Genomic DNA, 106,544 nt, shown 5'->3' with positions numbered 1-106,544 from the left:
ATTAGAATTCAAGCCTCTGTATTTATTCAAATTGTTTGAAAGATAATCCTTTCTCACTTTGTTTGCTCTCCCCCAGCTGTAGGAAGATCTCCAGCACTTTCAATGGATGCCCAGTACACATTTACCTTCTCTACAAACTTGTCCTTTTTCAATAATCCCTTCACACCTTTGTTTTTAAAGAATGCCTTCATAAACAGTGTTACAGTCTTCTAAATCAGAAGCTCTGCTCACAGCAGCACTCTAAAGGTCCCACCACCTTGTCTGGCTGTGTTCAAAGAAATGTTTGTTATTGGATTAGCTGTTTGCTCCTCAAAATCTATCTTTGTTTGTTTTCCTTATAATCAATCTACAGGACCACTTTTTTACCTCTTTAGGCAGGTATGCTAGCTAACTACACCTTTGCCTGTAGAAATCTGACAGCCAATGGCATTCATATCTGATTATCATCCAGAATTAGATTATCATGATGCACTCAACACAGTGCTGCCTTAGAAAAGTGCTCTCAAACTGCAGCTGATTTGACTGGATTTTCTAGGAACTTCCCATATATGTTAAATTTGATTGTATTGATCACCATGCTTCTATTTGCAAGGCCCTGTCACTGTTAGGCCCATTTTGTTTCTTTGTCTTTGCCTTAATTTAGTCAATGTGATGATAATTATCTCATATCTTCTCTTTTGGCTGCCACCTAGAATCTTTCTCCATCTAACAGCCACCACCAGAGTTTTGATTGGGATGGCAATATGTTCCTAGTACTGCATTCATCTTTTGGCCCAGTAGTTCCATTCACAGTAATTCTGTTTATGGCTTGTTCTTTCTGATGCTTTTTTTGATGCATTTTCCATTGTAATCCATAAACTGTAGTCCAGTACTTTTCAAATTCTGGAGTAGAAAGCAGGTACAAACTTAACAGGGATTTGTCCTTGGATTCTGGTATTTGAAAGAATTGCACCTGTCAGTGATAAAAATCTTTATTACATATGGAATGTTTATTTTCTACTGTTTAAACCTGTGCCTCTTCATGAAAAAGAGCTTGTTTGTCTTACCAGGAACAATTACTGCACCCCTTTACACACACAGTCACTCAGAAAACTCAAAGGAAGCTACTGCTTTCCATTAATCATTCAGAGGAGCCAGGCTGTTTCTTTCCCCTGCAAAGGAATGAGGGCCTTTCAGCCTTTTGTCATATGGGAGCATTCATAGGCATTTACTCACAGGTCCACCAGTTCACAGGCAAAATGGAGGCAGTGAGAGACGGTTTAGAAGAGCCTGTTAGCTTACCAGCATCAGCCACCTTCCATCTGGGCTGACTTTTCTTCTTTGCCTGCAGGTACTTGTTGGGGTGTGGCCAGAAGTATGAGCCCTTTACATGCAAGCCAAAGGGCTCTCTGCCTTTGATTTACAGCCAGAGGTGTATACCCAGGATATGCCTGTTTAATTTTTTTGTTGCTTGTTTAAATATTAAGTTTAAGTTTGTTTTAGAAATTTCTGTACTTTAGGTCCCTTTGGTATAGAAAAGTGGTATAAAATGTCCAAATAAAATAAATTTCTATTTTTAAAAAAGAGTGCACATGTAATGGGAAGCAACCCCTCCCCACCTTACCGCATTCATAAGGGTTCCAAAATAATATATAGTTTCCTCACCTAAGAATGTCATGCAAAGCTCATCCTCAGTTAATAGTCCTTGAAATTATCTCTAACAATGATGAGGAACAACGATAATGAGTCCAAATGAATTCATAGAAAGCCCATCCACGCTGTCTGGTATACTACGTTTAGATGTTGTTAAGAAAGACTCAGTTACAGAAAGAGCAACAGCTCACTCTCTCAACAACCTTTAAAAGTGTGCAACCAGTGGGTTAGCCGTTCCCAAGGGCTCATGATATGAATTAGAGGATTAAAGAAACTGTTATTATTGATTAGATTCTGATGGCTTTCCCTGATGTCTTTATAGTTCTTATAGTCTCATTTATGCAGGGTTTCCTATTTTTGTGAATTCATTGTTTGTAAATGCGGTCCGTAAGGTGTACACCAGATAAGGACTCAACAACTACCAAATAACATTTTTTTAAAGGAGCGATAAAAAAATAGCTTCCCAAATAGCAGGACATTGTTGGTGAGAAAGGGGCTACCCTTCTTCTTTTTTGTAATTTGCATGCTTTGCTTAAATGCCTGCATGAACTTCCATTACAATGAGGGCTGTTCAGTCGCTAGAGCGGGTGGGGGGGGTTAATTATTTTTCCCTCCCCCATATCAACATACATAATTTCCTGACACAATTCCGCTTTAATTATTTTCCTTTTACATTTGTGGATTTGCCCTGCTCATTTTGCGTAGCCAAACTTCTATATTGCCTGCTGAAAGCGTTTCAGTTTGGGGGGGGGGGGTCTCTGATCAGAGGGCAGCTGGAACACCAGTGCTTAGTTAAATGTATACGGTTGCTTGGAAATCGTGTCAACATTGCAAAAACAATACAAATTTAAATTACAAGATGAGGCAAGCAATGATATGTAAAAATTTCAAGTGCTGTCAGTTCTCATGCAAATCACTATTGGCAAGGAGTCTTTTAAAATGCATGAAAACTTCTGCAATACAAGTTTGAAACGCCTGTAGAGAAATGACCTGATCAAAACTAGTTTTGAGAAAAACGTTGCAGCCGTGCCAGAAGCCATCTCACTGAAACAAATGTAGATGCTTCGGGCAGCAATGATGCAAAACAGTTGTGAGAACGTTAGGTAGTGTAAAAGGTGAGTTTCCAATGCGGTGATAGTAAAAAACTGCCAGTGTAAAAACACCCTATGAGAAACAGAGAGAGGATCTTGATCAGTGAAATTATGTATGTGGATATGGGGGAGGGAAAAATAATTACCCCCCCCCTCCAGCTTCTCAATGTCCCAGCCCAAATTCATACTGCCTATGAACCTATGGTTACCTGTCTCCAGGTAGGGACCTGGAGTTCTTCTAGAACAGGGGTGTCAAACTCATTTGTTATGAGGGTCAGATCTGACATAAATGAGACCTTGTCGGACCAGGCCATGTGTATACCTATTTAAGATTAGGTAGCAGAGATATACACTTTTTAATGGACACAAACACGATTAAAGATTTTTTAAAAAATCCTTAAAATAAAACATGCTTAAAACATTAGCACTTGAAGGTGCTTTCTTTGTATTTCTCCCATGGGATTCAGGGAACTGGACAAAAGAAGTTCTGGCTCTTTCCCTCCCTCCCAAGGGGACCAGGAGGCAGAGGAGCCTCAACCAATGGAGAAAATCGAGGCTTTGCTCTGTAGCTCCTGTGCGATTCAGCAAGTCTTGCAAAGGGAAGCAAGAGGGGCAGAAGGAAGCAGACAAGAGCCAGTTGCTCGGGGGCCTGAAGGGAGCCCTCCGGGGGCTTGATTCAGCCCCTGGGCCACATATTTGACACCCCTGTTCTAGAATTAGAAGTGATCTCCAAACTAAAAAGATCAGTGGCAGAAATGGCAGCTTCAGGGGGTAGATTCTATCTATACCATTGTGTAGGAGAAATGGAAGTCCTGACTTAGGGTGTCAGGAGATTGTTCCCTGTAAAGACGCTAAAGTGTAGAAGCTGGTTGTGGAGTTTGAGAGGGACAGGACTGCTACTTGATGGCATCCTCTTATGGGCTTTCACAGTTGATTCTTCTCAGCATTGAAAAATCTGACAATAATTCTGGGAGTTATTTTAGGCTGACTGGAATATAACTGGGTAGCAGCCATTTATACCAGCATGAATATTTATGATCAAAGGGTTAGTGTGGCATACAAAAGTCTACAAGTGATGCAAGGTGGGAGCTAAGATGTAGGGAGGTGATATGAAGTGGGAATTTTACATTTTGGTGAGAGGAAGTGAGCTTCACAGTAAAAGGATAAATAGGAGGCGCTAAGAATGGACTCAGTTGTGGTACCACATGCTGTACCATCAGACCTGCTTAGCTCTCTCCCCAGGCACGGTTCCAAATCTCCAGGAATTTCTCAAGATGGAACTGGCAATCCGTTCCCACCCCACCCACTTGTTAGGGCCAAATTGGGAACTTCAACCACAGAGTTGCAGAATCACATGGTTTGTGCTTATCGTTTTTTTGTCCACCGCGTTCATAATTTTGTTTTGGATTCTCTGGAAAAGATTCCCCCATAAAACATATCTCAGGTTACAATCAAGTTAATACGTCAAAAAATATTTACTTATAGCTAACGGGTAACTCTGGTCAGCACTCGATTGAAAGCAGGCACACCCTGTTTCCATTGATTTCCCTTCAGATTCGTTGAGAGGCGTAAAAGAAAAGAGACTCCAGCGAGAAGCTGGGCGCAACGCCTGAGAATGTGCCACTCTACAGGCGCTGCCCTTGAAACTCCACGCAGCAGCGCCTCCCTTGCCCGATCTTTGGTAACAACGATAAAACACAGTGGCTCCAATCGATGATTTGGGGGATCAGCCCAGCCGACCTGGCAAACTGGTCTTAGTTGTGGCAGGCCGAGCAAGTTGACTGCCGATTTTTGCGTCAGGGTTCTCTCTCCCTCTACCGGGTGATCAAAGAGAACAAACCTTCACTGAAAGCCTAAGGCTTCCTAAGGAACTTACAGCGCATGCGCCGGGGGGGAGACCGAAAGGGAAGGCGACAAGGCGCCTTTCTTGCTGCCGCTGTTTCTCCTCCTTCCGCCCCAGCCCGCCCTCGAGCCGAGGCCGACGCTGAGTCTCGCGGGCGCCGGCAGGAGTTGGGGAGGGAGGCGGCGGCGCGCTCCAGCTGAGAAGTCACCATGTCTGGGGCAGGCCCCTGCGGGGGGTCGGGCTCTGGGGCCTGCGGAGGGGTTGGGGCGGCGGTGTCGTCGGCATCGTCGCCCGGTGGGGCCGGCGGTGGCCTATCGATGTTCCGGTGGCTGGAGGTGCTGGAGAAGGAATTCGACAAGGCCTTCGTGGACGTGGACCTGCTTCTAGGCGAGATAGACCCTGACCAAGCGGATATCACCTATGAAGGGAGGCAGAAGATGACCAGTCTGAGCTCCTGCTTTGCCCAGCTTTGCCACAAGGCTCAAACCGTCTCCCAGATCAACCATAAGCTCGAGGTGGGGAAGGGGCAGTAGGCCACCCGCCAGGGACGTGCAGGGAGAAGGAGGTGGGAGGGGCACTTGGTATGTGATAGGGGAATGTGGGGTGGGGTGGCTTTGAGGGAGTGGAAAAGGAGCTTTTCCGTTTTTTATCCCTAAAATGAGAATACATATTACATTACATTATATTGTATTCGCTGACTGTGAAGCAAAAACTTGTTACCTGACTGGTGATAAGCAAACATCAGTGCTTAGTGCGGTATGGTGGCTGAAGTCTTTGGGCATAGGCTGTGAAAGCCTGGTTCACATCAGCCAAGAAATCTCCCATGGGGACTTAGGAAATGGCCTGCTCTCTGGCCTGTGAGAATGTATGTGTGTGCTGTTGAATTGCAACTGACCAATAGCAATCCTATGAAGTGGCATCTTATAGGGTTTTAAAGGGAAGAGATTAGAGGTGGTTTGCCATTTTGCTCTGCATAGCAACCTTAGGCTTCCTTGGTGTTCTCCCACCCAGATACTGACTCTTCTTAGTTTCTGAACTCTAATGAGATCAGTTTGGGTTATTAGAGCTGCTACTTTGGGAGAATAGCATTGGATAAATCTGGGTATAGCTTGAGGGCATGTTATGCACTACCTTTTCTAAAGCTACATGGGCCTGGTTTTGATCAGAGCTTGAATGGGAGTAGTTCAGTAAGACTAGTAGAAAAGAAAGAGTCCAGTAGCACCTTAAAGACTAACAAAATTTGTATCAGGGTATGGGTTTTGTAAGTCACTGCTCACTGTTAGTCTTTAAGATGTTACTGGTCTCTTGCTCTTTTCTACCACTGCAGACAGCCTGGCATGGCTACCAATCTCGCTCTATCAGTAAGAGCAGTTCAGTAGTGTAATCAGCTGCCTAGGGAGATTATGAGCTCCCCTCACTGGCAGTCTTCAAGTAGCATCTGGATGAACACTTGTTGGGGATGCTTTAGGCTGATCCTGCATGGAGCAGGAGGTTGGACTAGATGGCTTATATGGCGCCCTCCATCTCTATGATTCTATGACTATACAAGAATAAATTCCTATCCTGGAATTTTGCATTTCTATAACTAGGAGCCTAATGGTGGATAAACATTGTTACAATAGAGAAAGTAAACACATATGCTATGGCATAGTGCAAGTCTGTTTAATGAGTTTGAAGAAAATGAGAAGTGACTTGGTAAATATTCACTCTGTAAATTTCCCCAAGCTCTCAGTATTATGATGTTTTGAGAAGTGAATAGGAAAGAAACCCCTTTAGAAGAATTTGAGTTCAGAAAATGAAAAGTGACTAAAAACAGAGTCTACTATAGGTGTGAACCAAGTGATTTACAGTTTAGGATATGACTGGCGAATGCTTAAGTAAAATATTTTTCTGACACCTATAATTTCTGTCTATGCATGTGTTATGTTCATGACTATATTGGTCTTATACCGGAACCCCTTCAGCCTGAACCTTGAATTTGAACACTTGAAAACTGAATACCTACTTGTATCTTCACCAACAGAAGTTAGTAGGTTTTCTCCTAGCAATGCATCTTCTGCCCTTCTTGATACATACACATTGGAGCATGAGATTACCACATCATCTTTCTCAGTATGAATTGCATGTTTTGTGTATACTTAAACAGAGATACTTAAAACTCAGTGAATGCATATTCTGTGAAAACAGGTGAGCCCAAAAGCATGGGGATCTACAGTATAGAATAGAATCAAGAATAAAAACAGGAATATGGAATAAAAATTTTGTCCAGTTAACTCTCTAGTCATTCAAACTTATTTGACTGTGAGAGGTGGTAATATAGTTGTCAAAAATACCTTTGACAACTATATTATGCTGTATTTTGTAAATATTCTCTTCTGCTTGAGTTCTGTGTATTTAGACACAATTCAGCAATTCTGTGTATGCTAGTGGCTATATTAATTTTTTATGTATTTCTTGTACTTTACTATGTAATTTGATAGTATGGCTTTTTAAGTAAGAATACTGAGTGAAGCTGTCTATGGTGTGCATTCTTACTTCAGAGTAAGCACCAGTGAATTTTGTAAGAATTAATGAGTAAGCATTTAGAGGATCATCCTACACAATAGTAACGTTTCCATGCTCTTAAAGCACTTTTAACATACCAGTCCTGTTTTGGAACATTAACGTTGGAGGAACCCTGGGACTTATTTGTAGTATAAGTGCTGGTTTAGGTTATCCCTAAGTTATCACCTGCCCCATGGTCAAAATAAAAACTGACTTGCTAAAAAAGTAGAATTTAAATTTGTAAAAAATAAATGATGATATAATATTGTTTTGTTTGCCACTTTTTTCTGGCATGCATGCTTTGTACACTAATTGACACTGTTGCAGTAATTATACAGAGGGTGGTCTGTGTGTTACAGTATATGGCAAAAGTATTTTGTCAGGGTGGAGAACAGAAGGATAATATGATCAATTAAGTTTTAAGTATTTAAGTATTAAGTTTTAGCACTGAAAACAAGAAATGAATCATTCTGTAACTTTACAACATAATGCTGTCAAGTCCAAAATATAAGTATAAGTATGGACAAAATAGCAGTAACAAATGCCAAGCAAAAAACAGTAAACATATAATGGTAATAAGTAGTAGCAGGCATAGGTATATGCATGTTGGAATAAAGGAACCCAATTAAAGATCAGTCAGTAACAATTACAGAGTGATTCTGTATCAGTTATTGGTATTCTGAAGTTTTAACAACGCTATTCTGGAATTTTACTGGGGTGTGGAAGAGTTCATCCAGAATAGGCTGTTCTTGAGCAGAAATGCTAGTCGACTTTTATTTCTTCTGATAAGAGGATCTTGTTTCACCACAGTAATTTTTTCCAGACCTAGAGGAGACACATAATCAGTTAGGGTTGAAGAGGCATAATGTTAGTCAGTGGTTACCTTCTTTGAGGAAAGACTGTATTTCTTGCTGCATATAAATATCATCCACACACTGGTTTCAAAATGCAGTACTGGTTACAAATGCAACAATTTGTACAGTGATTTTTAAATCTCTGTAATGTCTGAGCATTCTAATGGAGAAAATCAGCAGTGGTAGGAAAGACACTTGTGTCTTTTCTGCAGCATACAGCCCCAGGTTAGGGTTTGATGCATTTTTCAGTTCATGTGGAGCAGTTAGGCTCATCAGGACTGACCACTGTCCTAAGCAAACAGATAATATATTCTGGGAATGACTCATGACTCTTTTTAGTTCTCTATTTGCTGTTCAGAGTTATACTATATGAACAGTAAAGCAACATGGTTACTGCAGCCATGGTCATATCCTGTGGTGAATTCCATACGTTAATTATGCTATATTAAGTGTCATACATAATTTTTCTGACATTAATCTATTGGAAATCAGTTTTTTCAGGAGATCTTGATATGAAGTTTTATAATATAAACCAAATCTTCTCTTGGCTTTATGCACAAAGCTCTGCCATGTCCTCTCTTAATCATCTTTTAATGCACCCCCACTCCTTCTCTTTCTTTCCAGAACATGCTGCAACCTTTTGAGCATTTTGATTGTCCTCTTAGATAGCTTTTCCAGTTCTAATACTCTTTGAGGTGGGATGGCCAGAACAGTACCTCATATTCCACATAAGGCTACGCCATTGATTATATAAAGGCAATTTCAACAATTTCATTGTCAGTCCCTTTCCTAATAATTCTTAACATAGAATTTGCTTGTTTCATGACTGCTTCACTTTGACATCTTCAGTTAGCTGTCCACCAGACTCCATCAGTATATATGTGGATTTAGTTATTACCCCAATGCTAATCACTTTTGTAAGAAAAGGAAATCGCTCTAAAACAATAGTCTAGGTTTCAGTGAGCTGTCCCCTGGACTCCATCAATATATATTGAGGTCTATAGGGGTTTTTAAAAAGTAAAAGCAGGCCTTCAATAATATGGGCCAAGATAAGTTCTAAGGAGCAGTAAAGCTTAAAATGAATTCCAGCCATTTTTCATAGTAGCCTGATACTGGCCAAATCTAATTTCCGGAGTGGGATTGCTTTCTGAATGCTCTACCCAAATGTTCTCTGCTAACCCATATAGCAGTATTATCTTCCCCATTGTGATTCCTGCAATGAAGATAAAATTATTACATTTTTAATTATGAGGAAAGCAGTCCTATTTAGCAAGTCAGTTGCTTAACTTTGGCATCCTCACAGTTAATCATACCTTCAGCAGTATATTTGTCCAAGACGACAATTATAACAACAAGATTTGTTCAGTCATTCTTGTTTGCAGTTGGAGGAGTGTCTCTTCTAAACTCTTGCAGCTGCAGAAAAATAATCAACACAAAAGAAAACAGTGATCATAACGCTTTGCCATTGTTGAGGCTATTAGGTCTTCTGTCTCTTGTGGTGATAAAGTACAGATTTTGTATTTAAGAGATTAGTCTTTTTTTCCATAGAGCAAGGAAAAAAGTAAGGTTAAGGTCAGTACATACCTTCCGTTACTCCCTAAATATAGTGAGGGATAGGGTAAACCGCTATGGTATTATATGTGCTATTAAGCATACACAAAGCAGTAATTCCAATGAATTTTGATCTCAGAAATGGTATCGTTCATTACTTTTAAAATACCTGAAAATGTAATCAATCAGAATTGAGCTTTGTTATAAAGGGAGGCCAAGTTTTTAAGATGTATCTTTGTTATGTTCTAAAGACTACTTGAATGTTTGTGATATTAGATTGCCCAAAATCAATACAGAAAGCGGCTAAGATGCATTCCAATCGGAAGATCTTTCATTAGTGAAGCAGATTATCATTCAGAAGTTATAATAAAGTTGAAATCAATCTGAGTGTTAGAATTCTTATGCCTTCCCATCAGTTAGAATATGATTTCCCAACCTTGTTTGGAACTTAAACACAAACATTCTTTTTCTTTTCCAGAATGTAATGCATTTCTGTTACTCCAAGCATTCCGTATCAAGCAGTGACTCTGTCTGTTTATTCCATAGTCTCAACATCGATTAATATTGAACAGTTGCTTCTTGAACAATGATAATTTTTTAGTGTAGAAAGTGGAGAAGCAGAAGTGCTCTTTCTTGATCAGCTAGGAAGAAATTACAAAGTATGAAGACTTGTATATTTTTTGTTGTGTGGGATTGACAAAACAAAGACAGATACAAGATGGATCCAGAAAACTATGGAATTAATTGCTTGTGCCCTGTCATTCTGCACTTCATGCAGCCATTTGCCATGAGTACCCTCCTAGGAGAGAGGAGGAGTTTATGCAGATGAAAAATGGCATTTCACAAAACGATTTTGTGAACCTGCCTTGTGGAGGAATTCCTCCAACTCTTCATAAATAGGTCCCTCTTAGAGGGGCAATTTCTAACACCCCTAAAAGAGGCCTTGGTCCGCCCTCTCTTGAAAAAAGCTACAGCAGACCCGGCCGAATTGGCGAACTATCGACCGGTGTCTAATTTACCGTTTTTAGGTAAAATTATTGAGAGGGCCGTGGCGCAGCAGCTTCAGAGGTTTCTGGATGACGCTTCTGTCCTGGACCCATGTCAGTCAGGCTTCCGGCCGGGCCATGGGACGGAGACGGTGCTGGTCGCCTTAGTGGATGACCTCCAACGGCAACTGGATCGAGGCGGCGTTGCAGTGCTGATGCTGTTAGATCTGTCGGCTGCATTTGATACAGTCGACCATCGGCTACTGACGCGCCGCCTCGCCGACATTGGGGTTGAGGGGTCGGCCCTGCAATGGCTTTCCTCCTTTCTCCTAGGTCGGGGACAGAGGGTGGCTATTGGGGGAGAACGATCCCGGAGGCGCACACTGGATTGTGGGGTGCCTCAGGGAGCAGTTCTCTCCCCGATGTTGTTCAACATCTATATGCGCCCCCTCGCCCAGATTGCCCGGCGGTTTGGGCTGGGTTGCCATCAATATGCAGACGACACCCAGCTCTATCTGCTAATGGACGGCTGGCCCAACTCCGCACCAGGGAATCTCGACCGGGCTTTACAGGCTGTCGCGACATGGCTCAGGCTGAGCGGGCTGAAGCTGAACCCAGCGAAGACAGAGGTCCTGTGCGTGGGCCGCGGCGCCCTGGGAAGGGAAATAGCTCTCCCGGCCTTCGACGGTGCGCTATTGAAAGCAGCGCGCCAGGTAAAGAGCCTAGGTGTTTTACTGGAGCCTTCACTATCAATGGAGGCCCAGATAGCAGCCACTGCCAAGTCAGCATTCTTCCATCTGAAGCGGGCAAGGCAGTTGGCCCCTTTCCTCGAGCGCCGGGACCTCGCAACGGTGATCCACGCAACGGTCACCTCAAGACTAGACTACTGTAATGCCCTCTACTTGGGGCTACCTCTGTGCCGGACTCGGAAGCTGCAGCTAGTGCAGAACGCGGCGGCCAGGCTGTTGTTGGGACTTCCAAAACGGGAGCATATACAGCCGGGGCTACGTGAACTGCACTGGCTGCCAATTATATACCGAGTCCAGTACAAAGTGTTGGTCGTTACCTTTAAAGCCTTATATGGCCGAGGACCCACCTACCTGAGGGACCGTCTTTCCCCATACGAACCCCAGAGAGCACTGAGGTCAGCCGGGAAAAATCTGATGACCATCCCCGGGCCGAAGGAGATTAAACATCAGAGCACCAGAGTACGAGCATTCTCGAGTGCGGCTCCTACTCTGTGGAACCGACTCCCCGAGGAGGTGCGGGCCCTGCGGAACCTTGAGCAGTTCCGCAGGGCCTGCAAGACCGTCCTTTTTAAACTGGCACATCCGGACTGTTAGGAAGATCAAGAATTAAGGAGCCGCCAATGCGGTCTGAAGATTCACACCGCAGAATAATTATATCATTGAACTGGTTTTTAATGTTAGTAGTTTTATTGTTGATGTTTTATATTGTTGGATTTAAATGTTTTTATAATATCACTGTATGTTTTGTAATATGCTGTTAGCCGCCCTGAGCCCGCTAAGGTGGGGAGGGCGGGATAGAAATAAAATTTATTATTATTATTATTATTATCAAGAGGATTATCACATGATACCAGGATGATTTTTGTGCATTTTAATATAATTATTGATGTATAGGAAGATTTGCGGTGAGAGATAACTTTTTTCCTGTGTTTTAACACTATAAGTATCACTAAATCTATTATTTACTGATTCTTGAACTATATGTTATCTTCCAGGCCCAGCTGGTAGATCTAAAATCAGAGCTGACAGAAACACGAGCTGAAAAAGCAGTATTAGAAAAAGAGGTGCATGACCAACTGCTACAACTCCATGCCATTCAGCTTCAGCTCCACGCCAAGACTGGTCAGAGTGTTGACTCAGGAGCAATAAAGGCAAAACTGGTGAGTCCTGTTGATTAAAGAGCAGTTGCATTTTTTACAGTAGTTATTACTCCAGTTTAGTTTATTTAGTTTGTGCATGTGAATAGAATTTGTATCCTTTGTTTTCATTCTAGCTAGGAAGTTCAGATTGACTAACAAAAATATTTATAGTTGTTAAAAATTGTCAAAAGAAATTACTGACTGGGAAAGTTGAGAGAATTGTAACACCAGAAATTAGGTTCATTTCCAATGAGGAATTTTGATTAGAATGTGATACTTGAAGGAAACTGTTTTTAAGTAAAATTAAAAATGCTTTATAATATGCTCAGTCTCTTTTATTTTACTGTAACATAAGAAAGACATGGAGGGACTTCTTAGAATTAGTTTTACATTTCGAGATTTGTGCTTTATTTGTGAACATCTTTCTTCGCTGTCTCTTACTTACTTCCCAAGTGATTGCCTAGTAGTACTTAATTTATATAATGAAGATGATAACTTTCACTTCTGAGGTTAACTCATTTTACTCAGGTCCAAATCCTGCAAAGTTTGGAATATTGTACTTATCCAATTGGATACCTTTTTCTTGGATAGGCTTGCTGTTTAGAAGATCAATGCCTATCTGTGGAAAGGGTACAAGGAATGGTGAAGTAAGACCTGTGAAACAAAAGGAGGGAGCTATAAAGGTTTTTTTCTCAAGCAGCAGCATTTCATTCCACAGGGTGAACTTCAAAAACAATTTGTAATGGCATGTAGATTAGTTACTTATGGTTCCTCATCCTCTTGGAGAGGAGTGACAAGTGGAGTTCCTCAAGGATCTCTCCTGGGACCTGTATTGTTCAATATCTTTATAAATGATTTAGATAAAGGAATAGATGGAATGCTAATAAAATTTGCAGATGATACTAGATTGGGAGGGATTGCAAATACAGTAGAAGACAGGACACAGGATGATCTTGACAGGCTGGAAAACTGGGCTGAGAGAAATGAAATGAATTTTAACAGGGATGAATGTAAAGTTCTGCATTTATGTAGGAAAAATCCCATTCATCATTATAGGATGGGGGAGACTTGTCTTGGAAGTAGTATGTGTGAAAAGGATCTAGAGGTCTTAGTGGACCATGCACTGAACATGAGTCAACAGTGTGATGCGGCAGCTAAAAAGGCAAATGCAATTTTGGGCTGTATCAACAGAAGTATAGTGTTCAGATCACGTGAAGCGATGGTATCTCTTTGATTAGACCTCACCTAGAGTATTGTGTTCAGTGTTGGGCACTACAACTGAAGAAGGGTATAGACATGCTGGAACGTGTCCAGAGGAAGGCAATGAAGGTGGTGAGGGGTCTGGAAACCAAGTCCTGTGAGGAAAGGTTGAAGGAGCTGGGTATGTTTAACCTGGAGATTAGATGATTGGGAGGTGATATGATCACCATCTTCAATACTTGAAGGGCTGTCGTATAGAGGATGGCATGGAGTTGTTTTCTGTTGCCCCAGAAGGTTGGACAAAAACCAGTGGGTTGAACTGAAATCAAGAGTTCTCCGCTAAACATCAGGAAGAACTTCCTGACAGAGTGGTTCTTCCCTTAGTTTTCAGCTAAACATCAGGAAGTACTTCCTGACAGAGCGGGTCCTCATTGGAACAGGCTTCCTTGGGAGGTGGTGGGCTCTCCTTCCTTGGAGGTTTTTAAACAGAGGCTAGATGGCCATCTGACAACAATGCTGATTCTGTGAATTTGGCATGAGAAGGAGGTCAGGAAAGGGGTGTGTGGGGGGGAGGTATTTGTGAGGTTCCTTGGCGGGGAGGGTGGGATATAAATTGAATTAATTAAATAAATAAAAATTGTGCAGGAGGTTGGACTAGATGACTCTGCAGGTCCCTTTCAACTCTATGATTCTATGAAAGAAAAGTCAAAACTTCTGTTGGGATAGTAGAAGTCCCTTGGTAAGCCTAAGCAGCAATTTGGATCCCAACTGCATAATTGAAAAGTAATTAATTAACTGACTTTAAATCAATTAAATATACTGCTACACAGTGCCAAGATCTAACTATAACTGTTTCCTTGCTTTCTTTTTTGGAGAATGTTGAAGGAAGTTTATCATTTCTGCAAAATGTGTAATAACCTTTAAAAGGTGCTATGCATTGTTAATAGAAATGTCTGTGGAAGACCTGGGCCAAATGTCCCCTCTGCATTCTCATATTTTCATCTTGAAATTGCTGTGGCACTTCAGTTACTGGTGGTTCTTATTGCCACAGCAACTTGAAAGAAAATGATCTTTACAGAAAATAAACAGTTTTGATGTTGGCAAGAGATGGCATGGTTTGCACAGAATTGTACCTTTTATATCAATGTGGACAAATTTTAATCTAATTAAAATTTCTGAGTCATGCAGCTGTGATATTCCCTAAGCTGAGAGTTCAGACAGTTCCATTATATAAATTTCGGGAAAATGCCATACAGATAGAGAGTTGTGTTACTTTTAAGTATTTTGCAAGCCGTTATGTTTACTTGTTGACAATGGGAGGGATAGTGAGCGGTTGTGGCGTGATTTGTAACTTAAAAGCACTTGTTTTTTCAGATAAAAATGCCATTTAAATCTAGTTACTGCTCATAAAATCACAGATTAAACTATGGAATTCTGGATACACAAGCTAAGGTTAGAAAGCCTATTATAGATTTGCTTGTTACAATGCAGGCTTAGGTGGTACGTGGGTTATCAGTAGCAATATCTGAATTTTTCTTGGAGTATCATGTAAGTGTTTTCATAGGACAGCAATTAGTAATTATGTGAAATTTGGTTCTCTTAAAAAAAAATTAGAAGTATTTGCCATCTGAAGAATCTGTCCTTTCCAAAATGTGAAGAAGATCCCATTTTTATTAGAAATTTTATGTTCTGAAGTACCCATGCAGCCTATCCTATATATGTTTACTCAGTTGTTGATATTAATTGTGCTGCTTGGGCTTGTGTTTGTAGACTGTATCTTTATTTTTTGTAATGCATTTAGTAAAGGGTGTGGGGGGGGAGCTTTGAGTACAAAAAGCTCTGTCAGCTAATGTGTGGCCTTTTTCTGTTAAGTATGCAATTTTTGCAAGTATTCCTAATCTTGAAACTTTTTTTCTCCTATCTTAAGTCTGTCCCTTCTGTGGAGGAGATGGTAAGTTTGCTGACTGCCTTTTTCTGTGTTTGAGTTCAGTGCATTACTTTTGCTCAGAGTTGCACATATTGGCCTGAAAATTTAGTGCAACTGAATCTTAGTTAGATTCTTTTCCTCATTTGTAAGCCAAGTTACCGCTTTTCAGCACTCCGTTTAGTTCTTATACTCTTCTTCATGTCTTTGTTGCTGCTGTTGATTACTATGGCTAATTTGAAAGTTTTGAAATGCTTTGGAATTGAATTCAAACTTGGCAGGTAGTTTAAAAATTAACAAGCCAAGCTTCAAGCTCTGTGGTGCACTTGGGCTTCTCATACAGCAGCTCCCCAGACTGCAGAGCAAACTGCTTTTGAAAACCAGGAGCTGTGGTGTGGCACATCTGTCCACTTATCAAAGTCCAACAAGGAATAATGAATCATAGACGACAACCCTAAACATGTCTACTCAGAATACTATTTGGATTATTCATTGGGTTTTACTTCCAGGAAAGCATTCTCAAGATTGCATTTGGCTAGAGTCGGTAGACACTTTTAAAGAATGATTAAGCTGTTTATTATATCGTGTAGGTTTTTTTTTTCTGGTTAGGAAGACATCCCTTATCCTGCGTTGTTTTCTCTATATTATTAGCAGTTGTATAAGTCATTTCTGTCCCCTTAGTTGCTTCTTCCCTCTTTTTAAACTAAAACTTCTCAAGCCCCCCTTCTTTGTAACTCTTTTTCCAGACTAGGTTTAAAATATCCTTCAAAGTATCGAAAAGTTACATACAAGTTTAGAACAACATGAATTTGAATCCAACGAAGAATTTCTATGAAGTGCTGCTTTCTCTTTTCTCCCCTCTCACTCCAGCCAAAAATGGCCCTGGTGAGAAATTCACACTCCAGGAACAAGAGCCCCTCCATTTGTAGAAACGTTTTTTTGAATTCAGGCCATAAGAAGAATTTTTTTAAAAAATGGAATAAGTGAGACTGTAATTTACAAATGGTATACATTTACTATGTATTTAAAACCTTTCTGTATATTAACTATTATTATACAAATAGTTTTAGTAATCTAGATGCTTACTAATTCCTTTGTACATGTATTTTCTTTGAGCATATTTTTAACTACTAATGCATAGTGTATTATCCTAAACGGTCTCCAGGGCCATTGAAATACTTTCACATGATTATGGCTTTTTTATTTATTACGGTGTATCCTGCTTTTCGGACAAAATTATCTTTCAGAGCAGCTCATTCCAGTCACTGCCCTCAAGCTTACAAACTAAAAAAAGATAAACCCTCCCAGGGAAGAAAATGGAGGGAAAACAAAGAGTGAGATCAGAGCAAAGTGAGCGTTTGTATCCAGTTGGGGCCCAGTTGGTCTTCCCTGGCTGGTGTTCTTTCCAGGAAGGATGGGATTTAGCCTTTCAGTGGGAGGGGCCACAGTCTGTCCCATCACTTATGCAGCAGCATAAACTGGGCTTTTACATTTGATAGGAAAGAGAACTTGAAACCAAGAAAGAAAAAGTGAATTAGTGGCTAGAGAAGTGTTCTTTCTAGCAGGGGTGGTGAAGCAAGCTCCCTGCAGCTGCTTCTCCTCTGATGGCTGGACCCAGGCAGGCCTACTTCTTGACATGGTGTCCTTTGAGGGTTCAGAATGTCCTACTTAATGGTGCAATTTCTGCGCAGCTTGTAGTTGGCAATTTACCAAGGGTGAGAGATTTTTTAATCAGAATTATTATTCAAACTGCCTCATGATGTGGAAATATATATGGCTAGGTGTGTTGTTAAAACTTTTATATGTGGGCTTGTAAATATCATTCTTATTTGCTGGGCTGTTTTTATAATGTGACCCTTTTTTAAAAAAAAATAAGATCACCCAGTGGTATAGAAAGGTTACCATCCAATCTGACAAGACAATTACTGTGTGCTGTGGCTTCTTTTTCTGAAACGCTGAAGACTTACTGATATGCTTGTAATGTTTATGTCCTTTATAACATAATGTTTAGCTTGTGACTAAAATAACTGGGCTTTTACATTTGATAGGAAAGAGAACTTGAAGCCAATAAGAAAGAGAAAGTGAAAGAAGCACAACTTGAAGCTGAGGTGAAACTGCTAAGGAAAGAAAATGAGGCTCTTCGTCGACACATAGCTGTGCTCCAGGCTGAAGTATATGGGGCAAGACTTGCAGCCAAATACTTAGATAAAGAGCTAGCAGGAAGGTGTGTAAAATTCAGTACTCACAACATAACATAAGAGTCCAGCTAGTGGTCCATCTAGTTCAGCATCCTGTCTTACATAGTGGCCAACTGGTTCCATTGGAGAACCAACAACAGGGCATAGAGATTGAGACCCTACTCAGATGTTGTCTCCTGGCTCTGGCATTCAGAGGTTTAGTGCTTCTGAATGTGGACGTTCCCCTCAGTCACTATGGCTAGTGATAGAGCTATCCTCCCTGAATCTGTCTAATCCTTCTTTAAAGTTATCTGTTCCTGTTGCCGTCACTACATCCTCTGGCAGTAGATTCTTTTTTTTAAGCACTCTTTGTGTAAAGAAGTATTTGCTTTTGTCCATCTGCAATTTGCTGCCCATCAGCTTCATTTGATGCCCTTGTGTTCTAGTATTTTGGGAGAGGGAGAAAAAAAATTATCTTTGGCCACTTTCTTCACCCCACACATAATTTTATAAACTTCTATCTTGCCCCCTCTTAGTTGTCTTCCTCTAGACAAGGATTCTTTCTGGGTTTCGTTCCCCAGTCCATCTGAGTCCCTGTCTCCCAGACCAAATGCAAACAAGAAAGTAAACCACATGTGTCACAAGCAGGGGACTGGTGAGGGTCTTCTACTGGTTGCCAGCACTCTGGTAAGGGTCTGTCTTGGAGGGCCCAGAGCAGCCACCTGACCCTTGTCTTCTCAGCAAGCACCTTTTATTTGTGACCAAAGAGATGTGCAGACCCAGGCAGTATGACAACAGTAAGTTTATTATAAGTGCTCAAGAACAAACAAGTTTTTAATTATTTAGCACAACAATGAGCAGTGAAACAGTAGGTGATGCAAAGAAAATAAAAGTCCTGACATGATCAACTATACATTCCATTCCTTCTGATTCCAACTGACTCACCACTCTTTGGATGAAGGAGCTGTCATGACTGCGGCCTTCTTCCATCCCAACTTTTCTAGAAAGAACTCTCCTGACTACAGCCTCTCCAGAGAGAACAACCCTCCCTCTCTAGCTAGTCCTGTTGTTTTCTCCCAGGTCTCACCCTTTGTTCTTCACTGGGCAAGTTTCCCCTCCTAAACTTCTGTCCACCCAATCAGAGGGACAGAAGGGATCCTGGGAAATATAGGCATGGTTGCTTCTCCAATACAGGCTTCCCTGGAGCCTGTAGACTGCATTAGTCCTAGGATCATGACAACATGACTTAGCTAACTGTGAATGTGACCAGGGACTCTAGGGATTTTGTCTCCCTCCTCACACCTCAGTGGTCCTGGTTATGTCAGCTCTGAGTGTTTCTGAGGTAAATGTGAGGACGGTAGAAGGATAATATATAAGTATTCTTATCTCTTTTACTCTGGGATGGTATAGAAAATTTTGAGAGTGGGAGAGGGTGAGCATCTTGATTTGCAAAGGGTCCTAAGTGGAAACATATCCAAGCGGGGAAGGAGGGAGCCCTATGTTTATCTTGCTAGTTGAATTGAACAGTCTAATGAGATTTAGAGCCTGGGATTGAAACTTATCATTTCTGAACATATTTAATAGAGACCATGTTCCTTTCTCATTTTGTAGGGTTCAGCAAATTCAATTGCTAGGTAGAGATATGAAGGGACCTGCTCATGATAAACTCTGGAACCAGCTGGAAGCAGAAATTCATCTGCATCGGCACAAAACTGTGATTAGAGCATGCAGGGGACGTAATGACCTAAAGCGACCAATGCAAGCACCTTCAGGACATGTGAGTTTTCTGATATGGATTGGCCCTTAGAGCTCTATATTGGTTGTATTCATATCTTTAATTATAAGCTGCCAATCTTGTTTTGGTTCATTGCAGTTAAAATCACCATCAAGGTGATTGTTAGAATGTAAAGCTAATATTTTGCCAAACTTTGCAATTTCCTCTCTTGTTACCAGTCCTACATAATGTTCCAGGATCAGTCCTGAGATGCAGGTATTCACATTTGGATCCTCAGGATATTCTGTATGAAATAAATTTTAGTTGAACCTTTTCTGGTAATTTTTTTAAGTTACCAATGCCAAACATTGCAAAGTGTTTGCATTTTCCAACTTCTCTGAATTTACAATTGCATTTGAGAAGGTCACTTTCAATAGCCATCCAAATGTGTAAATGCAGAAACATTAGTTTTAGCATCCCACTCAGTGTTTTATACATATACATTAAAATGCCCAAATATTTCTCAGGGTATTAGGCTTTCTGGGAATCATGATATATAAGTTGTTCTGTAGAGAAACTGCAGCACAGGATTCCACTTGAACTTATCTAACGAGAGACCATTCCTCTGTATGAGGAGGGGAATGTACATGCAAATAGAGCAAAAAGCAAAATTCATTTATGTTGTCTTAATGTTGACTTAGCATGACATCTGAATGTAGTTTTACGATGTTAGTTTGTAGGAGTGCAGTTACATCTCTTAAGAAACAGAAATGAAATTGACAAAGGCTTTTTAAGCCATAGAGGTGCATATCTTTGAAAAATCACTAACTTGAACAAGTCCCAGTTTTAAGTCAGGACTGAAACAGTGGGGTGTGTAATGCATTCTCTCATGCATTCACCTGAAACCTTTAAGAAAATGCTAACTTAATCATGTTAATTTTTTTTCTTGTCGAAATTAGGACCCAGATTCCCTAAAGAAGAGTCAAGGAGTTGGTCCAATCAGAAAAGTTCTTTTGGTGAAAGAAGATCATGAAGGACTGGGCATTTCAATTACCGTAATAAATGAAAATTTCCCTTTTCCTATTCACAGTATTCAGGATGGTTTTGCAAAATTTTCACAAATACTATTTTGTATTTCCTGGTGCACCAGCTTACACTGAATATGTTAAATGTTTGTAATTTTAGAAATATGCTGGAAGAACTTCTATTACATGTTAGGCTTGTGCAGATACTCTTCCTTAAGCACACTGTGAATTGCGTAATGTATACAAAACACAGAACAACAAAGATGTTATTTTATTGACACATTTGATGCATTACAGTGGAAGTTAATTAGTTTTGTAAGCTGAGTTAAAGAATACAGGCAGTTCTGGGCTGGCAAATACTTGGAAGTGACTGAAAACACTGGCTTCCTGTTGTCATAGGGTGGAAAGGAGCATGGTGTTCCCATCCTAATCTCTGAAATTCACCCGGGTCAACCTGCTGATCGATGCGGAGGGCTGCATGTTGGAGATGCGATTCTGGCAGTAAATGGAATTAATTTGAGAGATGCCAAACATAAAGAAGCTGTAACTATTCTTTCCCAACAGGTAATTATTATGGCATTCCCTAATGCTAGACTGTTAGTATGCATGCATGTGTCTGGTGGCTTTCTGTATGTTGAGGGTTCTGGAATGCTTTGTTATTTTCAGAATTTTGAGTAGCCATTCTGTGCCTCTTAGTTCAAGCGCCAAGAGGAAAGCTGTATTTATTACTGGGATGCCAGGTGTGCTGGATAGGCAGGAGTGAAAATTGTTGTGTTATTCAGGTGCTGAAGAACTGAGAATTCTTCTCAGTTCTTCAGCCTGGGGATCTCTCTCTCCCTCCTGCCCCCCAAGAAAGATCACATTTCTAAAATTAACAAGTTTCACACCAGTCATTTACATCCATGGAGTATTCCTATAAAATAAGACTAAAGCTGAACAATAGAGTTTATACAATTAGAGTCTCTGGAGACATATGTTACGTAGTCATTTATTAAGCTAGATTTGAATCCAGTAGCACTTAGACATTTTTGAGGCATGGTTTTTGAGTCAAAGCTCTGACAAAGGGAGTTTTGACTATTGAAAGCTTATACCTCGAAAATCCTGTTTGTCTCTGAGGTGCTTCAAGACTCAAATCTAGCTTTTCTGTTGCAGACCAACATGGCTACCTTCTGAAACTATAGTCAGTTATTGTAAGACCTATCATAGTGGTAAGTCAGCTTTTTAACTGAGTGCTGAATGATGGGCAACATCTGCCTGTGAAGAAATTGGTGTGCTAGCAAACAGAGTGGGGGAATAAAAAAGAAGGTAATACTGCTGGGAAGGGGCAGCAGTTTTGCCTTCCACTGTTAGAGACTATGATAGTGCAGGTCTATCTGACAACATTCTCATGGTCTGTGAACACTGAGCAACCGTATTCTTGCAAATGATGGCACCAACCATTTGGGCAGGGCCAGAAGGAGCTCTGATTGATGTCATCAGCACTCTAGTTCCAGAAAATGTTCTGGAGCTGTTTTACAGGTTGCCTAAGTTCAGCTACAGCCTGCTTTAGGAAGAAGGTAGTGCTGCAGTGCTGAAGAAAATGATCTTATGTGCTGCCGTTTGACATAAATGCCTGTGGTTGCTTACTCTGTCATTCGATTCAGCGATACTTTTTTACTTGAGAAATAGTTTTACTATTCACTGTATAGCTGTCTTTAGTTCTGTGGGTTGGATCCTGCAGTAAGTCTCCAGTGACAGAGGGGATTTCCACCAGCATAGTAGGCTTCCTTGTGGCCTCAGTTGCCCCTTGACAAGCTTCTTCTGCAGGACAGAATTCTTCAAAATAGAATTAGAAGGTAGTTGGAGGTCTGCAGGAAAAGGCTGAATGTATGAAAATTGTCCTTCTTCCTGTTGACAGAAATTTACCACAAGGATCCAACCCTGTGTCTAAAAGTAAAGTGGCTGGTTTGTGCAGTTCCCAAAAGCAACAAGACCAGACCTTTCATAGATTGGGGCTTCTTCATAGTACCAATGTATACAGAAACAGTACTTTGTAAGTTAAAAAGTATCCTTCTTCAAAACAAAGTGCTTGCTATGTTGTCAGCGTGCTCTTGGAATGAAATGAGCAGTTGAAGGTCAGTGACAGGGTTTAAAAAGTGGGGAGACTGAAAGATATCCCTCCTTAAGTATTTCTGGTATTTTGGAGAGGGAAGATTTCAGTCAGTGGAAGTCTGCCACTCATTCATCTTTCTTCCAGTACCATCCAGGACTATTCACAGGCCCTGAGCTTCAACTTTTCTGCTTTACAGGTTTCAACACCCATTGTTTAACACGTTGAAACATTAATGGTTATGAAATGAAGATAGATAAGTGGGCAGCTTCACTTCTCTTACTATGGGAGTTGGATGCAGATGAGAAAAGAGCAAATTTTCTGTTAGCCTTGTAGGTCATTTTCCACAGTGCAGCTGAGAGTTTGGGACCCAATACCTGTTTCAGGCCTGCTTATTTTATTCCACTTTCTATTGCAAATTCTATTGCATTATTCTTTGTTGGTTTATTTAAAACAGTTATATCCTGTCTTATGTCCTTGGACAGAGGGCTGCTAACAAGGGAGCAAATTGCAAACAGCACAGCTACCTTTTCAAATTTAGTTTTAAAACAGTAGTTATAGTTCCATAGAACAAAAAAGAAAAATAGTTTGTAATATAAAAAACAATATAGATACTGACATATGGATATTGGTGAAATTTCAGTGCATATAACCCAATGTGGGCATTATTCTTTCATGCTGCTTTAATGCTCAGATCCTTGAGCTTGGACTTTATCCTCCTGGTTTTCACAGAGGGCACTTGTACTCATGAAGGTCATTTGGCCGATTTCCAATTCATGGCTTCACATAGATACACACTGATATGCATTGTTTATATACATCTCAGTGAATGTTGATATATGTAGATTTGTATTGGATACACGTTTTGAGACAGGCTTTGAAAAACAGAGCCAAGATGGTATTGTCTTGTGCTATGGATAGACAGATGGTAACACAGCATAATCTGATGATATGGATAACATTTATTTTGAATCAGGATGAAAGCCTGTTTTGGAAACACTGTGTATCACATATTTGATGTAATAAACAGAACACAGTGTCCCAACAGGTTCTTAAGAAAAAGTTTACAAAAAATAATGTGGCTGGCATACAATTTAGTTTATTTAACTAACTTTATTAGCAGTTTTGGGCCAAATCAAACCAAAGTTCTGCATTTTGGGAAACTGTTGATTTCAATAGGAGAGTTGAGCAAATACCTCATTTTCTGTCAAAGAAAGTGGGCTCATGATTGGCCCAAGATGGGAGTCTTATGCAGAAAATCCAAATGGCACCTTTCCTTGTACTAGTTATTGACATAGCATACAATCCAATGGGAATCTGGTGTAAGACTCATTTGTTTCTGTGCAAGTTGCACAGAAGCTTAGGACATTCTCAGAAAAGCAATTATTTTGGAAAATAGTGAACACTTGGAAGATTACTGTTGTGTGAGGTCAGGGACAAGTATATGTCTTAATATGACCGAATGTGTTGCTATGTCCAGACTGAAATAGTCCAGTGTAAGGAAGTAATCTTCCTCTCAGTAGTCCCTCACTGCTTGCCTAAGGAGCTACTGACTTGGATTTTAACACTCGCTGTATCCTGGAGCAAGGACCCACACCTAGCAATCTATACCTAGATTATGAAACCCTGACACAGACTTGGAATGAATATTGAGAGGTCAAACATAATGGAAAATTGGAAACAAAAATTATTAAGCAAACACCACATCAAAACAGGGGGAATTAGCTGTTTGTATGGTAAATTTATTCCAAGGTACCAAGAGTCTGAGCAAGTTAACACCCTCAAATAGAGGGATGGGAGTGCAAGAGGGGGAAGGCTGGAGAGAGAGATCAGTTGGAATGCATTGAAGAGTCCAGCACTGATGTGGAGAGAAAGTCATTTGGCAGCAAAGAAATCAAATGGGGAAGGTCAGGATTGCAGAACCTTGGGGAAGGATTCTGTCTATTTAATGAGGGTGAGAGTAATGGTTAGAAACCAGAGGGAGTAAATATGGAGCATAGATTTGAGTACAGGAGAGGGATGGTTCCAGATGTAGAGGAAAAATTCCTAGAGCTAAAATTCAGACCTGGGTAAAGGCAGGAAATAGAATTGAGGCAACCATCCAAATATGTGTACGGATCCTGGGTAAGGTAATTGGATATTATAATAGCAACAGAATCTGTTGTTTCAAAAGTCCTACTGGTGAAAATTGGAGTATCAGTAATCTGAATGACCATTTGGGTGAGGATGTTCCTTCCTAGAATCTTCCAGCGTCTGCCTGTTCTCCAACTGTTACGATTGAACATATATGAACATATGAAGCTGCCTTATACTGAATGAGACCCTCAGTCAATCAAAGTCAGTATTGTCTACTCAAACTGGCAGCGGCTCTCCAGGGTCTCAAGCTGAGGTTTTTCATGCCTATTTGCCTGGACCCTTTTTAGTTGAAGATGCCAGGGATTGAACCTGGGACCTTCTGCTTACCAAGCAGATGCTCTACCACTGAGCCACCGTCCCTCCCCTAATCTGGTCCAGCTCCCTGCTTTTATCTCTCTGTATTTTATTCTGTGGTGGCTGCATACTTTGTTTACTTGCTTTTAATGCAAAATATGGAAGAGGTGGATCTCTGATGCCAAGCTAGAGGTAACAGAGAAATGGAGATGATGTGGTAACAGCCTGTTTGACAAAGTTACACAGTGTCTGCTGCTTTATATTAATACTAGGAATAAGGCCTGTTGTGAAGAAAAATACAATGGATTCTAGAAAGAGGCTGTGGGCAAGTGCCCGTCCACCCTTGCTGTCTTTCCACCCACCAAGTGAAGGCATTCACTCCCTCCCCCTTCAGGGGAAGCTGATCTCTGCCATCTGAAGAGTAATCGTAATTCTGACTGATCTCCAGCCCTCACCTGGAGATTGAGTAACCCTAGATTACCACAGTAAAAGGTGAACCAAAGATACAAAAAACCATGGAAAAATAACAAACTGTTATTATGAATCCAAAATTGAACCAATAACACAGTATAATTGAAGAATAGTCTATGAAACATATATTTAACAATTAATATTTAACAATATATTAAATTAGAAATATCACAAAGTACACCTTCTGGTTGTATGAATCCAAATATCAAAGTTTCAAAGTTCTATATATGCATGTCAGTTTCCAACTTCAAATGCTAAAGAACAATTCAGCCACTTCTGTGGGCGAATTAAAGTGCCAGTGCTTGCAATGATGCTGTGCAAAAATGTTTTCTTGCATTCTTTTGCTGGATTTTTTAATTCAAATTCCAAATTGCACATTTGAAGCTTCACTTATTCATGATAATCTTGCAAAAGTGGTTACAAAAATAGCCTCTGACAGTGATGCTCGCATTTGTCACTGTTTCCGACGGGACCTTCCTTGGAGAGGCGTCTCCCACCTATCAGGAAGCACAGAGTCACATACAAATGGCAAACATATATTGATATTTAGGTCAATAAATAAGCAAACCACCAAAATATTCTCTTACCAATTCACATCGGATCATTCACACACAGCACTCGGCACGGAGAAAATCTCAGTCATTCACTCACACACACACTCATATACCATATCAATGCAATACACCTGTTAGTCTCTTAAAGTGATCTTACAATGGATACAGGTAAAGGGTACATTTTCACACCATAAACAAGTTGGAACGAACTGATTTTTATACAGAACTACAAGAAAATAAACATTAAAGCAAGAACAAGGTCTTTTTAAGAAACACACACACAGTTACAGAAAGCAGGTTAAGATCTAAGACAGAATGAAGTCCCATGGGCTCGAGTGAATTCATTTTAAAAATCCAGAAAGCCTCCTCCCTGAGTAGGAACTTCTAAATCTCATTTTGTGATTTGTCACCTCCCTGATACTTAAACAAAACACAATTTCATATTATTTTCTGTATGATTGTTAGACACAAAATGCTCTGAAAGAGGAGCTTCCATATTTTTTAAGCGAACCCGAGATAGGTATCTGAGTGGTCTGAAATCACCTAGTCAGCTTCCACAGCAAGAACACATCCCAAAATCAGCTCTGAAGCCCTAACTCCTATGCCCTCCTCAAATTCCACCACAGAATCTCTCCTCTGTGAAGCGGTGTGACAGGCAGCTCGGCAAATGGGAGAGTAGGGAGAGCCAGAAACTGCCAGAATCAAGGTTGGTTGCCTTTCACTGACAGAATCAACTTGGCTGGCCAGCAACAGCCACTTGGGCAGGAGAGAGGAGCAGTCTCAACCAATGGCATGCAAGTACTCTTGATTGACGGTATGACAGGCCAAAGTTTGATGGACTGCACCCCCAACCAATGGGAGAGCTCTGTTTTGCTAAAATGAAAGGGCTTTTATATCTATAGGATTATGTAATCTGTTATAATTTTGAGGCTAATTTATACAGAATGTAGTTTGAATATTATGTGGGAGTCTTTCAGACAGATAAGAATGATAATTGTTCACTTAATTTTTACTGTGTGGTTAAGAGTTTTCAGGCAGACTCTATTTGGTCATATATGGTTCGTGGATGTAGCAGTGTGAAACATTGTACTATAAAGGTATATAGTTACATTCTGCTACCATAAGCAGCTAAGGACAGCATTCTGCCAGCACAAAAACTTCTTGCTTCAACTCAGGTTTTCAATGCAAAATGGGATGTTGTAAGCATGGTAATGGCTGCTGGTTTTCATGTATGCATGCACATGCAGTAAACATGAGTTCTACCATGTTGCTTCTTAGCATGGATGACTTGGTTCCCATTCTTTTTCTTTCTGGACTAGATAGCAATTGTTCTTGGAATAACTGATATAATCTTCTTCTTTTTTTTTAACTTTAGAGAGGAGAGATTGAGTTTGAAGTTGTGTATGTTGCTCCAGAAGTAGACTCAGATGATGAAAATGTAGAATATGAGGATGAGAGTGGTCATCGCTATCGTTTGTATCTTGATGAATTGGAGGAAGGTGGAAATTCAGTTTCCAGTAGAAAAGATGGCAGTGGAGATGTCAGATCCCTGCAAGGTAAAGCCTTTTGCACACTAATTAAGGTAGAATTCAAGCAATTATTAATAAGAAGAAAGCACAGTAAAAGAAATGCAATAATTTGGTTGTAGATTTTCACAACACACCTTAGCAGATGTAATCTTTTAAAGTGTTTTAGGCTTATTCCTGGGTTTCCTAGACTAGTTTGATTTGATGCTCTGTCCCTAGACTAGACTGGACCAAAAATTGTGCCACTTCAGTGTCACAAGATATGAAGTTAATCCACATATTTTCTTTGGCAGATACAGTGATTTCAAAGTTGATGATATAAGATGACAGGCATAGATTTCCCTTTAGTATTTTGCCATAAAACTGCTGTGAAGCAGGTTTGGCTTGCTCTCAGTGTCCAATGTGTGAGCAAACTAGGATATAAATGTTTAAATAAATAAATTCTATTATTGAATATATGTTGCTCTGATTCCATATATTTTGCCAATATGTGACAACGCCCACCCATAGGGCTGGACACATGTTGGATCTGATCTTCACGATGGGGATTACAATGGACTGGACTACTGCTGACGCAGTGCCGTGGTTGGACCACCATGTCCTGAAGGCCTGCATGAATGTCCCATCTTGCTCCTGTTTAGGCGGTGAGCATATTTTAGCTCACCCATGGAGTCAAATGGACCCCAAATGGTTCAAGATGGCTCTGTGGGGCATCCCTTTCTCCCTGGGTGGCTTATTAGATGAGCTAACGGAAGATTGGCATAGCTGACTTTCTGAGGCCATAGATGAGATTGCTCCCTGGCGCCCTCTGTGCCTCTGCTTCAAGCTGGCACCATGGTCCAACTTGGAGCTGTGCTTGATGAAGCAGAGGCTCAGACGGTTAGAGAGGCAGTGGTGTTGAACCTGTGATGTAAAGACTAGAACATCATGTAGGTCATTTATGAGAACCTATGAGGTGGCAGTCAAGGCCACTAAGAAAGTTTACTATGTGGTCTTAATTGCATCTGCAAATTCACGGCCGGCACAGTTATTTAGAACAATTTGGTCTTTGACTACTTGGCAAGGTAGGTAACCAGTGAGAGACCCCCAGCCAGCAAGGCCAATGACTGGGGCTGATGGGAGTTGTAGGCAGAAAACATCTGGAGAGCTACCGTTGGCCACCCCTGTTGTAGAACCTTTTATAATTTTGCTGGGCTTGTAAAACAGCTCTTCCACCAAGCCTTTGACTGTTAAATCTGAGATCATCATCTGATTGAACTGAATGGAGTCACTGTGAAGCTGGGACCTTTTATCTTATTTGAAGGACTGATTAAATAATATGAAAAAAGCTAGCTGTACTTTACCACTTTGGATTAGCACTTTTAATGTTGATGTAGTAGTTAATTTATTGGTTTTATTGTTTTAACTATCTCAGTTGACCTGTACGCTGCCCTAAATTCGCTTTGGCAGAGAGGGTGAGATATAAGTTAAATAAATAAATGGTGCCGAGCGCTCCCTTATTCCATGTGTTGCTTTTTTGTGTGACATGGTTAAAGATATTTTCTGGAGTAGTCAAGTTCATCTAGCTGTAAGGATACAGATCAGTTCTCAAACCCTGGCTGTGCTTGTGTAGTTTGTGTAGAGTTTCACAACATACTTTGGACTGGTTGGAATGTCTTGCTGCCAACACTAGCAAAACGGTTTGGATAGTTAAGGGACTAGTTATGAAGGGGGGAGGAGGAGCATATTCATTCCTAAGACTCTTCAACAGCACATGTAACTGGGGAAGAGGGGAGCTAATTTGGGTCCAAAAGCACTATTGTGGAATAGGTGATATTATATTGTCTGTCCTACCTCTTCAGAAATCTAGGATTGACTGTTCCCGCATTCAGTTTATTCTTTATCAACAAAAACATGTGGGGGTTTTTGACTGCAAGTTGTAAGCACCAACAGTGCTTTTAACACTTACTTTTCTTCTTTTTGGCAGTGTTTGATAAGAAAGCAAGCACTAGTGGCCATGAAAATGGAGACCTAGGAAATTCAGTTGAAACTGAAGAGACTGTATCTAAACTAGCTCAGTCTGCTGCGAGCTTAGCCTAAGAAAACAAACGTACAAGTGACACAATCATCAGTGAGAATTCCCTTCCTTAAGATGGATTCTGTAGACTGCTCTGCATTTTCAGTGCCACAGAAGGTTTTAAAGAAGGACTATTTTAAAGGTAAAAAGATGTGTTACTGTTGTCTGAAAAAAACTGTTCTGTAGATTACCTCAGGGCTTCATTACAAGCAGATCTAAACATGTAAATCTCCCATTTTTTTCTAAGAAGTTGCATGTCCAGTGAATTTCCCTTGAAATATAAGCACCAAAGCATGTTGTTTCCAAAGGCTTTTCCAAAAGTCAGCTTTGGATCTTGTTTGTGGAAACCGTCTGGAACGAGGCAGAGAAGCTTTGACTACTGGTTCCTCTGACATTTAACAAAAGGAAAGAATTAGCCTCCCTTTGGTAGTGAAATAGCCTTCAGCTGTCATATATAAGGAGAACATGAAATCAGGATGGACTCATGGACTTACCTACTGATTTGTTGTAAAGTGCATATTGTAAAACAGCAAACAGCAAAATGTCTGCAGATTTTCACAATACACAGTTTTGCTTTAAAACGTACAAGTGCAAGCCACTTAGGCTGTTAAATATTTATTGTAAAGTTTAATCTACGAATTGGGTCTTGCTGATTCTTTTATTCATGATATCAGCATTATTTAATGCAGTATATATCTGTGTTTTCCTATCAGCAGTTTCTTGCCAATCAATGCTAGTTTAGAAATATTCCCCAAAGGTATTAAACAGAATACTGCTAGATTTGTTTTCATATGCAAGATTTGTATAAAACTGGCTTTTTAAAATTACGACTGCCCTAGAGTGTTTCATGTTAGCCTCATACATCCGTACCATGATATCTCAGTTTAGTCTGGGTGGATTCCAGTGACCATTCTTTCTACTACCTAATGGTTTTCACAGTTGCTGCCCAGTGGCTGTTTCTGTGCACTGGGTTGTCAGAAGGGATCCAATTCCCAGCAGGCTTGTAATTCTGCTGAGCTTTTGATACTATGCAAAAATCTGCCTTCTTCAAGACATTTTCATACAAGAATTAATTGAGGACTGATTCTCTTCAGTCTGCCCAGTTTTCAGTTACAGCCCATCCACATTGCGGTGGGTGAAATGACCTTTCAAATGCATTCTTAGTCATACCTTTGTTAGTATGTTCTTTATGGGCATGATTCTATGAGAGATGTTAAATATGACAACTTAGGTTACTTTTCCGCTAAACTTTTCAGTAGCAGCAGTGGATTTACATAATGATCAGCATGGCAGGGCATAAGTGATTGGGCACATAAGTGTTAAATTTGTAATGTAACAGTTACGTGACTGTTACAACTCATATCTGGGTTATGGCTTGCCATGTTGCTGTTCCATTTGCTTTTGAAGACTTCTGGCAGTGTGATAAAAAAAACGACCGCTTATCACAGTTCATTAAAACTCTTCCCTGATATGCCTAACCACACGGAATGTCAGTAGTCTCAAGGCTCCAGGTACATGGAATGATGTTCTTCCCAACTCTGGAAAGCAGAGTTTGGCAACAGTTATTTCACTATATGGCAGAACATTGTAGGCAGCCAGTACTCTTTTGTGGCTGAAGTTGTGAGGAGGTGTTTTATAGCTGTGGTGGGCATAATTGTTTCCAACTATAAATTCAGTATTTACCATATTCACGCTATACTAAGACGGTTATTAAATTGTCCTTAAGCAAGTAGGAACTGCGAGCATCCTGTATTTTGATGGGAAGCCTTCAGGACTGGGAACCAAATTTGTAACAGTATAACCACATTAGCTCTTTATAGAAATTACACTTTTATTTTTTAACAAGGTTAATTTAGAATATTGCATAATAAATGGATATACAACTGAAGGCCCAAGGTATTTTAAGAATACAGTGATATTAAGGACGATTGTCTTCACTAGATTCTGTTGTGTGTGTCTATATATATATATATATATATATATATATATATATATATATATATATATATATATATATATATATATATATATATATAATTAGAATGCACACTCTCCATATAGCAATTGTTAAAAAACACGTAATACCTTTTATTATTATAGGAAAAAAGCATGAAATGCCTGCTTTCCCATTCACTGTGCTGCAGGCCATTAAAACTGTACTGTGTAAAAATGTATTTTGAGAGTGGAAATAATGTAAAATTACAGCTTTGCAAGTGGTTTTTTTTTCTATAGAATGTACATAAATGGAGAACTTTCGAGTATTGTCAGTTAACCTTATGTTTAATGTTTAAAGGTTGTTGTAGAACACATTTACATGTGTCTCTCCTAGGTGCACTATGTATATGTTTATAGAAATATCTTTAAAATGTAAATACTTTATGCAAAGATTTTGCTATTTATAAATTCTTTAACAGTTGCTCATGCAGTAATGTTTATTTGTGTCATTCCATTCATTGGCCCACTGTTTAATTTGCAGTACTTTTTATAGATACTTCTTTAATACTGTATATTAAGAACATTAAAGTAATCATAAACAATAATGCTTCCATGGAAAGTCCAGTATTTAAAACAGTCACTCAATTCAGAAAGAATGTGGTGGTGTTTATTAATGTACTTTTGCCTGCAGCATGTGGCATTTTCTGGAGTTTTGTTGGTTTGCTTTTACAAGTGCACTTAAATATTGCACAACTAATATCCTTTCTTACATTGTAGGCAATTCAGTCACAAGTGAGAGACCTGTGAGGAATTGCAGGAGAGGGAAAATCCTTTTCTCCTTGCTGCTACCTTCAGGTCCATTCTCCTCCACTCTTGGGTGCAGCTCCTTCTTGCCTCTCCTGTTCTCCTTGTCTCTGACTCTTATAGTTTTCATGATGCCCAAACTCAAGTAAGATATTTAATCTGTGTGTTTTCCTAAGTTTTCAGAACACTGTACAGTAATAAAGTCTCATTGGAGGTATTCCATGATGAATGTAATATAATTTATCCATTTTTAGAACAGAGGCTATTGCCTGTGTTTGCTATGACAGCATTTTAATAAAAGGCAAGTTCACCTCCCAACGAATCAGTGTTCAGATTACTAAACTGTGCTTGATCATACCATTTTTTAAATGCTATTTCATCAGCATTCCCCACAGAAGTTCTGTTTAGACATTATAATTCCAGGAAAATCTGTTCACTTGCCACTGTTGTTATCCCTTAAGATCAACTGAGAACTCCTATGAAGCACATGCACTACATAAACACATTATTCATGGCTGCTGCCAACTGTAGGTTACTCTTTGCTTGAAGACCACTAGAGCCAAACCTTGAAGGTGCTGTAAGATGTTTTTATTTGGTCTGGATTTCAGTGCAGTGAGTAGTGTAGCAGCAAAGTTTGTAGATGGCACAAAATTATTCAGGATGGTGAAAAGCAAGGCTGACTGTCAAGAACCCCAAGAGGACTTCCACAAACTGGGTGAGTGGACAGCAGTGTGGCAAATGAAGTTCAGTGTTGGTAGAAGAAAATGACATTGGATTTATATTCCACCCTCCACTCAGAGTCTCAGAGCGGCTCACAAGCTCATTTATCTTCCTCCCCCCACAACAAACACCCTGTGAGGTAGGTGGGGCTGAGAGAGCTCTCTCAGAAGCTGCCCTTTCAAGGACAAGCTCTGTGATAGCTATGGCTGACCCAAGGCTATTCCAGCAGTTGCAAGTGGAGAAGAGGGGAATCAAACCCGGTTCTCCCAGATAAGAGTTCGCGCACTTAATCAGTACAGCAAACTGGTAAGTGTAAGGTGATGCACAATGGGACAAAAAAACTCAACACCAAGTAAAGGCCAATGGGTTCTGAACTTGCTGAGATGGAGAGGGGAAAAGATCTTTGGGTCATAATGGATAGCTCAATGAAAGTGTCAACCCAGTGTGCTGCAGTGATGAAAAAGGCAAATTCTGTGTTAGGGATTATTAGGAAAGGGATGGCCAATATTGTAATGCCTTTGTATAGCTCTTGGCCTTCACTCACACACTATGCATAAAAACCAAAGCTTGGCGGTGCATGAGTGAAGGCCACATGGTAAGTCCACCCACTCAGAAGTGGGTGAACTCACTACTCGGTCTTCACTCACACACTGCACGTTTTGCAAAGCCAGGTAGTGTGTGAGTTAAGGCCAAGTGGCAAGTTCACCCGAAGGGAAATGAATAAAGTAACTGCTCTGCTTTCAGTGACTGCACAGCTTTTGAAAGCCGCCGCCCCCCCCCCCCCCACAGAACTACTGGGATGGTCCATGGAGGTTTGCGTTTATGGGTGTACGGACTGGGCTCATGGACCATGGAACCAGGCCCTGGTCTGTGGTCTGATCCATGCCCATTCCTACTGGTCACTCTACCTCAAAAGAGACATTGCAAAACTGGAAAAAGTAAAGAGGTGGGCAACCAAAATGATTAGGGGCTAAAGCACATTCCTTATGAGGAAAGGCTGAAGAGTGAGACTTTTCAGTTTAGAAAAGATGGGTGGGAGGGCACATGATAGAGGTTTATAAAACTATGCCTGGGGTAGAGAGAGTTGACAACTTCTCCCAAAATATTAGAACTCGAGGGCATCCAATTAAGCTGATGGGCACAGGAAACAGCTTTAAAAGGAGATTAGATAGATCCATGGTGACTGAGGGAAACCTCCACATTCAGAGGCACTAATTCTCTGAATTCCAAGGCCAGGAGGCAACATCAGGGGAAGGCCTCAGCCTTTATGCCTTATTGTTGGCCATCCAGAACTGGTTGGCCTGTGTGTGAGACAGGATGCTGTACTAAATGGACAGTTGGTTTGATCCAGCAGGGCTCTTATGTTGATGATAACTAACATAACAAATGTTTAAAAATAATAATGTTCTTCTTTCAGTTCCAGATAAGATGACAGAAATATTTAATTGTGGTCACAAGGGGGCAGCAGATTCTTATCTAAAAATATACAAATCCTGGGTTCCATCCAGCCATCTCATCCTCCAAATTACCCGTTATGTCTACAAAGTTCTGCTTCTGATAGTTAAGAAAACTTCTGGAGTAAGCTGAGGCAGCGTTAGAGTCTTCAGAAATAAAAACAGAGAAATCCCACTGGTATATAAAAGGCACTCCCCTGCATAACTAATCATCTTTCATTATGTATATTCATGCTGGGAAAGTATTGACTAATTGTGTATGGGATCCTTATGTGAGGCTGGAATAGCATTTATTCAAGTTGTGCTGTTTATGTTTTATCAAACTAACTGTTGGAACAGATGGAGTCACTTCAGAATAAATGACTCAATCATAAACCTGAAGAAAAGTTGCCCTAAGGTAGATTCTGTGCATTATATTTGTGTGCAATGCTTCCTTTAAGCTCTGGAGTCTTATAAGCAAAAATTCTACTTAAAGTTCATAGAATCATAGAGTTGGAAGGGGCCTCCAGGGTCATCTAGTCCAACCCCCTGCACAATGCAGGAAACCCACAAATACCTACCCCAAATTCCACAGGATCTTCATTGCTGTCAGATGGCCATCTAGCCTCTGTTTAAAACCTCCAAGGAACAAAACCCCACCACCTCCTGAGAAAGCCTGTTCCACTGAGGAATCGCTCTAATGCTCAGGAAGTTCTTCCTAATGTTGAGCCAGAAACGTTTTTGATTTAATTGCAACCCATTGGTTCTGGTCTTACCTTCTGGGGCCACAGAAAACAATTCCACACCATCCTAGATGACAGCCCTTCAAGTACTTGAAGATGGTGATTATATCACCTCTCAGCTCCTCCTCTCCAGGCTAAACATCCCCAGCTCCTTCAACCTTTCCTCATTGGACTTGGTCTCCAGACCCCTCACCATTGTTGTGTTGTGAGTGAGCATTTTGGCTGCTGCATAAGTTAGTTTGCTCTGGAGCCATCCTTCCGGAGCTAAGACAAAGATGTGTGAGCCAGAAGCTTAAAAACCTGTGGGATAGCTCACACTAACTCAGGAACTTTGTGTGTGTTGTTTCCTGCAGGGAGTTTCCTAGCTCATGCTATGAAATCCAGTACAAAATGCATACATTTAGCATAGAAAATTTTGTTGTAATATAACCTTGTTAACAAAACCTTCATAGCCATATCATGGGGGGAAAGGATAATGCAGTTATGAGGATAACCTGGTATCCTTCCCTATCATAACTAATGTTAGTTTCTCAGAAGAGATCTGTGTCCTTACATAGCTAAAAATGATTTATCTAATCTCTCTGTAATGACACATTTTTAGAATAGTAATATCAAAACATACTAGAACAAATCATTGTAAGAGTTGTCTGAATCCTAGTAAGATCACTGTCCAAAGACTTGCATCTTTAGAGGTAAGCATTTTTTTTAAGTGAAATGTAGATAGGTTTTGAAGAGGTTACTCTGTGAAAAAGCAAGGCTGGACTTATCCTTTGGAAGAGTGAGCGAGTCTATGTTGGTATCACTAAAAGGCATCATTTATGTCAGTGCTGGATTGCTAGGGCCAGTTTTTGAAGTTCCATATTTAGACTCCAAAATGTTCTGGGCTTTCTTTGTAGACAAGGAATGGGCTCAGTGTCTCTTCTGATTTAAGTAGAGACATCACCCTGCCAACAAACGTCCATATAGTCAAAGCGATGGTATTCCCAGTAGTAATGCGTGGCTGTGAGAGCTAGACCGTAAGGAAGGCCGAGCGCAGAATAGATGCTTTTGAGCTGTGGTGCTGGAGAAGAATCTTGAGAGCTCCTTGGACTGCAAGATCAAATCAGTCAATCCTAAGGGAAATCAACCCAGACTGTTCCCTGGAAGATCAGATGCTGAAGCTGAAGCTGAAGCTCAAATACTTTGGCCACCAAATGAGAAGGGAGCACTCACTGGAGAACATCCGGATGCTGGGAAAGACAGAAGGCCAAAGAAGAAGGGGACGGCAAAAGAGATGGCTGGGCAGCGTTACTAATGCAACTAACATGAATTTGAGCAGACTTCGGAGGATGGTGGAAGACAGGAGGGCCTGGCGTGACTTTGTCCATGGGGTTGCAAAGAGTCGGACTCAACTGTGCAACTGAACAACAACAAAATAACTCCTGTTTTGGCAGTTGTGTTAACTAGCTTTCAGATGTGGAGCCAAAATGTTGCCATCTTTTATACTTCTGTAATTTCCCTGCATGGATTATGGCAGGAAACGAAGAAAACGGCCTTGCACAACAGCTGAGCTGGAAAAGTTGTTCAGCAGAGTCCAGCCTCAGTCTTCCAAGCCTTGCCGCTATACACCATCCCTGATTTAGAGCAGCATAATTATAGTTCCTCCACAAGTTGCATTTAAAAGAATTCAAGTCTTGCCTTGGCAAATATTTGATTGTATCCTGATTGTGGATTCATACAGCTCCTTTATCCTTACTGTAATAGTTTACAAAGCACTTCTATAGCTAAGTCCCTCCTTTGTGAACTGTTTAGTATATCATCATAATGAGGGCTGCTGTGCTAGATAGCTTACTCAGGTAATGTGCTCTTCTTCTTTTTGGGTCTTTGTGGAAGTAGTTCTTCCTGACCTAGTTCAAAGACATTTGACCAGCGCCTAGGTGAAGCTTAGCAGGAATCTCACAGGAATCATCCTATTTAAAGAAACTAGAGAGTGGTTTGCCATAATAGATTTCACAAGAAACTGAAACTGATTAGAATAAGGGCAAAGTGTGGAGCTTTGTCAGGGTCACCCTTCTGAGGATTTTAATTAAGAAGATAAAAGCTGGAGACTTGCTCTGGGAGGCAGAAAGCAGAGAAAGTGGGTCAATCAGACTAATGCCTTTAAGCTTGTGAGTTCCTCTTGCACACAAGGAAGTGCTGGTGTTAGGGCCTTGACATGGCATAGATACTCTGGATCAAGATGCTGGTGGCTCGTCATCCTTGATAGTGGTGTAGGCATGCTGCAAGGTATGCCTGGGTTACTGAGCAGGTGCTGCCTAAATGATACAGCTCTACGAATTCTAAAGACTTGGCTAGCTTGGTCAGGAATCACATTTTGGTAACAAAAATTATGTTGCAGTGTGGATGCCAGGGAAACGAAAGAGCCTCAATTACATGTATGTTGTATATGAGATCCTCACCTTTCCCAAGACAACGATGCACCACAGCATATATTTGTTTAGAAAAGAAAGGTTGGTTTATAATTTGTGCTGAAATCTGGAAAATGCTACAGCTTGGCTGTAGAGCAAAAGGACTAGCAAGAGCTCTCTCACACACAACCCTCAGTCTGAAAACTGTAAACACATCTTACATTATCCTCTTCCAGGCTGAGCCCCTTCTATAAACCTTTGCTGCAGAAACCACCCATTCTGATGTAGAGCTGTCCACTGAATCTCCTTACAGCGAAACTGAGACCTGTTCCCTAAGGACCACAATAAGAGCACCAGGCCACTGCATTCTGTTCAATTATCTGATATCTGCAGCTAATTACAGTTGATCACTGCTGTCCTGGATCAGATTCAACCCAGAGACTGAGATGAAAGGCTCTACATCTTATTACAGTACAGCACAGATATATCCAATTGTTACATTAAAAATGAAGTACAAACCAAGAACAAGACAGTGTTTTCAAAGTAGTTGGTTCCTTGATGAGCTTGCAGTGTTGTCTCTTAATTTAGGACTGCAGCCAGATTGACACCCCACCCCCCTCAAATAGCTGCCTAGCTAAATGACACATTCAATGATTGTTGCATAATCTTTAGTACATTATCTGCACTGAGTAGGCTTCTCAAAAATTCTCATGTCTTATAAATGCAGGGAACGTATATGCGGAGTCTGTTTTGGTTTTAAATCATTGCACAGCATAAACTTATTCATAAAATCAAGATCTGTCATTATTAAATTTAGAACAAATTATTCAGTGAGGGCTGTAATCTGGCCAAAATTCAGAAAAATCAAATGAACAAAGACAATTGTAGAAATTTTATAAGTTTGCCTTGGTGCATGTGTGTGTATGACCGGGTTTTTGCCCACACAATATGACCTTTGCTGGTTTAGATTTAGCTGTCTAAGGGATCCAACAATAGTCTAAGATGCCTACCCTTTCTGACCTGGTGAAAATTCCTTCTGTAACAAATTGTGGCATTTCACATGGTTCCCACTTTAGTCAAGGACAGGCAAGCAATTCAGTTTTGACAGAAGCATGAAAAAGGGAAGGACAGCCAATTATATGAGCAGTACCAGAACGACATAGGAAGAGGGCCTAAGTGTGAGACAGGGTAAGCTGTAGTCTTCATTCCCTGCCTGTACGTTTCCCAGCAGCATACTGGACCGACCACTGGTCTGATCTATCTCACAGCAAAGAAAAGCTGTGGCAGAACCCCAGCAATAACCATGCAATTGTAATATTGATTTGTATTCAACAGAGGGAGCAATTAGGACTGAACATCTTGCGATTGCATTTTAACCAAACCCTTTCTGATCCAGTCTACCTGGGGGAAAACAAAAAACAGTACTTAAGTATAATAAAACTGCAAGAAGGCAGTGGCCATAATATTGACAGAGCACTGATTTTGCCTGGGAAGCAAAGGCAGTATATCACAAAGCACTCCCCAAGTGCTGAAAATGGATGTACTTGACAGTATCCACTGATGGTCCCCAAAGTGGTGTCTGAAGGCACCATGGCCACTATTGTGTTTCTTGGCACATGCTTGCTTCTTGAGGCTTATCTCTTTCATCATCATTATCATAGATAACAATTCCCCTATGCTGGTAGCCAAATGGAATGGCTCAGAGGTGCACACAACAAACCATTGGCCCATCACAGCTGTCAGCATCTCTGGTCTCCCATTGGCTGACTCCCCACCTACTTGCAGGCCCAAGAATGTTGAACAAACCACCAAAAGTCTTACCTCAGAGACAAACACATCTCCAGTGCTTCCCTGTGTCCTGTCAACCAGCCTCAGAAAGGGTGGGAAGACACCATGGGGGGAGTGAATGTCTTGACTTGGATGGGAAGGCAGCAAGGGGGGGGGCACTTGCCCAGAGCCTCTTTCTAGAGTCCATTGTATTTTTCTTCACAACGGGCCTTATTCCTAGTAGAATGTAAGTGGCTTTGGTTTGCTCCATGTCAGATGACTGACAAGCAAATCACAGCATTTGTCTGTGGCAGGTGTGTCATAGACATGCACCTTTGGCTTAGTTACAAACACAGACTTCCTTATATCTTTGGATTTGGCAACCTCTCTACGTGGCCACACAGTTATTATATCTCCTCCACCTTACAACCGAAACAGAACCTTTCCCCAACCAAAGAGCTGATCCTGGCTCCCACCTCTTTGGGGAACATTCCCTTTCCTATGCAAGATATCCTGATCTATATCTCACTTTATTGACCCTTCTAGATTAGGACAAGCTTTATTACCTTTCCTCCTTTATTCTCTAGTGCCTTTCAAAAATATTTAAAGTTGCCAAATGAACAATAATAAACGCTTGAAGATTCATTAGCCTCCTAGCAAAGCTGCAGTTTGCAATATTATTAAATACATGAAGGAATGAGGGAAGAATGCTGCATATTTGGCACCATACATCTGTGTTGAGTCCCAGTGTGTTCTTTCTCCTGAATCAGGCAGCTGTGGTGGTGGCAGTCAAGTCTAGAACACTTGTATTTAGGTTTCTTCTAGTATATGATACTTGATATGAGTAAAGTCCCACAGGATGCCAGGTTCAGACTGGTATATTTCCATTGGATTTCATGTTTTTTACATTAGCCAGTTCATTCCCCCCCCCAAAAGCATTAGAATTGCAATCACCAGCATGCTTATCTTCTGTAGATGTTTCTGATGGGGTAAATTAGCATAGGACTGTCTTAAATATTCTGTGACTACAACAGAAACACTCACTGGCAGTTTTCCACACTAAGGAGGATATGAGACCAGGAATGTCTGTGCTGACTGAGTAGCTCCCTCTGCTGTGGCTTTTTCTATCTCTGTGCAATCCTTTTAAATGAGATATGCAAATAACTGCAGGAGGTGGTCTATACTCAAAACATGTAGTCCACTGTTGACTTATGATGCTTCCAAAGTTATGGGTAGAATTTTGGTGCCTAGTCCTTTTTCCATGACCAGTGAAGTCAGTATAAATAATGCCAAGATAATACTGTCACCTGTACACAGTGAATGGCTGATTCAGGTTTGTTGTTTGGCACACAACCAGGATGGTTTTACTTTTTAAAGCCCCAAGCACACACAGTTCTGCATATAAATTGTGAAACACTCACTTTCCAAGAATGTATGCGGGGCTAACACAGAACTAAGGTACAGCGGGATGGGTGAAAGGTTCTGTTTCACTAATGATGGAGCCTTCTTCTGACACACACAGCTTTCCACAGGTGCCAGGAACTCTTTCTCCAGCAAAAAGCTGGTTCCAGTTATAGAAGGTCCGGCTCCACTATTAGCAAAATGGAAGCTTTTGATCCAATGCAGTATTTGGTGCGCTGACTAGGCTCCCCCCCACCCTGCTACGGTCAGCTGTTCTCATTACAAAACTCAAACGCATAAAAACAAGTTTAAAAGTCTTTAAGTTACATTTTTAAAAGTATGTAATAATTGCACATATTAGAACAGAGCACCAATATCACCACTTGCTGACTTCACAGCAAAGGCTTTTGATGGTGAAAGCTGTCATGAGCACAACACATTCACCTTCAACAAAAGCAACTTCTGCTTCACTGTAGGTTGTCCATGTCTGAGTCCAGGCCACAGGGACACAAACTCTCTCCTTGGATTGCAGATTACAGGAGAGCTGTCACTGCAGTCTGATTTGCTGGTTTTAAGCAGTAGCTGGGTGTTGAATAGCCCTCACTTGCCAATGAACTGGTTTGGGGTTTTTGATAGCCAGTACCATAGTCTACTGCGGTCAAAGTATTATTGAGTTTTGGCTTATCATAGTCCTTCTTATTTTGCGGCATTTGGTAATCTCCATTCCTACAATCAGCCTTGCATGAGGCAGAGAAACTGCTTGCAGTATGAGAATGTTTTTGAGAAGAAGAAACAGCAGGAATATTGTAGCAGGTCTCAGAAGGCAGAGCATACTCCCTTCCTATATGCCGCTCTATAATAGGAGTAGCATATTCAGGCTCCTGATTGGTCAGAGGCAGTGCATAATCATGGTGGTTAGTTCTATGCGGGTAGAGGTAACGGTTCCCAATGTCTGTGCTACCTTTCTTCTCATCCTCTGTGTCCATTGGCTTGAAAGTGGAACCCTTCCGGGTTACTGTCCCAGTTCCTATCATGAGAGGCTGTTGGTAATCTAGAAAGACAAAGAGGCAGCACTGAAAGTCTGGTTCAAGCAAAACACAGGAAGCCAAATTAAGGTTGACTAATGAATAAGGTCAAAATATTCTTAAACTTGCAGCAACATACATCATCATTGTCCTGGTGGAATGCTCCTAAGAATCATAGAATTGGAAGGGACCCGCAGGGTCATCTAGTCCAATTCCTTCACAATGCAGGAAATTCACAAATACCTCTCCCTTTCCCACACACACCCAGTGACACCTGCTTCATGCCCAGAAGATGGCTAAATTTACTTGAGGTAAAATTGTTTTTAATATAGCAACCAATGTACAATTCAGCTCTATAGAAACAGACCATTTAGTATCAAAATCCTAGCCTCAGCTGATAACCCTAGCCAGTTTGGTGTAGTGGTTAAGTATGCGGACTCTTATCTGGGAGAACCGGGTTTGATTCCCCACTCCTCCACTAGCACCTGCTAGCATGGCCTTGGGTCAGCCATAGCTCTGGCAGAGGTTGTCCTTGAAAGGGCAGCTGCTGTGAGAGCCCTCTCCAGCCCCACCCACCTCACAGGGTGTCTGTTGTGGGGGAGGAAGGTACAGGAGATTGTGAGCCGCTCTGAGACTCTTCGGAGTGGAGGGCGGGATATAAATCTAATATCATCTTCTTCTAGCCTTGAATGTAATTCTGGTTAGAAACAGGAGCACTGTCTCAGCATTTCAAAAGCAGTTGGCTCTGGGCTGTTCATGCACAAGCAATAGTGGGGAGATGTGTGTGGGATCCCTGCATCAGGGATGAAGAGTGTTGCTTTGATTGTTCTAAAGCAGCATAAGAGGAAGGACAGTTCAGTTACCTTCTCACCCATCAGCCTGTAGAGAAAGTTTAAAGCCTCTCTAACTCAGCCCAAGTCTTACAAAAAAACAAAAAAAAACCCCACCCATTGTGGCCCAACATTCCATTCACGCAACCTCTGGAACTCCCTACACTAACAAATCATAATTGCAACTCATTTTCATTTTTTGGGGGGAAAGCAAACTTCAAAGAGTTTCTAGCTGACAACAGGTCATCTCAGGAGCTCTCAAACTGCTACTCATAACCAAGGTAAAATACTGATTTGGTAATACGTTATGCCAATAAAGGTTCTGTGACTGAAGGATTTGGTAATATATCCCATCAAAGCTGCCCATGTTAGCTCCACTTTTAATATCTGCCACTGTTGTCACAGTTGCATTTTAAAAATATCATCTATGTGGGGGCAGGAAGAAACTACAACTGCTCCCATACTATCAGTGTCAGTTTAAACAAAAGAGCGGGGGAGTTAAGATGCAAGATTCAGCACCTATCCTAACATTTCACTCTTCTGCTAATCAAAGGAGAGGAAAATTTCCTTCTATGTGCTTATAGTCCAGTCTGAGAAAAGCTCTCAATGCATATTGTTATGCCTTCATTTCACTGGACCATGTAACTCACTTTCATAAATTACTAATGGCCAGACACATCACATTTCTACATAACATTTCTAAGAAGAGTGAGTTACCTGCCATCTCTCTTGTGACCAGATCTAATTTTTGTGGTGTTTCCTTCTCATTATTATAACTGATGGTGAATTCAGTAGATTGATGTCTGACGAAAGGTTGTTTGATTTGTTTCCACCATCCTAGGAGAGAAATCAAAAGTTAAAGTCCCAATACCTTTAAACTTAAAAACAACCAACTTTGACACAGAGCAAGCTTTGTAAAAGGAATAAGCATAATTGTGAGAAAGTAGAACCTATTAAAGTAAGGTTTATGCCACGGGTGGCCAAACTTGCTTAACATAAGAGCCACATAGAATAAATGTCAGATATTTGAGAGCCACAAGGCATGAACATCAGACAGGCAGGCAGGAAGGGAAGGAACTTTATGCATTCTCCAAGCCACCAGCTAGCTTGGCTTAGAGAAGTGATTTAAAGAGAGAAATGGCTTCTGCAAGCCAGGCAATGGGGGCTTCAAGAGCCACACAATATTTATGAAAGAGTCACATGTGGCTCCCAAGCCATAGTTTGGCCCCCCTGGTTTCTGCTTTCAGAGGAAAAAAAGATAAACTGTTTTACTTTTGTTGTCTAGGAAAAAAGAATAGTATAAAAATGCTATTATTTTTATCTGCTTAATTGAAAACTACTGTGGGATTTGGGTTTGATAGGTTGCCAGCATAGCAATTCTAAACCTATCAATCCCAAATCCCACAGTAGTTTCAGTGAAACTACTGCTACATATAGAACTAAGTCTGAGTGCAGTAGCACCTTTAAGGCCAACAAAGTTGAATTCTGGGTGTAGGCTTTTGTGCATCTTCAGATGCCCAACCTAAGCAGCTTATATTAGCTCAAATGATTATACATGTGCAGGTCACATATCTGAATGTGTTTAGCTTCAGAATATCCTTATAGAGCCCTAAAAATGTTTCAAAGTTTCTTTGCTTTTCATCTAGCCCTCCCTGACAGTCCTTCCCAATGGCACCATGCTGCTGAATTTGTATTTGCTGAACATCTTTTGGAATCAGAGAGAGGAGAACCAGGAAGATTTTCCATGAGATTAGTTCTCACTGCCCTGCTCCCATGCATTCAAACACATCTGTGAATTCATTATGCACAGATACAGCAACAGAAATTCCAAGGATCCAGGAACTAGATATTCTAAAAATAATCATAGAAATTCCTTCTGGTTGTATTCTATGTATTCCGCGGGTTTCTTTGCCTTATATATGAAAGGATATTACACAATGGTTGCAGATTTAGGGGGGAGGCTAGTAACACCACTTCAGTGGAGGGGTCACACTCATTCCACCTTGAACTATTACATAATTAAAGGTTTGTCTAAAAAGGAAGTGATATTTGAGTCTATCATTGTCATGTTAACAGTTTGACATAACAATTTTACACCTACCTTTTCCCCCAGCATCACATGAGCAATAATCAACCGCTTCTTTTTCTCTCCTGTAATGAAGAAACAGAGTGAGGGAACTTAGCCTGAATGCAGTTTATTTCAGATAGTTATTGTAAGCCTAAATTGGCACACCAAGCAATCCATCCAGGGTTTCAGGCTAGTTTGCTAGTTTTGCTTCCAGAGGTAGCTTAGTTAGAAATGCTGGGAATGAAACTTGAAACTTCAAATTTGTCCTGGATACAAATTTAGGTTTAATTTACTTTCCCATTGCACTACCAAATCATGAAGGGAATCATCATGATTATAAAAGAATGGAATGGTCTCTCTGAACTGCCAATTATTCTTGAAGCAAAGCAGCAAACGAAGAGGTTGTCTGTGTCTAATATCACAAGCAGGAAAATATATTATGCTCCCCAACTCTGAAAAATGAAAAATAAAGGTGACATACTTTTGTATAGCAGCATAGATACAAATTCCCGATAGCAGGAACAGGAAAAGCACCACCAGGACGGGAACTATGATGGCAGCAAGTTTCCATCCTGAAAAGTAAAAAAGCTACAAATAATACTCTGAAAGCAACACTGCTTTGAGAGTTGGTCTAGACGTACACACACTTATAGCCACTGTAATAATTTACAGGAAGCTTAGAAAGAATGTTAGACCAACCACTCCTGTGAAATAAATGGGCTTTATTTCATTGCAAAAAGAAATGCTTGTCTTAAGTCCTGCTCAGATGCAAGCTTTGTGAACTTCCTCCACCCATGTGAACCTGCCTTGGTTCTGAGATAATCCAAGGAGGGTCTTGCTGTTGGAACTCATGACTGTAGGTGTTTGGTTGACGGGGACTCGAGCGTATTTTCAGCTGCTACCTCTAAATTATGGAACATCCTTTAGAATTGTGGTTTGTCACACAACATGGCTGAAGCAATGTATACAAAACACATATTTGTCACACCTTATTTAAAAACTGACTTTTAATATTATGATTTTTAAATGCTTTTCTTTTCAGTTTGCCATTTTTCTTCAAATTCAATTGCAGTGCAGGTAAGAGGATTAAAAAACAAACAAACTATGCAGCCATTTTTAAGGTCTCTTCTCCACCCCAAAGCCTAAGAGTTGTGTGGTGGCTTCCTTCCAAGGAGGGAGGGAGGCAGGCATGCCCATGGATAAAATGAAGACTGTATTATACTACCTAAATTGTTTTCTGCTGAAGGTATAGGTTCCGTAATACTTCTATCTTCTTTTCTAACTGAAATGCCTGGGCTCTGACTTGGGCTTTGCCAGGGCGGATGCAGAAATGAGCCATTAACTGTAAAACAGAAGATGAAGCATATTAAGAGTCAATGCAGTTTTAGGACGCACAGGTCCTACAACCAATCCATTGTCTTTTGTAAAAAGCTGTCTACCTTGTGCTATGCGACAACCAATCAATTCCACCTTCAGAGCTATTCTTTTATGCCAGCTCTGTGGAATAATCCTCACATACCGGGCCACAATAGGAGGAATGAAATTATTCCTGACAACATCTCTGTGATTAGAGTTGGCTTCAAATACCTGAAAAAAAACAACAGTGTATTTAGCTTACAAATATTTAGAGCAACTAACCAAAAACATAACACACTAAACTAATGCAACAAACAAACACAAAAACTGACCTCCAAGGAGTTGCAAGTGATAGTTAAGTATCTTATTTATACCAATGTATGAAGTGACATTTTGAAATACCTGCTTTACAGACAGACCTGTTTTTAATGGCATGCCATCAGTTAACTTAGCAACAAAAGAAGGTGAAGTGAAAAGACTTTGAATTCAATTGAAATTGTATGACACTGGAAGACACATGGGAGATCTATACTTGGCGAAGGAATTCTTACACTAAAGGGCAAAAATAAGTTTTATTCCGAATGAAGTTGAAAACAAATAGCCTCATAAATTATAAACCTCAAGCTCCTCAAATTCTCACTGTAGGTAAAGAAATGGTTTAAGTGCTTTAAGTCCTAGGGTTGATACAGCTAAGGTTGCAGCTTTCAAAGCCAAAAAAAAGTTTATAATCCTTAAGAAAATATAACTATGAAAACTGCAAGACTAAGCAGTAATTTGATACATGTTACATTCATGAAAATTTAACAATGTCAAGTACATGCTAGTAAATAGCTCTGATCTTTGGCTTCAGATGTGTTCACAATGTCATTGAGCATACATGTTGGTCACCTGGATAAACAAACTCAGTGCCCCAAATCTACATGATGTGAGCAATGTGTCTCATCTTCCCAAGAACACTGATTCCACTAAAAGCCTCCAGGTTTAATTTAATTGACAGATGATCAGTACAGACCCACAGCTAAAGTATTCTCAACTTTTACACCCTTTCTGAGCCAATGAAGAAAGCAGCTGGCAAGAGAGCACTTTAGATCACTTTATTGTTTGAGACCCATAGCCTCCCATCCCCCCCTGCATTCAGACTCTTTTTAGCTTAGCCTAGCCTAAATCAACTCTTATCTGGAGAAAATGCTTATCCTGCCTCCTGCAATGAAGAGGCGTCTCCAGCTTATCAAGGTTTCTATGTTCCAATGTACTGCAGCAACAGTGCAACTGAAGTTTAAGGCCTTCTCAGTTACAATGGACAGATTACTCAGTGTAAACCCAAACACAGTAATGTGCAAAGGACAGTTGTAAAGTGATAGCGAAGGGCTAAAAGAAGAAAAATAATTTACCTTTTCTTCATTGCTTAGAATTCCTTTGTAAGTCCTCCATTTTGAGTTATTTTTATAGTTCACAATAAATGTCTTAACATAAAAGTTAAAACTGATCATTGTAGAACCTGTAGTTCTAATTCCTTGTAATAAAAGAGAAATAATACTGTATGCATTTATTAGTTACTAAACATGCTCATAATATTGGTTATAAAACATCTTTTTCTGTCAAAAAAGGATTAAATTCTTTTCCAAAACAGAGTTAACAGATATCCTTGTTTTTAAAAAACCTGAGCTTTGTATGACATCACATCCATCATCACCAATTAAATTCTGACACATCCACCTGAGCAAATGTGGGGTTAACACTGTCAACAATGAATGGAGAAAGTATGTCTGTTTGTGGAGCACCATCTCCTATTACGGGTGATGTGCAGGCAGGACTATAATAATTGCTTTTAATGCAATATATGAAAATCTTCCTTCTTATTGTAACAGGACATAGGGAAAACAACCCACCCAGCATATAAACCAAATTATTTAGTATTTAAATAGATATGCATCCCAATCCAAACCATTGGTTAGCAAGCTGAATTACACATCCAAACAATAAGAACTCTAAAGGCAGGCTGTCTATATAATTCTGTTGGGATGTGATCTAAGCAGGTTTAAACCCACTGACTTCAACAGTGTTAAGCACTATTATTCTGAACTTTGGCTGAAAAATGTGAAGGGCAAACATGTTCCCCAAACATATACCAAATGGGTACTAGGAAGCCACAGTCAATTGCAGCTTCTGTGGGCTGTCCACCACATGCTCCTGAATGTGTGAAGGCATCTTGCTTCACGCTTTAAGCAGCAAACACAACTTCCATCTTAAGTACTCAGCCACAGTTTTGTCTCAGCCAAAAAACAGCTTCTTGTAAATTATCTGGAAAATTCTGCAATTCTGATGCCTGACTCCTGCAACTTAGAACAGAACAAGCAGGGGGCCTCCAAAGACTTGTGGGGGCATCTCATTTTCCCCTCCTGGAGTAGTTTATCTTTCCTTCCTCTTGTATAGCATTAACTTTTTTTCTTTCCTTCCCACTCACCACTGTATTTTTATCTGTCTCCAACTTCAATTATACTTATTATTCCATTCATATCCCACCTTTCTCCACAATGAGGACTCAAAGCAGTTGACATAATTCTAGTCTTGCCTTCATTTTATCCTTAAAACAACATTGTGAGGAAAGTCAAACTGAGAGTGAGTAATTGCCTAAGGTTACCCAGTGAGCTTCCATCAGAAAGTGGTGATTCAAACCTGGGTCTCCCAGATGCTAGTGTGAAACTCTAACCACTATATTGACTCTTATGGGGTGGCTGCTGCCAGGCCTGGGTGAGTCATGCAAGTCTCCTGACAATAAATTGCCTGGTGGTTTCTGTCAGGTCTAGCCCTGAAGAGTCCTCCATCAGTTACAGAGTTTTTTGGATGACACTTCCGCCTTAGACCCCTGCCAGTCCGGCTTTCGTCCAGGCCATGGGACGGAGAAAGTGCTGGTCGCCTTAGTGGATGACCTCCAGTGGCATCTGGACCGAGGCGGCGTGGCGGTGCTGATGCTGTTAGACCTGTCGGCTGCGTTCGACACGGTCGACCATCGGTTACTGACCCGCCAGCTCGCCGACGCAGGGATTAGGGGGTTGGCCTTACAGTGGCTCTCCTCCTTCCTTGATGGTCAGGGACAAAGGGTGGCAATTGGGGGAGAGCTGACCCGGAGGCACCCACTAGTGTGTGGAGTGCCACAAGGGGCAGTCCTCTCTCCCATGTTGTTTAACATCTATATGCGCCCCCTTGCCCAGATTGCACCGAGGTTTGGGCTTGGGTGCCATCAATATGCAGATGACACCCAGCTCTATCTACTAATGGATGGCCGACCTGACTGCGTCCCAGAAAACCTGGACCTTGCATTGCAGGCCGTGGCTGGCTGGCTCAGGCTGAGTGGGCTGAAGTTGAATCTGGCGAAGATGGAGGTCCTTTGTATGGGTCGCAGTGCCCCGGGAAGGGAAATTCCCTTGCCAGCTCTTGACGGTGTGCCACTGAAAGTGGCCCACAGAGTCAGGAGCTTGGGGGTTCTTCTGGAGCCTTCACTATCTATGGAGGCACAGATAGCGGCCACTGCTAAGTCCGCGTTTTTTCATCTTCGGTGGGCAAAGCAGTTGGCCCCCTTCCTGGAGCGCCGGGACCTGGCAACGGTGATTCATGCTACGGTCACCTCCAGACTGGATTACTGCAACGCCCTCTACATGGGGCTGCCCTTGTGCCGAACTCGGCGGTTGCAGCTGGTGCAGAACGCGGCGGCTAGGCTGCTATTGGGGCTTCCAAGATGGGAGCACATACGGCCAGGGCTGCGCGAACTGCACTGGCTGCCAGTGGTCTACCGAGTTCGTTACAAGGTGCTGGTCATGACCTTCAAAGCCCTATATGGCCGAGGGCCTGTCTACCTGAGGGACTGTCTCTCCCCATATGAGCCCCAGAGAGCACTGAGGTCAGCTGGTAAGCACCAGCTGAATATCCCTGGGCCAAGGGAGGCCAGACTAAAGACCACCCGGGATCGGGCCTTCTCCGTTGCGGCCCCACTACTCTGGAACCAACTCCCGGAGGAGGTACGGGCCCTGCGATGTGTAAATCAATTTCGCAGGGCCTGTAAGACATACCTCTTCAAAATAGCCTTCGCCCATACCGAGCTAAGATAATGTCGCTGTGTATGTTTCTTCTCTCCTACTGAATTAAGATCTATTAGCAGCTTAATGTTAATTTTAATGTAACTGCATATTAATTTTACTGTTTTATGTGATTTTATTATATTGTATTGCATTCCTATGTTGTGAGCCGCCCTGAGCCTGCTTGTGCGGGGAGGGCGGGATACAAATAAAAAGTTATTATGTTATATTATTATCAAAAGCCAAAAGTGCCCTGGACAGGACTCTGCCAGGAATGTGTTCATAAACTGAGTGACCACAAAGCATCTCTAATTCATCTTTTCACAGCTTGTCAGATGATCATTATGTTACTCAGTTACTGAGTACTTAACATGGAAATCCCTTTTCTCTTTCTATCTCAGCAACTCACAAGTTTCAGGGGCTGCTGCTCTTCATGAGATAAGCAAGAGAGAGAGTCTTGTCATGTAAGGTTGGGGATCTGCCCTGTTGTCAGGGCTCAAAGCTGTCTCCTTTCCAGTCCTTGGCATTCCAGGATGAGGGGAGGGGCAATCTGTCAAGTCAGACCAAGGCACTGTGGTTGCTGTGACCAACATCCTAGCAGGCTTCATTAGGAGGCTTGGCTGCCTTATTTAGGCCTGCCAATAAAGCCTGTCTGGATGCTGCACCAATCACAGCAACCTATGGGGATGTCCCCACCCCTCAGGAGACAGCATCCAAGCTAGCTTTGCTGAGGACAGACATGGGTGACTGGCTCAGAGGCTAAGGCTGCAGCCCTCACAGTGTGTGCTGCTGCAACCCACCATTGGCTGAGTCACAGTCTGCAGTCTGAGAACTACCTGTGTAAGCTCTAATTTACAAGAGTATTAAGAAACCTTGTTGTAAGTGTTACAGAACAACCAGAACAAATACTTAGTGATATCATACTGCAGTCAGATATAATGTGGAAAAATAATCTGCATCTGTAGACAACTGACCTGTTATTCTTTTTCTCTCTCCCAGGTCTATTTCCAGCCACTGGCGAAGGTTGTTCTGGTTTGCTGCCCAGGATGGCCCTTGAATTTTCAGCCAAGCTTTATCTGGAGACCACTGAACCAGCTCCCCAATTTCATTGGTTTCATTCCAGGATGATGATGCAGTAATCAGGCCTCCTTCTAAGTTCAGTGGCTTATTGCAACCTTAATTTTCAAAATCAAAAAGGAAGGATTGCTTGCACTGCCCTGGCAAATGCTTCATGAGCTAACAGCAAAACTATGTGTTGAATCCCATGCACCCCCAATGGAAAGAACTGGTGGAGTTGATCTCTCTTGCCTTCCTCTTCCCCCCAGCAGACCCCTGTGAATGCTGTGAGAAAGATCTGCACCCAACCATCACCTTCTGCTGACAGTGTGTAGGATCTAGGCCAGTAAGTAATAATACGAATAAATTACATTAATCAATTACTCATTAAATTCAGTGGCCTGGATCCTATGACATCTTAGGCAGGCAAGGCAGTTGGCCCCCTTCCTGGAGCGTGACGATCTAGCATCAGTGATCCATGCTACAGTCACCTCGAGATTGGACTACTGCAATGCCCTCTACATGGGGCTGCCCTTGTGCTGGACCCGGAAGTTGCAGTTAGTGCAGAATGCCGCGGCCCGGCTGTTATTGGGGCTCCCAAGACGGGAGTACATTCGGCCAGGGCTCTGGGTTCTGCACTGGCTGCCAATAATATACCGAGACCGGTACAAGGTGCTGGTTATCACCTTTACAGCCCTATATGGCCTAGGACCTGCCTACCTGAAGGACCGTCTCTCCCCACATATTCCCCAGAGAATGCTGAGATCAGGAACCCAAAATCTTCTCGTTATCCCCAGGCCAAAGGAAGCCCGCCTGCAATCTACCAGGGATAGGGCTTTCTCTGTAATGGCCCCTTCCTGGTGGAACCAGCTGCCGGAAGAGGTGAGGGCCCTGCGGGACCTTGCTCAATTCCGCAGGGCCTGTAAGACAACCCTCTTCCGGCTGGCCTATAACTAACCGGCATAGGAAACTAAGTGTAGCTCTATTAGACTTCTGCTTTGTTTTAATGTCTTTATATTTTAAATGTTTTTAACTGTGTAAATGCCTAAACTTAATATTGTTATGTCGGATTTCATGTGTTGTGAGCCGCCCTGAGCCACCTTGGTGGGAAGGGCGGGATACAAATCATAAATAATTTTTTTTAAAAAAATCATTCCCCTTGTGTTTCTCTCCTGCTACTGTGGAGGCTTTCTTCTGCTGTGACACACTTCCTCTTGCTGCTAGCACTTCTGCATGCTGCTTCCTCTTGGTTTTAGCACTTTCCTTCAGAAACACTGATCCTGCACACGTGAAAGTGCAGCAGAGGAAGCAAGCAACGCAACTGAGGAAAAGTTCTCCAGCAGCCAGAGAGAGTGTGAAAGGAACAATGTCTTAGGACAGAAGCCTGTATCACGTTTTATCAGTACCTGTGAAATTCCAGCACTCTTCTCACCAACCTATACATTTTAGCCTGGGCAGCAATCTATTCCAACAGTAGAATACATACTACATACATCGGAACATAATTTTGTACCATCATAAGCAGCTTTCTCAAACACCTAAATAATGCTAGTTGTGTGGCAGGGGAGAAGAAATTATTTCCAAGTACAGAACAAATGGTGCTGATGTGATGACACAGTTAGTTACAAAACAACCACACAAATGGTTTTCGTTTGCCCAAAGTATGATTCTCTGGTGATATAATGTTTGATTTTCCACTACAATGGAAGACACAGCACAACAAGTTGAACCTTATAGGCTGGACTGACAGCAATGAGCAAGATTTGCAGCTTTCAGCCTGTTCCTAGGAACCCTGGGATTCCTCCAAAAACTATCAGAGGTTCTTCAGCAAGAAGATCAGTAGTGATAACTATGAAGATCATTTTTGCACTGTTCACAGATCTTCTCCTGCAATGTGCACCCATGGGCAGCTTCTATTAGTTTGTGTCTGTATATGCAGGGAATAACAAGGCTCAACAGGCCTACACTGAAAACATACCCCAGACTATGACTCACAAGCCGTTTAATGCTGGAAAGTTTTGACACACTGAAGCTCTTCAACAGGTAGACAGATATGAAAACGAGTTTCAACATCACTGATCCAGACAGACCACTATTATCATTTACTCTAAAGGCAGTATATATTATTGACTGAGCATATATTTTCATACACAAGAAATATACAATCAAGATCATTTAGGAGGTAAAGCCAGTACCTCATTGTTCTTGCAAGGGGTTGAAAGGTACTGAAGAAATCTTAGCACTGAGAACCTAGGCACATGACAACTAATTCTGTAAAACTCATCAGAATTACCTCTGATTTTTTTTTAAAAAAAAACACACACAGACTGATTCCCCACTAGCCTTAGTCTGACAAGCCATATACTGTGACCAATTCCCCACTAGCCTTATGCTCTTGCACTCCTCTTCTCTGCGGGGCTTCCATCAGATTTCACACTATCTGCTCCAGGGCTGCAACTCGCTTCACCTTTTTTGCTTGGCAAACAGAAACCGGTTTTTAGAGGATCTTGTTTGCTGCATGAAAGAGGCAGAGCTAGTTGCAGCCCTGGGGCAGATAGTGTGAAATCCGACAGAAGCCCCATGGAGAAAAGGAGAGTGAGAGCGGCATAAGGCTAGTGGGGAACTGGTCACAGTAAATGGGTTGTCATTTTTCTTTAATAGGACTCATATGAAGTTTTCTGAGACTAGGCCTTAATGTATGAAATCAAGAACATTTCTTACCATTTGTGGTAAAAATGAATCGCTTCTCTGACAGAGAGCCACTGTAAAGGAAAAGAAGTCATGGCGTGGGTTACTTACTCTTAAAGATTAGGAAGTTAATTTTAAAATGATATAATCTGAATTTACTTCATTGATCTTCAAACTTGCTGCCTCTAACATACAAGCACTACATCTGCACTATGTGATGAAATGTTATATTAGCAGAGATGTTATCACTGCAGCCAGAGAACCAAGTGCCTTTGTTAAGGGTAGGGATGCCAAGATCGGCCTAATCAAATCCTACACATTACCCCTGTTGGGGTACTGATGTTGCTGCTGCCTTCCATATCACTTCTGAGTGTTGAACAAGTCTTTTCATATTCCTTGGAAGCCTGGAACTGTAATGGAACTTGGTGGTTTGGTTTATGTTATTCTGCCTATTGTATCTATTGGCAACAGTGTGTGTGTTAACAACATTTTGATTTTTTTCTCATAAGTATTACTAGTGTTCTGTATATTTTTTAATGTGTTGGTGATATTAAGTACATTGTTTTCATTGTACAAGGGAGATATCTGATGTTTTCTAGTTGTTTAGCCCTCCATATCATAGCAAAATAGATTTATGAATTTTTCTGAATAATAGTCCTGGAAACATACTGAAAGTTGCAGTTGTTTATAATCAGTTCTTATTTCACAATGGACTGGGGAGACTTTAAAAAAAACCCAGATGCTTTGAGCTATCAAAGTATATTGGTTAGACTAAGATCTAAGAAACCCAGGTTTGGGAATCCCCACTTGTACCATGGAAGCTTGGTCAGGCACACACTCTCAGCCTTAGCTACCTCACAGGGTTGCTGTACAGATAAAACACCCGAGAGAAAACAATGTAAGCCACCTGGAGTCCCATTGGCAAGGTAGACAGTGTTAGGAATCAGTTCTTAAAATGGCTGAACTGACCCCATCTTAGTACTAGTGGTGTTGTTTCTGCAAGTCATGCTGAGGCATGCAGGTGCTTCTTGTTACTATTGTAAGGTGGTATGACATCACCTGTGATTAGGCTTTGTGCTGACTCATGAAGGCTGATGCAACCTCTGTATAGATTGCATGATTGGTGTGTGTTTTAAAGGAAGGCCAGTGAACTTGCTCTTCCTGCCTGTAAGGATTGTGGGTACTGCATTACTTACTTTCCGGGTGGCAGCAAATACTGCTGGTGTTAATCTTAGCTACTGTGCTTGGATTATTCTCTGTATACTTGCTGATAGTACTGTTATCTACTGTATTGTAAACTGCTTACTGTGTATGACCCTGGCTTGGCAACGACTTTGAATATTGGATGCTGTCCTGGTAAATATATTTCACTGTAATTACAGTTGTGTCTTTTGTCTGCTAATTCCTGTGTTCCCGTTCCTATTCTTCAGCAGCCCCTTCAGAGAACTGCATATAAATTCTCTGTCAGACAGGCTATGAAGTAAAACATTTTTTAAAAAACAGTAAAACTTTTAGCCATGATCTTGGATCTCTCTAAATTTCTCTTTAGACGGTGGAGTGTTTCTCTTCCAATATAAAAACACTGGTTGAAGACTGCTATTAGCAAATTATTTTTTGCAATGTCCTCCAAGTTGCAACATGAGTTGCATTTTAACCATGGGTACAATTCTACTGCCATGATATATCTCAGGGGTGGCCAGCAGTAGCTCTCCAGATGTTTGTCTACAACTTCCATCAGCCCCAGCCAGCATGGCAAATGGCTGATGGGAGTTGTAGGCAAAAAACATCTGGAGAGCTACCATTGGCCACCCCTGATATATCTCAAAGTTTTAAGCAGAGAGGCGAATGTAGAAATTAATCAAATTCAAGCCAAGTACCTTCTATTATTTTTATAGACTAAATCCCATTGTCAAATAATGACAATTGGTAATCCCCAGAAATGGTGGTTCTTCTGGTACCTCATTGTCTGGCCTTCACAGCTACACAAGGACAGAACAAGAAGGAAAAGAGATTTAGTAGACTAAGCAGCAAGTATTTTTCAACCACAAAATTTAGCAGATGCTTCCATCAAAAAGAATCATTCCCATATGTATTTCTGCAAACAGCACTGCCAGTTTCTACCAACTGTGCTGTCTCCACTAGCTTAGGGAAAAGCTTTCTTGATCTGTAAAAGCAGAAGTAGATCCTGTTCAGTTCTGTGCTCCTGCATCTGCCTGCTAAGGTGGAAATATTTTGCTTTTGCTGTCAGTATGCGGGTGAAGGTTGGAGGCTATTTCATCCCCCGCCCCAATATACATCATGCCTCCAGTGGAAACAGAGGATATTATTTGTGATGGACTGCACTTTTAGAAGCTTAGAAGAGCTGTACAAACAGGTAAAAGACTGTGAAGGCTTAATACTTCACAGAGCCTGACAGGCTGCTCCAAGCAATCTGATTGGTTAGCATCAGAGCTCCCCCCCTGAAAAAGCCAACAGGAACTAATTTGCATATAAGGCCACACCCCCTGATGCCAAGCCATCCGGAACTGCATTCCTGTGCATTTCTGCTTTAAAAAAGCCCTGGTTAGCATCAGTTGAGCAGAAAGTCTTGAGAGAGCTGCATTCTGAGAAGAGTGTCAGATTTTTGCCTTGACTGACTTGAGTCTGATTTCAGCTCTAGCTGAGAAGAGTCGAGTACTGACAGTTTTGGAATTCAGTCCTGACTGAGATCAATGAACACAGACAGCGGAATTGGAGAAAGCTGGCAAGGAAGAGCGGGTAGTTAAATGGAGACTCCTGTTCAGGCCAAAGAAAGTGGATAGATCTTCAAGTGAGAAGAGAATTTCCATACCCAGTCTCAACAAGGAATTAGCTCAGAAGAGTGGAGAGACTCCTAATCTGGTATGCTTAGAAACTGCCTTTGGAGGCTTTAAGAGACAGTTAAAAACTCAATATGAGTACTGGTATTTCAAGTTTGGGTATTGGAAAGAGTGTACCAACTTTATGGAAACCAGAAGAGTTAGAGAATGCTTAAAGAAAGTATACTGAAATGTTTGGGGAAAACACTGGACCAAAAGCCTCTCAACATAAAGTTTTAAGTCACCATGAACAGCTTAAGAAACTCTCATTAGTCTGAAATAAAGGAACTGAAGTCTGTGTGTATACTGATTTTACCTCAGAGTAATTTATATTGTGTTACCTCAGAATTTTTACCCCTGATTTCACTTGACCTTTCCTCTCTGTGTTGAATAAAACATTTTGTTAATTTGGAATATAAAAACTTCTTGAGTGCCATTTAAGTAATGTAAGTGAAAGAGGGCTCCTATTCCTTTCCTCACGTTTCTGGGTTGAGCAAACAGTCAAAATATTATATTTTGACAGGGTAGGACAGCCAGAATTTTTCAAGAAAGAAGAAAACAGATAAGTCACAGAAGGGAAAGAAAAATGGAGGGAAATCACAATATTACTGGTAGAAAGCAGGTTGGGAAGAAGCAAGCCTTCACACCCAATAAAAAGCAGGACCAAATCAGGAGAGATGTGAGAGACTGGCAGTGAAGAATTCTTAGACCTCTGAGAGATGAACACTGAGGGTTAAATTGAGAAAATGTGGATCAGGATGGCAGCAATCAAGCAGGGGAGCAAAAAAGACAACTTTTTGTAGTTCAGAACCAAACAAAGCAAAATAGTATGGAATGTTTAGATGTGGGGGGAGGGGGGAGCTGTCAGACAGAAATCCATGGAAATGAATACATAATGTAACAAAGTAAACAAGTGAACACTTTTTCTGCACTCTCTTACTTGTCAGTCCCATTTTTTCACTATAGGAATGGGAGAAACTAAAGGTGTGAATCACTACCTGGTGGGGCAACTACTGTTGTTCCCCATCCAAGTAACTGTTGAGTGTTTTTGATGCAATTTCACTTCCTGTTGTCATGAGTTAATTAAGTGTTTGTATATGCATGCTGATGTTTAGCCAGCGAGATTGGTAGAGCCAATGAGAATGTTTGCACGTACTTCCCACCAGAGGCTAGGTGTCAATATGCATAGTGATCATTGAGAAAGAGCCCTAATAGGCTAATCCATATATTTGGATGGTGGTCTAAGGGAGAGCATATGGTAACTTTTATTGCCCTTTGTATTAAGCCCTTAGATCTCCATGCAGTTGAAGTTAAGACTCGAGAGAGTCAAGATGTAGTTTAGAAGCTAGATAAGATACTGAATCCTTTCTTTGTTTTCTAGAAATCCCAGTCATCCCTTTTCTCATTAATAAAGTAAACTACTTTGTTCCTTAAGCTAAACCGTGTGCCTGGCTGTTATGTTGTGGTTCTCTCCATGTTACTCTGCTAATCGTATATCAAAACCCTAACAGTAACATGCTCTGAGCTTCCAAAGGAAGAGTAGGATAATAAAAATAGTTTGTGCTCAACTTTTTCATCAATTTGAATAGGCCTTAATTGTCACACAAATATTATTTATGTATCAATACCTAAAAGAGACATTTTAAATTTCATGTAAGTCAAGCATTGTAAGAATCACACATTGAAGTGACAGTTAATGGTATTGCAAATACACTGAAAATTAAACCAACACTGTCAAGGTCAGGGCTGAAGAACCTCTAAGCAAACAGTTCATCCTGCTGTCATCTGATTCCAATATAGATGTCCAAGGGCTCAGTGCACACAAGCAGCAGTTTTCACTGTAATCAATTTCAATCTTTGGTGCTGCAATTAACAACATTCAGTTTCTATAAGGTACATAAAAGGCAGCACCACTATTTAGAGCACACTAGGAACTGGCCATTTTCTCTCTCAAGACATTTTTACAAAGGAAGTGGCACCAGGTGGGCACCAGGTCAGTGGAATGCACTAAGTTAGTTCTTTCATTCCTCTGGATCTTTAGTTTATTTCCAAGTATAGCATCAAACCTGCTCATTTTGCAATTTCGGAAGTGTGTATGGGAGAAATGTCTCCCCAGAAGACTTAATTGGTCTCTCTGCTGAGCAAGCATGTCAATATTTTAGGAAGAAGCCTCCATGTGTTGCCTCCATGACTACAAATGGAGACAACTTAGCCAGAAGCTATTTGAAATGACAAGTGGCAGCAGCACCAGGAGGTATGAGTGCCACCCAGTCTTATGGTCCAAGGAAGAGGCTTATGATTAAAAGCAGGATTCAGCTGTCCCTTGATTAACCTTTGCTTGTATTATGATTGGGATAAATTCAATAAAGACAAATTAGTGAAGATTTCTTGACAGTATTGAATAGTCTCTTAAGCACCCAATGTGAAAAGCAAAAGCATCATCTGTTATTTGAAGTGTGATGGAGTACTGAGGTCTTTTTTTTTGCATATACGTATTTAAAAGATAAAAACACACAATACATACTCCTGTGAAAGGATTCCATTGGCCAAAATTCCTTGATACCGACTTGCTCCTTTCTGCTGAATCACACTTATCTGACCACCCAACTCATCTGCAATTACTCCAGCATGTATGGCAGATTTGCACAGCAAGGAGGTCTGTTGTAGAGAAATCAAATGAAAATTGAATAAAAACAAGGTTTTAGCATTAACCCCCCCCCCAAAGTCTTATCACCAACAACTTCAAAATAATATAGGTCTTTCAAGTCCTTATATCCATCAGAATTTCAAAGAAGAAACAACAGAAATCTTCTGAACTGGAGAAGAGCATTCAATGTGAAAAAATCCACAAACGGATTAAGTAAGTTTAACGGTTGAGCAGATAGGTTTTAAGGTTAATATTTAACAGCGCAGCAATTCTCACCCACACATGCTTGTTCAGAAAATCATTAACGCAGTGGGCTGGATCCATGGTTCCCTTCTGCTATGTGTGCAAGGACCTTCCTACTGAAGGACTTTGCACGTAGCTGTAAGAAATCACTGAATGTAACCCAATCTCACTTCCCCGTTATATATGTGGAAAAGAGCAAGACCACTTGCTTAAGTAGTTTGGCTGAAGACATGCTGAACACAACACAGCGGAAAGGTAAGGCTGAAGAAATTTTGTTCTAATCGGTTATTGCGAAGAGACTCACTGTCTGTTTTGCAAACTAAATAAGAGGAACTGGCTTCAAAAGCCAACTGAAGTGTGAATTAGACTTTGTGTGAACACTGTGATGGGGTTTAGAAACAGTACATGCCCCACAACACTATTAGTATTAACAGGACATCTGGTCACCACATTTCTGTTAGATCAAAACAGGCAAAGTTCTTTTCTTCTTCCATAAATGGGAGTTAACTATTATACTGCTCAGCAGTAGAACACATGCTTTTCTAACATACATAACAAAAATCTTATTTTGATTTCTTAATTTGATTGACAATGCCAATTTTAACTTTTCTCTATTTTAAGCCTTTGGGAACAGCATATGAACAGCATACTAAGCTAGGAGATGATTCACAGATGCTACAAGCAGGGGACCCTGTAAGGACTTGTGGGGCATCTAATTTTCCTTTCCCCCCACTACTATTATTACTTTATTGAATTTATGAATTGCCCAATCCCTGCTGTTGCAGGGTTGTGAGCAATGTATAGTATTAATAAAAACGCACACACAAGATAAACACACAATTAAACATTACATTTTAATATATTACAATATATTTATGTCCTCTTCCCATAGTCTCTCCCTGTTTCCTGCTTTCCTTCCCACACACTAGCCAACCTATCTTTATATACTTCCCCCGGATCCTCAGGTCTCCCTTCTTCCCTGTACCTTTTACAGCCTTTACCTAGGAAAACTAGGTTGCAATTATGCAGTGATGGCCACAGCTGTAGTGAGGAACCCATGAGGACTTGTGGGGCTCCTCTGTATCCCCCTCCTCCTCATACTATTTCCTCTTTCCCTCCTCCTGGCAGCCCCCATAATCTCACCTTCCCCTGCTTCTCTTTCTTCTTCACACCCATCAATCAACCAAACTTTTATCTGCACCATATTCCACTATATTAATTATTTACTTCATTTATACTCCTATTTTCTCCACAATGGAGACTCAAAGTGAATAACATCTTTCTCCTGTCTTCCATTCTATCCTTTCAACAACCTCATGCGGTATTTTAGGCTGATAATATGTGACTGGCACAAAATCACCCAGTGAGCTTCTACAGTAGAGCAGGGATTTGAACCCGAGTCTCCCAGATTCTAGTCTGAAACATTAACTGCCCATTAACTGCTCATTAACTGCTCATTTTTAAGCTTTCAGATCTTTCTGCAAATAAAGAACTGTTTTATCTGCTCATGGCTCCAATCTCCAGATTTAAGTATCTGCAAATCTGGCAATGCTGAGAACTAGATATATTGATAAATGCCCGATTTTAGCTACCTATAAACAGAGCACCCAAATGACAGTCCTCTAGCTCAGGACTGTCTTCCGATCTGGCAATTATAATGCTCTCTGCACAAATTCTTTACAACTATTCTCCACTTTGCTTAGCTTGCTGTTCTATCTGTCTCTGAACCCAAGGCCTAATTTCTGAGTTTCCTGGTGATAATATTTTTCCAGAAACGGCAATGCTGCCATTCCACCATTTTGCTCTGGAATTGTTCTTTGTCCAAAGTACTTACATCTCTGTATCCTTCCACTATATTACCAGAAATATCACCTGCTATCTCTCTGCAACCAGCTGGACAGTACTTGCTGCAATGGAAAGATAATTCAATTTGAAGGATGGAATGCCCTTCACATGGACAGAGTAAAGACTCATTTTACTGACATGTCACACATCATAACATTAAGCATGCTTTTGAAAAAAAGATTCCTTTGGAGGGAATTATTTTCAGAGTTCAGACTTCTGGCATACAAATAACCATGGAAATGCATTTCCTCCTGTTTAATTCCCTACTATTGCTCTGTATGCTCAAGGAATAATACTGGAACATAGCCCAGCCATATGCTTGCACAGAATTCTTCAGGCTCAAACAGCTAGCTTGCATTCCATTCTTCTTTACAATAATTGCAAGGAAGATTCCTTTCAAATAATACAGAACTATTTAAAGTAACATGTAAGCTTTTCATCCAAATTAGGTTTAATCCTGCATGAGGGTTATATTCTCAAACCCTGGCTCCCAATACTGCCAGGAGCCCAGAGTATCACACACAATGCTAGTTTACCTTGCTGGCATAACTACAGATCACAGCAAGTAGAGTGCTGGGGAAGCATTCCATCATTACTGTGGAATGAAAAGGCTCAGGAAGACTTCTGTGCCTCTCCTCAACAACTGGATAGATAACCACAGATTAAAATTTAGACACCTTCAAACATCTCCAGAAGACACATTCCTGTGGTCGGCAGCAGAGCCTCAAATGCTTCACAAGTGGTCATGTACCTTATCCGGTTACAGTAGTAAACATGTAAAGTGCAAGATGCAGCATGACAGCCAACGCATCTTGCACCTAAACCTATATTTACCTGTATTCAGCCGCCACATGGTGGTTTGCTCTCTCCAGACATGTGATTAGGTCTGTTGCAAATAAAAGTTATTATGAATCTGGAATGTACACCACAAACACAAATTATTGGATAGTTAAGAATGAAATGTTGTCTCAAGCTTGCCTGAAGAGCAACCAGTAGCCACTGCATCCAACATTCTTCCCCTCCTTAAGCTTCCCACATTTCCCCACATCCCAACCCTGCTTTGTTCAGCTGGATTCTCTCTTCAGGAAACAATTCTGCCAGATTTCTCACCAGAATAAACACACTGCTGAAGGGTATCATTTGCTTCCTGTATTCTGAAGCAATGACAAGCCAATGTCATTCAGTACAGAAGTGGGTTTTTTGCTGTTACTATTGCACACGCTACAGGATCAGAACTGGCAAGTATCTGAAAGCAGCAGCCAATACAGTTCTGCTACACTTTAGTAAGCCACATTCAGATGTAGGGCGAGCACAAACCAGGAAAATGTGGTTCATTTCATCATTCATGGCATGCCTGGTTTGCAAACCATGAACTGTCATAAACTTTTAGCCACCAAAAGAACTGGTTTGGGTTGTGAGGTACATGATGCAGTAGAATGCCCTCTCCACAATGTGCTAGAGACACCACACTTGCAGAGAATCTCTGGCTGACTCTCTTCTACCTGCCCTCCAAGTATGATAAGGATTGGATTTATGGGGTCCAAACTGCAGCCCCCCAGAGAAGGTGCTCCCAGGAAAGTGTTCTGGTGAAAGCACTTTCCTGGGGGCACCTTCTTGGGGGGAGGGGGCTGTAACTTGGACCCTATAAATCCAATCCTCACTGTATTTGGAGGGCAGGTAGAAGAGAGCCAGTTGGAGATTCCCTGCAAGTGTGGTGTCCTCAGCTTGCACACACTCCTGAACCTGTGCCTGTCAAAATAATCACCTGACAGGTCAGATTCAGGAAAGTATAGATCCTGTGCAAGCTAAAGACATCAGAGTCACTGTGGACCTTCCCCAGCTGCTCCTCTGAATGCCCCCCCCCCAAGTTCTGCCCCTGTTGCTCTAAAGTTTTGTAAACATTAGACTGAACAGAGTCTGTCTGGAAATATATCCATTCATGAACCACCATGAACAGCTGGAAATTTGTAGGTTTATGTACTTCCATCCCTTGTTCACAGAGCCAAGGATGAAGATTTCCTGGTTTAAAAGAAACTGTGGATTGGTGCATCATCTAAACAGGGTACTTTGCTAAAAGTGTGATTTGTTTCTTACAAACTGATTCAAAACCAGAATAAAACTGTAGGCAAGAAATGTACGAGTTTGTTAAAGCAACTATCTATAATTCCTTTTCTATAAGAAAGGCTTCAAGCTTGGCTCTGTATAAGCCCTGATCTGGATAGCCCAGGCAAGCCTGACATCATCAGATCTCAGAAGCTAAGCAGGATCGACCCTGGCAGGTACTTGGATGGGAGACCTCCTTGGAATACCAGGAGGAAAGGAAAAGGAAGAAAAGGTCCCCTGTGCAAGCACCAGTTGTTTCTGACTCTGGAGTGACGTTGCTTTCGGGGTGGTTTGCCATTGCCTTCCCCAGTCTTTCACACTTTCCCTCCAGCAAGCTGGGTACTCACTTTGCTGACCTCGAAAGGATGGAAGGCTGAGTCAACCTTGGCCCGGCTACCTGAATCCAGCTTCTGCCGGAATCGAACTCAGGTCGTGACTCGTGAGCAGAGAGTTCAGACCACAGTACTGCAGCTTTACCACTCTGCGCCACGGGGCCGGTTCAGGAGGAAAGGGCAGGCTTTATTCAGCCTGCATGACTATCCTCCAGGCTCCCAGTAGGCGTCAGTCACCAGAGGTCACCATGACTTCCAGGTGCACACAAGCTCACACATGCACATACTAAACACATACACGTACACACAAAAAATCCCCTTGGCTGTGTGTATGAGGGGTAGAGAGAGGGAACAGTCTAAGGCAGGAACTCCTCAGACTCTCAAGCTTGTTCACAGTGTCTGAATACAGCCATCACACTGTAGTTTTGCTTGGCCTTTTTTATACATATTAACATAGCCTTTCATTGTGGATGCAGCTGGACATACAAAGGTAGATTTTTAAACACATAACCTGTGATATAAAAATTCTTGCATATGTATCTCAGATGCTTCCATGCATACACAGTGCTTCCACAATTTCTACTTCTGACTGTAGCCCATTATGATGGCCAGAATGCTATTTTGTACAGGTCTCTCCAAGTACATGGGAAGCTAGACCAAAGTCAGGTCTCTACAGATTTGCCTTACTTTTCACTCACATTCAGAAGGCTTAGGTAGAGAAGAGTTATTGGTGCAGTCCAATCTGGCTTCCTCCCCACTTCCACAATGAAGGCAGGAAACCACATAAAAGCTAGAGTAAGGAAAGAATTGCTCTTCACACTCACACATTCCTTTTTCCATTACCCCCTCCCCCTTCAGTGAGGTTTAAAAGCCCAAAGAACTCAACTGTACCTGGATGATCACTGCTAGCAAAGGACAACAGAAAGCCGCGTCCAGACACATGGGACCTACTCTCAAAGTGAACAGTTGCTGCATTGGAATCCAAAATAATTTCTTCAGGGACAGGCATATTGCCACAATATGGTCCTAAACAAAGAACAAATAAGATATGAAAAAAATGTTGGTAGCCTAGACACAATAACTATAAATGCTTCCATTATCTATGGAATTTTATCTAACTACATAAATATCTGACTTAGGAATTTCGATATGCAGTCTTTGAAGTGACTGAGAATTAGATTTTTGTCATTCTGTGTTCAGAGATTTGCTTTTTAACAATATATTCTTAGTGCAGAAAGTAGCATTAACATTTTGGACTGGATTTTTTGATAGATTCAAATAGGTGCCTGGCACTCACTAGCCTCTAGAGCACAGCATTCCTAAAAGGCAATAATCAGTCACACAAAAAGTCCTCTCAAAGGCAATAGAATGTGTTATGGACTTGTAATAAGATTATATCCAGAGATGCTACCAGAAGTAACAATTTTAGCTATAACTGCCACATATAAAACACTCTGGAGCTGTTGTAACCCCAGTGCAGAATTGGATAGCATTAGGGGAGCAGTGGGATTAGCTGGCACCCTAAGCCTCTCCAGCCGCTTCCTAATCTCCTGGCACCAGTGTAATACTATGCCTTCACAGAATTTGTGGAGAAAGAGCATTTTGTATATAGACAGACAAGGTAGAGAACAAACTGCTGTAGCCCGTTGCTAACTCTGCTCTTACACTGTTACATGTATACCACCTCAGAAGCCTCCACGCCTCCAGCTGGGATTGCAAGGACAATGCACCACACACACGTAAACAAGGCAGGAGCATCCTTCTCCAAGCTGTGATTGCTACAAATATTGTCCATGCTCTCCGCGGGGTACCTACTCTGTGTTGCCTCAGCAATCCTCCATCGCTCAACAGCAATGACCCCCTTCCCCAAGTCTTATTTGACTTTATCAACCCCCCTCGAAGCTCATTGCTCAGATTATAATTTCTAACTAAAGAAATTTCTAATTTACCTCCAGGAAAGAAAATAATTTTTACTAATAGTCTGAATGATCTCTATATTAATATAATGACCACCAGTCATGTCATGTCCCATATGCACTGGAGACACAGAAAAGCATTTTTTTTAAAAAAGCAGGAAGAACAGGAAAGAAGAATGCTGCTCTTTTACACCATGAAGGTCACATGCAGCCCTTCCCCCCCTTTCCTTACAAGACCCACCTCTGCATATTTTCCCACGGGTATTTTACTGATGCCTTCTTCTCAAGATTCTCAGTGTCCTGTCTATTGCTCAGGTATAATTAAGCTGCTGACTCAGTCGAATGCTGACTGCTCTGGGGCTCAGTCTTTTACCTTATTCCAGATGACTACGAACACCTGCACAAAAGGCTTAGACAGTCTACATGAGATGTCAGCAGAAAGTCTCACTCAAAGATTTTTTTAGTCTGGCTTTTTTTGTTTCAGAAAACTGCACAGTGGAAGTGAAATCATTGTATATCTAATCTTAGTGATTTCTGAATTAACCTGTATTGTTACCTCTGGCCTAACAACAACAACTTTATTTAAAGCCCACCTTTCTCATTGAAACTCAAGGTGGGTTACAAAATATGAAACAATTCAATCAAATAGCAAAGTTCTCTGATAAACAAAACAATGCATATGCTAAGACTGAAGAGCTGGAAAACCTTGTAAAATAATTAAAAGCTAAGGCAACAAAACTGTTTAAGGTCTGAAATACCATGCCGAAGGAAGGGTTACATCTTCACTGAAGACACTGAATTACATTAAAAGGGGTGTTATATAGAATAAACATTGCAATTTCCTACAATACCATCCCAGCCTCCTGAGCTGATCCATTATACCACAGCTGTCTTTATAAGAACATTTCTGTTTTGCACTTTGTGTGAAATGAGAGAAGCTTGGGGGCCTTCCTGATCGCCTCAGGCAGGCCGTTCCATAATGTAGGAGCCTCCAAAGAGAGTGCACACATTATGTAAAACTAGGCTTTATTCTTCTCTTTATGTATGCAAACTTCCTAATACTTTCTTCATCACATCACACACCTAAATAGGATGTAGTACACAAAAACATTATGCTACAATAAATTTGCTAACCATTAGACATCACAGTAGTACATAGCAATACATAACGTATACTTGATTCTCCATCTAATCCACAATTCCACAAAAGTGCAGTAATATAATTCACTCCTCTAAGCTTACACACACAACACACACAAGAGTGAGAGTGAGAGAGAGTGGGTGAGAGAGAAATCTTAAAACAGAGAGGCATGATTTCGGTATGTCAATGGTTCTAAGTAGGGATTCTATGACAACCATCTGGCTGAGCCTCAGATCTACTCACTACACCATGGGCACCATGCCACAACTGGTGCAGAGAGGCCACAGTGCTCCAGGTTCACATTAGCATCCCACTAATGAATTGAGGATGTGAAAATCATGGCATCCTGGGAGGTGGGTGGTTTGTGTTGCCACAGTACAGCAGCAAACGTAAGAGCTAGTTATTTGATGGCCTCAAGACTGGAACAGACTTGAACAGTCCAACAAAGGTCTCTTGAAGCTTTTTTGGGGGAGGGAGGAGTGTGGCCTTAGAAAACAGGTGAACCCCACTCCCACCGCACTACCAAGCTATTGGAGAAGTTGCCCAAGGAATAAGTCAGTTTTCTCACAAGCAATGAACATCCTGTTGAGGTATTGGCTCCCGTGTTTGTGATCAGTAGGCAGGTCATCAGCTAAGCAGGCAGGTGTCTGAACATCCCTAGCTATGAGTCCAAGTGAACCTCCAATGTCGCAAACAGCTACTTGCCCCCCACTAAAAATCAGAATTGTGTACTACTATTTACAGATTAAACCAAGCAAAGAAAATTAAACCAAGTATGTGTAATTTATTCAAACTGCACAACATTTGGACTACCAGAATATTAACTTTGCTTTTAATGTGGCATATGCACAGGACAGCTTTTTTACAATTCAATCTTACCAGCAGCTCCTTACATACCATGTTGTGTTGTAGAACTCTGGATGATAAGAAAATTAGAGTCACATCTTGGGGATTCAATATCCAAGTCTCCAATTTTTATTATCAACCGCTTCCCCTGGGGCACCTGAATTCTCCTTTCACAAACAGTGTAGTTAGGATAAGTCCCAGGATAATTCTTTGATGCCAATGTTCCACTGTCATGATGAATGATCATAGGCCCACATCCATTTTCTGTTTGGCAGACAGAGAGAAAAAGAAGACAATTAAAAGCCATTGATTATTGCTTTCATCAATATGCATATGAAGTATAACTAGTCCTCATGTAATTAACTGCGCATTATATTTAAAAATTTAATGTGAAGAGCATGATTGTGCCCAGAGGGAGGTACATGAGCCCCTGTTTCAAGTACTGCCAAAGAAAAATCACTCCTATTTACTTGTTGAAACTGTTATGTCCTAAGCTGTTTTAACATTTCTATTCTGATCTTGGTGAAGTTATAGAAAGCAGGAATACAAACTCAGGTTAGCTGAGAAATAAGGATTCATACTCTTCTCATTAAAGAATATGAATCCCTATTTCTCAACTATTTCTTTCCATGTAAGGCTTGACAAAATATGATCCATCCCCCAGGGTCCTTCATCTACTAGAGACAAAAGACCTGTTCACGTTACATTGAACACATGTACATCTGTTCGTAAGAAAGATCCAATGCACAAATAAAATCAATGACCAGGACCTGGGAAAATGTTGGGTTGAAATTACATGTTCAGCTGTACATGTGTTGAATGAATTACTCAACACGTACAGAAAGAGAAGTTGAATGTTCACTGCACAAAACTTATGTACATTTACTGTAACTTGTGAACGGGCTAGAACCATCCTGGATAACCTTTTTCTCCTTTATTATCCTACCATGTGATAAACAAGAATTTACTACACATCAAGATATGTATAAAATAGCAGCTTACATGAGCCCCAAGAAGTTACTCTCCCTCTAAACCAGAAATTGGGGGAATATTCAGATATCTTCAGTAGTCTTCATGGAACATGACACATCTTATGGAGGAAAGTAGGAAATCAAAATCCTCCCCAACCCCCAATCATTATACAGAAAAGGAATTAACAAAATGGGATTGCCTTGGGGCTTCTAATAATTTTTTTTTAAAAAAATAAATACTGTATCATGATTTATCTGGTTTATACAAATGCATAATTTGGCTAAGGACATATCTCACCTACATTTTAATAAATGGAATCTTCACCCAGAAAACTGTTTGTGGAAAAACAATTTTTAAAAATGAATGAGCTAAGCAGGAAGCCTCTATCTTCTACCTACACATAGCCAGGAGATTGTTGGCATAAGTCCCTTTTCACATCTAATAATTGGAAGGTGGTAAATTGTACCTTGTAGACAACGTACACATCTTCTATATGGCACATATGAAACAACTTTACTCAGCAGGAACATTGGGGGAGGGTAGCTTTATTTACGAAGTACTCTCTCTTCCCACTTCCCAATTAAAGTTCTTAGTGAAAAGACAAGCCATTGTATGTTTTTAGAAGTTACACTTTTCTTGAAGCCATAAGGGGTAGCAATATTTAAACTGCAATCCCATACATACTTGGGAATCAATCCCACTGAAATCAGTGGGATTTGCTTCTGCATAAGTATGCAAACTGTCATCTTCCTATGTCAATCATTTCTGCAGAACCAGCATGAACTGTCTGGCACCATAACAGAACAATGTACAGGATACTCTGAAGGAAGTTACTGCACGCCCATGCCTCTCACACGGAGGTATTTGTTTAAACAGGAAGAGACAGTCTGGATCTGTTAATGCATTTTGGGTTTTTAATCTCAACGCCATTCTAAAATAAACTGCCATTATAAAGACTGAGTTCAGCAATACCTGGCATCACATTAGTTTATCAGATAACATCTGCCTTGATTCTGCATTCTGTATAATCAGCTGTTCATCTAATTGTTTCAGGTGGGCAGCCATGTTGGTCTGAAGCAACAGAACAAAATTCCAGCTCAGTGGCATCTTTGAGACCAACAAAGTTTTATTCAAAGTTTAAGTTTGTGTGCATGCACCCTTCTTCAGATACAGTGCAATGGAAATTATCAGTCCATACATATAGGTAGAGGGTGAACACCAAATAAGCATAAAATATAATGAAGATGTTTAACAGATGCAAGGACCAAACAGGAATAACAAGTTTAGTTTATATGGATAATGTTCCCATTAAGTTGCAGAGTCTTGTGAGCAAAAATTCTACTTTGTAAACTACTGGGCTGGCATTAAAGTTGTGAGCTACTGCATAAATCTGGGTTATCCTTTCTGAGCTAACACAAAAATATGTGGGCTGGAGAGTAAAAATCTGTGAGCTAGCTCACACTAACTCAGCTTAGAGGGAACAAATTCTGGGAGAAGTGTGCATGCACATAAAAGCTTATACCTTGAATAAAACTCTGTTGGTCTTAGAGGTGCCAATGGATGAATTTTGTTCTTCATCTAATGTCAATGTTAGACCTTCACATCAAAAGTCCTGTAGAATGGATTCATCTGTATGAAACCATATGCCATACCAACATAACATATTCAAAGTCTAGTCGATACTCATCCCCCCTCCCTGGCAGATAAGCAACTGGTAGCCTTACTCTTTGCAGATGACACAATCTTGCTGTCTAGAACACCAGTAGGCCTTAGAAGGGCATTAGCTCAATTTGGTCTTTATTGTGATCATAACCTCTTAGAGATTAATTATCAGAAAACAAAAGTAATGGCTTTTGGCCCAAAACCCAGGCTAAGGAGATGGAATATAAATGGCCATAGTCTACAACAGGTAACAATTTACAAATATTTGGGGGTCATGATTCAGTCCTCAGGGCCAAAGAAGGCTCACCACGAATATGCTGCCAATTCTGGTCGCAAATCGACCCAGGCCACCATTAGGTTCTTTCTCGCGAAATGGGGGCATTTTATACCAGTTGTATTAAAACTCTACTTGGCCAAAACAATACCCCAACTCATTTATGGAACTATGTTGGGTCCATCCTTATCAAGTTTTGATCCCCTTGAGAAAATTCAGTCCAAATTCTTGAGAGCCATTTTCCACTTTCCAACCTGCGTTTCCAATGCAGTACTACGCTTGGAAACTGGCTTGCTAAGGATAGAGGCTAGGGTGAGCCTACTTTCAATCACCACTTGGCTTAATCTCAGCCATTGCCCCATGAATATCACATCGTTGATTTTAAAGGTTATTGTTCCTCTTGGGTAGAGCCATCCATCAGAAATTGTCTACGCTTGGCTTGTCACCTGAATCTTTCCAGATAATGGCCCTGGATAAAGCCAGGGCCATAGTCAAACAGAGACTACAAGACATTGAGAGACAGAATGATATTGCCAAGGTCCCAGATTATCTAGCTCCCCCTCAAAGGAGATATGTGTTAGCTCCAGCCCCCTATCTCTCAACTCTAACAATACCATCCCACAGAAGGGCCTTTTCCATGGCCCGTTGCAATATCTTTCCTTCAGCAGTCGTTGAGGGCCGCTTTAGAAAGGTGCCTATGGCTGAGCAGGTTTGTCCTTGTGGTGCAGATAAAGTTGAAACGATTGACCATGTTTTGTTTGGGTGTGGCCTATACCCTGGCATACGAGCCAGGTACATTTATTCTTTGTTGGAGGGATGTCTTGGGTTTTCTGATTTCAAAATCAGAAATACGCTGTTATCAGATTTTAACCCCCAATTCACAATTAATTGTGCCAAATTTATGGCGGCAGCTAGGAGAATTCGTGAGGATTATGTAAAGAAGGGGTCTTGAACTGACTGTTTTTTGAATATTTCCAAGTGTGTACCATCACAAATGCTACTGAAACTTATATAAATACAGAGACCATGCATAAAGTTGCCAAATTTTGTTCCCATGCAATCAAATTGCATTTTATGGTTCTTACAAGTTAATGTCGAGGTAACAGATTGTAATTTTAACCAGTGTATTCTAGTTAATATTTTTTCTGGAGCTGTATAATTTTTAATTTTTTTTATTATATGTACTATATTTATTAAGCTAGAAGATGTTTGACCACTACTGTATTATTTGTCATATCTCATTATGCATACTAATGTCCTATATTTTATTTTCACATTTATTTTTTAAATATCTTACGTTTCACCTATTTAGGTCCATCTTGATTTTTACAATTTTTATGTGGTTGTTGTTGGCCTGCATTGTGCTGTGTATTTGGTCATGGACCGTAATAAAGCAAACTGAAACATATTCAAAGTGCAATATGATGATTTTGTTTGGGAGACTGTGGCCTAATCTTCCTCAAAGCAGAGAACAGCTGAAGATGAATAATAAAGTGGATGAGAGTCAGGAGCCCCTTCTCCCTACAGCTTTTTGTTCCAGTCACTGGTGTTACACACTTATATTGGGCAATTTTCACCCGAAGACTACAAAAGGTTTTGTTTGTGTCTGGCTTGACAGTGATGTATGATGAAGTGTTTACTAAGATTCAAGATGTTATAAAAAAAGAGTAGAAACACATGTCCTGGCTCATGCCAAGCAGACTTTCAGCATTCAAGGAAGACAGAAGGTGCCGTCAAGATAGAGGTTTGGAAACTACGATTTAATATATACCATGAATTAAAATAAACACCTTCTGCTTTAATGCCCTACATCCTGAGTGCTGTTCAAGCTAGACACTGGAAGCCTTCTTGGTCTGGCAGTTTCAAACAGAACTATTCTCCCTTCTTTCTATTAATCGCTTCCTCTTTGCCTTCCCATAGCCATATGCATGGTTACTCACCTCATTCCTCTCAACCTGGCATAAAGTAATGGGCACAAAACCAAATACAAGCAAACAAATAATTTTTTTATTGGGGGGACTTTAGTAAGGGCACACACATTTTTAATTTTTAAGAAAAATCATGATTTACCAAGTATTCATCATTCCAGTTTTAATGTTATCATGAATTAATATTATCAGGGAGATTTTAAGCTTCCTTTGAAACTGGTCAGGGTTACAATGATTTGATCTTTAACCCACCCTTCCTCCAAGGAACTCACAACGGCATACATAGCTACCTTGTAAGGCAAGTTAGGGAAAGAGATGGTGATTAACTTACGGTTACCCAGTGAACTTCATGACAGAATCAAGATACAAATTTCAGTCTCTCTTGTCTTAGTCCACTCTAACCAGTACTGGCTTCAAGATCACCAAGGATGATTGTCTACTACTAACTGCAGCCACAGAAGAGCATGGGCATATTCTAGAGTATGGTCTCCATTCACACAGGATAATGCTGAAGCCCAATAGGCCTGACTAGTGATCTGAATGCACTGTTTAACTTTCAACACTCCCAAGTGTCTTCTACAATGTTCAGATGTTTCATAGCAGAGCAACACAAAAACTGTCTTCTGAAAACTGAAATTTTGGTCTACTAAACTGATGCTATCAATGGCCATATCAAACAACCAACCCAGCTACACTCCAAGCTTCAGGCAAATGTCTTCCCCAACACTTGGTACCTGATCATCAGTGGAAGATGTTAGGGACTGTGCCTGGGACCCTATGCATGAGATTTACTACTGAGCCATTGCTCCTCATTAAAGAATCTCATAAGGTCTATTAATAAAATATGAAACTCTCCGTAATTTCTTAGCTACTTTAAACTTCATTTTATACATGGTCTTGCTTATGAAGCATGGCTTTTCACTCTATTCAGAAAACTCTAACCTTTTGTAAGGTCAAGTTTCACAATCTGTCATTCAGTTGTCCTAATTCATGCATCAGTGTCTGATTCAAGAAGTAGGGAGAAAAGGTCACAACAAGAGCGACAGCTATCACCAGACATTTAAGAGACAGATGTTTCTTACCACTTAATAAAACAAGGGCAGTCAGTTCCCTGACATCTCTGCACACTCTGCTCTAGTAGCAGACAACAATTTTAATGCATGAACTGAAGTACCAAGGTCTTCCCTGGAACATAGTTACACAACCAGCCATGTCTATGAGTGGTAGCAATTTCCATGATTATTGCCCTTCCATTTTTAGACAGGGGGGATGGGGACATAGGCATTAACAATGGTCATACTGTAGATTGTCAAGATACTACATTATGTTTTTCTGCACCCCCAAAAAAGTCAATAATTTTGGAAAGTAAGAAGCCAACAAGTCAAATTCAATTATGGTCAGTGCTATAAAACAGGTTTCTACATGAGAACCCCCTGCCTGGCAATACTTTAATCCAGCATTACCAATCATTAGTCACTAGAATTCTGTGATATGAACAGGCTGTCAGCAATAGAAACAGCTGCGGTACATTGGGGAATATGTGCATATTAAATGATCACACATGTGTGCATGTGGACACATACAATATCAGACATACTCTGCTTCCAAGTCCTACAGTCTGATCCTTAAATTGGCAGTCAGTCCCACTGAGTTCAATACACTCCCAAGTAAGTGTGCATGGGCTGCAACTTAAATTTGCCTTCCCTCACAAGTATGTGGTTTGTCTCACCTAAAACCACTGTTCTGTAAACATTTTTTGCATACCACTTACTCTCTGAACTACACAGTATGCTCAAGTTGATCCAACAGTTAGGGCTGAACCAAGTGTTTTCCAATGAATATTTTCAGCATGAAAAGGGTCTCAAACTGTGCAAAAAAAGCTAACCCTTTTTGCTTTTCTTCACTAGCGTCCACAGTCCCAATGGTCAGAAACTGTGGTGCCATTTTTTAAATTTTAAAATTGGCTGTCTTCTCGATAACGGTAAGCAGTGCTCTTAGAATTACTTAGCTTGTTTTATCCTTGGTGAAAACACTGCTTTGCTAGGAAGCAGAAATCTAATTTTAAAACAGTAACAAGAAAATGATACAAAACTACATTGACAAAGAAGTGAACAATAGATTGCTGCCACTTTCTAAATGCCAGGAATAGTAAAACTTGTCAGAGGGTGCCTTTTCTCTGCAGTGCTCCAGGTGGGGAAAAATGGGCAATAAAGCTCCTCTCTCAATTATTAAAAAGAGGCATTCTGCAGGCACCATCTTTATTGAAAATATTCAAAGAAGGCCTTTATTTGGCACTTGGTCCACTTAGTTTAATATGGTTTACACAGAGATCTGAAACCTTAATTTTTTCTTTTTCTCAGTGGTATGTGGCTTCTCTGACCTAGAAATACTTCTTCCAAATTCAGCTCAACCCTACATGATATCTGAGGAGAACTAACAACAGCATATTGAAGGCTCTGCTTTGGGGCAAGAGAATGAACACCATCTTTATTCAGTTTCCTTCTACTTTATAATTCCATAAATTAGCAATCATTTTAACCACTCACATCCAGTGGGAAATATCCCAGGCATTTCACTGCTTGGGCTCTCTAAGAGTGAATGCTGGTACCTAGAAAGATACATTCAGCAATGTCCTATGTAGTGCCGAATGTTGCTGTGGAAAGGTGACGGCAATGGAAGGTGGATACTCTTGCTGTCTCTCTAAGTGAACACTAGTAGAGAAAAGTAGTTGTGAACTGGTTCTTTTTGTCTCTTACAGATTCATATTACTTCAGCAAAAAATAAACCATTTTTTGGATAGCAAAACTACCTCACAAAGTTTTAAATTTTTTTTGTCATTCATATAAACATTCTGACACAATTTCTACTACAAAGGATTTTGGATATTAATGGTGACAGGAGCAGTAATTCCCAAATATTTCATAAACAGAAGTAAAGGTTCTTTTTTTTTAAGGCAACATTTATGGTTCGGCTCTTATGGTATGGTAAAGCTATTCGAGTTCTTAAAATTGAATGCTAAAATTTCCATGAACCTCAGGACCATATTTTGAAACTTTTCTGTGCTTCCAACCAAATCACAGCACCACATAAAAAGGCAAGCCCAGTCGTTTCCGACTCTGGGGTGACGTTGCTTTCACAACATTTTCACAACAGACTTTTTATGAGGTGGTTTGCCATTGCCTTCCCCAGTCATCTGCACTTTCCCCCCAGCAAGCTGGGTACTCATTTTACGGACCTCGGAAGGATGGAAGGCTGAGTCAACCTGAGCCGGCTACTTGAAACCAGCTTCCGCCAGTACCCAACTCAGGTTGTAAGCAGGGAGGTCAGACTGCAGTACTGCAGCTTTACCACTCTGCTTTACCACATACACAGTGTCATATGAGCAATTGGATGCAACAGAAGAAACAATGGCTGAAGAATTTATCAGCAGGAGAATGCTGTGGACAAATAACAGATAAGGAAAAGAAAATGTAATTGTGCATATATTTCTGGACATTATTCTTCTTTAAGAACACCACAATACTTCTATAAACTTCCACATTGCACTCACAAACACATTTCTGCCTCCAGAAGCTCAAGTTCAACAGATGTCCAAGGACTGTAAGATACTCAAACTTGAGGAACAGAAGAAGTTGGAAGTTTTCAATCATTCCTATTAACAGGGTCTGGAGAAGCCAAAATACAATAGTAATGCTTCAAAGAAAGGAAGGTACAGGAAGAAAAGGGATTTAAAGACAACAGTTTAATCCTTGGCTGGCATAATGCAAGGAGCAGCATAGCAAGAGATGCAACTGCTAAACACTGAGCAAAAAAAACAGAGCAAGATAGCCTAGTCCCTGTACTGTACTTATGATTGCTAATTTCCAGAGCACTCAGATTGTGCGAAATGTGTTATAGTTAATCTCCTCAGCAACTCTGTGAGGCAGATCATTGTCATTTTTCAAATGGGATTAACAAACCAAGTCTGAAAGACTTGCCCTGAGGCCAGTTCATGCAAGGTAACGCTGTGCAAGTTTAGTAAAATCAGGCATTAATAGAATTTAAGCCCAGAGCTCCAGGATGTAACTTTGGCATTCTCAGTTGTGTCTTTGCAAACTCAGAGTTATAGTTGCTTCATATTCTTAGTAGAACTTGACAGCAGTCCAGCCATTCTATACTTGCCAGTGAAACCACTGAACCATGCATATTTAATACCACAAGAAAAATCCCTCTCTCAAAGTATTGCAGATGTAGACTTGTATTCTTTGAAAGTATTTTTTATGCAGAATAAGATTAATTTGTATTTTTGTTTAGTATTTTCTCTATTCCCTACCCCTAATTTTCTGAAACTAATAAAACTTTTTAAAATTGAAGAAAAATCCCTCTCTTGAAGAAAGCATTATTTCATGCTCCCTTATCTTCAGCAACTGCACAGACACTAGCAATAAAATAATCATGTTTCTCTTAAAAACAGACCTGAGGGGGAAAATGGGGGGGGGGGGGGGAATGTGGCAGTCTCCTTGTCTTGTTTGCTTTTTCTAGCTTCTCTTGTAGCTTCCACCACTGTGCGCATGCACACATGCCCCCTACCAAGAAACAGAGCACACTTGCAAAGCCGCCACTGCATATTGGTTTGCTTCCGCAGCTAGAGGAACAAAAGACAAACCTCAAAAGGCAAACAATGTCATTTATTGAGGCTAAATGCATTTTGTGCTGAAGTCTCCTTGTTGGGTGCCCTGTACTAAAAGGAACTGCTTGAGACAGGCAACATTCCGTTTTCTGAAACAATATAACATAACCTTGAGGAAATTTCACGCCAGTTGACATTTTTTTAAATTAGAAATTTAAACAGAAATTGAGTCTTTTTTTTTTTAGGATATAGTATGATTGAAATTAAATTTGATCACAAGTTTTCTCTGGGCTGTTTTGCTTCTATGCTGCTTGTTCAGCCCTCAAGGGCAACTGGTTGGTTGCTGCATGAAACAATATGCTGAACTAGATAGACCACTGGTCTGCTCTAGCAGTCTCTTATTTTCTAACAGTTAAAACAGAAATTATTACTACAGCAAGGTCGAATTTATAACAACATTATGGGCAGGATCAAGCACAACACTTCTAATTCATGCTAGAGCTCTTCCAAGCAAATATGCAAGAAAAAGACCGTGGTAGTTGATTGAAGTAATTCAAAATTATTGTATTCCCACTTGCGTTTCCACTTGTGCAACCAATTTCTGGGCACTATAAATATGTAGTGAGGCAAGTGCTAGGTGTTGCTCAAGATCTTGCCCAAGCAGAACTCCGCTAATTCCATTTATGTGTCTGCTTGAGCACTGCTGGATCCCCATGAGCCGTGGGAAAATATGTTCTGCAGTTTCACTAAATTACAGCAGCACATATACATACAGCCAGATTTGTAATTGGGTGCAGCAGAAAATACAGTTGAAGGATTTATTATTTAAATCAGATTTTAATTATTACATCCCAAACTAGCTGTTGGTTGAGTAGACACAGTTTTGTTAAATCTGCATTTTTGATGTCTATACCATAACATCAGAGGTCTTCAGGGCCAATGAAAATTAAATAAAAACAGGATGCTTTACAAAAACAGCTTATTTTTGTGCTTCCTGAATAGTAGCACATTCCCCATGTTGTGACAAAAGGCACTATGCCAGGAGAATGAAATATGGGAATTCCAATTGCACAAAGCTGTAGACAGCAAAGGAATGGAAAACAAAATAATATAGAACCAACATCATGAAAAGGAATAGGAGAATGATCAGCTGTAACGTTGTCTTGCCCAAGTCTCCTAGCGAAGAACTGGAGCTGCAAAAGAGCACGACAATGCTCATGCACAGATGGGAAGGAGGAGGAGGATTTATACTTTCACTTGGAGTCTCAGAGTGGCTTACAATCTCCTTCCCTTCCTCTCCCCACAACAAACACCCTGTGAGGTAGGTGGGGCTGAGAGAGAACTGCTCTTGAGAGGTCAGCTCGTGCTCTAATCCACCAGCCAAGCAGCTGCCAGGAGGAGAGCAAGCTGGCTGCCAAGAAAAGAGTACAACCACCACTGTGGCAGCCACTCAAGAAAACAGCAAGCTGGTCATGGTGGAGCTGTAGTGGTGGTTTTACTCCTCTTCCTCCACAGCCAGCTGGTCTCCTCCAGGCACCTTGGCAATCCCACTCTCTTGCCCAACCTGTTGTGCTTCATGCTGAGAAGATACAGCAGGAAAGTAGAAAGGAAAACACATCCTCTCATTCTACATACACCAGGCCTCACCAGCAGTGGTGGGAAGAAAGAACCCTACATGAGCAGAGTTCATCTGGTAATTTAAAATTTTGTAGCTATGTACTTACTAATAGTTACCTCTTATACATATATGGTGGGGTGGTGCACAAAGCATACTATTTATGAGGCTCATCTGCTTGGTGATAATTGCATGTGTGGCTCTCCATAATAACTGCTGCAGCCCATAATACAGGTGGCCCCTCCAGCCCATAATACAGGTGGGGGAGAATGCCAGTGCTGAGACTTTGCTAAGTCAGTCTGAGTTGAGCTGAGTTTTAAACTGTGGGACTTTTCAGGTTGGATTCTTTACCACAACATCACATAGTACCAGCTCTACCTTGTCAGTTTCTCTTTCCCACATTGTTTATTCTGCTTTAAGGAGATCTAATTACCCTAGATTTGTAAAAATCAAGGCATTTGTACACATGTGCTTTAGAGATGAGTTACTGTTTTAATCTTTTAACTACTCAAACACATGGATAACCTAGGCATGGATTAACCGGGTCAATTAAATAAGCCAAGATAGCATAATTCATGGTTCTCAAAGAAAAAGCAAAGGGACTGGGGGTAGGTAGGGAATAGAATCCAAAATCAAAGAAAGAAGCACTATTATCTTTAAACTGGCATAGAAAGGCATTATATGGCCATTCTTTTTCATGAAAGAAATTCCTGCTCTACAGTTCATATTTTCTTTATAAATGGATAATATTTAAACTGCCCACCCACTAGGATTGCTCGATGTCACAAAGTTATAGTACATAACAGAAGCTCTGTGGTATCTCTTAACTACTAGGCCTTTGCATCTGGCAAGCAACATTCTTCTATAGCTTATCCTTAATTTACAATGGATAGTGGAAATGCTCTTTTCCCCATTATGAGTGTTGCAGAAAACAAAGTTCACCTAAAAGTGTAAAATAACTAGGGAAAGAAATTATCAAGGAATACCAACTTTAGAAGCAAAAATTACATCCTGAAATTCCAAGCAAAGCATTTAATAAGCAGAGAACATTAATTACTACTGTATGATAATCAAGACTCCTTTGAGTTACCAAAATAACTTTCAAGATGGAATTACAAAGCAACATTGAAATGTAAGACATAGAAATGAAAGAAGTCACCAAAACCATCACATCAAAACCAAAACAGCCTCACTGTTCTCGAGTGATAGTTCTGGATAAAGCTTTAAGCCAGAATTTTAAGTTTTCATAGTTTTGTGAGCTGAAGCTTAAGTTCCTACAAGAGTCAAACCCTTCTGAGGACAGCTTTTGCACTAAACATTAGACTTAGGAAATTTGTCTGATCTCCAATTTGTGTAGTTTCTCATTTCAACACTAGTAAGTGGTCTTGTATTTGTAAAAACTGGAGTAGCACATAGCCAGTCTTTAACTTACTACTTCAATCCATAGCTCAGTTACCATAAACATGCTTCTTGATTCATTTCAGTGGAAGGGACAGGTCCATGTGCACAAAAGAAATGGATTTTCAGTGCAGTAAATGGGAAAGCCATTGTGTGCACAGATGCTCTATATGGGATTGGCTGCATCACAGTGGCTGAGAGAGGCACCCTGTTCTGATCTCTCAAGGGTTCATTAGGAAGTCTCAAGCTGAGTCAAGCAAGCCACTCTCTGCCTCAATTTCCCATCTGCAATATGAAGATACTTAAAGGTCTGTTTGCAAGATGATATACTGAATGCACTTTGACAAGTGCTATGGGTACGTATGGCTTCTGACTGAAAGGACAAGGAACGACTAGAATTGTTTGCTGAAAAGAAAGCACATTTATACTGCCTCGTTCACTCTCACCCACGGCGCAAATCCTCAACACAGTTCATTAACTTCAAAATATCCCGCAGGGTGCAGCTCTTTCTAGGACTGCACTAGCAGTCTTGCTCCCTCCGCCCAGCTCTCTACTCGGCACTCCCGCGAATCAGCAAACTTTCCCAGTCAACTGTTTAAACAGGCCGCGGCGACTTCGCCTCCAACTCACCCAGCTTCTCCGCGCAGACCCTCAGCAGCAAAGGGAGGAGCGATAGGAAGGCAGGAAGCGCTCCGCAGCCCATGGCCCCGGGCGCCTCACGACTGCCTTCCCCCGCACGGCACCGCCGCAGCTCTTTGCTTCTCCCGCTCTTTGCTCGAAGGCACCAGCTGCCGTGCCTAGCAGTGGGAGGGATACTCCTTCTAGGGACCGGATTCTTCCGAAGGGAAAGCCACTCACTCACGCACGCACTCAGTGCACAAGGGCGGTCACAACAACTTCGCCGTTTTTCTCCTCCCTTCGCCTTTGGCGGGGGAAAGGAAACGAGGAAGGCAAGCGCCACCCTTCCATTGGACCTCGTCGAGGGGCGGCCCTTGACTTGACCAGCCCAACTCCGCCCTTCTCCCACACGAGTGGTAGATTATCGCTCGGCTCGGCTGACTTCGTGTTCCTCGTAATAGGTGGGGACTAGGGTTGTAGCCCGGTTAAATGCTACGGTGTTTGATGGCAGAATATGATTGCCTGTCAGAAGACTTCTTTCCTCAGACAGACTAACATAGACGTCTTTAGCCCAGGAACAATTTTTTTACTTCATTTCTATTTATGTACACCAGGTTTTTCCTTCAGCAGTAGAAAAGGGCAGGAGTCCAGTAGCTTTAAAGACTAACAATATTTGTGGTTGAGCTTTCGTGAGTCGCTGCTCACTTCTTCGGATAAAGCTTTGCCATTGTGCAGCTTGCTGACAAGTTGGAATGCGCGGGGGCTGGCGGGGTATCTTCAGTTGTATGCTTTGGATAAATGATGCTGCTTTAAAAACTAGCGCAGTTTATCCAGCTGCATACCTGTTGTAATCGGGAGCCGTGTCACATCCTCTTGTTGCTGGAATCAGTTTTGTTGGTTTGTTTCTCCTTTGCTTTTCGAGGCTAATCTTTGATGTTCATACTCCTGTAAATTTTCTGTAATTTGAATTTCCCTGGGCTGAAATACATAGCTGGCTTTTAATTAACATACTATTTTATCTGGTAATTATTTCACTTCAGTGAGAACAAATCCCTGTCTCCTGACAGGTTTAGCAAAAGTATTTCATGCACGACTGTCTTGCCAATTTGTGCCTATTTTAACAGCCTGGTTTTTCGGGCCTCTTTTATAATCTGCAAAGATGTCTATCAGTCTTCAGACAAAGTTGCTTGGGGTTTTCACTCCCAGTTCCCCCCAAATTTAGATAAAACCAGATTATATATTGAGGGAGTGGGGCTGGTGTTGACAGAAAAGTAGGGAGGTAAGAGTTTGAATTTATTTTAGGGTTTTTGTTTACTTCATCCAAATGAAGAAGGGTTGGGTCACTTTTTTTTTTTTTACATAAAGCAGCTCTCATGGGAAAATCTCAGTGCCAATATTCACAAAACCTGTAGCTTTTTCCTGGAAACCTGTTGAACATATCCTTAGAAGACCCTGTGGTTTGTGCCAAGAAAAGTTCCTCATTCTAAAGCTGATTTCTTTCCTTCCTTATTCCCTATCCCTAATTCCTTGAAATTAATAAAACTTTTTAAAATAAAGCTGATTTCTTTAATTCAGTTCCACCTGGCTACAGGTTCTTTTGACATAGAGCCTGGTCCATACTAAAAAGAGCCCCATGGCGCAGAGTGTTAAAGCTGCAATTCTGTAGTCCTAAGCTCTGTTCACAACCTGAATTCAATCCCCAGCGGTAGCTGGTTTTCAGGTAGCCAGCTCGAGGTTGATTCAGCCTTCCATCCTTCCGAGGTCGGTAAAATGAGTACCCAGCTTGCTGGGGGGAAAGTGTAGATGACTGGGGAAGGCAATGGCAAACCACCCTGTAAAAAGTCTGTCGTCGGAAACGACTAATGCTTGCACAGGGGACCTTTCCTTTCCTTTTCCTGGTCCATACTGAAGTTTGTCCACACAGTCTCATGAATTGCGTTGGGGGGGGTGGTGGTCTGGGGGATTGCAATTGATCTGCATGTGTGAACCAGCACCAGGGGACTATCCTTTTGCAGCAAAGTGGGGAAAATGCTATCAGGATTAATTTAGTATGAGTGGGCTTCTTGTAAGAAAGTGTTTCAAGCACTGGTACAAGGGATGATATACTTCCTAGGAAATGATGAAAAGTTTTTCACTTCCAGGGGTTGCTTTATATTCTTCACTTCCAAGGCAACTCCATATAAATAAGAAGTTAACACACAAGCTTGGTGGTATTGTGTAGCCTTAATTAATAATCCTGAAAGTAGTAAACAGTTGCTTGCTTGAAAAATCCCATTCTAAAGGAACCCAGGCAAGGCAGGACTAGACTAGCAAAGGCGGGGGGAAAGACACTAGAAAGAAGAAACTCTGTTGGCACAAACTTGTCAGTTTGCTTGGGGTGTGCTCAACAATGGGCACCCTCGTGAAATTAAGCCATCATTTCTCCACAGTTTCTTAGTGGGGAGCAAGTGTCATGCCAATCATGACAAGTTCCCACAGTCTAAAGTCTGTCTGCTGCCAAATCCAACTGGGCCAGTGTAGTTCTGTCAGCTAACCTACAGGGATCCAGTTTAGTCATCTCACAATAAATTGGCCTGGGAATATTTATTTATTTATAAAAATGTATTCATTGCCTGTATGCCTAAAAGGCTCCCAAGGCAACATCCAATTAATCACAGCTAAAAATAAAAACCAAATGCTTAAAATGGCAATTTAAAACAATCACTCTTAAAATAAGGCAACATGGAGATTTTAAATGCCTGTGAAAACAAAAACTGTTTTCACTCTGTGCCTGAATTTGTAATCGTTGAGGTGATTTGGAATAGCTTTCTAAATTAACTGCTGTACTGAACAAAATCTACAGTCAACCAATGCCCAACTAGATTTGTTAGGTATTCTCTATGTGACAGGATCAAAGTGCCAAACATTTAAAGATTTTAAACTCAGTCAGAAATGCAAAGTTTTCAAGGAAAAATAAATTTCTAAACATGATATGGCAAGTTGCCCTTTCAGATGGTGCTCTAAAACGTTTTGCAGATTATTGGTGGCTATGAAATTGTTCTGGTGCCTTGGTTCACTATAAGGGCAACGAAAATAATAAAAGGTCATCTTTTTAAAAATCTACTACTCTTAAAAAGTGTGCTGGTTTTAGTATTGTCTTTCTTGTTTCATACTAAGCGTTTCAACCTAACTGGTTTCAACTGGTTTTAAACTGGTCTTAATGTTAGCTCAGGAGCCTATTTCTATCATCAGGACTCATTTTGTGAAGGCATGCCAAAATGTCTTTCAGCAAAGTATTTAGTACAGATCACCAAGCACCTGAATTTAGGGGACTTCCATTCAGACACTTCCTGATAGCTTGTTTTAGAAAGGTGTACTGCTGGCAACAGTTTAATGGTTCAAAATAGCCTGGTCGGCAATTATTATTTAGCAAGGAGTAGCAGGCCAGTATTTTTACCCCATAGACTAAAGTAGCCTACCAGCAAGTTTATCGCAGATACCCCATCTCTGCTTTTATAGCAACAGATGGGGCAGGACAGGGGTGTCAGACTCATTTGTTATGAGGGCCAGATCTGACATAAATGGGACTTTGTGGGGCTTGGCCATGCATGTCATAACATGTAATACCAGGTAGCAGAGATATAAACTTTATAAAGGATACAGACAAATGCAATTAAAGCTATTATTTTTTACTTAAAATACAAAGATACTTAAAACTTTTGTGATATTTTGTTTGACATGGAAAGGTAATAGTGGAATTTGACAATGCAATTTTTAAAATAAAACAAGAAAAAGGCACAAGGATCACAGCAGAAACTAAAATTATAAACTAAAAATATAAAATGCTCTGAGCCTAGGAAAACCTGAAATGGCTGAGCATTGCAAGCTTCTTCCCCCCTATCCCCGCCCTAGGTCTACTCAGATTGGCAATGACTCTCCAGTGTAATATCCCCTTTTGGCTGTAGGTTCCCACGTTAGAGTACTCACTAGGCATCAGTTCTCAGCAGAAACAAGCTGGTTCAAAACATCAACCTTTTATTTGCCAGGAGTTTCAAATGCTATACAAACGCTGGAAAGTGAAACTACTTGAGCTCCACTCCATTGAAATACATTGCAGCACATACAAAGTTGCAAGGAAAATGTGGAATGGATTTTCCATTAACACCTCTGTGCCCAGACAGACTACTCCCAGACCTTAATGGGAAATCTGTTCTGCAGGGTTTTTTTGCAGTTTTGCAAGCCCAGAAGAGTTTCCTGCTGAAGCAGGCAAAAACAAGGCAGAAGGAGCTGGGAACTTTGGCAGCTTCAAGCCTTCAGAGCTTCAAAGGGGGAGAACAGGAGGGGGAGAAAAGAGTGCAGGCCTGCTTAAAGCCCTGAGTGGGCCAGTTGCATCCTGTGGATCATAATTTTGACACACTGGGGCAGGATGTTGTTCTCAGGAGGCTGAGTTTTTCCTAGGGGGACTCCTGCTGCTGGGCCCTACCATATATGTTTATTCTAATGAGTGAAACATAGAAGCCATCTGATCAAAAACATTTATCAATTGATCAAATGGAATAAATAGGTCCTTTAAAAGGCCTTCAATTTTTGATTTCTGCTTTCAGCATGCCAATCTGATTCTAACCATACCTTATGACCACTGAAGTCAGCAAAGCATTCTATACAGGATAGCTGACAAAGAGGACTTGAGATCATGGCCAGAGATATTTTTCTCTCCCCCCATTTTTAACACCCTGGCTTGTCGAACAGATCTGGAGAACCTGAAAGCTTGCATACTGTGTTGTGTTATTTTCATTTGTTTTAATAAATGCTGTTGTTTTCTTGCTATGTATACACATTATACTGTATCAGACCACTGGTCACTCAAAGTTAGTGCGGTTTACTTAGACTGGCTTTGAGTCTTCAGGATGCCAGAGATTGAACCTGGGGCCTTTTGCATGCCAAGCAGATGCTATATTTCTGAGCCACTGCCTCTGTCTTATGAATGAATCTACCTACTCTTTTGACAGGCCAATTAGTTATTAGTCACTATTTCAATGGTGCACTAATTGCTATTTATCTAGGACCCAGAGATGACAGGGATATTGAATTTGCAATAGGACAGATCTGCTGATTCTGTGCATGTTCTGATGTCTAGTTGACTTGCATAATTTGCACTTTGATGGACATGCACCCCTACACCTAAAACAGCTTCACCCATGGTGTCAGTGGAGTATAAATTTCTTAAAGGGCTAGTGTTGATATAAGGTTTGTCTGTGTAGCATATAATTCCTGTTTAAAGACAAATGTTTCAATATATATCAGTCCTTGTGCTTCAGGAGCATGGAACATCATGGCTGCAGATGCTGTTTTCTTTTTCTTAGTACTGTGGTTCAATATGTTTCCCCTTTCTACTTCTTTGATTCATTGATTTCTTTTTCATTATGCATGCATGACATTAGATTAAAGAAAGGACTGAAAAGTATCCAGAGGTCTTAAAAGTCCATCTGGCTCTGTTCTCTGGGCTATCCAACACTCAGACCCTAGTTCCACCTAGGAATCAGAACATCTCAAATCAAAAGTTGAAAACCCTAAACATTAAAGTAATATTTTTTTAGTGAACCAGTCATATGGTCTCAGCATAATGTAATGTTTGAGTGTCAGACTATGCTCTGGAATCACAGAATCATAGAGTTGGAAGGGACCTCCAGGATGATCTAGTCCAACCCCCCTTACAATGCAGGAATTTCTCAAATACCTCCTCCCACACCCCCTTCCTGACCTCCTTCTCATGATTTGCCTAATTCACAGAATCAGCATTGCTGTCAAATGGTCATCTGGCCCTTGCTTAAAATCCTCCAAGGAAGGAGAGCCCAAGGAAGCCTGTTCCACTGAGGAACCACCCTGTAAGAAAGTTCTTCCTGATATTTAGCTAAAAACACTTTTATTTATTTATTTATTTATTTATTTATTTATTTATTCGGGATTTATATCCCGCCCTTCCCACAAGTGGCTCAGGGCGGCTTCCAACAATTAATCAAACATAAAATTTAAACAGTTTTAAGTATAAAACAATTAGATACTTAAACATTTAAAACCTTAAAAACCAGTACATTTCAATTTGATAAAAACAATTAAACCTTAAAAACCATTAACATTACATTTCATATAAACAGATGGCTGGCCAGTTACATCAAGTTTTCATCCCAGCTAGGTGTAAGCTAGCCGGAAGAGGGTCGTCTTACAGGCCCTGCGGAACTGAACCAAGTCCCGCAGGGCCCTCACCTCTTCCGGCAGCTGATTCCACCATGTGGGGGGCCATAACGGAGAAAGCCCTTTCTCTGGTGACTTTCAAGCGGGCTTCTTTTGGCCCGGGGATAGAGAGGAGATTTTGTGTTCCTGACCTCAGTGCTCTCTGGGGAACATGTGGGGAGAGACGGTCCTTCAGGTAGGCAGGTCCCAGGCCATATAGGGCTTTAAAGGTAATAACCAGCACCTTGTACCGGACTCGGTACATCACTGGAAGCCAGTGCAGAGTCCAAAGACCCGGCCGAATGTGTCCCCACTTTGGGAGACCTAATAACAGCCAGGCCGCAGCATTCTGCACCAGCTGCAATTTCCGAGTCCGGGACAGGGGCAGCCCCATGTAGAGGGCATTGCAGTAGTCCAACCTCGAGGTGACCGTAGCATGGATCACTGTTGCTAGGTCGTCACGCTCCAGGAAGGGGGCCAGCTGCCTTGCCCGCCTAAGATGAAAAAATGCGGACTTGGCAGCGGCTGCTATCTGAGCCTCCATCTTTAAGGAAGGCTCCAACAGCACCCCCAAGCTCCTGACCCTGTCCGCCGCCATCAGCGGTGCACCGTCAAAAGCTGGCAGGGGGATCCCCCCCCCCGGGCCGTGGTGACCCAAGCAAAGGACCTCTGTCTTTGTAGGATTTAGCTTCAGCCCACTCAGTTTGAGCCACTCAGCCACAGCCCGTAATGCCCGGTCGAAATTTTCCGGGGCGCAGACCAGCCGGCCGTCCATAAGTAGATAGAGCTGGGTGTCATCAGCATACTGGTGACACCCCAAACCATACCTTCGGGCAATCTGGGCAAGAGGCCGCATATAGATATTGAATAACATCGGGGAGAGAACCGCCCCTTGGGGCACACCACAATCGAGTGTGCGCCTCTGGGATAGCTCCCCCCCAATTGCGACCCTTTGTTCCCGACCTTCCAGGAAAGAGGAAAGCCACTGTAAAGCCAACCCCTGAATCCCGGCGTCGGCGAGGCGGCACGTCAGTAGCCGATGGTCGACCGTGTCGAACGCAGCCGACAGGTCTAACAACATCAGCACCGCCGAGCCACCCCGATCCAGATGCCGTTGAAGGTCATCCACTAGGGCAACCAACACTGTCTCCGTCCCGTGTCCCGGGCGAAAGCCAAACTGAAATGGGTCAAGGACGGAAGCGTCCCCCAGGAAAGTCTGTAATTGCATCGCCACTGCCCTCTCAATAAGTTTACCCAAAAAGGGCAAATTTGAAACCGGCCGATAATGTGCCAATTGGGCCGGATCTAAGGATGGTTTTTTAGGAGGGGACGGACCACAGCCTCTTTGAGTGGCATTGGAAAGTGCCCTTCCGTTAGGGATCTATTTATGATATCCCGTACAGGATATCTAAGATCCCCCTGGCAAGATTTAATAAGCCAGGAAGGGCATGGGTCCAATTTACAAGTTGTTGGGCGAGCCGATAAGAGAATCCTGTCAACTTCCTCCAGGCTGAGGGGGCTAAAGCCATCCAGAATATAATCCGAAGACAGGCTCGGGGCCTCAGGTTCGCTCACTGTCTCCAAACTGGCAGGGGGGTCGGGGCGGAGTGACGCGATTTTATCCGCAAAAAATTTCGCAAAAGCCTCACAGCCAATTTCCAATTCAATAGAATTTAACCTGCCTTGCGGCAGTGTTGTAAGTCCTCTAATTATGTCAAATAATTGTGCTGGGCGCGAAGTTGCGGACGCAATCTTAGCCGCAAAGAATACTCTCTTTGCGGATTTGATTGCCATCTCATAGGCCTTCAAACTCTCTCTATAAGATGTTCGGGTCGCTTCGTCTTGAGTACGCCGCCATTGCCTCTCTAGTCGTCTGAGCCCCCGCTTTTGTTGCCGCAGCTCCCGGTTAAACCAGGGCGACGGTTTCGGGCGGGGGCGCAGAGGGCGCCTGGGTGCGATCTCCTCGATGGCCCTGGAGAGCCCATCATTCCAGGACTCTACCAGATCATCCAGGGAATCGCCAGCGGGCCAGGTATCCCGTAGAGCCGTTAGGAACCATTCCGGGTCCATCAGGCTCCGCGGGTGAGCTAAAATACGCTCACCGCCTAAACAGGTTTTGGGTGACACCTCCATACGGGCCTTAAGGGCAAAGTGATCTGACCATGGCACTGCTTCCATTGCAATATCAGTCACTGATATTCCGGCCGCAAAGACCAGGTCTAACATGTGTCCCGCCTGATGAGTGGGTGTTGTAACAACCTGGGAGAGTCCTAGTGTCGCCATGGATGACACCAGGTCCATCGCCTGGCTGGATGCCGCGTCGTCGGCATGGACATTGAAGTCACCCAAGACCAAAAGCCTTGGGTGCTCTAGCGCCCAGCCCGCCGCGGCCTCCACCAGGGATGGTAAGGCGTCGGCCGGTGCGTTAGGCGGTCGGTACACCAGCCAGATCGCCAACCCCTCCCCAACATCCCACATCAGGCCAACACATTCAACGCCCGGAATCTCTGGAGCCGGAAGAGCCCTAAAGGAGTAAGCCTCTCGTATGAAAAGTGCCCCCCGCCCCCCCCCCCCCCGCCCGCTAGTCCGTGACTGATGAAAGACCGAGTATCCTGGGGGAACGGTCTGGGAGAGAGCTACCGTCTCCCCCTCGCGCACCCAGGTCTCGGTCACGCAAGCCAGGTCCATGTCCTGTTCGGTCAGAAACTCCTGCAGGACAGAGGTCTTATTATTGATTTAATTTCAACCCACTTGTTCTAATCCAACCTTCTGGGGCAACAGAAAACAATTATGCACCGTCCTCTATATGACAGTACTTGAAGATGGAGAACAAGTTTCAAATACCATTCTGCTGTAGCAGCTCAATGGGTTAACCTACCTCACCAGGTTGCTTTGAGGATAAAAGGAAAGAGGGCAGAATGATGTAAACCTTTTTGGATTCCCTTTGAGCAGAAATGCAGGATATAAATATCTAAAAACATCAGCTATAATAAACATCACATATAGTTTCATGATTGTATGTATATAATTAGGAGTTTAGAAGTTTTATCTTAGCACCTGTTTAAACAGTCAGCTTCTGGATGTTTATGTCCAATGGCTTGTTTGTAATGGCTTGTTGTTTTATATTGTTGCATTGTTTCACTTGTAAGCTGCCTGAAGTAAGACTCACAGAAATACCAGAAATTATTATTTATTTATTTGTATTTTACAAAATTTATCCTCCACCTTTCTACCCTCAAAAGAGCTACCAAGATGGCTAACAAATTAAAAATATATGTAATGAAATCAAATCTTATAAACGACTGAAACCAACAAAAAACTCATTAAAACAATTAAACCAGAGCCAAAATACACCTCAGTTCCCCATATCTCCCCCTTCCCACATTATCTCTTCCTCTTCCTGGACTTATCCATATCCTGAACTTTCCCTGCTGCTTTTTCTCATTCCAGCCTAGCTACTAACCAAACTAGTGATGGCCATGGAGGATGTTTATTTATGGGGGTTAATCAATTTGTTTTAGATTTCAGATTTTTCCACAAACCTGTGGTTTTTTGTGGTATCCACAGATCTACCTCCATGATTATAGTAGGATCACTGCACAGTGATGATGACAAGGAGAAGGTGGAATATCTCAACTCCTATTTTGCTTTAGTTTTCTCCCCAAAAGTTCTGCCTTATAAAAAATAGTGTGGTGAAGAACAGTATTGCAGCTCAAAACTAACAGGAAATACTAATTAGTGTAATTTCAAGGCCTGGGGCCAGATGAATGTATAAACTGACTCCTCCAGTTTATATGAATGTGAATGGTTTTGTGCCTTAGAACTCTCACAGCCCACTGAGAAGCCGTACTCGGCATAAGAAGTCAGCTGTGCCCTTGACAGAGGTAGACAAAAATAACCACTAAGTGGATTTGTAAAAGACAAGGAACATTAGAAAAAATGGGTGAGACAATAGCATATGGTTAGGTGCAGGGATTGTTTTGTAGAAAAATAGGTGGCAGAGCTCATTAGCATAACGCATGAGCATATGCCGCCCCCCGCCCAGCCAAAAGCAACCCGATGCAAGAAAGGAGAGCCCTGGGTGAGCAAGGCCTGCTTGGGCTGACTAGAGATCCAGCCAGCCCAAGCAGGCATTGCTCGCCTGAGGCTCTCCTGGGCTGCCCCCCCCCCATTCAAAAGGCCAGCAAACCACCCGCTGCCCAAAATCACAAAAGAAGTGGAGAAAGGGTGGTGCAGGCTTCTCCAGGGGTTAATGAGGGCTGTTGTGGGTGTGGCAAAGCCCCTGGTGGCTGGCTGGCTGCTTTCCTAATCCAGGGATTGTTATGCAGCTGCGCCTACTATTCAATGGACAGGATAGGTGGGGAGGAAGAGGGGGAACTCTCAGAAAGGTTCAGGAGCTATGCTCCTGTGAGCTCCTGCTGAATCTGAGGCCTGGTTAGGTGATTTGTTTGTCTAATGATTGGCATAAACTCACCCTTATGCCAGATGAAGGTTCTCCCCAGATCTGCTATCTGTGACACAGCAACCTACCTGCCATGGATGGAACCTAAGTGCTGTTTGTATGCAGTTATTGCTCTTCCATTAAGCTGCAATGACCCCTGCATCCAGAAGTGTCTAAATAAATGGCTATGACCTGAGGACCTAGAGGCTTGCATAGCCATGAAATTCAGAGCCCAGAGATGGTGGCATGCCACTGGACACTCTTGGCAATATATATTGAGTACTTAGTTATGTGGTTGTTTGGTGGTAATGATATATTTGTATCAAAAGAATCACCTGAGTTACAATTCCACAATATAGTGAATGTATTGGTTTCTCCTACTCCCCCATGTCTTAGTTTGTAGTAATGTTTTGAAGAACAGTAGTAATCAGAAACATAACTTTGAGAAGTCAATGGTGGACAGATGTTAGATTTAAAAGGATAATGGCTTCATCTGCTGGGAGCAACAATTGATCTTCTATGCATTCCAGACAGCCCACAAGCATTTGGGCTGAGGTTACAGAGGCCAAGACTGCTACTCCTCCTTTTTGCAGTCCTCAGTAGCAAGGGGGGGGGGGGAATTCAGCAAAGTTGCTTCTATGTTTAGGGTAGCACATTACTTGTTTCCATCCATTCAATCATGACCTGCAGGGGGTAGAATGATGCATGGATGCTACCCTCAGGACAGAAGCAACGGTAGAACAGCAACCAGTTTTTCTCCATGCAATTACTAGAAGAGGGCATTTTTCTACAGCAACTGATGTGACATTAAAGAAATTGTAGAGCCGCAGTGGCTTTTGTAGTTGTGTGGAAGTTGTTGCATTTGAAAATCGTTGCTTCAGTATTGGTGTGGTGCTTCTTGTTGAACACAAGGCACTAATTAAGATAAACCAGCACATGCAGAAGCATAACTGTGGCCAGCTTAGCTGAATGACAGCAATGAGCCAAAAGCCTTACATTTACACATCATCCTTGGCCCACTGGAACAGCTTTTGGGACCAGATATAAAAGTACATGTGGTCTTTTTTTTAACAGGGCTTGAGAGATAAGAAGCAGCCATGAGAACACATAGTCTCACTCCTCTCTGAGGAACAAATCCAAATGTAGTTATCTCAGATCTTGCATCAATGGAAGTCTTGGTAAGCATTAGCCACAGCTATTGATTAGTGCTGATGTTCAATTTGACTGTGGTTAAAGCAACAGGAGGAAGAGTGTGTTTTCATGGCTGTTGATGGGAGATCTGGTAGTGGCCCTGATCCAACAGAGAGAGGGGAATTATTTTTTGTTTCCCCTTGAAGAAACAAGTAATGGAAATCCATAAATAGTAATAGAAGGAATGAAAAATGCATGGAATATGAAGATAAGGTGAGAAATTAAAGGATTTTTCATTATTCAATCAGTCCAATTTAAGAAATACAGCAGAGTTTATGCATGGACTGTTGTTTTGCTCTTAATATGCTAGAGATTCTTGACTGCAAGTGATTCAGGCATCAAGTAATGCTGCATATAACTGCCTGGAAGGGATCCCCCCACCCCGACTTGATACCTGCCAAGGGCAAAACCATTTATGGCATTTGCAGTGCAATGCTAAACAGGAGTTACACCCTTCTAAGCCCACCAGCTTCAATGGACTTAGAAGGGTATAACTCTGCTGAGGATGGCACTGTCAGTGTCATAAATGGTTCCCCCCCACCACCACCAATCCAATACATGGTTTACATTTTTCAAATGTATATGTACATTTGTATGTATATTCTTTGTTCCTAAATGCTAGGGGAAAGCCTGTTTTTGTATGCTAGAAATCTGGCTAAATACCTGTTAATCAAGAGTGGAAAATATGATGTTTTATATTTGTTAAAGTTACTATTGGTCTTATCAGCTCTTTTGAGATGGTGCAAGAGGCTTACAATGTAGTCATGAAACTGCAGCTATCATTCAGAGCCTCTCACAGAAACTGGCCAAGGAAAATAATCACATGAGATAACATTCGGACTGATAGTCACTTGAAGCTTAATGATCTCCTAGCAGTCTGTTGTTATAAGAAGACAGCTGGGGCTTTTATCTTGCTCTTATATGAGGAGCATGACCTTGCAAGAGAACCCTAAAGCAAATCAGTAAAACAGCTAACCTAAGATGGATTCACACAACTTGCTGAAGTGCAAGTTATAATTATTTATTACAAGTGAGGAACCTGCAAGGAGTTTCTCTGGTTTTGCTCTCCCCACAGTATTTTTTATTCCTGGCAGGGCCGTAGCCAGGATTTTACAAGTCAGGGGGCTTTTTAAAAAGTCAGGGGGCACACTTGAACATATATGAACATATGAAGCTGCCTTATAATGAATCAGACCTTTGGTCCATCAAAGTCAGTATTGTCTTCTCAGACTGGCAGCGGCTCTCCAGGGTCTCAAGCTGAGGTTTTTTCACACCTATTTGCCTGGACTCTTTTTTGGAGATTCCAGGGATTGAACCTGAAACCTTCTGCTTCCCAAGCAGATGCTCTACCACTGAGCCACTGTCCCTCTCCTAAAGAAGGAGTAGAAAAGGGTCTGGACTTCAGCAGAATGTGGCTCATAAACTGGGCAGGATGGGGTCTTCTCTCTACCACTTTCCCATCTACTGTGGGCTTCTCAGAAGCTTTCTGGGGTAGGGGCAAAAGCTGGAGGCTCTGAATGTGGCCAAATTGAAGCAGCCAACGCTTAAACTTTGGAGTCAAGAAGGGACTACCCCATGCATGCTAGCAGGGGGGTTTCCTTCTACCTCCCTCTCTTCCACTCTGGCACTTTGCAGCCAGGAGCTCCATCTGTCTCCCCTCCTCAGCCCATTCTACTTGGCTTCCTCCAACTCCCTCCTGTCCACCTGTTGCTTTTGCTGTCACAGTGCAATGCGCCCTGCTCCGCTCTCCTGGCACTGGCTGCCACTGATGATGCTTTGCTGGCTCAACCATGGCAAAAAGAAAATGAAAAAAGCAGACTGCACACTGAAGGTCCCCTGGAAGTTGGGGGGGGGGCTGCCTTGAAGTCAGGGGGCAGGGCCCCCACAGCCCCCCCCCTGTGGCTACAGGCCTGCTTCCTGGCAACCCCCATATCCTCTTCCCTTTCCCTGCTTCCTTCTGTCCTTCCTGTTTACTAGTCAACCTTTCTTTTATCTGCGCTCTGCCCCCCAGCTTATGCTTTATTTCTTTCTTTCATTTATACCCCACCTTTCTCCTTAATTAGGGTTGCCAAGTCCAATTCAAGAAATATCTGGGGACTTTGGGGGTGGAGCCAGGAGACTTTGGGGGTGGATCCAGGAGACATCGGGGCGGAGCCAAGAACAAGGGTGTGACAAGCACAATTGAACTCCAAGGGAGTTCTGGCCATCACATTTAAAGGAACCGCACACCTTTTTAAATGTCTTCCTTCCATAGGAAATAATGAAGGATAGGGGCACCTTCTTTTGGGGCTCATAGAATGGGACCCCCTGGTCCAATCGTTTTGAAACTTGGGAGATACTTTGGGAAGAGTCACTAGATACTATACTGAAAATTTGGTGCCTCTATCTCAAAAAACAGCTCCCCCAGAGCCCCTGAAACCTCCAGATCAATTCCCCATTATACCCTATGAGAATCAATCTCCACATAGAGAATAATGCTCAGCAGATGTGAGAGGATGCAAGGACTACAAGTCCCAGCATGCACCTCGCAAAGGGAGGCCAGACTGGAGCGAATAGCAGGCCGGCGGTGGGCGGGTCTTTGTAACTCGGAGGAAGGGAGAAGCTTGAAGCCAGGCAGGGAAAGAGACACGACGCCGTTCCACCCCCCCTACCCCCGCTATCAGATTTTTAGGGAGCAGGGGATTAGGCTGCTAATCCATGGGTCCCCCGGCAGGGCGGGGGGGCGGGGGTTGGGAAGCCTATCCTTAATAGAGAACCAAGCAGCTTATATCGTCTCCTCCATGTTATCTTCACAATAGCCCTGAGAGGTAGATTAGGCTGAAAGAGACAGACTTGCCTAAAGTCACACATCAAGCTTCCATGCCTGAGGGGTCTCCCAGGTTCCAGTCTGCACCAAAGTGATTCTCAGCTCTCTTTCCCACATTCTTCTCGGCAGCCTCTCCCTAGGAAAAGTTGCAAAAATCATGCGGTAGCTAGTCAGTCAGGCAAATTGTGTGGTGACTCCTGCCAGGCCCAGCCAAATAGCACAAGTTGTACAGAGGCTGCTGCTGGGCCCCACTGAGTTGTATGAAATTGTATAATCTGGTAACCACTGCTGCACCTGGCTGACTCATTGAAATTGCATGATAGCAGATTTTTTGAGGTTGCTGCTGGACCTAGCACCAATGAGTCCTGCCCTCCAGGGCAGGAGGGAGGGGAGCATGAACAGACTTTAGATAGATAGATAGATAGATAGATAGATAGATAGATAGATAGATAGATAGATAGATAGATAGATAGATAGATAGATATCAGATTTTCTTGCAAACCTGGGACATTTCAGATCTGTCTCAGAGAGACAGGGTGTTGTAATGAACAGAACATTGAACTAGGACTGGGAGACCAAGGCTTGAGTCCCAACTCTGCCATGGAAATTGGTGGGATGACCTTGAGTCAGTCACTTGCTCTCAGTTGAACCTACTTCACAGCATTGCTGTTGTGAGAGTAGAATGGAAGAGGAGGGAACAAAGCTGTAAGCTGTTTTCAGTCTGCATAGGGAAGAAAAGTGGGGTGTAAATAAATAATGGTGTTGGAATAGATACACTGGTCCACACAGCGCAAGGCACATGCTTATATACATTCTGATGTGCTTATGTAGGGGCTCTTGCTATCTTTCCAAATTGGCCCTATATAATAAATGTAGAAGCATTTTCCTAACAACAGCATGCAGCATAAATGTAGCCAGTGGAGAAACTGAACACAGTGGTTAATTAATAAAACAATCAATGACAGGTCTTTAATGTATCAGCCCTGTTCCTTAATTTCAAATATGCATGTGAAAGTTGTTCTGGAAATGCACGTCTTCAGAGGCTGGCTGTTTTTAATACCTTCTGTGATTGTGCCCTATATTCAAAACTGACCCCCTGTATTATATTAAACCCAAATTTCAAGCATCTCACTAACAGTGTCACAGAATTTAAAAATGTGAGACCAAATGTTGATTCAAGTCAATGTTTTCTAAGACTCATGTGCTTTTTAAGTAACTAGCTTAGTTCTTGGGAGGGAAGCAGTTTATTATAGGGCAACAGAACAGGCCACATGTTCCAAGTCCCTGCTGAATGCAACTCTTTGAGATGCCGTAATAAGCCAAAGAGCATTTCAAGAGGCTAAATTTGTGTTGCATCTTATGATGTAGGCTTGCATTGCAGATTATTGGCTGTATATCATCCTTGGAGATTAATATGTGTCATATCATGGAAAAAATCCGCCTGTCTATTTTTGTGACCCGTGGAAGGAAGGGTGTTGGATTACTGTGTGACCCCTGAGCATGAATACTACACATTTTTTCTTTGCCTTAATGTGTCACTAAGGGATTGCTCAGAAGCTGAGATGGACAGCCTGCAGGATCAAAAGAGTGTTTAGGAGCATTTTACAGAGTAGGTGGGTGGGGGGAGTGAATTCAGAAGTGACTAGAGAACATTAGTTGAGGAAAGGACAAGGAGAGGAAAAAACAAGTAAATGTTTTAGGGCTGAACTATGTATGATGGTGGAATTGTGGTTTTGTAATTTGATCCTAGAAATAATTGTAAGGGTGGCAGTGATCTGGACCAGTGTCTGGGAAATGTTGGGGAAGCACCAGTGTTGTGCCTGTCCACCCACCCTCATCCCACATTCACATGGGACATAAAGCAGCAGCAGAGGTTGGTGCCTTTCTGGCTAGAGAAACTGCAGTGGGAGGAAGAGTTAAATCTTCTTCCTTCAGTTCTGCAGATTGAATTCTGATCAACCCCTACTGTTTGGCTTCATTTTATAGCCATGTGACACATGTGGAGGCCCATTCTCTGAGCTTGTTTAGTTTGGCCCTTAGTGAAAATGGATATGAGAAGTCAAGGACATAAAATCTGACATGTCATAGGACACACCTAAGAACATTTCATGAATAATTAGTTGTTCAGAGGTTATTATATATATATTGGAAAAATTACTTGGGTTACAATCCCAAAGTTATTGCATTTATTTGTTTCTCCTGTTTCTTCATGTCATAGAATTGCCAACTCCAGGTTGGGAAAGTCCTGGAGATTTGGGGGTGGAACTTGGGAAGGATGGAACTTGAGAAGAGGAGGGACTTCATCAGGGTGTAATGCCATACAGTCTACCCTCCAAAGTGGCCATTTTCTCAATGGGAAGTCACCTTTGCAGTATGGAGATTAGTTGTAATTCCAGGAGATGGTGGAGAAGACAGTATCTTTTCTAGTAATGTTCCATAAGTCTGGCTAGATATGTCCTGCATACCTTTCCTGCACTGTTTTGTTTGTACAGACAGGAAATTTTCTACTGGAAAGCTGAGAAAAACAGGAAAGTAAAAGAATGTTTTTGTGCAGCTTGCAGTGCTTCATTTTGGAGAAGACCTTATTCTTCAATATTTCTACCTAGGAGCCACATAGAAAACTACAATTTCTCCCTGGTTAGAGAGCCATCAGTACACGTGTGAATCACCAATTCCACCTCCATCCCACCCCCCATCTCAGATCTTTTTATGTGGGTCCTTACTACTGATTTCAAGAGAAGGAATTGTGATTGTTTTATCTCACTATGCACTTTTATGCCTTTGAATTAGTGATAAATTTCCCATGTGCTGGTTCTTGATGGCATGGACAGAATATGAACTCCAAGGAAATTGGTCAAAAGGAAAGGCATGCTTTATTTTGACCACCAGGTGTCACCTCTGATCCATATTTCATTTAAATAGATTCTACAGGGCTTGGGATCTAACAGGTATAGCCAAAGTTGAAGCTCACCCATGAAAGAATAAAGAGCATTTTGCTATGAATTCTGATGACTGTTTAAAATGCAATAAAATCAATGAAATTGATAAAGATATAAACTTGTCCCGTAATATATTTATTTATTTATTTATTTATTTATTCGATTTATATCCCGCCCTACCCCACCAAGGTGGGCTCAGGGCGGCTTACAATTCCAAAAGCTAACAAAATCAGTTTAAAATACATTAATAATTATACAATAAAATATATAAAATACATAGAAATACATAAAATACATAAAACTCACATCGATATGCACTATGCTACCTTTTCGTTGACTCAATCCTTCAAGTATTCCAGTGTTCGATATTCTGATGTTCAAGTTTAATTTTTCAGGCATCCTGGTGTCAATTAATTATATGCCAACCGGAAGAGGGCTGTTTTACAGGCCCTGCGGAACTGTTCAGGGTTCCGCAGGGCCCTCACCTCCTCCGGGAGCTGGTTCCACCAACAGGGAGCTGCAATCGAGAAGGCCCTGTCTCTGGTCGCTTTCAGATGGGCCTCCTTTGGCCCAGGGATTGTAAGGAGGTTCTGAGACCCCAATCTCAGCACCCTCTGGGGAACCTGTGGGGAGAGACGGTCCCTAAGGTAGGTAGGTCCCAGGCCATAAAGGGCTTTAAAGGTCATAACCAGCACCTTGTACCGAACTCGGTATGTTATTGGCAGCCAATGCAGTCTCCGGAGCCCCGGTTGAATGTGCTCCCGTCTAGGGAGCCCTAACAAATATATCATATACAAATACTACTTACAATGATCATGAAGGCATGTTTTATGTAAATAGATTTCCATAACAAACGAATATTTTATAGCAGTAGAGTATGAACTTTGTTAGTCTTTAAGGTGCTACTGGACTCTTTTCTAATGTTACAGACAGACTAACATGACTCTCCATCTTGAGCTAATATTTTATAGCTTTTTCAAAGTGAGCAACATTTTTGAGTTTTGTTTTTGATAATAAGCAATTATAACCTCTAATATGGTAGCAGGGTTTTGGAATTTAGCTAGATATCTGTGTCCAAGGGGCACTCACTAGTACATAAATAGCTAGGACTCTACAAGAAGTGACAACATGAACAGCAAACCATGTCAGGGGCATTGAATCCTTGGGAAATTGCTTCTAAAAGCAGAAAAGCCTGAGTTAGAAGAAAAGAAATATTGATATAAATTATGCTTGTTACATGCAGCATAGCTGTGAATTTATAGAACAAGTCACAATTTTTTAAAATAAATATCTACATTGAATATATAGAATAATTTGCTAAACTCAATGGAGATAGCATCCAAAAAGGAAAATGGCACATTTAACAAAGTTCACAAAATATGAGTTGCTGAGTGGATTCCAAATTGGTACAATAATATCTTCTATTCGCCCAATTTTGGCTGACATTTAGGGTTGCCAGGTCAAAATAAATATCTGGGGATTTTGGGGGTGGAGCCAAGAGACTATGGGGTGGAGCCAGGAGCAAGGGTGTGGCAAGGAGGGAGTTTTGGCAACCACATTGAAAGGGACAATGCCTTCCCTCCATTTGGAAATAATGAAGGATAGGGGCACTACCTTTTGGGGCTCATAGAATTGGACCCCCTGGTCCAATCTTTTTGAAACTTGGGGATATTTTGAGGAGAGGCACCAGATGCTATGCTGAAAATTTGGTGTCACTACCTCAAAAAAACAGCCTCTCTAGAGCCCCATGGATCAATTTTCCATTATAACCTATGGGAATTGGTCTCCATAGGGTATAATGGAGTGTCCTGCAGACATTTCCCTCCTCACTTTCTGCTAACCCTGAAGTGGGGGAGGGCCTCTAAACTGGTGATCCCCTGCCTTCAGCTGGGGATTGGCAACCCTATCTAGGTTAGTTTGTAAAACAGAATTCACACTATGACTTCCTTCAGCGGTAAGAAATTCTGGAGAGCCTTTATTTGGTTCATTCATCTTTGGAGGGAAGAATACTGAAAATACAGTGTATCTTTGTAGAGATCTGTTTATTTACATGTGCATGTGCATGTGTGTGTTAAGTGCTGTCAAGTCGCTTTTGACTTATGGTAACCCTGTGAATTAATGTACTCCAAAATGCCCTCTCTTTTAACAGCCATTCTCAGGTCTTGCAAACTGAGGGCCATGGCTTCGTTGACAGAATCAGTCCATCACAAGTAAAATTTTTATAGCCACTTCCACAGACTAGGAAAACTGCTTTTCTCCTCTTCCTCTTCCATCTGGGTATGTGTGGTTAAGGCAGCCTGGAAGAAAAGGGCTCAGTTTTGTGAATTTTGTGACCCTGCATTGTTTTGAATTTTGTGACCCTGCATTTGTCTTCAAAATTATAAGATGAAGTTCCTGTAGCTCCATCTCCTTGTCTTCCTTTGCCTTGTTTCTCTGTGTTAAATGCCATCAAGTCATTATGGCAACCCTATGAATGAATAATCTCAAAACATCATATCAATAACCAGGACCAGATCTACACGTTTTTTGAGGGAGGGGGGCAAAATTTAAAAAATGACTTCCCCCTTATGAGCCATTCTATCTTATGGTCCCATAGAATACAATGGACTCCATACCCAATTTGGTGCCCCCTCTCTGTCTGCGCCTGGGGCAAGCACCCCCCTCTGCCTTCCTTTAGATCTGGCCCTGTCAATCACAGCCTTGATCAAGTCTTGCAGACTGTGGCTGTGGCTTCCTTGAGTGAGTCCATCCATCTGCAATTGAGTCTTCCTCGTTTCCTGCTGCCTTTGACTTTTCCTAGCATTGTGGTCTTTTCCAGTGACTGTTGCCTTCTCATAACAGAAGGCTCATTATAGAAAATATAACCTAGAGAGAAATATTAGCATTTTAGGAATGATTAGCAAGCTGTACCAACCAAAACAGGTAAAATAATGCATAGCTAATTATCTGCATCTTGACAAAATGTGTCATTGGACTTAATTCTATGAAATTTCCTACCTTTATGAGAGGAACACTGTGACAAACAATCTAGTTGTAGGGGGTCATAGCAAAGTGTTTCTCCTCCCTCCCCCTCCCCTGAGGCAATTTCATGCTTATGAAATGTGAAGGACTGACAGCAGTGGCATGGTTAAGCATACTTGACGCTGTATAAGCTTTCATCCAGGCATACTTTCCTGGTGCTGTAAGCTACCAGCACAGAATCCTGTGAATATGTGAGAGGACTGACCTGCCTATGATGAAGTCGCGAAGTTTAACATTTCTCTATTGTCAGTGCCTCTCTTTGCTCAAGGACCACATTAAATGTATCCATTCAGGAGGAGATTTGGTCCCCTTTATCTCAAATCTCAGGAGGAAAGGCATAGGCTATATACCATGTAGCCTGATCTTGTCAGATCTTGGAAACTAAGCAGGGTCGGTACTTGGATGGGGAAGACTCTGCAGCAGAAGGCAATGGCAAACCACCTCTGCTTTATCACTTGCTTTGAAAGCCCTTTGCTTGGGGGCTCCATAAGTCAGCTGTAACTTGACAGCACTTTATACACACACACCTGAAATCTCAGATATTGCCATGAGGTAGTACTGGAATGCAGGGTGACGTGGACACATGTTAAGCATTTCCTCTTAGGAATCCTCTGTGTTATTCCCATGGTGTAGTTCAAACCTGTGCAGGAGCCAGGCACATTTATACCCTGTTTTTTGTTGTTGTTTTTACCAATATCAAAACCCAAGGTGGCATATAAAGCTTTAAACTGAAATACTTGCAATTTTTTAAAAAAAGACAAAATGGGGGTTCACTGAGCCCAGCCTGCTTCTCTTTATCCCTGCAACACTCCTGGAAGACTGAGGAGGGAAGGGGATTGGTAAAGGACCTCTCTCTAGCCTTTGACAGCCCTGGTGCTGAGGTGGCTACTCTCTCTTGAGGGGGCTGCAAAAGGCTTGGTGGATGCAGCCTTACTCAGTATTGTTCACTAGTGGTGTGTGATGTAGCTCTTTCACTAATCACATTTGCACTATTTAACTAAGAGGTGGACATGATGAGCTCTTAGGTATGTTAGGAAGGCTGCCATTCTGATAGGACAGAACCGTTAGCAGGAAGAGGCAAGATAAGCAAGTTCAATGTTATCATATGTCTCCTCTCCCATTTCTCTCTATGCTATAGCACCCCATTAAGTATACGACCTCCCCCTCTCCCTTCTTTAGATAAACAACAAAGATAACTTGACATGGATTAACTCTTTACACACTGGAACCATTTGTGTACCAACAGGATGGTTGAAGAATGGCTTCAGGGTATATATTCTCTGTGTGTGTGTTTCTGTGAGGAACAGTGGTTCTTAACCTTGCTGATAATCAAGACATTAAAGCTGGAGTGTGGTAGTTATTTCGGATCAAATGAACCACAATAAGCAAGGCAGTTAGGGAGTGTGTATCCATGGTCAAAAAGCTGTCAGCTTTAGAAACTTCTGTTTTATTTGCTTTCCAGTGTAATTCCATATGATCACTTCAAGCTTTGTTAGGGCCTCTGCTTCAGGATAATATTGGAATGTAGCCTAACAAAAGTGATACTTCATATCTATGCACTTGAAGTGGTTGAAGTGATGCTGCTGTTGTACATGTTTAAGTTATGCAGCTCTGATGCCAGGTAGTCAGAGATAGGGGGAAGGATTGCAATCAAGGATGCACAGTTAAGAGGAAGAGCCCTGCTGGATCAGGCCAATAGTCCATCTAGTCCAGCGTCCAATCTCACACAGTGGCCAGTCAGTTACTCTAGAGGTCCAACAACAGGGCATAGAGGCTGAGGCCTTCCCCTGATGTTGCCTCCTGGCACTAGGATATAGAAGTTTATTGCCTCTGAACAGGGTGGTTCCCTTCAGTCATCATGGCTAGAAGCTGCTGATAGACTTGTCCTCCATGAATCTTTCTTTAATGAATCTGTTCTTATAGCCCAATGGCTTTGAATTAGGGATGTGCAAAAAAAAAAATCGGTATTACACGGATTCGGAAGTATACGGGGAAAAAAAATTCGGAATCCCCGTATACTACTGAATACCGTATTCGGAATAGCCGCATATACGGTAGATGCGCGGCTATTTCCGAATATACGGCCCTATTATACCCTATGGGCCATTGAAATCAATGGCAAATAGGGTATATTTGAAGCCGCCTGGAGGGGAGGGGGTTTGAGGGAGAGCCCCCAAATTTGCAGGGGACCTTCAGGGGACTCTCCCCCAACCCCCCCAAGTCCCAAAAAGATTAGGCCAGGGGGTCCCTGTCTTTGGGCTCCCCCAAAGGCCCATTGCCAACAATGATGGGGAAAGCCCAATTAGCCACTTCCTCACTGTAATTGTCGTGGGAAAAGTGGCTCTGGGGAGCAGGGGGTTTTGAGGATAGCCCCCCCCAAACTGCTGTGCAGCTTCAGGGCACTGTCCCACACAAAACCCACAAGGCCAAAAAAAATTGGACCAGGGGGTCCAATTCCTGGGGCACCCAAAGCCAAACCTAACCACATCAGAGAATCTCTATAGGACCCAAATGCACTACATCCCTCTGTCTACTCTATGAACCCTGCAGGCCTGGAAGCAATATAAACCCAGTTGCCAACGTCACTGCCACACAAAACACAATCTGCTCAAGGTCTGCTCTGCAGACCTGGCTGCAGCAAACCCAGATGCCAGCTCTCCAGCCCTGCCCCAAACAACACGGGGAGAGCTGGCCAACCACAACAAGCCTGCTGGTTCTGGGTCTGTCACCCAGGTGCCAGCTTCCCTGCCACAGAACACACAATCTACAAATGCCAGCTCTCCAGCCCTGCCCCAAACAACACGGGGAGAGCTGGCCAACCACAACAAGCCTGCTGGTTCTGGGTCTGTCACCCAGGTGCCAGCTTCCCTGCCACAGAACACACAATCTACAGATGCCAGCTCTCCAGCCCTGCCCCAAACAACACGGAGAGAGCTGGCCAACCACAACAAGCCTGCTGGTTCTGGGTCTCTCACCCAGGTGCCAGCTTCCCTGCCACAGAACACACAATCTACTCTATAAAAACAAGAAAGTGACCCAGCCCACACACACCCTCGCCAACCCCCACACCAACCAGAGGCAATTAAAAAAAACCAAAACAAAACCAGCAGAATCACAAAAGGCCAAGTGTTAAAAAAGTGGCCTTTTCACCAACAAGAAAGCTCAGGCCAAATAAGTCAACAACACCCCCACCCCCACCCCCAAACCAAGAAAAGGGACAACAGGAGAAAAGGCCAAGCAACTCAAGTGTTAAAAAATGGCCTTTTCACCAATAAGAAAGCTCAGGCCAAATCAATCAACAACACCCCCCCCCCCTAAAACCAGAACCAGGAAAAGGGGAACAAAAGTGGCCTTTTAAACAATGGAAATTAGGCCAAACAGCACCCCCCCCCCCCAAGAACCCGAAGAGAAGAGTAACAGCAGCAGCACAACACAGCAGCAACAAATCAAACACTGAATACTTTTAAAACAGTAAAAAAAAATAACTTTTAACAATACAGGAACTTTGCCAACCCCTCCCCCCCAAAAAAACCCTTCACCCTAACCCCAAGAAATCCAAGCCACCCAAATCAGGAGAAGTAAAAGGACACTGCACTTTTAAAAGTCCTCTCACTAAATTAAGATATGGGCAAATTGGCAACCCCCACCCCACCCCAGGCCCCCTCCCCAAGCAGAAACCCCTAACCCCCTAACCCCAAATAAGCTACCCCCCACCACCACCACCCTAATCTGGATAAGTAAAGGGACTCTAAGTCTTAAAAAGTCCTTTTACCAACAATAAATAAAAACAAGAACCCCAAGATTGTCTTACCTTGTCTTCTCTAGTCCAGGGAAGTCTGGTAAGGCTGTGTGAGAGAGCAGCAGGCAGCAGCTGAAGCCAAGGGCCAGCCAGCAGCAGCACAATCTCTCACACACAGCAGCAATGGAGGAGTTCAGCCAGGAAGGAAGACTCCTTAAAAAGCCCTGCAAAGCATGCATTTGCAATGCATTTTGCAAATGCATGCTTTGGATTGGCTGCTGGGGCTCCTCTTCCCCCTCCCCCCCTCCCTGATCCCAGGGAGGCTATGGGAGAGGCGTGAAAAAGCAACTAAAGGCGGGAAAGTAGGCAAGCAGCTCCTTTGAGGCTGCAGAAGCTACTTTCCCGCCTTTTGAATTGACAGCCGTATACTTCCGAATAGCCATCCGTAAGTATACGGCGAGCCGTATTCGACTGCCGTATAATGGGCGCCTATGGGGATCGGCTGCAGCCTATTCCGTATACAGCCGAATCAGTGGTGATTCGGCTGTAAATACGGTTCGGCCGAACTGAATGCACATCCCTACTTTGAATAGCTCATTCTGATAAGCCAGATAACTTAAACTAAATATCAAACCTGCTATATTTATGCTTAATAACAATCAACAAAAACTTGACTACTGCCAGGGTAGTTATAACCAGAGGTCATTTTGTAGAAAAATAGGTGGTGGAACTCATCCAGGGATTGTTGTGCAGCTGCACCTAGTACTATTCAATGGACAAGGTGGGAAGGAGGAGGTGGAACTCTCAGAAAGGTTCAGGAGCTGTGCTCCTGTGAGCTCCCACTGAATCTGAGGCCTGGATTCTGTTCCAGCCTATAATTTAGCAATCCTTTGTGAAGAAGATATAACACTGTCATATCATATATAAAAGTGAAGATCCAGTACTGTCTGATTGAAATAAATAAGGCACATCCTTGTAAAACTGTCTATGCCTGTGACCATCACTACATCCTCTGATAGCGAATTCCATGTTTTAACCACTCTCAGTATAAAGAAGTATTTCCTTTTGTCTGTCCTAAATCTACTGCCTATCAGCTTCATTGGATGCCCCTCACATTGCAGTATTTTGGGAGAGGGAGAAAATAGTTTTTAAAGTTCTCTTTGTCAACTCTCTCAACCAGTGTGACTCTTCACAAATGTGACTCTTTGAGTCTTAGGAAGTAAATTATGCCTCAGATCTCTGTCTCTGATATGCTTTTCTCTTCCTCTGAGATAATCTGTTTCCTTGAGTCTATATAATTTGCCCTGTATTTATTGTAAGACACAAAATGAGACCACTGTCAAGAAAGAACTGCAATATATTTGTCAGCC

The 106,544-nt window shown here is 41.8% G+C and overlaps 2 protein-coding genes across 3 annotated transcripts; one reads left to right on the top strand and one right to left on the bottom strand.

Annotated features, from left to right (window-relative positions):
• Positions 1 to 4,611: 4,611 nt before the first annotated feature.
• GOPC (golgi associated PDZ and coiled-coil motif containing) lies at positions 4,612 to 29,877 on the top strand. Of its 2 annotated transcripts, XM_060238561.1 has the most exons (9): positions 4,612 to 5,081; positions 12,246 to 12,410; positions 15,517 to 15,540; positions 17,562 to 17,737; positions 19,302 to 19,467; positions 20,364 to 20,459; positions 20,829 to 20,993; positions 27,349 to 27,529; positions 29,466 to 29,877. In XM_060238561.1, the coding sequence occupies exons 1-9, from the start codon at positions 4,776 to 4,778 to the stop codon at positions 29,576 to 29,578; spliced, it is 1,392 nt and encodes a 463-aa protein (XP_060094544.1). In that variant the 5' UTR covers positions 4,612 to 4,775; the 3' UTR covers positions 29,579 to 29,877. The 2 variants fall into 2 exon arrangements, with proteins under 2 accessions (XP_060094544.1, XP_060094551.1); XM_060238568.1 differs by lacking the exon at positions 15,517 to 15,540.
• Positions 29,878 to 41,048: 11,171 nt separating this feature from the next.
• Positions 41,049 to 81,221, bottom strand: DCBLD1 (discoidin, CUB and LCCL domain containing 1). The gene is made up of 15 exons (XM_060238552.1): positions 80,840 to 81,221; positions 67,803 to 68,015; positions 64,740 to 64,874; positions 62,248 to 62,299; positions 61,403 to 61,475; positions 59,203 to 59,336; positions 53,875 to 53,915; positions 51,072 to 51,272; positions 47,416 to 47,537; positions 46,108 to 46,255; positions 45,894 to 46,010; positions 45,150 to 45,240; positions 44,702 to 44,751; positions 43,318 to 43,437; positions 41,049 to 41,796 (listed from the first exon to the last, which is right to left on the bottom strand). The coding sequence occupies exons 1-15, from the start codon at positions 80,910 to 80,912 to the stop codon at positions 41,279 to 41,281; spliced, it is 2,088 nt and encodes a 695-aa protein (XP_060094535.1). The 5' UTR covers positions 80,913 to 81,221; the 3' UTR covers positions 41,049 to 41,278.
• Positions 81,222 to 106,544: the final 25,323 nt, after the last annotated feature.

This window comes from Heteronotia binoei, chromosome 1 (assembly GCF_032191835.1).
Source record: "Heteronotia binoei isolate CCM8104 ecotype False Entrance Well chromosome 1, APGP_CSIRO_Hbin_v1, whole genome shotgun sequence".
Lineage (NCBI taxonomy): Eukaryota > Metazoa > Chordata > Lepidosauria > Squamata > Gekkonidae > Heteronotia > Heteronotia binoei.
This window is presented reverse-complemented; position numbering and strand designations above follow the sequence as displayed.

Bases quoted from the DNA above. Each gene is read 5' to 3' on its own strand.
- DCBLD1 (XM_060238552.1), bottom strand. From the start codon at position 80,912: ATGGGCTGCGGAGCGCTTCCTGCCTTCCTATCGCTCCTCCCTTTGCTG. The intron at 62,300-64,739 runs GTACAGTTGAGT...TATTTGCAACAG, and splicing joins TGCTAGCAGTGATCATCCAG to ACCTAATCACATGTCTGGAG. The intron at 43,438-44,701 runs GTAGGTGTAAAA...TTTCTCTCCTAG, and splicing joins ATGTGATGCTGGGGGAAAAG to GATGGTGGAAACAAATCAAA.
- GOPC (XM_060238561.1), top strand. From the start codon at position 4,776: ATGTCTGGGGCAGGCCCCTGCGGGGGGTCGGGCTCTGGGGCCTGCGGA. The intron at 12,411-15,516 runs GTGAGTCCTGTT...TCCTATCTTAAG, and splicing joins GAGCAATAAAGGCAAAACTG to TCTGTCCCTTCTGTGGAGGA. The intron at 17,738-19,301 runs GTGTGTAAAATT...CTCATTTTGTAG, and splicing joins GATAAAGAGCTAGCAGGAAG to GGTTCAGCAAATTCAATTGC.